Below are 127,237 nucleotides of genomic sequence, written 5' to 3'. Positions count from 1 at the left end.
ATGCTGTGTGTCTTTCTTTGAGTCAACAGATGTCTCAGAGGAGGCCACAGGGTTCCGAGGAAATGATGCTCAAGTCTTGGTTGGTCCAGACCACAACCCCGGGCCACAGCCCACTGTAGCCCTGCCTGCACCTCTGCATTGGCACTTGGACAGGAGGACCCCACCATGCCCACTTCGCTCACGCAGAAAAAGATGAGGCTTTATATTTCCTTCCCCGAGCCCGAGCTGATCAGGCATTGTCACATCCCCTTTTCACGATCCCACTTCCTGTCCCACCCAGGCCCACATGCTAACCACCTGCACTAACCTGCATTATCTTCTTCACAACTTCTTCTGTCGGCTCTCAGGTCACCACCAAACACCTAGATTGCCGCTGGGACCAGCACTCCTGCTTACAGAGGCAACTCGGATGACTCCTAAGCCTTCTTTCCCTGTTGTTCACAGCCCAGGCCTCCAGCCGGCTCTATTCAGACTGTGCCTCTCCCTCCACCCATGGAGCCTCCTCCACTGGCCTCTGCTGGTCAAAGCCCAGAGCTGGCTCCTGGGGCCTGCAGCACAGGCAGCCTCAAGACCCACACCATCCCACCCCACCCCACCCCGCCTTCCATCTCTGGTCATCTCCTCCCTGAGAATGCAGAATAGGCTTGCAGGCAAGGGCTATGGGTAAACACCTAGACAAGCCTCCTAGGTCCTGTCATTAAGAGGGAGAGAAAAAGGGAGCTGTTCAGAATTTTCAGATGTGAGCAAATCCCAAGAAGAATTCTTTATTTTTAGTTATTTTTAAGCAATGGGTCAGTGAAGTCTTTCTTGCTGAGCAGAATTATATCCTCAGCATCTTTCTCAAGCCAGTGCTTCAGGCAGACGCCACTAATCGAAGGATTTTATTTGCCATTCCGGTAAAGCTAAGCCCCCTCACCCCTGACCACGTTAGCTCAGGTCGGCACCAGCTCTCATCAGGAGGGAACCACAGCCCCGTACCCACTCCCTGCCTGTAGCCTCACTCACTCCATCGCTGCCCACCCTGCGGCCGGCAAGGTCTCATCCTCCTGTTCATCCTTGTTCCGTGGTGCAACGAAACTGTCTCTGCAGAGGGTCAAATACATTTTCAGGCCATACGGTGGACTCCGCTATCCTAGCCTAGGTGGGGCTGTGTTCCAATAAAACATTATTTACAAAAACAGGCGGCAGGCTGGATTCGACCTGTGGGCTGCGGTTTGCCAGCCCTGATCTACAGAAGATGTGGACAGCTCGGCATGTCCTAAGAGACCTCTCCAGGTGTGGCTCCTTTCTCCCTCTTCACTTCCACCTCCTACACCCCTCTGCCGCCCCCCTCCCACTCACGGCCAATTCCATATTGCTTCAGGTGCCCCCAAGGCATTCTGTTCCCACTGTGTCTTTGTTTTTTTTTAAATAAATTTATTTATTTTATTTATTTATTTTTGGCTGCGTTGGGTCTTCGTTGCTGTGCGCTGGCTTTCTCTAGTTGTGGCGAGTGGGGGCTACTCTTCGTTGTGGTGCGCGGGCTTCTCATTGCGGTGGCTTCTCTTGCTGCGGAGCACAGGCTCTAGGCACGTGGGCTTCAGTCTTTGTGGCACGTGGGCTCAGTAGTTGTGGCTGGCGGGCTTAGCTGCTCCGCGGTATGTGGGATCTTCCTGGACCAGGGCTCGAACTCATGTCCCCTGCATTGGCAGGTGGATTCTTAACCACTGCGCCACCAGGGAAGTCCCCCACTGTGTCTTTGCATGTGATGATTCCTCATCCTGGGTGCCTGGGCTCCACCCTTTCTCCACCCGAGAATCTCCCACCTGTCCCTCTAGATTCAGCATCACCCCTCCCAGGGCCTTTCTGTGCACACCCACCCCCAGCTGCTCACCTTTCTGGCTTCATTCAGCCTGACCTCTGACAACACCAGCCCTTCCCTCGTCTTCCTTTGGATTCCATCTTGCCCTGCTTTCTCGGTTTCCTCCTGCTTCCCCGGCTGCCCCTCCTCCGTCTCCTTCAGCTCTGCCCGTCTCACCACTGGTGTTCCTCGCTGCCCCTCTCCAGCCCTCCCCACTCTCTCGCCCTGGGAGATCTCCTCCCCATGGCCTCCTGGATGCTGACGCTCCCAGATCCGCGCCTCCAGCTGGACCTCTGTGGAGCATGAGGCTCTGGACTCCGGCCGACTCCACACCCAAAAGTCGCATCAGCTGAGCGTGTCCACGCCTCAGCTCATCGTCCCTCTTCCCGCATCCCTCTCTGTAAGGTAGCATCTCAGGTGCACGTGGTTTTGGAGCATACTTCCAGTTCACAACAACCCCCTTAATCACAGCCACCTGTCCACCTCCAGCCATGTTACCCCCTCCCCTCCCTTGGTGCCAGGTCACTTCCTGTGGTTCAGCAGGACACTTCCGCCCAGGTGAGCACGAGCCAGCTGGCCGTTCAGTCTCTTCCCTGGGAATTTGGAACCAGGTGGTGCTGGTGTTTCTTCAGGTGAATTGGCCTATTCTCCGTGGGTGGGAGAGGCACTTTCCACCAGCCCGGGGCCTGGAGAGCAGCGGGAGTTGGTCTGAGGAGAGCTGTGCAGGCAGGATCAAAGGTGAGAAGGCTGAGGCTGAGGCCGAGGCTGGAACGTGGGGTGGCAGGGCAGGGGTCATGCGCCCATTGTACAGATGCTGAAGGAAGAGTCCAAGGGGAGAACGATGAGGTCCCCAGGTCAGTAATCCAGGCTTTTCGGCCTTGACCCTCCTTCCCTCAAGTTCGTCCGGTGCCCCTGAGCTTTTGCTCTCTGCAAGCAGGAGGGTCCCCTGAATCATCTGAAAGCCCGTCATGCTTTGGGTGGCTGGACCCCCCTGCCTCTCTGCAGCTGTGCCCCTCTGCTGCTCCTGCCTCTTCCCCAGTGCACTCCTGACAAAGGGGCTGAGAGCAGGGAGGGCAGGACCGACCTGCTGAGTCCGGGCTGGTTTAGGCCCAGGTCATTCTTTATCTTGGTTTTCACAGAACAAAGCTGTGCTGTTCCTCCCAGCAGCAGGGGTCCTGGGGTGAGGAGGGGCGCGTACTCCTCCCGCTGGCTCTGGCTTTTGTGTTCTCTTCTAGCCTGGTCTGGGAGCCCAGCAGGCCCAAGACGCTGCAACCTGGACCGGCACAGCCAGCAGGGACTGGGGAGGGCCGCATAGTCCCAGCAGAGTAGCAGAATGTTTGCCAGAAATCTCCAACAGGCCATCTGCTTCCAGAGAGCAGAGTACAGGGTCTTGACAGAGGCAGCCAGCCAGGGCGATGGAGCCACAGAGGGCTGTCCTAAGGGAGTTCCTTTTTTAAAGGTTTGTTTTATCTATCGTTGGCTCATTTGGGTTTGAATGTGTTTGAAAGCAGCCCCTCTAGGCCTGGCCAGCTGCTGCCGTGCCCTGCACCTGCCCTCCAGACCCTGGCGGACATTCTCAGACAGAGAAGGGATGAGGGACAAACAGTGGATTGGGGGAAGGGGGAAGGGGAAGGGCGTGGGTCATCCAGGTCCTTCAAAAGCAATCCATCCCTCTGGGTTAGCTCTGGCGGGGGCAGGAAGCCCCCGACGCTGTTCCCCCTCAAAACACTCAAGGGCAGCTGGAGGGGAGAGAAGTGCCTCAAAGGAAAAGTGGAAGTACCTCCGTAGCTGGGCCATTGCAGTGGCCATGGTTCACAGCAGGGCCGTGAAAGACCCCCGCTGGGGAGATGACCCCCACTCTCTGTCACTTTTACCCTGTAGATGCTGATTAGCAATTCAACCCTGGAAAGTTTTGCTTCTTCATTTTTATTTAATGATATTTTATTTATTGATATTTATTTATTTATGGCTGCACTGCGCGGCATGTGGGATCTCAGTTCCCTGACCAGGGATCGAACCCATGCCCCCTGCAGTGGAAGCGTGGAGTCTTAGCCGCAGGAAAGTCCCAGGTTTTGCTTCTTGGGCTAAAAAAAGCAACTGGGTGGAGCCCTCATTGGGGTAATTGTGAGAAGTGACCCCCATTTTCACCTGAAAGCACTGGTGGGGAGAGCTGCTCCCAGGTGGGTGGGTCATTCAGTCATTGAGCAAGTGTTTATGTAGAGGCGGTGACGTGCAAGGGTCCTGAAGGATAGATAGTGTCCTATGTGGAGCGTTTGGACGTGGCGGCATAGGAGAGGAGCTTGCAGAGGTTAAGGGCAGGCGGGGGACGATTGGTGGCAGCTGGCTAGCCATTTTGGCTGTGGTTGCTGCTTTTATGTGAGATCAGATTTTCCTCAAGCATGACAAACAAGAAAGAGTAGTGGCACAGGCTGACTTTCTGAGCAGAATGCAAATTTTGGTCAAAGCCCATTACAACCAATTTTGTATCAAAATAAACATACTCTATAGTTTAAAAAACTCTCAAACCGGGCTTCCCTGGTGGCGCAGTGGTTGAGAATCCGCCTGCCGATGCAGGGGATGCGGGTTCGTGCCCCGGTCCGGGAGGATCCCACATGCCGCAGAGCGGCTGGGCCCGTGAGCCATGGCCGCTGAGCCTGCGCGTCCGGAGCCTGTGCTCCGCAACGGGAGAGGCCACAGCAGTGAGAGGCCCGCGTACCGAAAAAAAAAACCCCAAAACCCTCAAACCTCAGCTAACTATTCTATATTGTTGAAACCCTGAATATGCTCCCAAAGCAGTAAAACACAAACCCTCGCTGTTCCTTGCTCTTGGTTGAGAGACCGTGGTCATCTGCATCCTTCCGTGAGCATTTGCATTCTTCGATGCAGGAAGGGCCGCCCGGGAGCCTCCAGATCACACACACCCACCGGGGCTCAGCTGGTGTCCGGAGGCTCCCAGGACTGGAGGATTAGACACTCTCTCTCCTGCTCTCCCTACCAGGTGCCGGTAGGACTGTCTTCAGTGGTTCTCACATAGGTCTGCGCTCCCCGTCTCCTAACCTCACCCTCACTCACTCCTCCCCCGACTGTGCTCGTCCCTCCTCTGACTCCCAGTGGCTGCCTGTCCTCAGCCCGCCTCAGGGCTGACACCTCCAGCCGCCCCTTCTGGGTGCCCAGGGCTCAGTCCCCGTGAGCCTTTCCTTTTGCTTCCTGACTGTCCCCACCTCCTTCTCTGGCCGCTCTTCCTCTGCCTCCTGCCCTAAGTATCAGGAACCTCAGGTCTCCATCGTTGTTTCTCTCCTCTCCCCCTCTTCCGACTAGACTCTTACGCGCTCTCATTCACTCCCGAGGAGAACAAATATATTCGGTGGTGTGGAAACCTGTCATCTCCTGGCCTCCTCTCTCAAGCTCCTGTTCCATTAACCCGTTGTTACATGGAATATCTACTGGATATCCCAGGGGCATCTCAAATTCATCATGTCCCAGGCTAAACGTGTCCCCTTCCCCCCAAATCCTTGCCCCTCTGTCAGTATTCTTTTTTTTTTTGAAAAACTGTATATAGTTTATATATAATTTGGTTTAAATATTAATTTTATATAGGACCCCTTGTTCCAAGTTTGGAATGCTCTAGCTTGTCCCGGTTTGGTCCTAATATATAGGTAATTCAAACTTTCTCTGCCACCTGATATGTGCCTGGTGATTCCCACAGTATTTCTCCCTTCCTCCCTCCCTCCCTTTCTTTCTTTACTGGGGTATAGTTGTTTTACAATGTTGCGTGAGTTTCTACCGTACAGCGAAGTACAGTTCCCTGTGCTATACAGCAGGTTCTTCTTAGTTATCTATTTTATACATAGTAGCGTATATATGTCAATCCCAATCTCCCGATTCATCCCAAACCCCCTTTCTCCCCTTGGTGTCCAAACGTTTGTTCTCTACATTTGTGTCTCTGTTTCTGCCTTGTAAACCGGTTCATCTCTCAGAGAGAGACATCCCCTCCTCCAGCTAACCCACCCAGAAGCCCGGGGGTTAGAGGAATGAGGCTTCAGAGTCGAACCACTTGGCGCAAATTCCAGTTCCACCACATCCTGTGTTAGCCTGGCAAATTCCTGAATCCCTCTGTGCCTCAGTTTCCCAGAATAAAAACAGCCCTTCTTAGAGAGTTACAGTGAGGAACAAAGGAGATGTTCCATGGGTCGCGGCCATACAGAAGGCGCTCAATAAATACGAGCTGTTATTAGCTCCCTTCCAACGAGAATGACAAAAATACACACACACACAACCCTGTGGGCTCTAGCTCGTCTCCACATTCAGGCCCCTGTTCTCCACCCTCATGACCACAGCCTTGACTCAGACCTTCATTATTTCTGCCCTGAACTGCTGCAATAGACTCTCTCGCCCTCCATGTTCCCTCTACGCCAGTCCAGCTGGAAATTCCTTTTTAAAAAATATATATATAACAGCTTTATTGAGATATAATTCACATACCACATAATTCATTCGTTTAAAATGTATATTCAGTGGTTTTTAGTATATTCACAGAGTTGTGCAAACATCTCCACAACCATTTTTAGACCATTTTCATGGCCCCAAAAAGAAACGACCCTGAGCCCATTAACAGGCCCACTTCTTCCTCCACCCCCAGCCGTAGGCAACCACTAATCTCCTTGCTGTTGCTATAGATTTCCCTATTCTGGACATTGCATATGAATGGAATCATACCATATGTGGTCTTTTGTGACTGACTTCTTTCACTTAGTGTGATCTTTTCAAGGTTCATCCATGTAGCAGGTTATTATTCCTTTTCATGGCCAAATAATATTCCATGGTATGGGTGTGGCACATTTTGTTTATCCATTCACTGGATGATGAATTGAACAACAAAGAATTGTTTCCACCTTTTGGCTATGACAAATCATGGTGCTATGAAATTTGTGTACTGTTTTTGTGTGGACATATGTTTTTATTTCCCTATATACCTGGAGGTCATACTTTATGTTTAACTTTTTGAGGAACTGCCAAACTATTTTCCAAAGTGGCTATACCATTCTATAATCCTCTCAGCCAACCTCGGGCATGGTCTGCCTGTCAGGGCGTCCTAAGCTGACTTGAGCCACATCTTCTTCCAAAAATGACTATTTTTATTTTAGTTGTGTTCTTGTTATCGTCTCCTGCTTGTACATGTTTTCATGATGTAACTTGTTTTATTATGACTCACCAAGGAGTGGGGGGCTCCTTCACTCTCCCACTAGAATGCACACTCCCTGAGGGTGGGGGTGCTCTGTTTGTTCCCATCTGTTTCCAGTGCCCAAAACAAGTTCTCAGTAAATATATGTTGACTCAACTGACAGTGCTCCATCAACTGCTACTAAATCTATAGTTACTGACCCTGATTCCCAGCAACTGTTAAAATAAAGAGACACCCCTTTGTATGATGGAGCATTGCTGACTTCTGATGGGTGTTCTGTTTGGTCCAAACTTTAGACTGTGTGGCACATTTCTAAGAGTGCCGGATTGGGTAACTGCTTTTCCTGTGAAGTCCTGTGTTCTTTTATGCACAATATATAGCTTTAATGAGAGTGAACATTTGTTTGGAGGATTTGCTATATGTCAGGAGCTGTGCCGAGCGCTTAATGCATTACCCCATTTTACCTTTATAACAAGCCTTATGGGGTAAGTACTATCATTATCCCCATTTTACAGCTGAGGAAATGAGGCACTGACTTTCCCAAGGTCACATGCCTGCCAGGTGAGAAGCTGGGAGTCTCAGTTCAGGAAATATGTCTCTGAAACTGATGCTCTTGATCACTGTGCTATGCCCCTCCCCCAAATAAATACCTGGCCATTAGATTTTGCAGGGAAAATGCATCCAAACACACATTCTCCTAAGCAGCTGAATTTTGAAGTGTTTTTTCCCCCATTTTTTAATTGTGGTAAAATATAAATAAAATTTACCATTTTAAGGGACTTCCCTGGCGGTGCAGTGGTTAGGACTCCGTGCTTTCCCTACTGGGGGCGCGGGTTCAATCCCTGGCTTGGGAACTAAGATCCCACAACCCCGTGCAGTGCAGCCAAAAAAAAAATTTTTCCGTTTTAACCATTTTAAGTGTACAGTTCAATGGCATTAAGTATATTGATGTTGCTGTGCAACCATCATAATCATCGTCCGTCTCCAGAACATGTCATCTCAAACTGAAACTGCACACTCACTAAACAACTCCCCATTCCCCCCTCCGCTGGCGTCTGGCAACCTCCATTCTACCTTCTGACTCTATGAATTTGACTAGACCCCTCGTATAAGTGGAATCACACAGTAGTTGTCCTTTTGTGACTGGCAATATTTCACTTGACCTAATATTCTCAAGGTTCGTGCATGTTGAAGCATGTGTCAGAATTTCCTTCCTTTTTAAGGCTGAATCCTATTCCACTGTATGTATAGACCACATTTTGTTCACCCATCCGTCTGTCCAGGGACAGTGGTTGCTTCCATGTTTCGGCTGTTGGGAATAATGCTGCTGTGAACATGGGAAACATGCTGTGAAGCATGTTTTTATTAAATCGATCAAGGAAATCAAGGCCTCAGTGGGGGGTCCCGAGGGCCGAGCTGCTGGGGAGGAAGTGCTGGCTCCTCACCTCACCTTGCCCCCTGGCTCCTCACCTCACCTTGCCCCCTGGCTCCTCTGCCATCCACCACTGCCCTTGACCAGCCCTTTAGGCATCTGCCTCTCCACCTGGTTGTGAGGACATATGCTGGGTTTTATTGTCTTATTCCACTGCTTTACTGTCTCTTCCTGGCACCTGAAAGCCCCCGTTCCCCCCGAATCCAGGCAGCAGGGACCCTAAGAGCAGCACAGGATCTGGGGGCTCCGTGCTGAGAGGTACCTGCTCCGGGGCTTCTGAGTGGCTGCTGCTTTAGGCTGCCGGGGCGGCTGGCCCAGCCCTCCTCATCCCCAAGGGGGCGCCACTCAGGGAAGAGGAAGAGGTCCACTTACCCCCGGTCCTCCATCCAAGCCACGCCTGTTTCCTTTCCTGGCCTCATTTTTGTCTTCTCCTCTCCCCAGAGCATGTCTGACAAGTGGGGACAAAGCAAGGGGAGTTTGAAGATTTCTGACAGGCACAGTTCCTAGAAACTTTTTTTAAAATTTAAAATAAGTGTTCCAGGGCTTCCCTGGTGGCGCAGTGGTTGACAGTCCACCTGCCGATGCAGGGGACACGGGTTCGTGCCCCGGTCCGGGAAGATCCCATATGCCGCGGAGCGGCTGGGCCCATGATCCATGGCCGCTGAGCCTGCGCGTCCGGAGCCTGTGCTCCGCAACGGGAGAGGCCACAACAGTGAGAGGCCCACGTAATGCAAAAAATAAAAATTAAAATTAAATAAATAAATAAATAAATAAATAAATAAATAAATGTTCCAGGAGGACTTCCCTGGGGGTGCAGTGGTTAAGAATCCACCTGCCAATGCAGGGGACTCAGGTTCGAGCCCTGGTCCGGGAAGATCCCACATGCTGCGGAGCAACTAAGCGTGTGTGCCACATCTACTGAGCCTGCGCTCTAGAGCCCGTGAGCCACAACTACTGAAGCCCACGCCCCTAGAGCCCGTGCTCCGCAAAAAGAGAAGCCACCGCAATGAGAAGCCTGCACACCACAACGAAGAGTAGCCCCCGCTCGCTGCAACTAGAGAAACCCCGTGCAGAGCAACAAAGACCCAACGCAGCCAAATAAATTAAAAAAAAAAAAAAAGGTTCCAGGAGATACGGTTCTGCCCTAACAAAAGAGTCTCTCAGGTGTGGGTCTCCAAAAGGTCATCAGGTTACATTACTCGGCGCTGGGTGAGGAAGTAACTGAATGGTGGGGACTGGCTGCAAAGGCCACCACTCCAGGAAGGGAGACTTTTCTTTCTCCACACTTGCTATTCAGAGGGCATCTTATTACACCACCACCGCATCTGTCCTTGTGAAGAAAGGACAGCAAGCTGCCTCACGCACCAGGGCAGTGTGTTCAGTCTTTCACTCCCTTAGCATTTGGGGAGCACCTGCTATGCCTTGTTCTAGGGTTGGGAAAACAGACAAACTCCCTGCCTTGCAGGAACGATTCTAGCTTGGAAAAACTGATGAATGGAGTGACACGGGCGGAAAGGGCTCTGGAGAAAAGGAAAGGAAGTATGGGGTGGTGGGGAGCGGTCATTTTCAACGGAGTGGTCAAGAAAGACTTCACTGGGAAAGTAACATTGGGGTAAGACCTGAAGAAGAGAGAGAGAGCACCCGGCAGTGCTGGAGGATGTTCAGGCAGAGAAGGCAGCATGTGCAAAGGTCCTGCGGTGGAAGCCAACAGCTAGGAAGCCAGAGTGGCTGGAGCTGAGTGGGCGGAGGGGGGATGTCAGGGGATGAGGCCAGTGAAGGGTGTGGGCGTGGCCTTCTGCACCACTGTGAAAGAAGGGAAGCCACCGGAAGGTCTGAAGCAGACCCATGACCTGTCCTCAAGTTTTAAGAAGAGAACATCAATTGGTGGCTGTGTGGCAAGCAGCCTTCAGGGCAAGGGCAGATGCAGGGGATCAGTTACAAGGCTGTTACGGTAATTCAGGCAAGAGATGGTGGCAGTGAGGGCATGAGAAGTGGTCAGGTTCTGGATAGGCAGCATTTTGGAGGTAAAGCTAACAGGATTTCCTGACAGGTCAGATATTTCTATTTTAACACAGAATAGAAACAAATATACGAGCCCTGGATTCGATTTCAACAAGCCTGGCTTATAGCTCTGACTGTGCCTCCAGCTAGCCATGAGATGAGGATAAGCAAATCAGCCCCTTAGATCCCAGCTCCCTTATTTGTAAAAAGGAAGTGAGAAATATCTGCCCCTTTACCCGACAGGTTTTTCTGAGATGATCAAAAGAGAAACTGAGGGTGACCACTCCCTGAAAGCTACAGAGTGCCATGCTTCTGCCAAATAAAAAAAACCTGATGATTTGTTTTAATGACAATTATATTTCTCTCCATCAGTGGAGTCTCTTACCTTGGGGAGGGGGTGCCAGAGGGATCAGCCCCCTCTCTCCGCCTCCCCTCTGAGTGCTGGTGTGCTGGGGTCGGGGACCTTCCCCTTCCTATAACCTACCAAAAGTGCCACGGACAACTCTGAAGGTTGTGCCCTGTCCAAGGGCTCCTGGGTGAGATGCAGTGGGTGCTGAAATCCAGCCTGTGTGTGCCCTGCTTCAGACCTCGTACCCTGATGGGGGGCTGCATCTGCCCCAGGAATGTTCCTTGTTTTGTTTTATTTTTTTTCTCTTATTTGCACAAGACAGAGGACCAGGCAGCCCCAGCTGCCCCTAATTCAGCAGCTGAGGCAGAGAAGGGAAGATGCAGGTAGGGGATGACGTGGTGAGCTCGTATTTTACAGTCTTACAGGAGAAAACATTCTCTGGGGAAATCTATTTTTTTTAATGAATTTATTTCTTTAGTTTTGGCTGCATTGGGTCTTTGTTGCTGTGCGTGGGCTTTCTCTAGTTGCGGCAATCAGGGGCTACCCTTCGTTGCGGTGTGCGGGCTTCTCCTTGCGGTGGCTTCTCTTGATGTGGGGCACCGGCTCTAGGCGCGCGGGCTCCAGTAGTTGTGGCGCACGGGCTTAGTTGTTCCGCGGCATGTGGGATCTTCCTGGACCAGGGCTCGAACTCGTGTCCCCTGCATTGGCAAGTGGATTCTTAACCACTGTACCACCAGCGAAGCCCGGGAAGTCTTTTTAACTTGGATTGATGTGGGTTGCACAAGGCAAAATTGGGGCTCTGGAATCATTTGAATGCTAGAGAAGGAAAGGACAAAAAAGCAACTGAGGGATCCTACCACCGGCCCCTTTCAAAGTGGCGCCACTGTAGAGAAAAGATGGAAACTTGAGATTTAGGCGGATGCGTTACACTGCGTCCCACCCGATCGGTTGCTTAGGGTGCCGAGGGCCTGATCCCACCTTGTCCTGACACCCTGCTTTGACCTCTCACCTTCTGACCCTGAAATTCAAGTGTGGCTCCCCTATGGCATGATCTGTGCCCATCCTCTGGCTTGGTTAGCAGCTGGCTGCTCTAGCAGGCAGGCCTGGTGTCCCAGCCTGTCCTCAGGCCATGGTGAGAGGGCTGCACATTTTCAAGGTCATTATCTCTCCTCCAGGTTCCCCAAATCAGGTGAGAACCAACTTTGGTAGAATGGGTTTTGTAATGTATTAGCGGATCAAGCTCTATTGGAAGTACCAGATCTATGCCTGCCCCTCCCCAAAAGGCACCAAGAAAGTAATTTCCTTTTTTGTTTTTTGCATAAGCCACTTTTTTTTCTCCTTGCAAATTACTGCAAAGGTCCTTACTGCGTAGACCACAGTTCAGAGAGGGCCGCTGCCCATAGCGGTGTAGCAGAGTGAGGTTATATGGGCCACTGTGACCTTCCCCTGACATAAAGCCGAAGGCTCTGGCTGGGACCGTTGGTAAAGCTGGAGTTGCACTGGCTAATGGTGAGCTATGCCTCAGGAGCTTGTCCTGCCCCAGAGGGGACAGGCGGGTCAGACCCAGAGGCTGCCTCTTCAGATGACCTGGGCTCCTCCTGGACCATCAGCCTCCCCTGAGGCCTGGCCTGCACTTCCTGTCTCTCTCACTCTCTCTGTGCCCTCTGCCCTCTTCCCACCTTTTCTACATCTGCTGAAATCCTGCCCACCCCTCAAGGCCCATCTCGAACGAACGCTGCCTGCTCCTGTCACCCCTGCTGCTCCTGTCACCTCTGCTGGCATGTCCCCAGCACAGGAGCCCTCTCACTGTGGTGGGGACAGCACTGCATAACAGGAGGGCCAGGCTCCCTTGAGGCAGGAGGGCTGAGGCCTGGCTCTGCAGCCTTCCAACTGTGTGAACCTGGGCACGTCGCTTTGACCTCTTTGAATCTGATTGTCCTCATCTGTAAAATGGGAATGACACCCTACCTTGAGAGTACAGACCTTGAAGAACCTGGATGCAAGGTCCCAGAGAGGCACTGAGACTCCTGAGAGAGGTAGGGTGCAGGCAGAGGGGCCCAAATCACCGCTCCCAGAGCCCTGTGCTCTAGCGTGGGATGCAGCTGCAGAATGACTCCTGCAGGCTCACCCTCCCCCAAAGTCCTCCACGGGGGCCTGGGGACAGCATGGAGGTGGGCCTAGGCAAGAAGGGTATCTGTGCCCTGAGCTACACACCCCCTGTGGTCGGGCACTTGCACCCCACATTTCCTCCTTTCTCCGGACCTCAGTCGAGAGGGCAGATTCCGCAGGGACAAGGATGGGTTCTTCCCCATCCTGTGAGCTTGACAGGTGAGCCCAGCCCAGTGGCATACAGGTGCCTCTTTAACTGGATTGAGAAAATGGAGTGTTTCCCCTCCCCATTAAAAAAAAAAGAAAAGAAAAGAAAAGGTTGAATTAAGCAGAGCTCCAGGCAAATGCAGAGGCTGAAAACAAGAAAGGTCACATTTGTTGTTCCTCAGATACAGCCCTGCAATCTCAGCTCTCCACCCTGTTGCGGGTTGCTTCACTCATTCAGCTTTACAGAAAGGGTGTTTCTAGAATTCCTAGTCTGAGGGAGGCTCCTGGGGCACAGAGTGAGGAGGGGCAGATCTGTTCTCAGGCTGCACAAACAGCGGGCACCCCAGGCAGGAGGCCTCAGACACCATAAGGAACAGCCAGACAGACGGAGGGGCTGGACCCCAGAGGCCGGCCAGATACCAGACCCTGCAAGGGCTGACCCTGGCCTCCCCCACTAAAATGACTCTTCCTTTCCTCCCTAGGGTGGACAGACAAGCTGAAAACCAAGTGGGTTGAGCTTCCTTCTCCTTAAATCTCTGGCAGGGACAGGATGGAAGCTGGGGGCTGGGAAGGGAGGGAAGCCAAGGTCTGGCTGCAAACCTCTGATCACGGCGGCAGCGGGGCCAGACCCTAGGGGGCAGGAGGGCAGTGCCCTTCACGTGTTTATCCCGCTGTCGAATAGCCGAATGCTCGGGTCCAAGTGCCAGAGGATGAGAGGCTTTTGAGAACGGAGAGCTGTGAGAAATCTCCGAGTCAGATTTACACCGGGGCAATAAACTTCTGGGAGAATTGCAAGACCCTTAACCAGGACAGCTTTGCAAAAATCCCCCAAGCCTCGCATTCTCTGCTGTGTGCTTGGTTCAAGGTATAAATATCCACTGTGATTCAGTCAGATGAAGCAAAGAATAAATATTATTCTGGGCTAAAGGAATAAAAAGTCCAGAGGCTAATGACAGAGATGTGTCTAAGACGGCTGAATGTTTTCCTTGAACATTGTGGGTTTCCAAAGATCTCCTGATTCCAAAGAGATGCTTTTGGTCAATAAAATACTGAATAAAATGCATCATGTTCCCAGAACCAAGTCCAATTCCATTGGGAGGATAAACGAAATCAGACCACATGGTGATGCTTTGAATACTGGGAGGAAGGCCCTGTATAGTGGGTACTGTTCCGAATCTTTGGATGAGAAGGAACAGAAAGCAAGACTGACCAGCTGTGACTGCCCACCATTGCACCGTGGTGTGTGCTCAATTCCAGACCAGCCCCTAATCTGGGGAGGGAGGTCAAGGCCAGATCAGAGGGCAGCAGATGAGGGAGGGGCAGTGGAGATGCCTCACAGCCCCAGGGAGACCCTGGGTCCTGGGAGGGCAGGGATTAGTGTCTTCCTGGAGGCAGACTCAGTGGGGTAGTGTGGAAATGGGGTGACAAGGAAGGAAGGAAAAGGAGAGAAGGCAGAGAGAGGAAAGCGGCCTCTCCCTGTTCTAAATACCAAGTGCAGTAGGAATCCTTCCAAGTTCAGTCCCGGCCCCCTCCATTCAGGGGACTGCTTGCAAGGATGCCCTCCCTCCCACCCACCGCTTGCTGGGCCTGACTTGGACGCCCCTCTCTGGGCCCCATTGTTTCTCCCACTGGGCTGTGGCCTGGCCCTAGCACAGTGCTTGCAAACCACAGGTGCTCTGGAGGTGATGTCTCGAATGAGTGAACATCTGTCCGCTATCAATCTGCAAGATGCCTGAAGCCCTTTCTCCAGCGTCCTGAGGTGGGTGTGCCCCTTACTGTGGGCTCATGGTACAGGCACTGTACAGAAGGCCCTCCATGCAGTGCCTCAGGGGTGCCAACTATATCATTTTCTTTCTGGCAACAAAATTTTGGATCACTAGAAGTGTCTTTGAAATGCAACATTTTAATTACAGAATGAGTACTGCCCCTGGGAAGGGGCCTTTGCCCAAACGCTACAGGAACGACTTGGCAGGATGTCCTTCCAAGGGAAGCAGAGCCCAACCAGTGCCTGTGGTTGTGACAGACCTAATGTCCTGTCCAAACAGGAACCCAAAGAGGGGGAAGAGCAGAGGCCGCCTGAGGCAGAAGACCCCCTGCTCACCAGCTCCCTAGCATGCCCCCCACCCCAGGAGGTCCCTTCGGCCATATGCCAAAGTCTGGGAACTAGGGTCTCTGCAGACATAGTCCCCTCCACCTGTATCAAAATATTCCCTCCACTCTATGCAAAATGGCGCCGTCTTCCTGGAGCTTTAGGGCCGGTGTGTGTTGACATCAGTCAGCCGAGCCAGCAATGGCTTTCCCATGTGTCTCGGGCCCGGTCACACCCACAGCTCTTCTCTTTGTTCTCAGGAACCAAACAGAGCCAGGAGGGCCAAAGCTGGGAGGGGGCTTCCGGAAACATCCGGCGTGGCTGGACAGAGGTGAGCCGTGACCCTGGCTCGCTGCAGAGCTCTGTGTGGCCTTTGGAGGCCAGCCTGCCCCCAACCCCTGAGAACTCCACATCCTGGGGTTTTCCTGGGCTGACTCCCTGTCTTGGGAGCTGGGTATTTATATTCATATCCCGAATGCTAATTAAGATCAAACTGACTCTGCTGTTCACTCTGGGGGACCGCAGTCTGGACAGGTGACACAGCCTCTGCCAGTCCTCCAGGGGCACCAACCTGCAAGGGCTTCTCTCGGGGAACCGCCAACATAGTCCGCCTTGGGGGTGTGCTTGGAAATGAGTTAAAGGTGTCTAATCTTAGAATGTTGAGAAACTTGGGAGGAACTATGTTGACAGCTGACACTCAGACATTTCCTCAAATAAGCATGGTAGAACCACTCCCAGTCTTGCTTTTCCAGTCTTATTTACCTGCTGAGCCAGGGGTAGCAGGTGGCAGAGAGCTGCAGGGAGGCTGTTTTCTCTCCCCCTTGATGGGTCCCTGAAACCTTGGGAGCCAGTGAGGTTTACACCGCCTGTGCCCTCAGGATGCCTTTGATGTGACTGTCAGAGAGTATGTCTTCTTGTGGCTCCATCAGGACGTCCCATTTCATGAAACTTCAGTATTTCTATCCTTAAATGGCATGTCCTCACTGAAACCCTGTGGTCTCTTCTCAAGCAATTTTCCGGTAAAAAGTTTTCCTGGCTAGCCTGTAAGCAGTATTTTCTAGCATTTGTGTTAGCACCGATCCAGGTGGCAATTTTTGACCATCTGTGAGACTACCTGGCAGGTTTTCAAGATCAAGCAAATCCACAGGCTTAAACAGGCAGGTTGGCTCAAGCCACTGAAATGCCCTGAGACACGGGGTGGGGAGGGACGGGGCACCCATGTCTCCTCCATCTTCTATCACCACTGACCCATGTGCTTCTCACTCAAGTCAAACCATAAGGAGGGCTGTTAATTTTTAGAGAAAATCAAACTATTTTTTAAAAAATCAAATTGCATTCTTGTAAACACTCTTCTGACTCTCCCATTCTGATGGGACAGGGTTACACTTTGGGGACTCTTTATCAGGTGCCAGGACCTGGGTGCTCCTCTGGAGGACAAGACTCGCTCCCCTCCTAAGCTTCCAACAGTAAAGGCTCCAGTTCATTACCGACTTTGACCCATCACCTTCCTCTAAGATAAGCTTCCGGGTTTTCACGTTGCAACACACACCAAACCGCAGAGGTTATGACTTCTCTGTGTTTCTCCTCTCGTGAACCACCAGGCAGGGCAACAAGCCCTGCCCACTTCCTGTTCACGTGTTGGGTCTGCAACGACCTTTTATTCCATGAAATGAAATCAAAAGCAAACCCTGAACAATAGCCAGGGGACTCTGTGAGATGGACACCCCAGCCTGGTCACCGACTCAGAATTGCCTTATCTTCAGAACAAACTGCAATTACTTATGTAACAAATCCCAGCCAATCTCATAAACTGCAGCCTTTAGGAATGAAATATGGATTAACTCTACTCTTATGCATAAAGATGTTGATCTTCTATCTCTTGTATTTCTTTTTTCCCTTAGTGGTGTAGCTGAGGCTCCCAGGGGAGGTGTAAAAGAAAGAGCTTCTGATAGAAGCAGATATGAAGAGTTTGGAGACTGGGTGTTTGTGACATCAAATAGCCCTGCAGGGGGCTGTTTTTTTGTTGTTACAAAGAGCACAGCCTAAAAAGACAGCTGCGCAAACAGCAAGCAACTGATTGGGTGTGTTCACCACCCTGTGCACAGCCCTGGTTGCCAGCAAAGGGGATGGATAATGAGGTCACATGACAAGTCCTAGCTTTCCTGGTGCCTACAGTTCATGAGCCAACACCCACATCAAGCCACCACTCTCACTGGGTATATAATTACTGGTTCTGAGGGGGTGGGGCAGACTTACCACCAAGGACATCTTGTGCCCTGTCCCAACTCTCTGGGAACCAGCTGGGATTTCAGCTGCTCTTGGCTGGCCTCTCTTAGCCCCTTGTAGGTAACCATGAGCTCTGAGTCACTCTTGGTTTCTCTTCCCAGCTCTTCCCACTTACTCCTTGTGTCAACCTGGCAAGTCAGTCAGCCCTTTTTTTCAGTTTCTTCACCTGCAAAATGGGTATAATGTTCCCACCTCATTGGACTGTTGGAAGGATTAATAGAGCTATCTGCACACAAGATCCCGGCACTTAGTGGAGTTTTATTTTTATTTATTTTTTATTTTTAAAAATAAATTTATTTATTTATTTGGCTGTGTTGGGTCTTCGTTGGGGTGCGCGCGCTTCTCATTGCGGTGGCTTCTTTTGTTGCGGAGCACAGGCTCTAGGCGTGTGGGCTCAGTAGTTGTGGTTCGTGGGGCTCTAGAGCGCCGCAGGCTCAGTAGTTGTGATGCATGGGCTTAGCTGCTCCGTGGCATGTGGGATCTTTCCGGGCCAGGGCTCGAACCCGTGTCCCCTGCATTGGCAGGCGGATTCTTAACCACTGTGCCACCAGAGAAACCCTGGAGTTTTAATAAGTGTTAGGAAGATCATACATCTTTGTATTCACAGATATTGGCTGGCCTGCAGTGGGCTGCCGCATTACTGTGCGCAGGACGGAGGGCAGGTCCAAGCACTGGCCTAACTCTTCACATTTCCCTATTTTTTTCTCCCCTCCAGTATATCCTTTAAAATAATCATGCCAGGATATACAACCCCAACTCCCACCGCTGAACACTTCTGTGGTGTGGCCCTGCAAGCAGCCAGCAATCTGCCACCTCCCACCCCAGGTGAGGGTACAGCATGCTGAGGGACAGCGCCACTGCAGAGTGACTTGGGCAGATCCTGACCGTCAGGAAACTCTCCGGGCCAATAGGTCCACGTCACCATAGCAACCAACGTCACCCCTCCACGGTGGTACATTTTCTTCCTCTGTTCTTCTCATTCTTTCTTACTCTTTTTTCGTCCGCCCAAGTGTGTTTTTTTAATTATTTTATTTTATTTTATTTTATTTTTTTATTTTTATTTTTTGCAGTATGCGGGCCTCTCACTGCTGTGGCCTCTCCCGCTGCGGAGCACAGGCTCCGGACGTGCAGGCTCAGCGGCCATGGCTCACGGGCCCAGCCGCTCCGCGGCATGTGGGATCCTCCCGGACTGGGGCACGAACTCGCGTCCCCTGCATCGGCAGGCGGACTCCCAACCACTGCGCCACCAGGGAAGCCCCGCCCAAGTGTTTTTGTTTGTTTTGTTTTCTTATCCATCCAACAAATCTTTATACCATGAGCCTATACCAAGGCTAGGACACAAAGACCACTAAAATGATGAAACGGTGCACAACTTCAGTTTGGAGTTAGAGGCCAGCACACACATCACGCTCACTGACGTGTTGATACCAGTTACGAGGGGGGACATGCAGCATTAAGTCTTTGTTAGCCAAGACATGCCCTTCTGATGGCAGTGCTGGGCCTCATCCACATGTGACAGCCCTCCATCGACACCTGACAGCCCATCTATACTTGACAGCCCTCTCTGAGGGCTCTGGCCGGTCCAGGCAGGGCACTCTCTGCAGTGCTCCCAAAAACATTTTGATGGCCAGCCCTTTCCTCCTCCTTGGGACAAAGATGGTGCCTCCAGGCCCTGTCATGCTGGAGTGATTGTCATGTGAATCAAGCCTTTTTTGTTCTTCCTATTTAGAAACTTGAAACAAAACAAAGGGGGTCAGATACTGTTTTATTCTCTCTGAACTCCTTAGGTGCATGACAAACAGAGAAGTTTCCAGCGCCTTTGCTTTCGGTTTCATCTGTTCACTGCGATACGGTTCTAGAAGGGCTCCTGAGCTGTGCATCACTTACCTGTGCCAGGAACCACACAGACAATCCAGACTTCTGCCTTGAAAGTGAACCTGGCAGTCCATCAACTTCTAGCTACTTTTTAAACACCCTCTGCTCCGTCCTCTTGGTTTGTGGATTATAAGTTGTTCTCTTCGTGGAAGAAGTAGAAGCAGAATTCTCCCCTGCCACAGCTGGCTGACACAGAGCCAGGAGAGGGAGTTCGGGGGTGTCATTAGTTATTAATTAAGTGTATTCAGAATTTCTAACACTTGGCACATGGGCAACCGGAGAAAACATTGAAAGATGATCCAAATCTTTCCGACAGGGAGAGAAACTCGTCATGAAACACTGCTGAGCTTGTGGCCAGGCAAAGCAAGTTCATGTCAACATGGGCTTCGATGGCCATGTGATTTTCAGGAGCCCTAAGTCGGATTGCCGGAGCTGGTATGTACCACGTCCCATGTCCTCCTCTCTCTACCTGAGGCGAGTGCTTTCCTTCTGGACCCAGATCATCAGTCCTGAGGGAACACCGACCTGTTGGTAAGCTCTTAAAGGCCCTGGTGTGAACTCAGTGAGTATTCCTTGCCAAATCAACGTAAAGGCAGAGGACGAGGTAGAGGCCTTGGTTTGTATGTGGTGGGCAAAGAGCATGCTCAAGTAATTTGAGAGACTTTCTTCACGGTCCCTGGCATTTTAGAATCACCTGGTGATTGCAAAATCACCAGCAATACAAGTATTTGGGGCAGGGGGAGGATATTTTTGGATTTGAGGTATTTCCAAACTCTAGGAAAGACATTTTTCCAAGTTAGTTACTCTAAGCTGTTTTAGGGACGCCAAAGAACTTATCTGGTTATAAAGTAGTCAGTCCAGTGTCACTGCTCTCAGGGATTGGGTGATGATTTTCCAGCCCAAAGTGTTAATTCAGGGAACTGGAACCTCAGTCTCCTTCTTGTGGGAGGCTGTGTTCTGAACCATAGCTAGCTGGCTCCACTAACTTTTCCAGGCAGTCTAATTCCAGACTGCCATGTGGATCCTTGTTGGAAAGGCTTGTTCCTCAAAAGCAGTGAACTTGGGCTTCCCTGGTGGCGCAGTGGTTGGGAGTCCGCCTGCCGATGCAGGGGACACGGGTTTGTGCCCTGGTCCGGGAAGATCCCACATGCCGCGGAGCGGCTGGGCCGGTGAGCCATGGCCGCTGAGCCTGTGCGTCCGGAGCCTGTGCTCCGCAACGGGAGAGGCCGCAGCAGTGAGAGGCCCGCGTACTGGGAAAAAAAAAAAAAAAAAAAAGGCAGTGTACTTCATCCCCTTTCCTGCTATGAACTTATATCTCATTTAGATAAACATAAAAATTCCAGGCACTACTGGAATTTGTTGTAAAATTTGTTTTAAGTTTTGTCTTCAAATTTCTTCCATCATAACAGTTTCATACATATTTGCTGAATGAATGACTTAATAAATTAATGAATCAGAACTATTTAGTGATTGCTTATTGTTAAATTTAAACCTCACAACTGCGCTGTGAACGATGGGTATTATTTTCCCCATTTTTTTTTTTTTTTTTTTTTGCGGTACGCGGGCCTCTCACTGTTGTGGCCTCTCCCGTTGCGGAGCACAGGCTCCGGACGCGCAGGCTCAGCGGCCATGGCTCACACGCCCAGCCGCTCCGCAGCATGTGGGATCTTCCCGGACCGGGGCACGAACCCGTGTCCCCTGCATCGGCAGGCGGACTCTCAACCACTGCGCCACCAGGGAAGCCCTATTTTCCCCATTTTATAGATAAACAGTCTGAAGATAATATTTAAGGGCCTGAGGTCTGAAGTGTAGGTGGAGAGGTGAGGATTCAAGTGCAGGTCTTCCAGTCTCTGAAATCCACATTCTCTGTGGGACTCCATCCTGCCAAATCAGTAATCCTCTGACTCTTTTAACCATGGGTTCTTGGAACAGAAAGGGAACCATCCTGCCTCTTAGCTATCATTTCCCTGTGTATATTCCAGAGGGTGATGTAGCTCTGGACTTTAAATGCTTATGTGTCCAAAAAGTTTACCCTGCAAAACATGTACAGCCAACATGCTTTTACACTTCTCTTCCCTCCTCGGAAACCGGGCTGGTTAACTCACTTCACCGGCCTCTACGCACACATTCACCAATGAAAAAATGTTTCCTTGCTTTGCAAAGGACAGTCCCATGAAAGAGCAAATATGTTGAAACTCAATTCTCCTCCTCCTTGAATTAATTATCCTGAGATGAAAGTAACTTGAGGCAATAGGTTGCTTTTGTGTTAATTTACTCTTGTTAATATTTTATATTTTAGCTCTACTCAAGTCATATTTTCCTAAGGAAAGGGGAAGAGTTTGTCACTTACTTGCAAACATTTTTCTTGCCTTGGCCTAAAGAAGTTAGAAAATTTTGATCTATACTATATACGACACTAACTGGTATTGTACTTTTTTTTTTTTTTTTGTCTGCCTTGGGTCTTCGTTGCTACGCACTGGCTTTTCTCTAGTTGTGGTGAGCGGGGGCCACTCCTCATTGCAGTGGGCGGGCTTCTCACTGCGGTGGCTTCTCTTGTTGCGGAGCATGGGCTCCAGGTGCGCGGGCTTCAGTAGTTGTGGCGCATGGGCTCAGTAGTTGTGGCACATGGGCTTAGTTGCTCCGCGGCATGTGGGATCTTCCCGGACCAGGGCTCGAACCTGTGTCCCCTGCATTGGCAGGTAGATTCTTAACCACTACGCCACCAGGGAAGCCCCTGGTATTGTACTTAAAAAAAAATGCATGACACAAATACCTCTTAGTCTCTTAGCGCAATAATTTTTAATCTAATAGGCATATCCTGAATCAAAATTTCCAAGGTACCTTGACAAACCATATATGATATTATAAAAATATTTTAAAATCATAAATATTTTTAAATTTATTTATTTATTTATTTATTTATCCCACGAGGTATGTGGGATCTTTGTTCCCGACCAGGGATCCTACCTGTGCACCCTGTATTGGAAGCATGGAGTCTTAACCATTGGACTGCCAGAGATGCCGCCATAAATGTTTATTTTATTAAAACATTGGTAGTACCACCTTACACCCCTTAGGATGGCTACCATCAAAAACAAACAAACCAAAAACCCCCAGAAAATAGCAAGCATTGGTGAGGATGTGGAGAAATTGGAACGCTTGTACCCTGTGGGTGGTACACTGCGATGGAAAACAGTATGGAGGTTTCTGAAAAAATTTAACATAGAATTACCATATGATCCAGCAATTTTACTTCTGGATATATACCCCTCCAAATTGAAAACAGGAAGTCATATACCTCTACACCCGTATTCAGAGCAGCAATATTCGCAATAGCCAAAAGATGGAAGCAACTCAGGTGTCCATCGATGGGTGAATGGATAAACAAAGTGTGGTATATACATACAATGGAATATCATTCAGTCTTAAAAAGGTAGCAAATTCTGACATATGCTACAATGTGGATGAAACTTGAGGACATTATTCAAAGTGAACTAAGCCAGTCACAAAAGGACAAGTACTTTGTGAATCCACTTATATGAGGTATATAGAATAGTCAAATTAATAGAGACAGAAAGTAGAATGATGATTGCCAGGGACTGGAGAAAGGGGAAATAATTATTTAACGGGTACAGAGGTTCAGTTTGGGAAGATGAAAAACGTTCTGGAGATGAATGGCGATGACAGTTGTACAACAATGTGAATGTACTTAATGCCACTGAACTGCACACTTAAAACTGGTTAAGATGGGGCTTCCCTGGTGACGCAGTGGTTGAGAATCTGCCTGCCAATGCAGGGGACATGGGTTCGAGCCCTGGTCTGGGAGGATCCCACATGCTGCGGAGCAACTAGGCCCGTGAGCTACAACTACTGAGCCTGCACGTCTGGAGCTTGTGCTCCGCAACAAGAGAGGCTGCAATAGTGAGAGGCCCGTGCACCACAATGAAGAGTGGCCCCCGCTTGTCACAACTAGAGAAAGCCCTCACACAGAAACGAAGACCCAACACAGCCAAAAATAAATAAATAAATAAATAAATAAATAAAAAAGCCACAGTATTCCAAATCATTGTATAAAAATAAAATTAAAAAAAATAGAAGGAAGGCTGTATATTTGTAGAAATGACATTTTTGATGGATGCTGCTGTTATGCTATCTTGAAGGTTAATGCTATGGGAAGGCTTATAATCTTGTACTTTTGGTACTTTACAAATGGAATCATTCTGAATGGTCCAAGATAAACTTTCCTTTGCGACCTTACATAGACAAAAGATTATTTTACTGAGATTTCAGAAATCTAAGTATGTAAAAACTGTACTCATACAGGCAAAATAGGCATTTTGTTCCACAGTGTGACTTACCCTGGAGAAGACTCCAGTTCAGAGTACCATGACTTGCTTTGCTATAGCAGTGGTTATCTCTGGGATCCTAGCCTTCTGTATCAAACATAAACAAGCAAAGAAATATCTTAAGTAACTTAGTATGAAGATGCAATTTTTTTCTGCCAAACTATTCATGTCAACTAATATTTAGAGTTGTTTAATGGCTATTCAAGCTGATTCAGTACAGCTTTCAAATACATCTATATTGCAATTACATTTCATCTGTTTTAATAGATATAATATTCACATATATTGTTCATCATTTATGTAGGTGTGTGTTCTGAATAAAAATAATCCACTACTGTGCTCCAAATAGGTTTTAGGTTGTACAATCAGTTAGGATGCACTTGCTCAAGTAAAATGAAGAAATTTAAAAGAATTCTGCAAATCTGATTTTAAACATTCATCTCAAATATTTTACCTCATCGCCCTCAAACATGTTTTAAGCAGATTTAATTGCACTGGATGCTGTAGTAAATATACTACAAAGATTACAGCGATCCTGCTCTTGCTGTCTCAAAGTGAATTTTCTAAGACGGCCCCTTAGAAGAAGGAAGGAAGAGGAAGACATACAGGCAATTTTACAGAGTCCAGAATTAGGGCATCAGAATAAAGAGTCATGGCGGAAAGGATCAAAAGTGGAGACAAGGGTAAGTTTGCACACCAGGTGTGCTCAGAGGAGCATAGTCACAGGGGTTCCGTGACCCCAAAAGGTAGACAAAAAGCCCACGAGCCGTATTCTGATCAGCCTGTGAAACGTCCAGCTGATATGGCAGTGGGGTCATATCATAATTGGGAGTTAATGGCCGGGAGAACCAGGAGGCTGCCCCGGGGACCAGGGGGGCTCAGGTGGTGGGAAGACCAGATGCTCTGGAATCCTTAGACCTGGGTTAGAATTTCCGCTCCAGCACTTATTTGCTGGGTGTGACTTGGTGCAAGTTTGTTGACCTGAGCCTTGTCATCCTAAAAATGGAGATAATGATAAGTATTTCACTGAGTGGATTTGAGCCATAAATAAGATAAGGAATGGAAGTGCTCTCCACACAGCAAGGTCTCATGACACATTAGTCCCCTCCCCCACGTTGTCCCTTTCTCCACCACCTGGATGCCAACTGCAGGTGCTCCCCAACTTTTCCTAGAGGGCACGGAGCAGTTTTAGTGAGAGGGTTGGAGCAATCACTGAAGAGAAGTGTAAGTACTGAACCGTACCACTGACGGCTAAGGCTTAGCTTTGGCTAGAAGCGAATCAACACGGCAATTACATATTACATAAACGAGTACGCTCTGTTCTACACTTGAGCCCCCAGTCTGCCCCAGACAGACTCTGGGTAGGAGGCAGGGGTGGAAGGCTACCCTCAGGGACTCACAGTTTAGCAACTGTGCCAACACAAACCATGCATCTGTGTTGTGCATGGTTTGTGTTGGCACAGTTGTGCAACCCCACATGAAACATACAGTAGGTGCTTAATTGAAACATATTCTGGATTAAAAGAGATGAGGGCGCAGAGATGAAGACCAAGGCAGAGGGGAATTCCCTGGTGGTCCAGTGGCTAAGACTCTGTGCTTCCAATGCAGGGAGCACGGGTTCGATCCCTGGTCAGGGAACTAAGGTCCCGCGTGCCATACAGTGCGGCCAGAAAAAACCCAAACAAACAAACAAACAAACAAAAAGACCAAGGCAGAGGGAAGAGCAGCCAGCATAGTGGATGGCGATGGCGAGGAAGCCGGACCAGTGGCAGGGGGCAAGGGAGTCACAGAGGGGAGGGCAGTCAAGCTGTGCTCCCAAGGCAGAACGCTTCTTCATCTACCCTAGTTAGTGGGGACAGTTAGTGCCAGCGAAAGTTCTATTGCTTCTTGCCTTAATGCAGCCTCGTAGAAGCTTAGTAACTAGACCAAGAGGGAGAGAATTTACTTAGTCCGGCTTTTAGAGGAGCATAGATGACACAGTTTCACAATTAACTAATCATTCGTTTCTTTAATGGGGAGAGATGCAAAGAGGAATAAAATACGGTTCCTGCCTTCCAGGATGCCCATAACATCAGGTGTATGTGGGAAGTGCCATGCAGACAGAGAGACAGGGGAAGCTTTGCTGAGGATGAGCAAGAAGGCCATTCTCAGAAGAAGGGAGAAGGCATTCAAGCAACATGTCTGTGGCCCCATTAGAAATTTTGTAGAAATGGAGGGTGAAGTGAGTGGGAAAGGTAAGATAGGCATAAAAAGGAGCAGAAGGGGCTCACCCCGGCAGAGATCTACGAGGGCAAGGGTTTCTGAAGCCCTTTCCTGTATGTCATGCTATGAAGTGTGAACTTTTTGCTGCAGAAAAATAATTCAGGACTCCCAACACATCGAAGCAAATTTTACACTAATTAAAAAAAAGTTATTAAAAAAGTTATTAATCAGCAAATGTTAAAAACAAAATGTTTGAATAATAATTACTTTCTGAACGAAGGATCTTTAAGTTTTAAGATTAAATTCGGTGAGCGGGTTAGATTTTTTACTTAGAATAGTATAGACCAAAAGACTGAAGGTACATCAGTCTTATATTTAAAAAAGCACTAGAGGAGGATTCAAAGGATTTAGATACTTAGATAAAAAATGCATTAAAATTTTATTGATACATATGATAGTCCAGATCCTCTGGGAAGCAGAGCCCAATAATGGGCACAACAGAAGATAGCACACTGCAGTTCTGGTATTTCATATGTAAGGTTGGTTTCCTGGTCCCATGTGTGTTTTTTGGCTGTTTTAGTGGCAGCGCTGATGGGCTTTGCTTCTCCACTACTCCTTTTCCTTGTAAGTGCAGAAGGGGACCGTGCCACTGATGGCCACTTTAACACCAATGCCAAGACACAGCTCTTCAAGTGACTTTTTATATATTCTGAAAATCCACGGTTGGCTAATTGTGGTTGACAAGTATCTCTCTGAGGACTAAAGTGGGAAATTCTCCACTCCCAAATCTACATAATTTTTGGTAGTCTTTAAAAAAAGAAAAGGAAGAGGAAAATACCAACAGTTCCTTTACTGAGAAAGTAGCCTAGATATTCATCTGATTTTTTGAAATGTGCTCCAATCCACTAACTAGAAATAAACAATAATTATTCTTTAGTTCCTCTGATGTCAAAAGCAGTTGTATTAAGAATGTCTTTAAAAATTTATGAGGTAGAATGTTAACTAAGCTAACTCTAGTGATTTATGATCTTTTAATTTCATTTTGTTATGATGAGACTTTATAAACCTGACCTTTAAAATGAAGTGTGTGTTTTAATGAATCTTCTTTTATTTCATAAGTGGAAAAATCCAGGAAATGTGTACCTCAAGGGAAATCCAGTGAAATCTTGGTTCTGTGTAGAAGATAGGAGAAAGGAATAATGAAGCACTTCATGGCTATTAGGAATAGTTACTATCTTAGGTCCCCCCATACCCGCTACAGTGTTTTCATTTCTGTGTCATTTGCTGCAAAATATGAGGTAACACTAATACTATCTCACCTTAAGGGCTAAGACAACTGAGGCTGAGGTCTTTGCCAAAAATCACAAAGGTTTTCTGACATTGTAGTGCAGTGTGCATTCCTATTGCTCAGATTTCCACCCAGGGCAAATTTGATGACAATGACAATTTGATGTCAGAATTTGTTCTAGGGAAAGTCTTTGATGAACCCATTCACACTGGATGTGAATGACAGAGAAAACTCAATGTATTTTTTTTTCTTATTTTTGAGGTAGTAAACCTGGGTGTTTTGTAGTTATTAAGTGGGAGAAAATGAGAGCTCTTGCACCCGAAGCTGGGCTATAAATGGTAAAGCCTACTTATTATAATTTAATGGATAGTGCTTCCAAAATAGAAATTCACTTAAATTTACCTAGTAAGTTAGGTTAACCTAGTAGTTGGGTTAAGAAAAACTTTGATTAAAACCACACTGCAAAATGGGGAACCTCAATGGATTGCTTTAAACTCTTGACCTCAAAGGAAGGAAACAAACTAACCAATAATGATAACTTGGAGAGGAAAAAAAAAGGTTTAGGATCCATAACAGATTCGGAGTTAACAATGTAATGATTCAGCATTTTGGAGGCCAAGTAAAACCAGACTTGTGGGATGCACGTCAAGTGGCATCTCACTGTGTACGACACAGAATTTTCTCTTCCATGCCGCACGTTGTTGAATATCTTCTACCATATCTCTGCAGGACCTCCACTTAATGTTAATCCCCCTCCTCACAGCAGTCGGCCTAGGAACGCTGCGAGCTGTAGGGAACCCTTGGACATTCTTTACCAACCCCCTCCCACCCACTGGCCCCACTGCCCCCAAGCTGCGGTCCCGGTCAGTTTCTACCGACGTGCAGCCATCGCCAAGACAAAGGAGCCCCAGATTGCCTTCGTAGCCACTGCTTGGCCTGGAGTCTTGTTTTTTTTTTTTTTTTTTTTCTTTTAACACGGTAAGGAGAGCAGTAATAGTGTTTTAGCAAGAAGTACTTTCAGTCTCGGTCAGTTGATCTTTAGTTATCACTATGCAAATTTATTTTATAGCCCTTTTATATCTCTCGCCAAGCCACTTCACACACCAATTTCCCTACTGTGCATCGCCAGACAACTGTGGCGAGTGCCGGGAGGGAAAGGGCGGGGAATGCTCGCGGTCAGCGGGCTACAAGAGTGCCTGGGCGGCTGAGATAAGGCCCGCTCAAATATGCCTTCTGGGCCGCACCACGGCCACACCCGCCGGGATCCTCTTCCCCCATCACGGGCCTTGACGCGAGGTGGGGCGGGGCGGGGAGGACGCGCCATGTCTTAAAACCAATCGACAGCGCCGGGCACTATTCAAAAGGCCGATGGGCCAATGGGAGCCCTAGGAAGCCAGACGGGGGGCGGGGCTAGGAGAAGGCGGGGCCGGGGAGGCGCGCGCCCGGGCTGCGGGACCGCGGGGCGCGAGAGCGCGAGAGCCGGTAGTGTCGTGCGCGCGGAGCTGCCGCCGGGTTGCTGCTCCGCAACTCTCCCGGAGCTGTTCGTGTTCCCGCCGGAGTCCGCAGCAGGTGAGCACCCGTACCCACGCCCCGCTCCCCACGGCGCAGTCTCCGAGGGGCCGGGGGGGAGGCCCGCGGGGCGGGCGCGGCGGGTGGGCCGGGGTCCCTGGGCGCGGGGCCTGGCGCCGCGGCCTTTCCCTCCCCTCCTCCGAGTCGATCCGGGCCGCAGCTGGCGAGGCTCAAGGTGCGTCCGGCCCGACCAGCTGCGGAAATGGAGCTGCGGTTTTAAATTGCAGACGTTTCCCTCCATTTTGGACGCGCCGCGTCGGAGTAAAATGATGTTGGCTGGGAGGATGTGTGGGTGGGTGACCCACCCCGGTCCCTTTGTCCCCGCCCTGCAGCACCAGCCCTCCCAAGCCGGCTCCGAGCGCCTTTTTGACAGATTAGCGGGTGGCTTGGTGGGCCCTGCTCTCGGGGAGGCAGAAAGGGCGCGGCAGCCTGGCGGACGGGGAAGTGGGGTTGCAAAGTTGCCTTTAATTCTCGCTGGTTGTCACTGGCCTTGAGGGTCGTGGCGGTCTCTGTTCGGCTACTCTCCAGTGCTGGCTGCGCGCGTTGCATTCCCTCGCCCGGTGTCTCCGTACACTCAAGAAACGGGTACTTAGGCAGGTTTGCGTGCTCCAGCTAAAGCTCGATCCTATTTTTTCATCTTTTTAAAGGCTTAAAAAAAATTCTTCGTAATGACACCTTCCGACACTCGCAAGGGACACTTAGCGCTTGATGGCAGAGGGCCTGGTTCCAGGCGGTTCCATCAAAATGATTGCACGGTCTGGTCGGGAGTCAGGCTGTGGATACTCAGAACGACCCAGTAGATACATTGGACAGCGCGTGGACAGTGCCAGGGTTCAGCCTGGAGCGAGCGAGCTTGCTCACGGGCTGTGACGGGCGTGCATCCGGCCGGAGCCCAGCTAGATCCACGCTCCTGGTCCCAGCCCTCAGGGACCTTGCAAATAAATACGTGCAAATTTGTAATTACACTTTGTAGCAACTGCCGTGGAGGAAAGGGTGTGTGTGTGTGTGTGTGTGCGCGCGCGCGCGCGGACGCGCGCGCTAATTTAGACTGGGTACCAAGTCCAGTTTAAGTTTAGTTCCTGAGAGCTGTCTAGGGAGGAGGGAAAAGAGTGATAGGAGGGGGATTATTGTTACCTTCAGTTCTTTATATTGCTTAGGGGAGAAGTCAGGCCGTGCCGCCTCTACAGCCAAGAAGGTGGCGTTTCTTCTGCATCCTGCGACAGGGGCAGGAGGTAGACCAGGGGTTCCTGTTTGGGTTTTGCCTGGCAGGCCAGCCTTGGGCCCAGGTGTTGAAGAGGGAAGCTGTCAAACTTCATCTGAGCTTCCCTTTCTCTGCCACGTTTAGACAAACTTGGGAAAGTGAGTAAAGATGACCAAAGGCCTCTGTAACACTGCGATCAGCAGAGAATAGCACATTCTGTTGTGCTGATAAACAGTAATATATTGGAGCTGATATGTGTGGGGATTCCAGTGCCAATTGACACAAGTTAGCAAGCATGTTGTGGCTTAATAGAGAAAAGCCTGAGGGTCCCCATGTTTCCACTGCTAATGGGGAATGAAGACATTGTGTTCAGTAAACAAAATCTTTCTTTGCCAACCTACTTGGCTAAAACCTCCCTCCTGAGGGAGGCCGATCCCTGCGTGTTTTGACTTCATCAGGTGAGCATAGCGATGTGCACAAACGTCCTGGGGCTTTTCTGTCCTACCTGGCTAATTCACTCCTGCAGAATTAGGATGTGATGCACTGTGTGACACTTGTGTGTGGACCTTGTGCAAAGTGGAGGTGCACATAATGTTGGTGGTTTCACCTTTTGGAACATTTGTGTGTGAGATAGTGGTTTCCTAAGGAGCGTGCTGGTTTGTTCCTATTTTTTTCTTTTTTTCAGCCATTATATGAAAGATCGTTATCGAGTCCTAATTCCTAATTCTTTTTTTAAAAAAAGTTTAGAGACCTAACAGATATCCACCAGCTATCTTAATTTGTTTAATCCCAAATATTAAACTGATAGCAGAAAAACCTCTTTGGCATTGACCTGTGTCCAGTATTGAACAGATACTGTGTGTGTGGTGTAAAATAGGTACAACGGAAAGATGCCAATAAATGAATTTTCCAAAAAGGACAGACTCTGCTCAAGGGCCTTTTAAAAAATCTAGGTGGGGCTTCCCTGGTGGCGCAGTGGTTGAGAGTCCGCCTGCCGATGCAGGGGACGCGGGTTCGTGCCCCGGTCTGGGAAGATCCCACATGCCGCGGAGCGGCTGGGCCCGTGGGCCATGGCTGCTGGGCCTGCGCGTCCGGAGCCTGTGCTCTGCAAGGGGAGAGGCCACAACAGTGAGAGGCCCGCCTACCGCAAAAAAAAAAAAATTAAAATTAAAAAAAAAAAAAAAAAATCTAGGTGGCCCCCAAGTCCTGAGGGCCTGTGTTTCAAAAGTTTATAAAGAGTTGTTTGAAACTCGGATGGCATCTTCACGTAGAAAGATGTAATTGCCTTCTGCCAACCCTGGTTGACCAATGTCAGAGAACTAGTACTAATAGCAGTGGTTTGATTTTAGGGGGTCTGAGGAGAAGGAGGGGGCACGAGAGAAGGAGGGCACATTTCCTTCCTCTTTCTTAGTGTTTGGAGGCTCAGAGCTAAATGTTGAAATAGGCAAAACTTGCTGTTGTCACCTTCCTTTTTTGTGCCCCTCATCCAGGTCCCAAGGTGTCCACCTCCCTCTGCTTCCCAAGTGCCCCTCACGTGACTCCTCAGCCAGGTGTGACTTCGTCCCCAGAGTGTCAGGGGTCCTCCCCGTGCCCCTTCCCCCCGACCCCCCCAAGCCCAAACCTTCTCATTACCCCAGCGATGCTATCTCAGGTAGGTTTGGGAAGAAAGCCATCTCTTGTACCTAATGTGTAAATGGACTGACATCTTCTAATCACCACCTAAGTCTTTGTGTTTTCTTGCATCTACTGACCTAGCTCCTATCTATCTAAGCAAGTGAAGCTTGTGAAGTTTTTTCCTCAGGCAATTAACAGTGAAGAAATGTGGTGCTTGGGAAAGACTTTTTCTCAGGAGGGGTGTGGTAATCTTTCTCCTTTCTTAACTCTGGAGAGTGTTCAGAAGTCCTCAAGCGTTGTTTTTGTTGACAGGAACCGGGTGAGGAATGTATCTTTATATGCCCAGAGGATGTTTTGGGAATTGCTTAGTTGGTGGGATGAGGGTGACGTAGGGAGAGATTTTTTGGTCCTACTCTCTGCTTCTTAGACGAGGCCCAGCTAGTTCCGTTGGTGTTGGAGCTGTCGGCAGGCGCTGGTTTTGTCCTGTGGAAATGTGACTCTGCTGGTCCGAGGAGGGAGAAACATTTGTACCTAAGAGCTTGAAGCACCCAGCAATCAGTTGATGTTTGAAAAACAGGCCTCATGTAAGTGGCAATTCCTGCAGATTGCTCGTGGCTTCTTAGAGTGTTGTTTTCATACCAGGCTTCATGGGCCATGTTTTGGTTCAGTGGAGAAGAGGGTTATAACTGGGGGTTGATGTCTGCTGTAGGCTTTTGAAAAAAGAGCTAGGATGCTGGCCCAGGTATGTGGTGGGCAGTTACTTGGTAGGCATTTGAGACTTCAGCTGTAAGACTTGAAAGCTTGGTGAAAACCCCAAATTTGCTATTCATTTTAGATTTGGAGTTATATTTTTTCTCCCTGTTGGTAGGTTATAGTAATGCTAATTACACAGCCTTGATTTTCCCAGTCGGTTGCATAGTTTACTGTTTTTAATAAAGGTAATTTATTAAAAATTAGATAATACATCTTTAAAACCTTTGTAAGACGACAGTCATCCCCCCTTACCCGCGGTTTCACGTCACCTGTGGTCCAATAATACTAAATGGATAATTCCGGAAATAAATAGTTCATAAGTTTTAAATTGTGTGCCACTCGGAGTGGCGGGATGAAATCTTGGGCCGTCCCTCCCCGTCCAGCCTGGGACGTGAATCGTCCCTTTGTCCAGCGCATCTTGCCCATTAGTCACTTAGCAGCCATCTCGGTTATCAGATCAGCCATCGAGGTATCGCAGTGCTTGTGTTCAAGTGACCCTTATTTGACTTAATCGTGGCCCCAAAGCACAAGAGTAGTGATGCTGGCAATTTGGATATGCCAAAGAGGAGCCGTAAAGTGCTTCCTTTAAGCGAAAAGGTGACAATTCTTGGCTTAATAGGGAAAGAAAAAAAAATCCTATGCTGAGGTTGCTGAGATCTATGGTAGGAACGAATCTTCTGTCTGTGAAATTGTGAAGAAGGATACATGCTAGTTTCGCTGTTGTACCTCAAACTGCAAAAGTTACAGCCAAAGTTACGGCCACAGTGCGTGGTTAAGTGCTTAGTTAAGATGGAAAAGGCATTTAATTTGTGCCTTGAAGATATTTTGAGAGAGAGACCGACCACCTTCATATAACTTTTATTAAAGTATATTGTTATAATTGTTTTATTATTAGTTATTGTTGTTAACCTCTTACAGTGCCTAATTTATAAATTAAACTTTATCATAGGTATGTATGTATAGGAGAAAACACAGTATGTGTGGGGCTCTATACTATCTGTGGTTTCAGGCATCCACTAGGGGTGCCTGGGGGTCTTAGAATATATCCCTCTTGGATAAGGAGGGAACTACTGTATGTGCAGATTTATCAATCAGAAAATGTGTGTCCTTTGTGAGATTGTGCCTTGTTAATTAAAGAAGCATAGTTCCTGCAGGCGGGTAGCGTTTTGCGTGGTGCAAATCATTTGGAGCCTTTATGTTTTGTCATATTTAATCCCTAGTGCCACTTCCATGTACCGTGGCCGTATAACGTGATTCCCAATGAGATACGGTGTAGCAGAGAGAACAACCCCTGTGTCCTGACTCTGCCACTTCATGCCGTCTGTTTCTATGCCCTTGGACAAAACAGTTAACATCTTTAAGCTTCCGTTTTCTCACCTTTAAAATAGGAGTTGTTCACCCTCTCCTCTAGAGGCTTTTGTAGCCTGAAAGTCTTGACCAGTTAAACATTTTGGAAAGTTGTATTTTAGCTTTTAATCTATGAAAAAAGACAAATGTAAGTGTGTATGCGCCGACTCTAATTTTTTTTTTTTTTTAAACGACTCAGACTGATTTTCAAAAATGCCAAGTAGGAAATTTGCCGATGGTGAGGTGGTAAGAGGTCGATGGCCCGGGAGTTCACTTTATTATGAAGTAGAAGTTCTGAGCCATGACAGCAACTCCCAGCTTTACAGCGTAAAATACAAAGATGGAACTGAACTTGAATTGAAAGAGAGTGATATCAAGGTAAGCACTCTTTGGTTTACAGAGCATGTTTATAATAGTTGGGAAATCACTGTAGGTGTGGTTTTTAAGCTTTAGAGCAGTCAGGTCTGGCTCTCTGCAGGCATAGGGTCACTCTCCTGCTTTAGGTCAGATCCTGTTTTTTGGCTTTGGGAATGTATGAATGAGGCACAGTGCCCTGTTGCTAAGAAGCTGACCGTCTGCTGAAGTCAGACACTTAACATCGTCCTCTCCCTGGTTTAATGCACTCTGTCATTTGGTGACAGTTTGTCGTGCGTGGTGTTGGAGCACATCAAGGGTAGGGAAGGCACTGGGTTTTGGGGAAGGCTTTCAGAGCTGAGTGCTGAGGACAGATAGGGAAAACTCAGGTGATGGGGTGGGGGGACTTCCACAGCGGACAGCATGCCAAAGGCTTGGGTCGGGGGACACAGACGACCAATGCTGAAAGGGTGTGGTGGGCGAGGGCCAGAGGAGGGGAAAGAAGGAGCCAGAACTGGAGGGGTTTGGGCTTCATCCCAGACACCGAGGATTTAATCAGAAGAGTGACATTAATTAGATTTGAGTCCAAGGCTTCTCAGCCTATCTGGTGACGACCTGAGCTTGCAAATATCTGGTCCATGGTATAGAAGTATTTACGTAACATACCGTAATTATTAGGCAAATGGGGGAAAAAAAAGGTACAAGATAAAACCCTAACTTTTCACTGTCAGATTCAATAGACATAAAATTACTTTGTCAAAATGCTATAAAAATTGCTGCCCATCTCTTCTCAGTTTCATTCCTTGCTGCAGATCAGTAACAAACAGTTCTTGAGCCTATAGCCTGTGGATCACAGTCTGAGCGCTCTAGACCAGGGGTTGGCAACATTTTTGAGTAAAAGAACTTGTAAATATAGTCCGTGCACTGCAGGAGCAGCTGTGGACATGGCTGTGTCCCAATGCAATTTTATTCATGGACACTGAAATTTGAAGTTCAGATGATTCTCACATGCCACCAAGTTTCATTCTTCTTGTGATTTTGTTTGCAGTCCTTTGGGAACTGTAAAGCCATTCTTCGCTCCTGGGCCACCCGAAATGGGTGGGAGGGATTTGGGCTGGGGGGTCGTTTGCCTTCCTTAGGTCTAGGTTCCTGGAAATATTAGGAGTAGGTGAGTGCAGGGTAAAACATTGCTAAGTAACCCAGTCTTGGACTCGTTTTCAAGGTCTGACCGTGTTTTATTCAGAGCAAAACTGTGAGATGAATTTTCTTGTTATTGTTTGTGTGCTAATTTTTTTTGTCCTATCATCTCAGTTTTAATCAATGTTATTTGTATCTCTTATATATGTTATTAGAAAAATGTACAGCTGCTTGGTTTAGAACATTCATTTCCTGGCAATACCTTCAAAGAAGAGTTAGGGGTGGAAAGGCTGCTTTGGTCTGAGGAGAGACGGGTCATTATAGCTGAAGCTGTTATTGGCCTCATCTGATGGATGCTCAGATCCCATGAGTTCCCAGGGTGGTTTTAGAGTCACTGGCGCAGTCACCGCCGTTGCTGCCCTCTGGCAGTGTGGGTCTGCGTGTGTTATGACTTACGGTGAAGCTCTGCCTTTTCTCCTCCCTCTAGCCTTTAACCTCCTTCAGGCAAAGGAAAAGTGGCTCAACTTCCAGTTCTCCCTCCAGACGCAGAGGGAGCCGCTCCAGGTCACGCTCCCGATCCCCTGGCCGGCCCCCAAAAGGTTCCCGCCCATCCCCATCCGTCTCAGCTTCGCACCAGGCTGACATTAAGGAAGCAAAGAAGGAAGCAAGGAAGGAAGTGTTGGAAGTTAAACTGACTCCGCTGGTATTGGTATGTGTGTTTGGGAGATCTCCAACCTTACACGGTGTTTAATCTGCCCAAATCACGTCTTCCCCTTTATGTGTACTCAAGTGATTTGCAGTTAATAATATTAAAGATTACATTAAAAAATGAATGTTTGGAAGAATAGAAGGTATAATGCTTTTAAATACCATGAAAAAGAACATTTTTAGGTTATGAGTGCAATTTAATATTGTGGTTTTTTTTTAAAAAGCAGTGTTTAAATTTGAAATAGATGTAGATTATAGATTGAACTGAATAGTTTTTATAGTGAATAAAAGTTCATGTAGAAAATAATGAGACATAACTGTATCTTTTTTTAATTTTTTTTTAAATTTTTTATTTTTTTTGTGGTATGTGGGCCTCTCATGCTGTGGCCTCTCCCGTTGCGGAGCACAGGCTCCGGACGCGCAGGCTCAGCGGCCATGGCTCACGGGCCCAGCCGCTCCGTGGCATGTGGGATCTTCCCGGATTGGGGCACGAACCCATGTCCCCGGCATCGGCAGGCGGACTCCCAACCACTGCGCCACCAGGGAAGCCCCCTGTAACTGTATCTTATAAAAACATATTCTTGCTGTCTTAGTATCATTGGACTTGATTGCTTTCCCTATTCAAAGATGATACTTTTAATGGAATTTACTTTCAGAGTTCAAGGTTGGAAATATTAGGTAGGGTGTGCAGAGCCTGGAGGACCTTGCACAATGAATATTTTAGATAGTAGACCAAACTGAGATTATAACCAGAATTGAAGAAAGGTCGTTGTTTATTCTGTTCACTTAATGTTACCTCTTTTCTGGATAAAATGCACACAGATTTTTGATAACCTTAAAAAACTGGATTATTACAGTGTTTTGTAGTCATATTTTTTAAATTTTAAGATGTTGGGCATAACCTTCTGTGTTGTATTTTCCTGCATCACTTTTGTTGTTGTATGGTATTATTTGGATTTATCATAAATTATATAGAGGTAATGTAATTGTTAGCTCCCTTGTTGATAGACATTTAGCTTTTTTATTCTTTCTAAGTTTTCATTATTATAAACAAATATTCTTATACAACATCTGATATATCCTTAGGATAAGTTCTTATAAGTGGAACTGCTCGGTCAGATGGATAGAGCAGATTTGAGTCTTTTCTACATATTGCCAAATTGCTTCAGGAAAATTGATACCAGTAGGAGTAGGGTATGAATGACCATTTTCTCATTCTGAGTATAATAGTTAATAGGTTTTTTCTCTTCTGTTTGGTATTTTTTGGCCAGTGTGATTGTGAAAGATTTTCAACTCACCATTTTAAATTGCATTTTGATAATTACTAGTGAGTTTGGACATTCTATTAGTGGCTCTTTTTACTAGTCAGGTGACTCGTGGTAAGGAACAGATGCTGCATGCTTTCTGTCGCATTCCATTTTTAGCTTCTCGTGACCGTTACATTTTTTACAGTGTAACCTCCCTATAGTCCTGGTGACCCCAGAGCCGCAGACTGGCTTCGCCCTTTGCCCGTCGAGCCCTAGGCTCACTGTGGACCCATCACTGAGCTGAGGATGGGACGACGTGTGTGAAAGACTGTACTTAGGCTGCACGTAGCTTTTTTTTTTTTTTTTTTTTTACGGTACGTGGGCCTCTCACTGTTGTGGCCTCTCCCGTTGCGGAGCACAGGCTCCGGACACGCAGGCTCAGCGGCCATGGCTCACGGGCCCAGCCGCTCCACGGCACGTGGGATCCTCCCGGACCGGGGCACGAACCCGCGTCCCCTACATCGGCAGGCGGACTCCCAACCACTGCGCCACCGGGGAAGCCCCTGGCTGCACGTAGCTTTAACAGCACATCATCCTTATTCTTTTGGACTCTTAATTGTGATCTTGGCAATACCTTGCCTCACCGTGTGAATACCGTGTCCGTTTGCAGTCAGTACAGTTAAGGGTCAGCTGACTAGCTATGTTACAGGATTACATTTGTGGTTGCTGTGGATTACACATTGGACCTTTGAAAAACCGAGCGTGTAGTTTTTAGGTGGGTCCATTTGCTGCTAAGTGGCTCGTTGGCACTTTGGTAAACTTAAGTATATGTTGAATGCTGTCACTGCTCAGTTAGACCTTGATTAGAACTAGAACTTGATACTATATGGATGCCGTCTTTTGACAGCTGGCCTCCCAAAAGATGTATTTGTCTTTTTAATTAATCTGTCAGTGACTTTAAAGGAGCAAAGTCACCTATTTCAGCCATACATTGCCTGGAAAATGTTTTGTAAGCCAAAGTCCTTCCTCTGTACAGTCAGTAAGAAATTCCCTCCACTGCTTGAAGAGAATGACATTCAAGGAAAGAGACTGAATTGAGAAAAGAGACATTACGGAGAGAAAATGTAAGGTTAAAGAGAAATAAGGCAGATGAAATTCAGAAAGTAGGCAGTTTGTAGGTTACTAGTAATACTCCATAAGTAGCTACTATTTCTTAATTTCCTGTTATTTGCTGTTTGGGAGCAGTGAATGTCTTTTCCTCTTTTTTTTTTTCACCAATTAATGAGCTGATTTACCAATTTTTACTGTATCTCCCTCTCATGGTGAATATTATTAGAGCATCTGTTATCGAACAGTGAAATTATAAGATTTAGTCTAATTTTGTTTAAAAGATGAAAGATCTTATGTGGAAACCTCTACTGTAAGAGCCAATCTTTTGAGGATTGGGAAATTCTAATCAATTTTATTCCGTTTCATTTTTTTAAAAAGTGGGCTGAAATTCTCCAGCATTATGGCTGTGAAAATCTTTGGTTGGTTTTATTGCTTGGTTTCACAATACTGAATTTTTACCATCATGTTCCTTTTTACTAAGGTATCATTCTTACGGTTAAAATGTTTTATATTTTTCAATTTAGAAGCCATTTGGAAATAGCATCAACAGGTATAACGGGGAGCCTGAGCATATAGAGAGGAATGACATACCTCACAAAAACACGCAGGTACAAAGGAGTTCATTTTCCTCTCAGGTAATTTTTGTTGTTGTTAAAGTGACTTTCTCTAAAGAAGCACATTGAAAACCATAATTTTTCTTAGAATCTTTTCTAAGATTCTGTTCTTAAATTAAGACTGAGTATAATTTTAAAAATTTATTCTTATTAGTGTATATGGCTATATTAAGATGCTGAATTAGTTAATGTGGTAGCATTAATGATACTTACTGACTACAGATATTTAATACTTTTTATTTTTTAAATAGGAAAAATTCCCTTTGTCACAAGAGAGTAGTTACATACCTACACAGTATAGCCTTCATCCGAGAAGAGAAGAGGTCAAATTAAAAGAAATAGATTCAAAGGAAGAAAAAATTGTTACAAAAGGACCTACGTCGTTGAGAACCTTTGAAGTGGCAGCCACACAGCAGAAGGACTTAGAATTTGGAGGAGTACCTGGTAGGCATCAGAACCGGCCTAGGGAGGGCAGGCAGGGTGGGCAAATGCTAGCCTCTATAAAGTGAGCAGCAAAGGGCTTTCTCTGAAGAAATCTGAAGGCGGCCAGGGTAGTGAGCCAGGTGGGAGCCTGGGGAAGACTTTCCAGTCAGAAGGGACAGCAGGTGCAAAGGCCTGAGTAGGAGGATTTTTGAGGGTTTCATAGAGTAGAAAGGGCGCCATTGTGGCTATATTTAAAATTTCTAGCAATCTTTTAATAGGTTTTGAGCAAAGAAGTGCAAAGAAGTGATGACGGGAAGGTTGGTATGACTGTCGTGTATAGGAAGGACGGTGAGCTATTCGTGACTGGGAAATCTGCTAATAATCAGATCTCAGTGACAGGGCCCGGCTTGGCAGTAGCACCGGGAATAAGCTGCATGCATCCAGTGGGTCCATGGTGTCTACCCTACCTGTTAGACAGGTTGCTTTTGAGGGTCAAAGATCTGAAGCATTCAGAGGCTTGGAGTTACTAAGTGCGTGGAGCCGGTGAGGTCTTATGACTTAGTAAAAGAAAGTACTTCTTGGTTAAATGGTTCAAAATCCTACATGGCTTAACTGCTTTGTATTTTGTAATTTATAACTCTTGGCTAACTGAATCTGTTAAAGATGGTGTCCAGCATCGCTTAAAAGTCTGCGCACATGTAATGTGAATGTGATACTATTTTAATTGTTAGAAACTTAGGGGTATAAAGTGTTTTGTTCCTTAAAGATTAGACCAATAGTTTTTAGATGTTCCAGTCTTCAGTTTGCTGGAGTTTCAACATGTTCGCTCCCATAGTGGTTGGATTTTAAATGTTTTAGAGCTTGGTTTCCGAGGTGGAATTTAGCTCTTCAGTGCTGGGCATTTGCTGTTTTACTACTTTCATGCCTGTGGTTGCTTTCCCACAGGATGTGACAGGTAGAGTATGATGCATTAGAAATTGGTTTCAAACAGCTAGCCAGACTTGAGTTTCGACCTTAGAAATTCAAGTGATTTTTGAAAAAAATAAAATAAAATAACCTGGATTGAAATTAGAGCCTTGAATGTTCACTAATCATTTGCAGGTGCTTTTCTCATCATGCTTGGCCTGCCTGCTTTCCTCTTCCTGTTGCTGTTGATGTGTAAACAGGAAGAGCCCAGTCTTCTGAATTTCCCGCCTCCTCTGCCAGCTTTGTACGATTTATGGGAAACCAGGGTATTTGGGGCCTACCTCCTCTGGTTTTTCCTTCAGGCTCTGTTCTACTTACTGCCGATTGGGAAGGTAAGAGTTGGTTGGTGGGGCATATGGTATTATGAGAGATTTTCTTCCCCTTGCTCCCATGTTTATATAGAGACATTTATAGTAGTTCTAAGGTTAAAAGCTGTCCTTGGTCATAACTACCCAAACTTACTTAGTTTTAGTTTGTTAACCATTTACTTTTGTATTCTGTAACACATGCTTATTAAGCGAAACTTAAAGAATTGATTGAGGGTTCTTGTGTAACTTTCCAAACCAAATAGAGAAGAATAAGCCATTTTTCAAAATAGCCTGACTAATGGTAAAGGTGGCTGGGAAAAAAAAATTCCCTCTCACTATATGTCATTTCAGATGCAGAATTTTAAATTACCAGTTGATAAGCTACTGAGCTCAATGGACTTTAGTCCGTATCTTTTACTTTTTTTTTTTTTTTTTAATATGATGACTTTCTGATTTTCATCTCTTTCAGAAATTTGTTGTCTGGACCATTCAATGTTCTTTTCAGACTCAGGCAGTGTCTTTAAAACTTGTCCTCATTGCTAAGTGTAGTTTTTTCTTCTTTCATTAGAATACTCTACTTGGATATATTTAAAAGAACATGAGATTCCCTAATCAATAAATAATTCATTTAAAGATCTTGTTCTTAGAGCTTTGCAAGTTTGCCAACTGTCTGTAAACCAAAGGATCAGTTTTATCAGGAGTGGCAAATGCCAGTGATAGGAGCATAGAGCTGCAGACTTGAAATACTTTGGAACCTCACCATAACATTGGCTCTAGAGAGGATTCTTGTGATGTGAACCTTCAGGTATTTTGGTGATAAGGCTCGAAAGTAAAAAAATCACAAATTCTGATAAACTCAGGTAAAGCTAGTTCAAACTAGATAATATTTATTGAGAAAAGCAGTTTTGATGGTTAAAATATATATATGTCTGTATCTATATCTATATCTATATATATAGCTATATGTCTATTTTTTTTCCCACAGACTAAAACCCAACGCAGTAGTTGTTAGATACCTTTAGTAGATAAGGATCATTTGAAATTAGCCTGTGGGGTTTTGCTAATCCTGTAATCTCAAACAGATACTACATTTCTCCTGGGTTCCCTTTCATAGCTAATGAAAGGGTAAAGTAGTTTGGCCCAAGTCAACTGATACCATAGGAGTATTTTATAATTTATAATAAATTGCACCATTTCTGAATAGTTATTTGGGGAGTAAGATGTAGATGCCATTGGGCAAGCGGACTTTTTATTTTAACTCATCCTGTTCAAGTAGTGTGTTTCTTGAGTACCTTTTATATGGGGATGCTGTGGGTGATCCAGATGAAGAGATGAAATGGTCCAGTGGACATGCTCTCGGTCTCTTATTGGAGATAAAAGAATCACATGAAATGATTGAATAACTAAGTGAGCGTATATGTATAAATAGCAGAGCAAGTAAGTATATGAGTCTGTATCATCAAATAGCACATGGGCCTTGGGATTGGGGTAAGTGGGGTTGAACCCGATTGAAAGGATGACACCAACGTGAGATAGTGGAGTTGTATTCTGCTTTGTAAAGCAGTGGGGAGTCATGGCAGAGTTTTGAGCTAGAGATCGACTAGATGTACAGGTTTTTGAAACCACATCTAGTCTTGTGGTGGGACATGGGATCATTGGGGGAGAGCGGCTATTGCAATAGTCTCGGTACACGGAGAAGTCATTACTAGATTTGTATTTGAGATAAATTCCTGAAGGTGGAATTACTTTACCTAAGGGCGTGCCATGAAGGTTTTTGAGACTTGTTACTAAAGTTTCCTACTAAAAGATGATCCTCCTTCTTGGGCATGTTGAAATTTAGGTGATTTTACAAGACATACATATCATGGTAAAGTGTTGTGCTTTTTAAATTTTAAATTAAAAAAAAAAACCTTTTCTTTTAAGGTTGTAGAAGGAGCACCTCTTACTGATGGAAGAAGACTCAAGTACAGATTAAATGGTGATTTTTTTTTTTCAAGACTCAAATTGATGACTTGGTAGCTCAAACTTCTGGGTGCTGTGCTCTTTAAACTGTCAAAGCTGAATATGCCAGAGCAGTAAATAGTACACTTCTCTCAGTAGTCCGAAGAGCATGCAAATAAACTGCTCGCACCTGCAGCCAATATGTCAAAACTATGCCATGTTAAGTAACAAGCCACTCAGTCACTGTTTTCCACTCTCCAGTTTTATTTTCTTAATAGCATTTATCGCTCATTGAAGCAATTTTGACTGTGTATTTTATCATCCTGAGTCATCCCCATAGCCTAAGAAGTTCTGCACTGATGTGGGCTTCCTGGCCACTCCTGCCCTCCGGACCTCTTGCTCTTTTGCTCCAGCCACTGGCCTCCGGGCCGTCTCTAGGCTACATTCTCAGTGCTTTTGCCTGGAAAGCTTCCCCCAAAGTGTCGGCTGCTTCATCCCTGACGTGTCTCTGCTCAGAGGAGCCCTCAGATCCCTTTCTTTCCCTTACCCTGCTTTAGTTTCCTCTATGACAGGTCTTCCTGACATCAGCGTACTTACCTCTTCCCTGGGGTCTCCCCATTAGAAGGTGGCTTGTGGGCAGGGACTGGGCTGTGTTCATTGTGGTACCCTTGGTGCCAGCAAAGGGACTGGCCTGTAGGAGGCGCTTGTTGGTAGGAGCCCTGAGTGGATGGAATGGAAGTCTTGATGAGCATCTCAAGAAGTGGGCATTGTCCCTCCTGACATGGACACCTCCGGGGGTAGGAGTGTGTGCTGAGTAAGGGGAATAGTCCACCTTTGGCACGTGAAGACTTTGATAAAGTACAGACAGTTAACCTGCTTTTAAGAAATACGTGTGTAGGGTCGTTATCCTTAAATGATTTTCCATTTTAACTAGATTGGGTAGACTGTTTTCCTTTTCTTGGGAATTACAGTGTAAAGTTTAATTCTTGGCCTGTTTTAATCCTATCACTTCTCACCTTTCGAACTGTGGATACTTTTCTTCAGTGACTCATCTAGCATCCACTGTATCTGAAATCACCCGACTGGGCTCTAAAAGGGAAGCCAGAGGAATTATTTTAGATGACTGCCTCTTGTGCCAAGTGGGTGGGGTGTGGAACCTAGCTCAGCGCCTGACCCGTGGTGGATGCTTAGCACCGACTTGCTGCTACTGTCAGATACTTGGTTTACTTTTACCACATTCCTTGCTGCTGGAACCAGGTTTAGAATCTCCAACACACTGCCTCTCCTGCACCTTGCGGCCTCAGTGAGGCCAAGTCTGGGGAGGGGTGGGGTGTTCCCTTTGGGCCGTCCGCTCTGTCGCTGTTCGTGTTTTGCGGGCTTCTCTCTAGGAACCCACTGACTTCTCTTCTAAGTGCTCTTTTCTGTTTTTGCTTCCCTTTGAGGGCGTGGCTCACCCGGAGGCTGAGAACAGTATTACTGGGCTCGGAGCTGTCCGAGCAAGCAGGCAGTGGCTGAACTAGTTGCTTGATCCTTCCTTTGAAAATTTCCTCGTTACTCTGGTTCTAGTATTACGAGATTTTACCATCATCAACTAAGGAGATTCCTAAGACATTTTGAATAATTTAATCCCACGTGGGCTAGAGAGCGAGGAACTGCTTCATCTATCATTCTTTTTCTTTAATATTCATAAATTTTATGAGCATTAAATGAATGCTTTACAAAGTTAAAGGAAAAGTTTAAAAAGTTAAAAGTTACTCTTTGGAGTAAACCGGACACTGTGGAAAATGTGGATTTAAATAATAAATTAGAGATGACCATTTGACTTTACAAAAGCTTTGGTTTTAGAATTCTTACAGAAATAACACCTACGTCTTTTCTGTGTTAGACTGTTTTTATCCCAATGCGGTTTGACTGCTTACTCGGAGAACAGTTTTTGCAGGCACTCAGCTCCTGAAAGGAAAACTGTTTCTTGGGTCCAAAGAAAAAGCAGCCAGTACACACAGCTTCTGTCTGTTGAGCCATAGCAGGGCTAGCTCAGAACAGGAGTTCCTCCTGTGGGGCCTCGTGGGTGCTTTCGACTTTGGAATGAACATCCGTGGGCCTGGCAGTCCCTCCCTGACGTCCCCACTCGGCTGGTCCCCTCAGTCTCCTGCGTGGCCCCGGGGAACATTTGGGTTGTGGCCTCTTCTTTGAGGGCAGGGTCTTGAGGTCTTTGGGAGGTGGAGTACGACCAGGATCCTTTGAAACCCTTATTGATAAGTTATTTCAGGTAAAAATATTTATAACTTATAACCACCAACATTGCCCTAAAGGCTTTAAAATGTGTGTTTGGCCCAGCTCTGTCAATAATGAGCCATTTGACTTTAGCCTGAGGGGTTTGGATTATGTGAATTTTGAGGTTCTTTTCAGCTTTTTAATAGTGAATTTCTATGCACTTCTTCTCAGCTCTCCCTTCATTAAAAGCAGATGACTGTTCACAATGAAAAATAATAACTTAAGTATGTGAGAATATTTCACAAATTGTGTGCGAGACATGGCATCTGTATTGAAGACTGCTAACCTCAGGGGCACTGCTCGTTCATATATTTGTGTGTGTGTAGCCTAAATAATGAAACTAAGATTTTACAAAATAATGTATTATTTTATAACGGTGTAAATCTAATGTGAACCCTGGGTTAACAATTTCTTGCCCTCCCCCCCCCCCCCTTTTTAAAGGATTCTACGCTTTTATCCTGACATCTGTACTCGTCGGAGCATCTTTCTTCTGGGATGTAGAGCTTTATTATATGTACAGTCATTTCCTTCAGTGTGCACTTGCAGCCACTGTTTTTTCTGTGGTCTTGAGTGTTTACCTCTACGCCAGGGCTTTGAAAGCACCCCGGAATGAACTGTCGCCGGCCAGCTCTGGTGAGCAGTGTTAGCACGTGGGTCCCACAAACGCCTCCCACACCCTCACCCCACTGGCCCCCCAGCATCTGCTTCTAGGGTTTCATAGAATTCTCTTCTAGCTTCAGTTTATGAGAGATGAAGAGAAATAGGAAAAAAAAAAAAATGGTGAAAAAATTTAGAGAAAAATAAAAGGAAGAAAATCTGATTTTTTCCCCTTGCGTTTTCCTATTTGTTTCTTCTTCCTTTTTTAGTCACTTGATGACAGTAAGACATTTTAACAACTTACAGCATTTTAGTAACATTAGTGTTATAACAATTTAGGACAAATATTTTTTGTCCAAAATAGTAAACATCCTTTAAAAAGAAACAAACAACAAATAATAGAGATTACAAATTGGTTGATTCTAACCTAAAGTACTTAACACATGCAAAAAAATTAAGTGGCTTATTTTTAAACTTGTGAGTCTACATTTTAAAAAGCTCTAGTTCCCTCAAAATCTACGAATCTCGCCCCAGAGGCCCCATGCCTATAGCAGCATGGATGTTTCCAGTTGGGGCCAGCATCCCCTGCCCCCTGTGTCCTCATGGACCCTCTTGGCTCTCACCACCATGCCTTTCGTCGCTGGCTGTTTGCCAGGCTCCTGGGGGTGATGGAATTGTGACCCTGGAGAGGGGACAGCAGGGCAATTATAAAGCCTCATAATTGGGTTTGGGGTACTGTTTGGATATATGGACTTTTCCCTTCACAGGAAATGCTGTCTATGATTTCTTCATTGGCCGTGAGTTAAATCCTCGGATTGGTACTTTTGATCTCAAATACTTCTGTGAATTGCGCCCCGGATTGATTGGATGGGTATGTCTTTTTTAAAACAATTTCAATTCAGTAGTACAGATTAGTCTTGCATTTAGAAAGGATTGTAGACAATGTTAAAGTAAGCTGTGGGTGGTATGTTTTTAGGAATAATCACAGCACTGCATAAATCTGTCTACTGAAAATATTTTCTTGCTGTAAATGTAGCCCAGAGGGTTAAGATGCCCTGTTACAGGTTATTAAACATTAAAAGGGTTTGTTTTATTTTGATTATATCTGTTCATGTTTATGTAGGAAAATAATAATGTATGAATTAAGAAAAAATGTATTTTCCTCCCCTTTAAAAAAATGTATTTTGACTTAATTTTAGACTTGTTCGAGTTGCAAAAATCAAGAGTTCCTTCATACCACTCTCCCCAATGTTAACATCTGGCAGAACCATAGTATAGCTATCAAAAACAGCAATTAAAAAGAAAAAACCCCACAAATTAACATCGTTACAGTAGTATTAATTAAATCCCTAGACCTTATTTGAGTTTCACCAATGTTTCATGCTGTTGGCCTTTTCCTGTTCCAGAATCCTCTTCAGGGTCCGACAGTACATTTATTTGTTATCTGGCCTTAGTCTCCTCGAGTCTGTAACAGTTGCTAGTCTTTGTCTCTCATGACCTCGACACTTCTGAAGATACTGGTCAGTTATTTTGTTAAGAGTGTCCTTCAGTTTGGGTTAGTCCGGTGTTTTCTCATGATTGGAGTGAGTTAGACGTCTTTGGCAAGAACACCACAGAATAAGTGTCCATCTCGGTGCATCTTATCAAGGGACTCCTGAGGTTGATATGTCTTACCACTGATGGTGGCTTCTCGGTAAGGTGGTGTCTGCAGCTTTCTCAGCTGGGAAGTTACCACCTTTCTCTCTGTAGAAACTATACCTGCCCCTTTTATTTCAGGTGGTCATTAACCTGGTGATGCTTTTGGCTGAGATGAAGCTACAGGGTCGCACTGTTCCATCCTTAGCAATGATTTTGGTCAACAGTTTCCAGCTCTTGTATGTGGTGGATGCTCTCTGGAATGAGGTAATTAATTTTAAGAGCTTTGGAGTCGGATAGCATTGAGTGTGGGTGATTGACCTGACCCCTCTGAGCCTCAGCTTCTTACACACAAAGTGAGGAGAATATAACCTGTCTGCAAGGCTTGTGAGGATTAAATGAGTTGTGAAGCCATGTGACGCACTGAGCTGACACACAGTGAGCACTGACAGAGGGTAGGTGTCGAGAACTTTGTTGATACTTCCGTGTATATCAGCTGCTCTGTCAGGTGCTAAATATTTAAGATCTGTGGATCTTGGCTTTGTGGGTATGACCGATTCATATAAATAAAACTTTATTTATATGAATTAATTAACATTAATTTCTTAATGACTCTTATCAGATGAAAATGGATGGACAGATTATCATCGAATTAAGATTGTGTTTTTTGGATTGTCAGGGGGCAGATCGTTCTTAAATAAAGGGGGAGATGTTTTATTGGTGGTGTTTCAGAATAAAAGAGTAGCTCTAATTAGATGGATATAAAACCAGAAATCATGATACATCGAGGAAACCAGTTTAAATAAAGCTAATTTCCTAACACTTGGCTTTTCTCATACGTTGATACATCATCAGTTTTTTCTGCCACTTGAAGACTGGTAAATGTTTGCTAATCTCGGTCTCACCTAACTATATTCCTCTTGAAAATAATTTCTTCCTTGGGTCTGTTTTACAACTCTCTTATCATTTACTGTTATCTTTGTCATCATCTCCTCCAAGTTGAGTTTTCTTTCAGTTTGAAAAACAAAATTGGCAGCCCTCTGTCATAATGTTCCAAAATAAACTTTCTTGGCAGTCTGTTGACATTTTGAGAGAAGGTCCTTCTCCTTTAAGGTGTTTTTTTAAAAAACTGTCTTATTTGGTCATATTCAGTCAAAATGACTTTGAAAGCTTAATATTGATTTGTCGATAACCTTCCTTTTCTTTGGGAGGAGATTAGGACCTCTTTGAGGTGAACAGACCTCGAGTGCAAGTAGCCACATTTGGATTCTTGTTGAGCTCCTGCCACTGAACACAGACCTGGGCTCAGCCTTAGAAGGTGCAGAGATTGTGGGAGCATCTGATACAGAGTCCTTGGAAAATTCCAAGTCTACTCAAAATTAAACATGCTTTTGAAATTAAAAAAAAAAAAACCCAATTCTTGTAAATGCACTTAGTCTTGCCAGTTGTAGGTCTTTCTTTGATTATGTAATAAAGGGCTCCTAAGAAGATGGTAGGTTACATTTTACAAGTCAGATGATATTTCCTCTGTTGCTTTATCACCTCAGAGATTTTTTTTTTTTTAACTTCCTGTCTGGAAGCTTTTCAGTGGTGAGTAATTCTTCCTTCTAGTTTTCTGTCGTGTCATGGTAGTCACTTTTGAAGTGACTTAGAAATTCATATTTTCTAGAGATTTAAACAAACATTGATTTCTGTTAATTAACAGAAAATGTTTGTATTTTAAGGCAAAACTGTTAAGGCAGTTTTTCACCAGGGGTAGTGGATTAAAGTTGGGAAGTTATTTTTTAAAATATGTTATCAGTATCTCAGCCAGATTATAGTAGGCTTCTTGAAGAAAGGACTTGATTTTACGATTTTCTTTAGTATCTGGCACACTTTCGGGCAATTAGTAGATGCTTAATAATTTTCTTATTAGATTGGGTGATAGAAATTCTTCTATGTGTTGATGTGCCACACCTTAGAAAATGGAGAATACGAATTGAAATATAAATGACCCTTCCCGTGAGCCCCCGCTGGCTGTCCGGCAAATCCCCTGAGGCCCCAGGAACTGGGTAGGGCTGAGGGTTCTGCCTCTGCTGGCACCAGCTGCTTATACCTTGTCCCTCACTCACTGCCCACTCCCGTGTGCCCTTTGGTTATCACTGGTCTGCTCTTGTACCTGCTCCCATGTGCATAAGAATAGGCGCTCTTGACTAGAGGGTGAACCAAAGGGCCTGGAGTTGTTACATCCATTTTTCTGTTCCATGGTCCCTTCGCTTGCTTTCTGGGAAAAAAAAAAAATGCGTTTTGGAGATTATCACTCTTTTTCTTTAACCTAGAATATTGATTTTTTAAAATTTTAATTTTATTGGAGTATAGTTGATTTACAATGTTGTGTTAGTTTCAGGTGTGCCGCAAAGTGATTCAGTTATACATATATTCATTGTTTTTTAGGGTCTTTTCTCATATAGGTGATGTGCCCTGTGCTATACAGTAGGTCCATGTTGGTTTGTTTCTTCAGCAGAGCTTACTTATACTTGCTAATTTGTCTAGTCAGCGGTGAGTACTGGTGTCAGAGGCAGATTAGAGATGCCCTTGGGCAGGGCCATCTCCACTTCCAGAGCCGGGCCTGAAGGTTTCTGGTCCAGGGGGATCTGGCTGCTGGCTTGTGCTGACTGACCACATCCACAAGAGAGTGCGTTCAGGTCCTGATTTACCCTGAGCAGCGAGGCAGGCATTTTCCCATGTTGCCGGGTAGTGTGGAAAAGCTACACGAAAAGCCAGATTGCTGTCAGAAGTTAGGTTGGTGCATGTGTGCTGGGTGCAGGGGTGGCAGGTGGAAACCCGTGCTCCCCGCCTGCCATCTTCTAGTCTAGTGGCGAGAGTCGCTTATTTACAGGATAGTCACATGGTGGCTCCAGGCTTCAGCGGGTGGCGGGTGGTGACATCTGAGAAGTGCCTTGTCTAGGGAGAGGGTTGAGGAAAGCAGCACGGGCGAGGCTTCAGCTGAAGTTGGAGCGGGGTGTTCCAGGCAGAGGCGTGGAGGCACAAGGGGCGTGGCAGCTCTGTTGTTTCAGGATCGTGGAGGGAGAGGGTAGTGCGACAGGAGAAGAACAGAACGATACACGTGCCAAGGGAACCGGATCCCCACTCCCACTTTAAAACGGTTTTGGTTGGTGTACTTTCCCTTCGCCCTGTATAACTTTGACTGTAAACTAGAACTTTACTTGAATACTTTAAACATGGAAGCTTTTGTCCCCCAAACTTTAAAAAAAAATTTTCCCCCTCTCCATACCCTTATAGGAAGCACTGTTGACAACCATGGACATTATCCATGATGGATTTGGATTCATGCTGGCTTTTGGAGATTTAGTGTGGGTTCCATTTATCTACAGCTTCCAAGCCTTTTATTTAGTCCGTCATCCAAATGAACTGTCTTGGCCAATGGCTTCTCTAATCATTGCTCTGAAACGTGAGTATTAACTTCAGTCTCTGTGTATTAAATATTGTGTGCTGAGTCTGTTGTGCTGTGGTATCTACATATTTATAGCGTGCCCTTTTATTTTTTAATTTTTTTCAAGTCTGAATGGCTCTTTTTATTATAATAAATGGATAAATAACCACTTAGTCCCAACAACCCAATTAAGTACTAAGTAACCAAGTTCATATTTATAAAAGGGACAAATATGGCAGAGTTATGTACAAGGAAATGCTGTTATACGCTGGGAGCAGCTATCTAGCAACAGGACACAACTACAGATCTTATCAGAATGAGGTGACTGAGAAAAGCAAGGCTGATGGGAGGGAAGAACAGAAGACACATACATAATAAGATATCATCTTAGGTAGCAGAAGGCATCTGGAGAATGGGGCTCGATGCTAGCTTTGACACTAGCTGTGTATTCTTGTACAGGTTACTTGCTTTCTCTGATCCTTGAGCTCTTTTGGAAAATCGGGATTGAATTTTAGTCTTTCCAGGACCTTTTTTTTTTTTTAAACATCTTTATTGGAGTATAATTGCTTTACAGTGTTGTTAGTTTCTGCTGAATAACAAAGTGAATCAGCTATACGTATACATATATCCCCATGTCCCCTCCCTCTTGCGTCTCCCTCCCTCCCTCCCTATCCCACCCCTCTAGGTGGTCACAAAGCACCGAGCTGATCTCCCTGTGCTATGCGGCTGCTTTCCACTAGCTATTTTACATTTGGTAGTGTATATATGTCCATGCCACTCTCTCACTTTGTCCCAGCTTACCCTTCCCCCTCCCCGTGTCCTCAAGTACATTCTCTATGTGTGCGTCTTTATTCCTGTCCTGCCCCTAGGTTCATGAGAACCATATATTTTTTTAGATTATACATATGTGTTAGCATACGGTATTTCTCTCCTTCTGACTTACTTCACTCTGTATGACAGACTCTAGGTCCATCCACCTCGCTACAAATAGTTCATTTTCGTTTCTTTTTATGGCTGAGTAATATTCCATTTTGTATATGTGCCACATCTTCTTTATCCATTCATCTGTTGTTGGATGCTTAGGTTGCTTCCATGTCCTGGCTATTGTAAATAGAGCTGCAATGAACATTGTGGTACATGAGTCTTTTTGAATTACGGTTTTCTCAGGGTGTATGCCCAGTGGTGGGACTGCTGGGTCATATGGTAGTTCTATTTTTAGTTTTTTAAGTTACCTCCATACTCTTCTCCATAGTGGCTGTATCAATTTACATTCCCACCAACAGTGCAAGAGGGTTCCCTTTTCTCCACACCCTCTCCAGCATTTATTGTTTGTAGATTTTTTTATGATGGCCATTCTGACCTGTGTGAGTTGATACCTCATTGTAGTTTTGATTTGCATTTCTCTGATGATTAGTGATTAGCGTGCCCTTTTAAATGGCCATGATTGCCTCAAGTTTGAAGTAATCTGTGATGGATGAGTTGAGTAATAAAAAGATTCTTGCATCTTACAGAGAGAATGGATGTTTCATTCTTGGGTTCTCAGTGGTTCTTTAAACATAATTTTAAACAAACCATTTGGTTTTAAAATTTATTAAATTTAGTTTAAAATAATAAGTTCATTTAAAATTTTATTGTCTTAGTAATGATTCATTTTTTCTGTTGAGTGCCTGCCTTTTCTGGTAGCACCTTAAAAAGTAGGGAGATTGGTCTTGCCCTCCTAGAGCTTGCATTCTAGCGGGAGAAATAAGACGCTCAGACACTGCGTTGAGTAGTAGGAAGAGTCTAGAGGAGGGACTTACAGACCGAATATGATGGGAGTTTAAGGTAGAGAGTGCACCTCTCTGTGGGAACATCGGTGTAAACCTATTGGAGGACGTGGTGCAGTGGGGAAAAGTGGGATGGGGAGGTAGATACATTGGACAGAGGGAACCACTTGGCCAGGGTAGATGCTGGAGAAGAGCGAGGAGAACACTTTGGCCAGGTGCTCGTGGGTTAGCTTCAGGATGGCTTTTCTTTCGTTTCACTGTCGGTTAAACACTTCCACCAGAGGGAGGGCAGGGAAAATTAGCACTGGACTCCAAATATTGCTAGTTTTGCTACACTAATCAGCATTTATGGTAGAAGAAGACATTCAAGCTGTTGGTTGAAATTAAGATTTAGTTTCTTCCTTTGTTTGGTTAAACGTGCCTGTATGTTATTCAAGACAGGATATGTATATTTTACAGTTAAGCTAACAATAGAGAGTAGAGTTATCTCTTACTGCTTTATTGAGGACTGATAATAAATAGTGGTATGTCAGGGCCTCTCAATGTTGACATTTCGGAGTTTGAAATAAAGCTACCAACTTGGAGGCTTACAGTGGGATTCGGCATACATTTCTGTGCAAGTTGTTCTGGTGCCGATTTTGAGCTATAGTTTTATTAATAAAGCATTCATGTTGTGGCCAGTAGGTATCATAACTAACAGATGAACTCCAATATTGATTTTATTGTAATGTGGGCTGCATTAGATTTTATTCATGGATGTAACTATATTTGTTAGTTTTGCCTTCAAGGTAGATGATGAAAGCTGTATGATAGTGAGATATCAGGATCATATCTTCTTTTGACCTTCTAAGATTGAGAGGTTTTGAATTGTTAAGAAATCCAACTATTCTGTACTTTGCAAATTTCCTTGGAGCACAGGAATAATTTCTAAATGAAATTACACGTGCTTTTAAATAAAGATTATATCTAAATTGTTAACAAATGAAATTTTTAAAAAATTACAGTGTGTGGATTTGTAATCTTCCGATGTGCAAATTCTCAGAAAAATGCATTCCGGAAAAATCCCACTGATCCAAAGCTTGCACGTAAGTATTGGTTTATATTTATAGTATTTATACCACATAAAGATTTTATGTCTGTTTGTCTAGAGATCATTAAAAATGTATTTTTATTTTTGTATAGATTTAAAAACCATTCATACTGCAACAGGAAAAAATCTTCTCGTTTCTGGATGGTGGGGTTTTGTTCGCCATCCCAATTACTTGGGTGATCTCATCATGGCCTTGGCATGGTCCCTCCCGTGTGGTAAGCATTTAAGAAGAGAACTGATTTGACTCTTTCTCCGGCCACCACAGGATGTGTGTGTTCTCGTTGGGTCTGGGTGTTGCCTATTGGAGGTTTGGGTTGCCCGTTCCCCATCTGGGTGCTGCGCTTTTGTGTATCCAGCACCTCATTCATCCAGCGTCTGAGGGGAATTAGGAATTCACAGAGCCTGAAGTTTTACTCTAAACCTCTGCAAGCAAAATTTTAAGTTTTAAACTGTGCCTGGTAGCTTTTTTTCTAAGAAGATTATGTAGAAATTAACTTTCTATTCATGACTCAGTGTACGTAGATTCTGAAAAACTTCGGTTCTTAAGACGAAGAAAAGGCACCCTCTGTTTTGTGTTAGTGTCAGCCCATAGCCTGCAGTGCTGTCTGCCCTGCCCACCCTGCCCCTCACGGGTGGCCTGCCGTCCTCTTCCTGAGCACCGGCGGGGAGGAAATGGGGAGATTTGCTTTAAATACAGAGGTTCTGATTTTGAAGGATTGTTAGGGTGGATTAATCACTGTTCTCTGAATAGCTTTTAATTCAAATACTACCTCCTGCCACACACTAGTGGGATTTTATGAACCGGTTTAGTTGTCTCCCCCGTTGGAGAAAATGAAGTAACGGGATGGTCTATTTTTAGACGATTTGGGGACCAGCAGGAAACAATACTGTGTAGTTGTGTAGTGCTAATAAAAATACCTAGTACTGTTTACTGTTGCTGTCCCCAGGTTTCAATCACATTCTTCCTTATTTCTACGTGATTTATTTCACCATTTTGCTGGTGCACCGGGAGGCTCGCGATGAACGCCACTGTAGGAAGAAGTACGGCCTGGCGTGGGAGAAGTACTGCCAGCGCGTCCCGTACCGCATATTCCCATACATCTACTGATTCTGGTCTAGGCGCTCTCTAAATGCTCCTGCAGTTTTGGCTTCCATTGGCAAAAAAAGAAAAAAACCCCAAAATGAACCTTTCGTTGCACTGACAGGATCTTTATGTTTCTCTTTCTTTTTGAGGCAGGACTATAGAGCCAAGTAGTAAGTCTTTTAACGTAGCCGTGTTTATTTTTATTAAATCATAACAATTAACATAAGGAAAATATAAAGAAAGATGTTAGAATTTGCATTCTGATAGGAAATTTTCAATCCTTAAAAATCTGAAAACAGAAAATAGTCTTACAAATGCACTGAATACTGTTGTTTAGGGTTTTTGATGACCTTTCAAAGTTTGATTCCTTTGTCCAGTTGATTTTTCTTAAATGAAAACACTGTTACATTTTAAAGTACATTTATGTTTTATTGCATTAAGAGAATAGAGTTTTCATTTGTTTCCCTTTAAATTAAATCATTTACTAGCTATGTGATTTGAAAGTAAAAACTGGTCCTCTCTGTTCAATGCTGTACGGGAAGGGGGATGTTGGATAGTGGGCACTGTTTAATGAAGACCATTAGTAGTGGTTTGCTTAACCTCAACTTGTAAAACTGCATTTGAAACTGTAAATACATAGCTTCTATGTAATATATGGTGACTTCAGATTTTTCTGTATAGTATTTTGAATGTGAAATAATTTTCGGGACTAAGTATCTTTTTAACAAACATTTGCAGTATTTTAAATTAAGTTTTGTGAAGTACTACATGCGAATTAAACATTTTGAAAGAAGTGGAATTCATTAAATATTGTATGAAAGATGCTATTAAGAGTAGGAAGGGTATTTTTCGTAATCCAAAGTTTGTGAATTTGGCTTTGCTACCTCAGTCGCAGGTGTTTGTTTTCCTTTATAAACTGTTGCAAGTAGAAAAATAGAATAAATATATATTTTTGGAATAACATCACTATTTAAACATTTTTACAGAGTGGTGTTTGAAAATTTGCCATTTCTGAAAGGCTAATATTTTTATATGTTTTTGACTTTTTAAATTAAACCGTGTTTTTGCTACTGTTAGTTCAGGCAGTTTATACTGTATTTTGCATAGCCTTTATATTTACAAAACCCTACTCCCTGTAAAGGAGTGTTGTATTCATCTTTAGAAATCTATTTATCTCAATACAATTTAAGGGAATAGTTTAAAATCATTTCTTTTAGTTTAATAGCTGTGCATAAGACAGCTTTAGCCATTAGATTCTACTTAAGTTGATACAGTCTCATTATTAATCATCCTATAATGGAACAGTAGCAAATTCACTAAGGTTTCATATTCAGAGTTAAATTGTTCTCCAGAATCTTAAACATAGGGGAATCTAATAAATATAGTGTATATGTCTGGGTTTTTAATTATACATTTTACACATGAGCCATTTAGATATGCAGTGTTTGTTCTATGCTGCAGTTCGAGGTGTATATAACTGAACTTACGTTAACGTGATCATGAAGAACATTCCGCATCCTCTAGTCTTCAAACGTTGTTTCAGTGAAATTTTCAGTGTTTTGTTAGTACTGATGTATGCAAGCAGTTTTTTAATGCTTCTCTCCTGGCATCAAAAAATGGCGTCCCAGCCTATTCTATATTAGATTCACCAATGAAGCTTTAGGGGAGGAAGAAGGACCTTTGATTCTTTACTTGGTAATGAGAAAAGAGCTGTTTCCAACACAGTACTGCAGTTTCTGGACATCAGCTGCAATTTGTTTTTTATTTTGTTTTTGACATGTTTATTTGACAGGTTTTATAATGAAGTTTTAAGTTGGAAATAAAGTTGAAAATAAGATGTTGCTTTGATCACTTTGGAGTCTCTCTCTTTTTTTTTTTTTGGCCTGTAACTCTGGGATCATTGGGACCAAAACAGGAGCCCTTAGATTACCACTCCCCACCCAACCCCTGTTTTTTTCTAGGATCCTTTGGGACCCTCCTGGACCACAAGGAATCCAAAAGGCAAACTGGGACCCCTGGCAAACTGCTGTTTGCATTGAAGCTCTCAGAAGTTGGAGCTTGAAAGAGGTTAGTGGAGGGTCCCAACTCCCAGACAGTGGTCATGGATTTAGTATTTGCTCTTTGAGAAAAGAGAGGAATGATCAAAAGTATCATAGACTCAGTAACACTTTCAAATGAATTTGTATTACTCACAAAAGCACCTAAGTTGCATGTGAAAGATAGTACATGTGTGTGAGAGAGGCATTTGTGTGTCAGTGAAATGAGATCAGACACTTTCATGTCTTCATCTCTCTTCCCAGTGTGACATGGCTTTGCAGAACGTGGGTGTTTCGAATATGCACCAACACCAAGTAGGCTAAAAATATCACATCACGTGAGTCTTATCTTGGTCTTATTTTTGTACTCTTTGAGGAAAAGGCTTTGCTTATTGGTGGTTTCCATAACTCATGGAATGTTTTGTTTTAGCAGATTGTGGATAATTCCTAAAACTATTTTAACAAATGAATTGGACCAAATAAGATCCCACCTTGTATCTTTTGTTAAAATCCTATGTTTCATCATTTTCTTATTGATTCCTAAATGACAGGGACTAGGTCTTTATAATTCTTTTCTATAGTGCTGTGTGTAATTAGATTCTCAGTGTATGTGTTTTTGATAATGTGACTTTCAGACAGTACAATTTCTTAGACACAAAAGTAAGTAGACGTTAATATTTTGTTCATGGCTGTTACAGAGTCTAGTTCTGGGTGTGAGCCCCCCCCCCCCATTACAGACAGAACGGATTGTTTGCTCTTCATTTGTGGAGACATGGGATTTGTTTTCTGCCAGTGGACCCATTGCTGAGGTAATGTGACAATGAACATGGCTTTGAATCCTAGCCCTGCTTCCTCCTGGCCATGTGAGCTTGGGCAAGTCACTTAATCTCTCTGAGCAGCAGTTTCTTCATGTATAAAATTTGGTTGATATATCACATAGTACATAGGTGGCCTGAAGATGATAATATAGGAATTTTTATGATTATGCAACATAATTGGTGCTCAGTAATAAAAATCTACCTACAGAAACACATTTTGACATTTATCCAATTTTCTGAATTCTCAGCATTGAATTCTCAGGGTTGGTTTTTCAGTGGAAAGAGAAGGTCTGGTGAAGTCAGAACAAGACCATTTCTGCAAGGGAAGAAGAGCCTCTTTTGTCTCCAAAGTGTGCAGTCAGGCCAACAGTGTCATGTTCTGTGTTCTCTCAGAGCAGCCTGGGAAGGTATTCCAAAGAACTACTCTTCATGTGTATGTTTTCTTGTATATAATTGCAGAAATCACTCTTTGGAATGCAAAGTTTCATAAAAACATGCCCTAATATCTTGCCAGTTGCTGTAGTTTTCCCTTTTAGAAAAGTCAAACCCTCTGCTTTCCGGGATGTGCTCCCTCACCTCAACTGGAGCCCACCCACAGGGACACTGCTTAGAATGGAAGCAGCTGGGCGCTTCCTCTACGTGTTGAAGAAGTTTTCATGTACAGATGGAAGGAAGAGACAGCTCTGTCTAGTCTGCCTGATGATACAGATGTTTTCATGAAGGATGTACACGTGAATGTCTTGAAACGTAATTCTGGTTAGGAGTCAAAAATTACATGGTTTGTTATGGAAGTTTATTTTTCATTCTTCACACACAGCAATGCAACTTGCATTGTGATCCAGTGACTAGGAGGTTTCTTTGTGGATAAATACACGGACATCATTAAAAAATTTGAGGGTAAGCCAGTAGCTGTCAAAATACTGGACCTTTCAGGTGTCTGGTAAACTGGGCTTTCAGAAGTTCTGTCTCTGTCTGCGTAGAAGCATTTAGTCTTTAAGCAGAAATCTGAAAAAAAAATCCAATATTCAAATTGTATAGTTCAAGTAAACTCACATTTTCTTTACACTAGATTTGGGGGGTTTGTTACAAATTGAATACTTTTAACTTTAGATGGTTATGTGGTTATGTAACTGCATATGGAAATTATGCCTGAAGAATTTAGCATTTTAAAGAGTAACTAATACGGCTTTTTGGTACATATTCTTGAGAAATCACACTGGATGTTGGTATAGCATCTATTTTAGATTTTAGCAGTATTGGGGGCTATTTTACCTGTTTTTTAGTCTAAAGTGTATCAGCCAGTCTCCCTAGTGAAATCATAAGAATGGGAAGTAGAAGGAAGGAATGGTTTGTATTACTGAGGGAAAACTCAGTGCTCTAAGACTTCGTGATAAACATTTGGGTGGTTACCTTTGTTGGCAAGAAGTATATTTCAGGAAAATCACAGCATATCTCACAAGGCAGCGAGTGTTCTAGTATTTTTTCTTCATGATTCCACCTTGCCCCCTCAATGAATAAACCAAAGAGGTGAACTCCAATGTGTGTGGGGTCTGTGCCCTAAGATCAAAGAGAGGTGTTGTCAGTGGGTCCCAGATAGGACCTTTCCTTTAATAGAAGCTGCATCTGGAGGAAGGTCAGGGAGGAGGTCAAAGAAGAGGTGCGCTTCTCTGCCATTGCCATGTGGGACCACCCTGTCCCAGGCCTGTTTTCCCAGGTTCTAAGGTGAGTACTTCATTCTTTTCCTACTCTGAGAGCATAAACAATTTGTACTCTTTGGTCTATATATGATGATCCGGGATTGACAAGTATTTCAAATACAGTAAAACTCCAAATTTCTGGAATTATAATCCCTTAGGACAGTGTTTTAAAAGACAGCAAAAACAATTACAGAACAAGTCAATCCTCTAGCAATATGGAAGAGTCGCAAGACCCTGTGCTCACCTCCTCCCATGGCCACACCATATTTATAGAGCAAATATTGACGAGAACGACCTGAAGACTAGCAGAAAAGATTTTCCACAGCTCAAGATACAAAGAAGGAACCAAAAGGAGACAGGCTGGAGGGACAGAAATGCAGTATATAGGCAAGACCCGCACCCCAGGTAGGCACCTCACAGATGGGAGGATAATCACAATTGCAGAGGTTCTCCCCAAGGAGCGAGTGGTCTGAGCCCCACATCAGGCTCCCCAGCCTGGGGGTCCTGCACCAGGAAGACACGCTTCCAGAACTTCTGGCTTTGAAGGCCAGTGGGGCTGATGTATGGGAGAGCCAAAGGGCTGTAGGAAACAGACTCCTCTCTTAAAGGGCTCATGCAAAATCTCACATGCTCTGAGATCCAGCTCAGAGGCAGTAATTTGAAAGGAGCCTGGGTAAGATCCACTTGCTGATCTTGAGGAACCTCCCTGAAGGGAGGAGACAAGTGGGACTCCCCCTGGGGACATAGATGCTGGTGGCAGCTGTTTTGGAGAGCTCTCACTACCATGAGGGCTCTGGTGTTGGCAAGTGGCATTTTGGAGTCCTAGTAATAGCTTATTAGTGGCGGTGGCTTACCTGCCCACCAGCAGACTGCCCCAGGACCCAGACCCATAGGCTTGGGGCCAGTTCTGCCTACCAGTGTACCCAAAGCAGTCAGCCCCACCACAGCAGAAGGGCCCAAGTGGCCACCTAGGGTGTACCCCTAGAGAATACAGCTCTGGTGATCAGACGGGAGTGTGCTGCTGCGCCCCATAGGACATCTCCTACACAAGGCCACTTCTCTAAGAACGAGAAATGTAACCAATCTACCAAATACACAGAAATTAACATGGAGAATTAAGCAAAATGAGAAGACAGAGGAATGTGTTCCAAATGAAATAACAAGACAAAACCCCAGAAAAAGAGCTAAATGACACGGAGAGATGCCATCTACCTAATAAAGAGTTCGAGCTAATGATCATAAAGAGGCTCAACAAACTTGGGACAGGAACTGATGGACACAGTAGAAATTTAACAAAGAGTTAGAAAATATAAAGGAGAGCCAAACAGAGCTGAAGAATACAATAACAAATTAAAAATACCCCAGAAGGAATCAATAGTAGATTAGATGACGCAGAGGAACGGATCAGTGAACTGGAAACAGAGTAGTGGGAAATCCCCCAAGCTGAACAGAAAAAACAATTTTAACAAATGAGGATAGTTTAAGAGACCTCTTACATGAAATACAACATCAAGTGTACTAACATACATACTATAGGGGACACAGAAGGAGAAAAGAGAGAGAAAGGGGCACAGAACTTATTTGAGGAGATAGAGATAATAGCTGAAAATTTTCCTAACTTGGGAAAGGGAGCAGACATCCAGGTCTAGGAATTTACAGAGTCCCAAACAAGATCCACCCAAAGAGATCCACACCAAGACATATTGCCATTTTAATTGCCATATTAATGGCAAAAGTTAAAGAGAGAAAGTTAAAAGTAGCAAGGAGAAAGCAACTGGTTATGTATAAGGGAACGCCCATTAGACCATCAGCTAAATTTTCAGCAGAAAAAATTGCAGTCCAGAAGGGAGTGGCACAATGTATTTAAAGTGATGATAGGAAAAAATCTACAACCAGGAACACTAACTGGTGACGCTGTCATTCAGATTTGAAGGAGAAATCAAGAGTTTTACAGAGAAGCAAAAGCTTCTAAACATCACCACTAAACTGGCTTTACAAGAAGTGTTAAAGGGACTTCTTTATGTAGAAAGGTAAAGACCACAACTAGAAATATGAAAATTATGAATGGAAAAATCTCATTGGTAAAGGCAAACATACAGTAAAGATATTAGCAGAAGAACCACTTATAAAGCAGGTAGGAAGGTTAAAAGACAAAAGTAGTAAAATCATCTATATCCACAATGCAGCCAAAAATAAATTTAAAAATAAATAAATAAATAGCTATTTATTACTGGAAAACAAAACAAAAAAACCCCCCAAAGTTAGTAGAAGGAAAGAAATAAAAATCAGAGCCAAAATACATGAAATAGAGACTAAAAAAAATAGAAAAGATCAATGAAACTAAGAGCTGATTCTTTGAAAAATACCACAAAATCAATAAACCTTTAGCCACACATCAAGAAAAAATGAGAGAGGGCCCAAATAAAATCAGAAATGATAAGAGAAGTTACTACTGTGAACAATTATATGCCAATAAAATGGATAACCTAGAAGAAATGTATAAATTCCTAGAAATGTACAACCTCCCAAGACTGAATCAGGAAGAAATAGAAAATATTAACAGACTGATTACCAGTAATGAAATTGAATCAGTAATCAAAACACTTCCAACAAACAAAAATCCAGGACCAGATGGCTTCACAGGATGTTAAAGAAGAGTTAACAACCATCTTTCTCAAACTCTTCCAAAAAACTGAAGAGGAAGTAATGCTTTGGATCTCATTCTACCAGGCCAGCATTACCCTGAAACCAAAACCAGACAAAGATACCACAAAAAAAGAAAATTACAGGCCAATATCATTGATGAACATAGATGCAATAATCCTCAACAAAATATCAGCAAATTAAAGTCAGCAATGCATTAAAAGGATCATACACCATGATCAAGTGGGATTTATCCAAGGGATGCAAGGGTGGTTCAATATCAATCAATATACATACAGTGGACTATTACTCAGCCATAAAAAAGAATGAAATCTCGTCATTTGCAATAACATGGATTGACCTGTAGGGTGTTATGCTAAATAAGTCAGACAGAGAAAGACAAATATTGTATGACTTCACTCATGTGGAACCTAAAAAAATGAACAAACATAGCAAAATAGAAAGAGACTCACAGATATGGAGAACAAACAGATGGTTGCCAGAGGGGAGGGGGGTAGGGGTTGAAAAGAAAATAAATGTAACTATGTGAGGTAATGAATGCTAATTAGCTTATTGTGGTGGTCATTTCAGAATTCATATTTATCTGAAACCATAAGGTTGTACACCTTAAATATATACAATTTTTTTGTGTCAATTATGCTTCAATAAAGTGAAAAAAAGAAAAGATGAATCATGGTAAAAAAAAAAAAAGATTTCACTCTGTTCAAACTTTGTCATCTACTTCTACCGTTCTGGGTACAATGATTCATTTAGGCTCTTGAAGTTTTAAAAGGTTGGGAAGGGTTCTGTATCATATCTTTGAATGGTATGAAAAAGGCTAAATGAGTTTTGATAAGTAGAAAATTCAGTCCCTAGTAGCTCCAATTCTGGGTAACTCCAGTTGTGTGTTAGGAAGGCTCTTACTTCTCTGGTCAGGCAGGTCACTTGGGAGAAGGGATGAGCATAGCTGTCCTAAGCTCAACACTCCAGGCCCCTGGGCCAGCTCTTCTGCACGTGAGCTGCAGTGTGGAACAGCCAGTGCTGTACTCACTGACATTATCTGAGCTCAGCTCTGTGGAACACAACTGTATCTGCATTCTCAGGCAGATTCTTAACCACTGCGCCACCAGGGAAGTCCGAACACAACTGTATCTGAAGCTGCAAACTGAACTCATAGAAAACACCGTGAAATTGTCTTATTCTATAAAAGACTCTTTCTGGAGATTGCTTTGTATAATGACTTTCACTTCTCTTTAACTCTTATGTGAATCCAAAGTCTCTCATACTGCATTTGCTCTAGTACTGTCCTTTCATATAAATCTTGGACGAAGGTAATATAATGCATTTGACAAAGTGACTTCCATTTATACTTGACTTGTATCACTTGGCCATGGCATATGGGGGTCTTTCCTCTCGAAAAACTCAAATCATAGGTAATTTGTAAATAGCTCAGATTTAACTCTCCAGAGAGCCACTCAGAATAAATGGAAGTAATCTTACTTTACTTAAATCGAAGCTGGTTCTTGGTATAAAGCAGAAATAACTGAGAACATTATTGTGAGGTTAGAGACAAATGACAAAGTTGGGAGAGGTCAGCACATACTCCCTCCTCACCCTCTGTGAGGCATAAGCAAAGGCACCAGCAAACACCTGCTTCTCTGCAACATTTGCATGTCCAATGGGCTGTGTAGAAGAGGTTAGGATATGGGCTATCGAGTCAGCTAGACTTGGGTTCAAGCCTTATGATCTGAGCTCTAGTGACCTTGAGAAGGCCCTTCACCCTCTTTGAACCTTAGTTTCCTGATCTATAAAATGAGGATACTTTTTGAGGATTAAATAATAGAGATAAAGAGCTTAGCACAGTATCGGGCACATAGGAGATACTCAGTAAACGTTGGCTAATAAGCAACAGTGCCATCATTATCAGATAGATTGTGATCTTCTGGAGGGCAGGAGCCTTATCTTGTTCATCTCTATATTTGCACCACCTAGCACAGCACTGGACACACACACGCACACACAGGTATATGACTTGATACATGTATATAATGCAAAATGATCACCACAGTAAGTCTAGTTAACGTTCATCACCATATATATTTATAATTTTTTCTTGTGATGAGAACTTTTAATATTTACTCTCAGCAAGTTTCAAATATGCAATACAGTATCATTAACTATTGTCTCCATGCTGTACATTACATTGCAGGTCTTCATTTATTTTATGACTGGAAGTTTGTACTTTTTGGACCACTTTTACCCATTTCACTCACCTCCCTACCCCAGCCTCTGGCAACCACCAATCTGTTCTCTGTATCTATGAATTTTTTTTTCTGGATTCCAAATATAAGTGAGATCATACGGTATTTGTCTTTCTCTGTATGACTTATTTCACTTAGCATAATGCCCTCAAGGTCCATCCATGTTGTTGCAAATGGCAAGATTTCCTTATTTTTTATGGGTGAATAATATTTATTCCATTGTATATTAGAGAGCAGATCCCAAGAGTTCTCATCACAAGGAAAAAAACATTTTTCTTTTGCTTTTTTTTTTTGTATCTATGGGTGTTAACTAAACTTTTTGTGGTGGTCATTTCATAATATATCTAAGTCAAAAAGTCTGAGAAAACTATAATTCAAAAAGAGTCATGTACCACAGTGTTCATTGCAGCTCTATTTACAATAGCCAAGACATGGAAGCAACCTAAGTGTCCATCAACAGATGAATGGATAAAGAAGATGTGGCACATATATACAATGGAATATTACTCAGCCATAAAAAGAAACGAAATTGAGTTATTTGTAGTGAGGTGGATGGACCTAGAGTCTGTCATACAGAGTGAAGTAAGTCAGAAAGAGAAAAACAAATACTGTATGCTAACACATATATATGGAATCTAAAAAAAAAAAATGGTCATGAAGAACCTAGGGGCAAGACGGGAATAAAGATGCAAACCTATTAGAGAATGGACTTGAGGATATGGGCAGGGGGAAGGGTAAGCTGGGACAAAGTGAGAGAGTGGCATGGACATATATACACTACCAAACATAAAATAGATAGCTAGTGGGAAGCAGCCGCATAGCACAGGGAGATCAGCTCGGTGGTTTGTGACCACCTAGAGAGGTGGGATAGGGAGGGTGGGAGGGAGGGAGATGCAAGAGGGAAGAGAGATGGGGACATATGTATAACTGATTCACTTTGTTATAAAGCAGAAACTAACACACCATTGTAAAGCAATTATACTCCAATAAAGATGTTAAAAAAAAAGTCAAATCATTGTGTTGTATACTTTAAACTTATACAGTGCTGTATGTCAATTATATCTCAGTAAAACTAGAAAAAATATTCCATTCTATGCATATATACCACATTTTCTTTATCCATTTATCCATCAGTGGACACTCAGGTTGTTTCTGTATCTTAGCTATTGTAAATAATGCTGCTATAAACATGGGAATGCAGATCTCTCTTAAACATAGGGTTTTTGTTTCCTTTAGGTATATTCCCAGAAGTGGAATTGCTGGATCACATGGTAGTTTTATTTTTAATTTTTTGAGGAACCTCCACATTGTTTTCCATAGTAGCTGCACCAAATTATATGCATTTAAATAAATGTTTAAGATCAACATAAGCTACAGAAGTTTTAAAAGATCTAAATAAATATTCATGATTGAAAGTCTCAGTATTGCTAAGATATCAATTCTCCAAAAATCAAGACAACTTTAAGGAAAAAGAGAAAAGTTGGAAGACTTTATACTACCAGATATTAAGAATTACTATAAGCTACAGTAATTAAAGGAGTGTGGTGCTGGCACAAAGATAGGCAAATAAATCAATGGAACAAAATTGAGACTCAAGAAATGGTCCCAGGCATATAAAATTACTTGATCTGTGACAAAGATGAAGTAGGGTAAGGATGACCATTTCAATAAAAAGGAAAAGGTGCCAAGTCAATACTTGGATACTCATATGGAAAAAATGACTTTTGACCCCACCTCATTACACACAAACTCAATTCTATGTGGATCATAAGCCTAAATGTGAAAGGTAAAGCAATATAGCTTCTAGAAGATAACATAGGAGAATACTTTCATGACCCTGAGATAGGCAAATATTTCTTAAAAAGGACACTCAAAAATAGTAACCCCCAAAGGAAAGATGGATATACTGGATTTTATTAAAACAGAGAAAAAGAAGACATTGTAAACAAAGTAAAAAGGAAAGCCACACACTGGCAGAAGAAACTTCTGATACATATATCCATATATATATCTGACAAAAGACTTACGTCCAGAATATATAAAGAACTTCTGTAAATCAGTAACAAAAAGACAGCCCAATTAAAACGTGGGCAAAAGACTCAAGCAGGAATTTCACAAGAGAGGATATTCACATGTCAATAAGCATATTAAATGGTGTTCAACTTCATTAGTCACCAAGGAAAAGCAAATTAATACCATGAAGAGACATCAACACATACCCATCAGAATGACAAAAATTAAAAGATAAACAATACCAAATGTTGGCAAGGATGTGGACTAATCTTACACATTACTGATAGGTCTGTAGATTGGTACAATCACTTTCAAAAATGATTTGGTAGTATCTACACTTAAGCTAAATATATGACCCTCAATTTAATTCCCAGGTATATATTCAAGAGGAATGAGTATTTGTGTCCATCAAAAGACATATACAATAATGTTAAAGCACATTTAATCATAATAGTTCTAAACAGAAAACAACCCTAATGTCCATCAATCAGTACAGATAAGTTGTGGAACATTAACAAAGTAGAATACTAGAGTGATGAAAAAGTAATTACTATATGCAAAATAAGGATGAACCTCACAGGTGTAATGTTGAGCAAAAGAAACTAGACACAAAAGAGTACATGCTGCATGATCCCTTTTATAGAAAGTTCAAGATAGGAAAAGTAATTGATGATGATAAAAGCCGGAATAGTGATTACCTTTGAGGAGGGCATTAACTAGGGCAGGATGTGAGGGAGCCTTCTGCGGTGGTGGCTGACAGTAGTCTCATAGCTCGATCTGAGTAGCTGAGTGGAATACTTAAGATTTGTGACCTTTACTCTGTTTACGTTATACCTCAGTGAAAACAAGCAAAAAGAAACTAGTAAAAGAGCAATAAACCCGAAGAAAGCAGAAGGAACTAAAAAGATAAACAGAGGTGAAAAAAGGGAAAGCAAACGAACAAAACACCGTTAGAGTTAATTAATAAAGGCAAAATTTGGCTTATTTGAAAAAGTAAATGAAATAGACAAACTTGGCCAGTTTATATTAGGAAAAAAAAAAAAAGATGAGGAAAAGGGTGTATAATAAAGAATTTGGCTAGCCTATGTCCCTGGTTCCTGGAAGGTGACCTCTAAACCCTTGGAATTTGTTATTCATGGTGGGCTCCTGGGACTACCCCTGAAGGTTTATGCTAATGAGGTGACTGTTGGCGGTCCCTGGATAGTTTATGCTAATGAGATGACTCAGGGTGGGGGTTGGCTATGCCAGAAGGAGCCACTGTAGCATTAGAGGTTTGTGACATGGAGCCAAATGATAGCAGCCCAACCAACCTCTGGGGATGAGAGAAGACTGAAGACTGGACTCAGCCATGTGAGCAGTGATTCAATCAAACATGGCTACATAATGAAACCCCAATCGAAAACTGAACACTGAACAACCCAGGTGCGCTTCCTGGGTTGGCAATACTCCATACACACCTAGCTACACCTTGATAGCAGGAGGGTAACACATCCCTGAAGATGTGGAAGCTTTGTATTTGGAACCCTCCCAGTCCTAGATTCTGCCCTATGTGTCTCTTCCTTTGGCTGGTTCTGATTTGTATCCTTTTGCTATAATAAAACTGTAATTGTGACACTTTCCTGAAGCTCTATGAGTCTTTCTAACAAATTATTAAGCCTAAGGGTGGTTTTTCATTTGGTGTGAGGAGTCTTGGGCAGAATTAGTCTTAGACAACTGTGCCCTAAACCTCAAGTTTGGCTAACCCCAGGTAGAGGACAAAGAGTAATTTGGAGGGCATTAAAAATCCTATTCACAAGGGAACCCCCCTACACTGTTGATGGGAATGTAATTTGGTGCAGTCACTATGGAGAACAGTACGGAGGTTACTTAAAAAGCTAAAAATAGAGCTATTATATGATCCAGCAATCCCACTCCTGGGCATATATCCGGAGAAAACCATACTTCAAAAAGATACATGCACCCCAATGTTCATAGCAGCACTATTTACAATAGCCAAGACATGGAAGCAACCTAAATGTCCATCAACAGAGGAATGGATAAAGAAGATGTGGTACATATATACAATGGAATATTACTCAGCCATAAAGAAGAATGAAATAATGCCATTTGCAGCAACATGGATGGACCTAGAGATTATCATACTAAGTGAAGTAAGTCAGACAAAGACAAATATTGCATGATATCACGTATATGTGGAATCTAAAAAAATGATACAAATGAATGTATTTACAAAACAGAAACAGACTCACAGACTTAGAAAGCAAATTTGTGGTTACCAAAGGGGAAAGGTGGGGGGTGGGATAAACTAGGAGGTTGGGATTAACATATATACACTACTGTATATAAAATAAATAATCAACAAGGACCTACTGTATACCACAGGTAACTCTACTCAATACTCTGTAATAACCTATATGGGAAAAGAATCTGAAAAAGAATAGATATATGTATATGTATAACTAAATCACTTTGCTGTACACCTGACACTAACACATTGTAAATCAATGCTATTCCAATATAAAATAAAAATTTAAAAAATCCCATTCACAATAGCAACAATTATAAACCACTTAGGAAAACAATCTAACAAGAATTTTCTAAGACCAATGTCACAAAAACAAAACTTACTAAAGAATACAAATGACCTAAGTAAATGGAAAGAGAAACCATGTTTCTATTTGGGTTGGCCAAAAAGTTCCTTTGGTTTTTTAAGTAAAAATAAAAGACATATTTTTCATTTTTATCAAGAACATTATTGAACAGCGTATTCACCGTTTTGTTCCACTACCTTCTGCCATCTTTCAGGCAACTTCATAATTCCATCTTCCCAAAACTTTTTATCTTTTTGAGCAAAGAACTGTTCCAGGTGCCTTTTATAGTCTTCCAGGGAATTGAAATTATTTCCATTAAGAGAATTTGTAAAGACCGAAATAAATGGAAATCCCAACGTGCAATGTCTGGTGAATAGGGAGGATGAATCAGAACTCCCCAGCTGAGCTGAAACAGTTTTTGCCTGGTCATCAAACAAACATGTGGTCTTGCATTATCCTGATGGAAGACTATGCGTTTTCTGTTGACTAACTCTGGACGCTTTTTGCCAAGTGTTGCTTTCAATTGGTCTCACTGGGAGCAGTACTTGTTGGAATTAATTGTTTGGTTTTCCGGAAGGAGCTCATAATAGAGGACTCCCTTCCAAACCCACCATATACACAACATCACCTTCTTTGGATGAAGACCGGCCTTTGGTGTGGTTGGTGGTGTTCATTTCGCTTGCCCTATGATCTCTTCTGTTCCACATTATTGTACAGTATCCACTTTTTATAGCCCATCATAATTTGTTTTGAAAATGGAACATTTTCATTATGTTTAAGTAGAGACTCACATGTGGAAATACGGTCAAGAAGGTTTTTTTCACTTAACTTATGTGGAACCCAAACAATCAAAGCGATTAACATAGCCAAGCTGGTGCAAATGGTCTTCAGCGCTTGATTTGGATATTTTGGGTATGTTGGCCCTCTCCTGCATGGTATAACGTTGATTGTTCTCAATTAATGTCTCGATTTTATGGCTATCAACTGGTCTGACTGTGGAGCATTGTCCAGCGAGAAATCTCCAGCACGAAACTTTGCAAACCACTTTGCCACGTTTGATCAGTCACAGCGCCTTCTCCATATACTGCACAAATCTTTTTTTGCATTTCAGCTGTGTTTTAACCTTTCTTGAAACAATAAAGCATAATAGGCCAAAAATGTTGCTTTTTTTCTTCCATCTTCGATATTAAAATGGCTACACAAAAATTCACCAATTTTAATGATTTTTAAAAAATGCACCCTGATATGACAGCTGTCACAATACAATCTAACAAAATTAAGCGCTACTAGAGCCATCTTACAGAAAAAACCAAACTTTTTGGCCAACTCGATATTGGAAAAACTCAATTTTAAAAAGATAGTAATTCTTTCCCAGATTTATAGGTAAATGTAATGTAAGCTGATCAAAATTCTAACAGGTTGTTTAAAAAGTGAAATGTGGTTGGCCTATTCTCAAATTCACCTAGAAGAGAAACAGGTACAAAAGTCAAGATAGTTTTAAAAGGGAACAATGAGTTCATGGATTGGATGACAACACCGATGCCAGTACTACCCAAAGTGATCTACAGATTCAACACAGTCTCTATCAAAATCCCAATGATGTGTTTTGTAGAAACAGAGAAATCCATCTTAGAAATTCATATGGAATCTCAAGGATAACTGAATAAACAAAGTAATATTGAAGAACAAAGTTTGAGGTCTTACACTTCCTGATTTCAAAGCTTATTACAAAGCTACACTAATCAAAATAGTGTGCAACTGGCACAAAGACAGACAACAGAACAATGGAACAGAATAGAGAATGAACCCAGAAATAAACATGTATATGCTCAAATGATTTGCAACAAAGGTGCCAAGATATTCAATGGGGCTTTCCCCTCTTCAACAAATGGTGTTGGTTAAATTGGATATCAATGTACAATATGGACTGTTACCTTACACTATACACAAAAGTTTACTCACAATGGATCAAAGACCTAAACTGAAGAGCTAAAACTATAAAACTCTTAGAAGACAACATAGGGGAAAACCTTTATGACATTGGATTTGTTAATTATTTCTTGGTTATGGCACCAAAAGCATAGACAACAAGAAAAAATAGATAAATTGGGCTACCTCAAAATTAAAAACTTATACATCAAAGGACACTATCAACAGAGTGAATTGGCAACCCACAGAATGGGAGAAAATATTTGCAACTCATATATCCGATAAGGAATTAACATCCAGAATATATAAGGAACTCCTACAATTCAACAACAATAACCAAGAAATCCTGATTAAAAATGGGCCGAGGACTTGAATAGATATTTCTCCAAAGAAAATATACAAATGGCCAATAAACACATGAAAAGATTTCAATACCACTAGTCATTAGGGAAATGTAAATCAAAAGCACAATGAGATACCACTTCACATCCTTTGGGATGGCTACTATCAAGAGCCAGAAAATAACAAGTATTGGTGAGGATGTGGAGAAATTAGAACGCTGTGCACTGTTGGCGGGAATGTAAAATGGTGCAGCCACTATGGAAAAGAGTATGGCATTTCCTCAAAAAATTTAACAGAATTACCATATGATCCAACAGTTCCACTCCTAGATATCTACCCAAAAGAACTGAAACAGGGACTCAAACAGATATTTGCATATCCATGTTCATAGCAGCACTGTTCACAATGGCCAAAAGATGGAAATGACTCAAGTGTCTATGGACAGATGAGTGGATGAACAAAATGTGGTGTTATGGACTGAATATTTATAACCCCCCACCCCCGCCAATTCATATGTTGAAACCCTAACACCCAGTGTAGCTGTATTTAGAGATGGGGCCTCTAAAGAAGTAATTAAAGTCACGTGGGTGGGGGTCTTGATCCAATAAGGATTAATGTCCTTACAAGAAGAGACATCAGAGAGCTTGCTCTCTCTCTCCACACATGCACACCAAGGAAAGGTCATGTGAGGACATAGCTAGAAGGCAGCTGTCTGCAAGCCAGGAAGTGTTCCGCAACAAGAGAAGCCACTGCAATGAGAAGCCCGCGCACTGCAACAAAGAGTAGCCTCTGCTCGCCACAACTAGAGAAAGCCTGTGTGCAGCAATGAAGACCCAGCCCAGCCAAAACAAAACAAAACAAAACAAAAGAAGTAGTTAAAATGGTAAATTTTATGTTATGTATATTTTACCACAATAAAAAATAGTAAAAATATAATAAAAATTTGATTAAAAAAAAGGAAAAACGAGGACTGACTTGCTCTACCAAGTCTCCACATATAACTTTACAGCTTCTAGACATGTGTGGTGTTGGTCCTGGAATAGAGAAATAGATGCCTAGAACAGATTGGAGTTTAGTAAACAACAACAATGGCCTTCAAATCAGTGGGGCAATGGTGGAAGAGTGACTGGGCTGGGGGTGGCCTTGGGCATCTGGCTGTCTGCACACTCACACTCCCCGCCTAAACTGCCTCTGTTCATAATCAGCACGTTGCCCAGTGCCCTGAGTTTCATTGCAGGCTGGCTGGGGGTGTCTCCTTGAACCTAACTGAACTCTGGAATGAGTAGGCTGCTGGGTGGCAGGCAGTTCAGCTGAGCCACCCTCAGGAGAGGTTTGCCCCACTGGTTTGAAATACCACCTTCAAATCCCAACCTAGCAGCATTCAGTCTTCACTTATGTCAGGGGAGAGTTATAAAGTTCATTTATTGTACTTATTTAAATCTCTTATTCATTTAATTTCTTTATAATTCTTTCCAACCCCCTAGAAGAAGAGTGGGAGAGATGGCATTTGATGGCATTTGGATTTCATGGGGACTGCACCATGCTCTAGCGTCTAGTATAGGGCAGGGCACATGGTAAATGAGCAACAAAGTCTTGTTGAGGGACTGATTGATGGATTGATTGAATGAACGAATGATTACTCTTTCCAACCTTTGAAGTACTTACTCCAGTACCTAAAGGCTCTCCTGACTATGTTGAGTTTCTTCTGGATGATTATGGAGAACTCCTCATCTTTCATGTCAGTGGTGTCAGAGATCACATGATGGGTAAAAGTCAGGGCATCTGTAGAGATTCCTTGGGACCTTCCACAGTCTTGAAGCACAGCAATAAGAAAGGCTTTGGAGAAAAACATACACCAAGTTCCTGGTGAGTCTCAGGGATTTAGGGGTTGTGCACATCCCAATGTTTCCCTTGGGGATTAGCAACACTGATATCTCATGGGAAGGGAAGAGTGGAGAAGCAAGAGTAAGGAAATGCAGGAGGTGGGTGTGAGACTGGGCTGGGTGGGGGGAGAGTGTAAATCCAGCTGCCTCGCTCGGGCCTTGGTGATATCAGTCTGGCCAGCAGCATGAGCTTCCTGGGGAACTCAGGTTCTTTTGTAGGACCAGTGCCCCTCCCATATTCAGTATGGGTGTAGAGGGGCTATGGGTCCTGGGACCTCACCCACTTTTGACCCAATCTTGGCAACAATCATAGTACCTCATCTTCCTGGCAACAAACATGGGTCCCAGGGGCAAGGCCAAGACCCAAGTGTGTCACAGCCTTTCTCAAAATGACACATGGGTATTGGGAAAAGGAAGGCTCTTTTTCCTCTGGAGTTGCTAAACTGCTTGTGGCCATTTATTCCCTTGGTTGCACGGAGAAAGGCTATGTACAGCAGCAAAAAAACCAAAACCAAAACAAATAAACAAAAATGAGACCAAGATATAGTGGAAACAGAGCTAAGATATGAGGAGGCAGGCTGAGAGTGACATGGAGGATGACTGACTACCTGAATCCAGCCATGCCTGAAGCCAGACCCCCTTGGCTTCCTTTCCACTTATATGCACCGATAACTTGCCCTCTTTTGCTTAAGCGAATTTGGATTACATTCTGTAGTTTGATATCAAGATACCTAACACAACTCTTAACTGTTCTCCTTGACATCAGTTCCTCTTTCCCTTGTTTAATCCATTCTGCATAAATTGCCAGTTGAGTAACTCCATTCTACTTTTTTTTTTTGGCCGCCCCGCACGGCATGCCGGATCTTGGTTCCTCGACCTGGGATCGAACCCGTGCCTCCTGCAGTGGAAGCACGGAATCTTAAACACTGGACAGCCAGGGAAGTCCCTCCAGACTACTTCTTGATCAAGTAATGCCGCCGCCTAGAAGCCACCACACCAGTGCACACTGAGTAAATTTTAGTTTCCTTAACTGGGTAATTAGCACCCTGCCCGACTGGCATATCTCCTCTACCCTGCTGCTACCGAAATACCCACTAAGACAGTGAGCCTGACTTAGTGTCTTTGCTCAGCCATCTGCCTTAGATGATCTTTCTCAAATTTCCCTACAATTCTTCAAGGCCCAAGAATCTATCTCTATTGGCCCAGAGAGAAGTGACCTCCTCTGTGCCCCTCTCAGAAGGCTAAAGGCTCCAGGAGACAAGACCTGGGTTTTGGCCACCTCTGTGCCTGTGGCCGCAGCTGCCACACTGCAGCCCTGTCTGGGTGCTCGGTGACTCCTGGCTGCACTGTCTCTGTCCAGGCAGACATACGTCCGGAGCTCCAGGCCTGTAGAACCAACTGTTTACTGGACATGGTGTTGGTGTTCTCCAAACATCTCAAACTTGACATGACTCCCATTTATCAGTTTGCTCCTCTCTCTGAGTTCCTTATTTCAGTCAACGACATCAGCCTCCACCCAGCTTTCCAAGCCAGAAACCTGGAGTCATGCTTAGCTTCTCCCTCCCTCTCACCCCATCCTCTCAAACGTGGAGTCCAGCTGGTTCTGCTTCCTAAATGTCCTTCTAGTCAACGACTTCTTTTCAACTCCACCACCGCTGTCCACACCCATGTCACCACCAACTCTTGACTGGAGAATAAAGCAGATGCCCAAGTGACCAGGACCCAGACTCCAGTCCCGAGCTTCTCCAGTCCACCCCCGCCCTTCTTCCATGCTGCAGCCATCAGACCATGGGCCCCTTGCCTAGAGCGTGGCAGCGGTTCCCAGTGCCGCTGGAGGGAGCAGGCTCCCTGGGGGCTGGCCTGCGCTCATCTCTCCAGCTTCATCCTAACCATTCTCCCTTTGTCGGTCTTTGGCTCTGGTCACGATGCACATTTGGTTTCTCTAATGTGCTTTGTTCCTCTCTCACCTCTGGGCCTTTGAATGGTATTCTCTCTCATAAAAATACAATTCCCAGTTTAGTGCAGTGGTTAAACATGTGAATTTCCAAGTCAGACAGGCTAAGTTCAAATCTTGGCTCAGTCCCTTAGTAGCTGTGTGACTTTGGACAAATTACTTAACTTCTCTCTGCCAAGGTTTTCTTGTCTGAAAATAGGGATAATAATAGTAACAACACCATAAGATTGTCATGAGAATTGAATGACTTAATATACCCGAAGTCCTTAGAAGAGTGCCTGGCACCCGGTAAGTACTCTACAGTAAGTACTAAGGGTGTTAATTACTCTCCTCTTATTCGGTCCTGACCTGGATAATGCTTAACTGGTAACAAGCTTCAAGTCTCTTCTTAGAAGTTATTTCCTTAGTGGCCTTCCCTGACCCTTAGTTCTGGTCTCCCTGTTTCGGGCTCCAAGAGTATTCATCTATTATTATATTCATTCAGAAAGTCATTTGCTCTTTCTTCAAATGTTGAATATTTATTGAGAAGTTTTCCGGTGGTGAGGGCTGCATTAGGTGCTTGAAATACAATAGGGAGTAAAAACAGACCTGGTTCCTGCCTTCATGGAGCTTACAGTCTAGTGCTGCCCCTTTACAACACCCATTATACCCCGACCACACATTATTGTAACAGGCTCTAGCTGGATATCTGCTGGACATTTGTGCCAAGCTGGTGGGGCCTAGGACCCAGCAAACATTTATTTATTAATTCTTATTAAATGAATAAACGAATGAAGTGGCTGGAGCACGGAATCAATCCCTTGGGTAGGTGCCCATCTCCAGGAGTCCACTCTTAAAATGTAGGCGCCTTTGGGAGGAATCTAGTGTTGTTGGTCTCTGACCTCATAGAATTAACGGCATAGAGATGAGAAAGTGAGACACCTGCTGGGGTGCAGGTGAGGTCTGACAAGGATGTGGGTTTACTTTGGTTCATGAGGAGATGGGGCGAGGGAGGGATGTGGCTGGGGAGGGAGAAGAGAGACTGCTCTAGTGCATGCAAGACGTCCTGGTACCTGTTGGGGAGTGGGTAGGGATGTCATAGGGGCCTCTAATCCTAGAGGGGAGGAAGACATGGGGGAGTGCTGGTGGAGGAACTAGAGACAGACTTGTCTGGACCAGGTGTCTCTGGTCCTGGTTCTCATGCTCACCTTGTGGAAAGAAGAAAGCTGGGAGCCAATATCTTGCAGGAAATCCTTCAAAGAACTCATTCTTTTGATCAGTGGGGTGTTGGGGGTTTTGGCTAGGTGATGAGCTGGACTGCTTCCAAGCTGTGACAAGTCTCATATACCTATTGGAAGGCAGACCACAGGTTGGTGTAGTTAAGGGCATAATAATTGCACATTTTCAGATGATCTGAGCAATTTCTTCCAGCCTCTCCTAGATTCCTCCTTTTCTTTTCACCACAAGCTCTCCCCCTTCTCTGGACCCTAGTCCTGTACTTTAATGAAAACCAGCTATGGCTTTAAAGCTTTTGAGACCACAAAGCAAGCACTGGAACACATTGGATTTGGGTAATAAGGGATGTTGTTATTACAGGAGGAATCCTGGCTGGGCCTTGTGGAATCCTGTGGATTGGTTTTGAGTTACTGCCTTCAAACAGTAACACTTACTTATTGTTCAGTGGTGTAAGAGACAGTTTGGTACAGACTTTGGAACTAGATTTTCTGTGTTCAAATCTCAATACTTCCACTTTCTAGCTGTGAAACCTTGGGCAAGTTACTCCATGCTTTTGTATCTCAGTTTCCTCATCTCTAAAATGAGGATGATAAATAATAGTACCGACTTCACATCATAGGGTTACTATGAGAATTGAGTCAATATGAGTAAAAGTACTTTGAAAAGTATTTGACACCTTGTGAGGTACTCCTTAAGTGTGAACTACTCTCATGCCTTTCAAATTATTTGTATTATGTATTAATAAGTACACTTAAATATTGCATGTGACTATTTTTTATTTCTTTTCACATTTCTTCCTGCTAGTGTCACAAGCATAATAGAAAGAGGAATGTACCAGGTTTTGTTTCTACCTCTGTCTCTTAGGGCAGAGTGACCTTGTAAGAAACTCTCAACTTCTTAGGTCTCCATTTCCTCCTTCTAAACTGAAGATAAGGATCCCTCCTTTGCTTAAATTCACATGTTGCGATGAGAACCCCAAGAGGCCAAGCATGTGAAATTATGCTGTAAAACCATTAAGCTCAAAACAAAAATGAAGAAGAAATATAAAGCAGCTTTCATACATATGGACAATGTATTGCAGTGTAAGCCACTTTGGCCCAGGTATTAAAGAAATTCAGCCTCTGGATGAGATCATTAACCCAGGAACTTAGGGGTTTACTTGACTTGTAGGCATGTTTCTGTTGGGATTTAGAAACAGGCACATAATTTTAAAAAGATTTGTCGTTGGGATCATTAAGAACATATCTGCAAACTTTGGTGACAGACTCAATTGCCAGGGATAAATAACTTGGCAAGAGGATGCTGTTTTCCAGCTGAAAGTACTTAATGAGAAATCTGAAGACTAATACCAAGGCAAATCAGCATAATCTTAAAAGTGCTTTGGATAAAACACTTGCAAGTTTCCATCCTGGCTAGTCTTTTATCATTTTTCTCAAGTTCTTTAATCCATCTTCTTTCCTGCCACCCCTCTTCCTACTCACCTCTTTCCCCTTATCTGGGAAGATTACCTTCACAGACCATTAAGTATAAGTAATCTCAACTTTCTGGCCTTCCCCTATACAAAACTCTATAAATCTCCATCCATTGTCTCTTTTTTCCCCGCTTTTCCTTCCAGTTCTGAGTCAAGTTGATTCCTGCCCCTGTGCTCTGCATAGCTCTTCTGGAGTATTTTTTCTTTTCTGTAGCTTCAGCTTCCCATTTTCCATCCCTTTGTTTATTAACACACTCTTCTATCTTAAATACACAAACCACCTAACACTTAATCTTGTTTGATTCTCAAAAAAATAGCAAACTAAATTCAAGAATACATCAAAAGGATCATAAACAGTGATCAAGTGGGATTCACCCCTGGGATGTAAGGATGGCTAAACATATGAAAATCAAAAAATGTGATACATCACAATATAAGAATGAAGGATAAAAATCCTATGATCACTTCAATAGATGCACAAAAAGCATTTGACAAAATCCAACATCTTTTCATGATAAAAACTCTCAATATTTGTTTGTCTGTTGTTGGGCATTTAGGTTGCTTCCATGACCTGGCTGTTGTAAATAGTGCTGCAATGAACATTGGGGTGCATGTGTCTTTTTGAATTATGGTTTTCTCTGGGTATATGCCCAGGAGTGGGATTGCTGGGTTATATGGTAATTCTATTTTTAGTTTTTTAAGGAAACGAATGGATAAAGAAGATGTGGTACATATATACAATGGAATATTATTCAGCCATAAAAAGGAATGAAATTGGGTCATTTGTAGAGATGTGGATGGACCTAGAGACTGTCATACAGAGTGAAGTAAGTCGGAAAGAGAAAAACAAATTTTGTATATTAACACATATATGTAGAATCTAGAAAAATGGTACAGATGAACTGGTTTGCAAGGCAGAAATAGAGACACAGATGTAGAGAACAAAAGTATGGACACCAAGGGGGGAAAGCAGGGGTGGTGGTGGTGGTGGTGGTGGTGGTGGGATGAATTGGGAGATTGGGGTTGACATATATACACTAATATGTACAACATAGATAACTAACAAGAAACTGCTGTATAAATAAAATAAAATAAAATAAAATAAAATTTTAAAAAGAAACCTCTCAACAAATTATGTATAGAAGGAATGTTCCTCAGCATAATAAAGGCCATATATGGCAAGCCTGTAGCTAACATCATACTCAATGGTGAAAATCTAAAAGCCTTTCCTCTAAGATCAGGAATAAGACAAAGACTCCCACTTTCACCATTTCTATTCAACATAGTACTAGAAGTCACAGTCATAGCAATTAGGTAAGAAAAAGAAATAAAGTCATCCAAATTGGAAAGGAAGAAGTAAAATTGTCTCTGTTTGCAGATGACATAATCTTATATGTAGAAAATCCTAAAGATCCCACCAAAAAATTGTTAGAATAAATGAATTCAGTAAATTTGCAAAATACAAAATTAACATACAGAAATCAGTTGCATTTCTATACAGTAACAACAAACTATCTGAATGAGAAATTAAGAAAGCAATCCCATTTACAATAGCATCGAAAATGATAAAATACTTAGAAATAAATTTAACTAAGGAAATGATAGACCGGTACACTGAAAAGTATAAGACACTGATGAAAGAGCTTGAAGAAATAAATGGAAAGTATTGTGAAAATGTCCATACTACCCAAAGTGATCTGCAGATTCAATGCAATCCTGATAAAAATTCCAATGGCAGTGTTTACAGAAATAGAAAAAGCTATCCTAAAATTTGTATGAAACCACAAAAGACCTTTAATAGCCAAAGGAATTCCGAGAAAGAAGAACAAAGCTGGAGGCATAACACCTTCTGATTTCAAGCTATATTACAAAGATGTAGTAATAAAAACAGTATGGTACTGGCATAAAAATAGTCACATAGAATAGAGAGCCCAGATATAAACCCAGGCATATACAGTCAACTAATTTTTTTTAACTTTCTTTTTTGACTGCACCGCATGGCATGTGGGATCTTAGTTTCCTGACCAGGGATCAAACCCACGCCCCCTGCATTGGAAGTTCAGTCTTAACCAATGCAGCACTAGGGAAGTTCCCATAGTCAGTCATCTAATTTTTGACAAGGGCACCAAGAGCATGAAATGGGGAAAGGATAGTCACTTCAGTAAATAATGTTGAGAAAACTGGACATCTACATGCAAAAGAATGAAACCAGACTCACAAAAATTCAGCTGAAATGGATCAAAGACTTAAATGTAAGGCCTGAAACCATAAAACTCATAGAAGAAAACATATGGAAAAAATCCTTGATTTTGGTCTTGGCAGTGATTTCTTGGATAAGACACCAAAAGCAGAGGCAACAAAAGCTAAGATAAACAAGTGGAACTGTGTTAAAGAGCTTCTTCACAGTAAGGGAAACAATCAATAAACTGAAAAGTCAACCTACAGAATTGGAGGAAACATTCGCAAACTGTCTATCAGATAAGGAGTTAATATACAAAGTATATAAGGCACTCATACAACCCAACAGCAAAACAAACAAACAAACAATCTGATTAAAAAATGGGCAAAGGACCTGAAATTTTCCCAAAGAAGACACACAAATGGCCAACGATACATGGTACATGAAAAGGTGTTCAGTATCACTAATGATCAGGGAAATGCAAATAAAAGCCACAATGAGATATTACCTTACACCTGTTAGGATGGCTACTATCAAAAAGACAAGAGATAACAAATCTTGGTGAGGATGTGGAGAAAAGGGAACCCTTAAAAACTGTTGGTGGGAATGTATATGGTAGAGCCATTATGGAAAACAGAATGTTGGCTCCTCAAAAAATTAAAAACTGTACTCCCATATGATCCAGCAATCTGACTGCTATAAATGTGAAGGAATTGAAATTAGTATCTTGAAGAGATTATGTGCGATTCCATGCTCATTGCAGTGTTATCCACAATAGCCAAGATATGGAAACAATCTAAATGTTCTTTGATAGATGAATGGCTAAAGCAAGTGTCATATATACATGCAATCAAATATTATTCAGCCATAAAAAAGAAGGAAATCCTGCCATTTGTGACAACATGGATGGATTTGGAGGATATTATGCTAAGTGAAATAAGCCAGGCAGAGAAAGACAAATACTGTATGTATCATTTACATGTGGAATCTAAAAATAAAAAAGCCTATTTTACAGAAATAGAATAGAATGGTGGTTGCCAGAAGCAGGGGGGGAGGGGGAAATGGGGTAATGTGGGTCAAAGGGTACAAATTTTCAGTTATAAGAAGAATAACTTTTGAGGATCTAAAGCACAGTGACTATAGTTAATAATATGGTATTTTATACTTGAAAGTTGCTGAGAGTAGATCTTAAGCATTCTCACCACCATAAAAAAAAAAGTTAACTATGTTAACTATGTGAGGTGATGGATGTGTTAGTTATCTTGATCTTGGTAATCATTCTACAATGTATATGTATAACAAATCATCATGTTGTACACTTTAAATATATACAACTATAATTGTCAATTTTTCCTCAATAAAATTTTAAAAAACCCCTACTTGTTTGTTGCAAGGGAGGCAAAAAAAAAAAAAAGACCCCTTTTAGCTCTCTAGGTTTGATCTTCTTTAGTCAGGCTTCTTGAAGAAGTTCATTGACTCCTGTCTCCTCTTCCCATTGCCTGCCAAACCTATTGTCATTTGGTGTCTTTGTTTGAAGTCATCAATGACCTTCTACTTTCCGTATTCATGATCCCACCCTATACTTATCCCTCCCACTTGTCTTATTTGTATTCTCTGCAGCTTTTGACTAAGTTGATTACTTCCTCCTCTCTTGCCTTGGCTTCTGTGTCCACACTCAATCTTAATTTTCTCTTGAATTCTCTACTTCTTAGGTCTCATTCCTTGACTCCTCTTTTCCTTCCCTTCCCTCCTTTTAAGGTGGTGTTGCCTAGAACTCCTTCAGCCTTCTTCTCTCCCTACGTTATATTCTGTCTCTCAGATCTAATCCACAGCTGTGGTTTCCACTACTTTGTCTAGATTGATGATACCAAAATCTTGCTTTGCATTCTTATCCATTTTCTCTTGGATAGCTTCACTTGGAAGCCCCTCTAGCTCCTCGAGATGTTTCATGTCCAAAACAGGATGTCAGAATCTGCCCTCAAACAGCCTCTGTTTCTGCTTGTTTTGTCTCTGAATGTCACTACTGCCCAATTGTCCAAGCCAGACATTTCTCCCTGGCTAACTTCACCTCTTGCTTTTCAGTCAGGCATGCCTTCACCTCAGCCACATGTAACTATACTTAGAAGATTCCAACTGGGTCATATTCTCCCAACTTATCTTTGAACTCATGTGACTCCCAGCCCTTTCACTAATTAGCTTTCTTAGTAAGTCATGAAGCCTCTCTGCTCCTCAGTTTCCATATCTGTAAAATAAGGGTATTTGAGTAGAGGATCCCCAAGATCCTTTCAAGCTCTGAAGTCTTACGATTCTAAGTGTGTGAAGCTTGCAGACACAACATCTCAATTTTCATCAGTTTGTATTCAGTGTTTAAGTATTATAATTGTCATTGCTTTCTCTAAACTCTATGTTTTCTACCATAGGTTTTTAAAATAGCTTTATTGAGATATAATTCACAAACCATGCAATTTATTCATCAGGATTTTGTCCATTCTTCAGGAATATTTGAGTTGCTTCCATCTTTTGGCTATTATGAGTAATGTTGCTGTGAACAATCATGACAAGTTTTTGTGTGGGTACATATTTTAACTTCTCTTGGGAATATACCTAGGATTGGAACTGCTGGGTCAAATGGCAACTCTATGTTTCACTATTTGAGGAACTTAGAGACTATTTTCCCAAGTAGCTACATCATTTTATCATGAGGGCTTCCCTGGTGGCGCAGTGGTTGAGAGTCCGCCTGCCGATGCAGGGGACACGGGTTCGTGCCCCGGTCTGGGAAGATCCCACATGCCGCGGAGCGGCTGGGCCCGTGAGCCATGGCTGGTGAGCCTGCGCGTCCGGAGCCTGTGCTTCGCAACGGGAGAGGCCACAACAATGAGAGGCCCACATACCGCAGCAAAAAAAAAAAAAAAAAAAATATGTATCATGAGCAGTATATGAGGGTTCCAATGTCCCTGTATCCCTGCAATGTTTATTATTATCTGCATTTTTGATTCTATCCATCCTAGTGGGTGTGAAATTAGATCTCATTGTGGTTTTGATTTGCTTTTCCCTAACGATGAATGATGTTGAGCATCTTTCCATGTGTCTGCACACATTTTGGTTACAAATAAATTTTAGCAAGTAGGCAAATTCACAAAGATGTAATTTATGAATAATGAGGATTGACTGTGTTTGTGACCGTGTGTGTGTGATTTCATCATTATTTGTAAGCATTATCCCGCTGATGCTTGTAGCTGTAGTTCCTTTACTTTCACTACTTGTATAGTCTAATGTATGAATATACCATGTATTTTTCCGTCTTATTGTGGATGACACATTTGAGTTGTCTCCAGCATTTTACCATTATAGATAACGATGTTCTGAATATTTTTGTACATGTCTATTGATACTCATGTGCAGGGGTGTACATACTTTTTATGTAGTTGAGATAATACTGTACATGCCATTTTGAATTTTTAAAAAATTCTTCAGTCACAAAACAATATAACAAGCACCTCTCCCTCCTCTGCAATTGTGGAAGTTATGTGATTTGTTTCAATTGTTTTAGTGGTTACTCTAAAAATTACAGCATGCATACTTAATTTGTAAAAGTCTATGGTTATTATTACTTTTAACTTCCTTCCTTAAAACCTAAAAAGTCCATATACTCCCCAACCCTGGCTCATACGGTATTGTTGACTGTTTTTATTCTTGGTCTTTCCATTTCAAAACATTCAATATTCTATTCTTCTTTAAAAAAGAATCCCACTGGACATTAACATTGCTGTTGTTTTTTATTTTTGTCAGAATTTATTTACCACCTCATTTGCCACCTTTTTCTCCTCTTCATTCCTTCTCACATCTCAGAGTTTCCCCCTCATCTCTTTCCTCCTGCCTAATGGAAAGGAGGAAGGACATTCAAGGTTTCCCTTAGCATTTGCTAATGATGAACTCTCTCTGCTTTTTCTCTTTTTGGTCTGTTTTATTTCATCTTCATTTTTGAAACAAAAGTTTTGTATATACAATTTTAGTTTAACAGTTCATTTCCTTTGACACATTGAAGATACCATTTCCATTCCTTTGAAAGTTACCTTTTTTTTTTCCCTAGCTGCTTTTAAAAAGATTTTTTTCTAAAAAAAAAAAAAAAAAACATAATGAAAAAGGGGGCTTCCCTGGTGGCACAGTGGTTGAGAGTCCACCTGCCAATGCAGGGGACACGGGTTCGTGTCCCGGTCCGGGAAGATTCCACATGCCGCGGAGCGGCTAGGCCCGTGAGCCATGGCCGCTGAGCCTGTGCATCCGGAGCCTGTGCTCCGCAACGGGAGAGGCCACAGCAGTGAGAGGCCCGCGTACCACGAAAAAAAAAAAAAAAAAAAGGGCAGAAGACCTGAATACACATTTTTACAAAGAAGACATACAAATGGCCAACAGGTATATGAAAATGAGCTCAACATCATTAATCAACAGGGAAATGCAAATCAAAACCATGATATATCACCTCACACCTGTTAGAATGGCTATTATCAAAAGCCTGTCTCTTGATAGGAAGTACAGGCAAGGATATTGAGAAAAGGGAACCCTTGTACACTCTTGATGGGTATGTAAATTGCTGCAGCAACTATGGAAAATAGTATGAAGTTTCCTCAAGAAATTAGAAATAGAACTACCATATGATCCAGTAATGTCACTTCAGGTATATATCCAAAGGAAACAAAATCACTGTCTCAAAGAGATATTTGCATTGTCACGTTTATTGCAGGATTATTCACAATAGCCAAGACATAGGCACAGTTTGTGTCTAACAACGGACAATGGATTAGGAAAATGTGATACATACACACACAAAGGAGTATTATTCAACCATAAAAAAGAAAGAGATCCTGTCATGTTGTGGCAACATGGGTGGACCTTGAAGGCATTATGCTAAGTGACATAAGTCAGACTGAGAAAGACAAATACTGTGTGATCTCACTTATATGTGGAATCTAAAAAACCAGAACTTAGATCAGTGAATAGATTGATGGTTGCCAGAGATGGTGGGTTTGGCGTGGGGAAAATAAGTGAAGGTGGTCAAAAGGTACAGACTTCCAGTTATAAGATGAATAAGTTCTGGGGAATTGTGTACAGCATGGTGACTATAGTTAATACTGTATTGTATGTTTGAAAGTTGCTAAGAGAGTTCTTAAAAGTTCTCATCACAAGAAAAAAATGTGTGACTGTTAAGTGATGCATGTTCACTAAACACATTGTGGTAATCATTTTACAATATATACATATATATCAAATCATTGCGTTGTACACCTTAAACTAATATTATATGACAATTACATCTCAATAAAACTGGCAAGAAATAGACACTATGTATTCATCGATTCAGAAAAAATTATACATGGTTCTTTTAATGTTGTATCCTCCATAAGCCCTATAAGGTATAATTTGCAGCACTATTAGTAGTGGATTGAACATTAAAACAACATTACATTTCAAATGCTATTAAAAATCAAAATAAAATATATACTATTTAATCTGCAAGCAAAATATTTCCTTTTAATAACCACTTCATCATGAGAGTGGGAAAGAGAACTCTGTGTCATCGTCTGTTACATCACTACTCAATGTTGGGATTATATATCAACATCTTACAACCCTTTTCGAATTTGGATTCCATGAAAGGGGGTTTCAGGTCTCTTCATTTTCAATCAATTACATATGCGAGCAATCACATCCAAAGGTCTTACCTAAGCATGATTCTGACTACTCTATTCATTGTTTTCTATACCCAGTGCATTTTCTACCTTTACCCCAACTTAATGGAGGCCACCAGGAGGCCATCTGAAACAACAGATTTGGTGGCAAGGCAACACCTCAATCTGATTACCTTTGTTGTTGACCTGGCTCCTGTCTAGAAGAAAGCATTTAATGTGAGGCTCCTGAGAAAAACCTAAGGCCATGGTCTTATCTTCTGATGTTTGGGAGAAAGAAATAGCTAACATTTTAAAAACTATGAGAGCCCAATTTAGTGGACTCTCAATTTAGATTGTAGGCTTAAAGTAGAGAGATCCTCCTTTACCAGAGTGATTATTTTTCATCTTTGCTTACAAACTAGTTTTGTTTTTTTTTTTTAAATCAAAGTTCATCTCTCTCTTATAGGACTTCAGTAAAAGTGGCAAAAAATCTACACCAAATTTCTGGCCACTTTTCCTAGAGCTACATGCTTGGTAAGCATGTGGTCTGTTTCCAAGGTATCACAGGTAACAGTTTTGCCAAGTGGTTAGCCATGGCATAACAAGGGTCATCAGCATTCAAGTCTTTAACTTGCGTCCTTACTGCCACAATCTGACTTTTAAGTCGGTGTCAGGTATTTTAGGATTTTTTTCATGTCACTGCCTTATTTATAGGTACTAAAATCTATATTAATTATGATACAAGTTCTGTCTGCTCTAGCAAAGATACAAATATAACAAGGGCTTTTAAAAGGTGGAATTTTATTCTTCTCTTACATAACAGTCCAGGGCTTATACGTAAGCTCCACAGTATTAGGAACCTAGGCTTGGCTTCTTTTATCTTTTTTCTGCTATCCTCAACATGCACTTTCCATATCTAGGTCCCAGGTGGTTATTTTTAGGTCCCTGGGACTCCCTGAGCCTCAGTCCCGCTTACCAGCAGGCCTAAATACCAGCTCCAGGAACCCTGGGCCCTGTAGCCAGAGACCAAGAGGTCTGGCATTGCCCACCAGAGGGCCAGCATGTGACCAGCCTCACACACCAGTTGGCTGGCATCAGAGCCAGGACCACTGCAGTCCCACAGCCTGCCATGGCAGGAACCAGACCACCCGCCAGTGGGCCAACACCAGTCCTAAGACATATTGGGCCCCTCAGCCAGCTGTGTCAGGTACCAGCCCTGCCTGCCAGCAGGCCAACACCAGCTCTGGGACACTTTGGGCCCTTCAGCCAGCAGCCCCAGGATCCAGTCCCACCTACCATCAGGCTGACACCAGCTTCAAGTCCCCCAGGGCTCTACAGCCAGCCACCTTGTGACCCCAACCCATCAACCAGTAGCCAGCAACCTCTACACAAGGAAGGGACTGCCTGGCAACCAACCAGGCCAGCAGCCAGCCACGCCTACTAGACCACCCACAGTAGTCAGCTCATCACAACATAAGGATTCATGCAGCCCACATAGGGGGCACCCCTAGACAATACAGCTCTGGTGACTAGGGGCAGGCTCTGCTGGGATACACAGGACATCTCCTACAAAAGGCCACTTCTCCCAAGTCAGGAAATGTAAAAAACCTACCAAACACCCAGAGAGAAAAAGACAGAGAACATATTTGAAGACATAATAGCTGAAAACTTCCCTAACTTGGGAAAGGAAACAGACGTCCAGGTCCAGGAAGCAGAGAGAGTCCCAAACAGGATTAACACAAATAGGACCACATCAAGACACATGTAATAAAAATAGTAAAAATTAAAGACAAAGAGACTACTAAAAGCAGCAAGGGAAAAGCAACAAGTTACGTACAAGGCTACAAGGCTATCAGCTAACTTTCAGCAGAAACTCTGCAGGCCAGAAGGTAGTGGCATGATATAATTAAAGTGATAAAAGGGAAAAACAGGAATAATCTACTTGGTAAGGCTTTCATTCAGATTTGATGGACAGATCGTAAGTTTTACATACAAGCAAAAGCTAAAAGAGTTCACCACTACCAAACCAGCTTTACAAGAAACATTAAAGAGACTTCTCTAAGTGACAAAGACCACAACTAGAAACATGAAAATTACAAAAGACAACATGTCAAATCAGTGGGAAAAACTGATCTAGAAAAAAAAAGAGATCATATGGGAATAAAATGAAATTGAGTATTTCCTGATTCACACCAAATATACAAACAAAACAAAACAAAAATTTAACTCCAGTGTAATTAAGTACTTAAATGTCAAAATTAAAACTTTAAAATATATTCGAGTATTTTTCTGGTTTGGGGGAAAGGGAAGATTTATAAACAAGAGCACAATATAAAAGTCTATAAACTGAATTGCATTAAAATACTTTTTTGATAAAACCTCACATTTAATAAAGACAAGCTGTATACTGTGAGATGATATCTGAAAAATATATGTGGTACATAGTTGCCAAAGATAACCACCATTAACTCCTTCCCTTCTTGTACATGCATACCTCTCTACTCATCACAAAATGGAGTCTGTTTCTCCTCCTCTTGAATCTGAGTTGATCTTAGTGACTTCTTTTGACCAACAGAATGCTGTCAAAATAACTTTATGCCAGTTCCAAGCCTAGTCCTTAAGAGCTGTCAACTACAAATTGGCACTTGCCATGGGCACTCTCCATCTACCTCTACAAGGATTAAATCAGGTGCCGCTGCAGCCGCTGAACTTCAACACCTCCTGAAGGAATTCAGGGTGGAGATCAGGAGTGAGACACTCTGTGCTCTGAGAAAAACCGGCAGAGCAGGTCTTCACATAGATATTTTCAGGAGTTGATTTTAGGAGCCCAATTCTTGCATCTCCTCATATCTAGAAAAGCACTAAATTCCTTCATGGTGACGTCTGCACCTCGTGGCTAGCAGAAATCTTCTGCAAAAAAATATGTGCTTGATTGCATATACTCCGCCTTCACCAAAATCACATGTATACTGACCCTCCCCCCTACTTCTTTGGAACAGTTTCTCAGAGCTATCTGAAATGCTACCTCCCTGGCTATAGTCTTCATTTTGCCCCCTTTTTTTTTTACATCGACAGAGCCCTGCCAGCTTTGACTTTCCCCCTTGAAGCCAACAACTGTGTAAGAAATCCAACTACCCTGCTGAGACAACCATGCTCCAAGTCAGCCACGTGGAAAAGCTCTGAAGCGCCAGACATGAGTGAAGACATTTTGAACCTTCCACCCGAGCCCAGCCATCAAATAAATGTAGTCAAATGAGTGACCCAGGGCCACATGAAGCAGCAAAAACACCCAGCTCAGCCTAGAGCCTAGAGAAATAATAAATCATTCTTGATTTAAGCCACTGAATTTTACAGTGGTTTGCTAAACAGCAATAGATAACTGAAGTGACATCTAACATACATATCACAAAGGATTAGTCTCAAGAATGTAAAAAGAACCCTCACTGCACTCTCTCTTCAGCCAAGGAGCTGCTCATCCGCCAGTGATTGGGAAGGTAAAAGAAAGGTCGGAGGAGGAAAAGGAGGCAGGGAAGAAGTCTCAGCGGCTGTGTGACTCCAAAAATTTTGTCTCCCACAGGCCCCTGTTGAGGCTTCACTTGGCGGCACTGTCAGTGCGGTCGTGGAGCATCGTGGGTGGGAGGGAGATCTGGTCTCGCAACTCCGAAGGATGGCGGACGGTTTCCGGGATGAGCTCTTCAGTGTGTCTGGGGATGACTCGACCACTGCGCCAGCAGCCAAAAAAGACAAGGAAAATGAGAAGGGGAAAAGGAAGGGGCTGCCAGGGGCTGCGGAAAAGGCTGGAAAACGTTTTGATGGTAAAGTACAATGAGTCAACTAATATTGGAAAAAAAAGAGAGATGCAGACTTCGAGGGCACAGATGAACCCATTTTCGGAAAGAAGCCCAGGGTAGAAGAGTCAATAACTTTAGACTTAAGTTTGTCAGACTTGATGCCCAGAGTCAAGGTACAATCAGTTGAAATTGTAGAAGGGTGTACACATGAGGCTGCACTTCCTGCAGATGAAGATTATCTACCACTTAAACCTCGAGTTGTTAAATCTGTAAAGGAATACCCATCCATTCTTGATGCTTTTCAAAGAGAAGCCATTCAGTGTGTTGATAATAATCAGTCTGTTTTAATAGCTGCACATGCATCAGCAGGAAAAACTGTATGCGCTGAATATGCCATTGCATTGGCCTTAAGGGAGAAACAGCGTGTAATGTTTACTAGCCCAATTAAGGCCCTGAGTAAGAAATACCATGAAATGTATGAAGAATTTCAAGATGTTGGTCTGATGACTGGAGGTGTTACTATTTATCCTACAGCATCTTGTCTTGCTGTGACCACAGAGATTTTGAGAGGTTTGCTGTACAGAGGTTCTGAAGTTATGTGCGAGAAGTTGCTTGGGTCGTATTTGATGAAATTCATTACATAAGAGATTCATAATGTGGTGTCGTATGGGAAGAAACTATTATTTCACTTCCTGATGATGTTCACTGTCTTTTTCTCGGCTACTATTCCAAATGTCCGACAGTTTGCTGAGTGGATTTGCCACTTACATAAACAGCCTGGACATGTAATTTACACAGATTATCTGCCTACTCCATTACAGCACTACATTTTTCCAGCAGGGGGAGATGGTCTGCACCTTGTAGTTGATGAAAATGGTGACTTCACAGAAGATGATGCAAGTACTTCGAGATGCTGGTGATTTGGCAAAAGGAGATTAGAAGGGGCGAAAAACAGGAACAAAAGGACTATCAAATGTGTTCAAGATTGTGAAGATGATTATGGAAATAAATTTTCAACCTGTAATTATTTTCAGTTTTAGTAAGAAAGATTATGAACCGTATGCACTTCAAATGACCAAATTAGATTTCAACCCAGATGAAGAAAAGAAGGTGGTTGAAGAAGTATTCAGTAATGCAATTGACTGCTTGTCAGATGAAAATAAAAAGCTCCCTCAGGTTGAACATGTACTTCCTCTCTTGAAGTGAGGGATTGGTATTCACCATGGTGGTTTACTTCCTATTTTGAAAGAAACTATAGAAATTCTCTTTCCCGAAGGATTGATAAAGGCCTTTTTTGCCACTGAAACTTTTGCTATGGATATTAACATGCCAGCTAGAACTGTTTTATTTATGAGTGCCCGAAAATTTGATGGGAAGGATTTCTGATGGATTTCCTCTGGTGAATACATTCAGATGTCTGGTTGTGCTGGAAGGAGGGTAATGGATGATAGAGGAATTGTAATTCTTATGGTAGATGAAAAGATGAGCCCAATGATTGGAAAACAACTACTTAAGGGCTCAGCTGATCCTCTAAATAGTGCTTTCCATTTGACCTACAACATGGTTTTGAACTTACTATGAGTAGAAGAAATTAGTCCTGAGTACATGTTGGAAAAATCCTTCTACCAGTTTCAGCATTATAGAGCAATTCCAGGAGTAGTAGAGAAGGTAAAGAACTCAGAAGAACACTATAATAAAACAGTAATACCAGATGAAGAAAGTGTAGTCATCTATTACAAGATTAGACAACAGCTTGCCAAATTGGGTAAACTGAAGAATATATTCACAAACCAAAATATTGCTTACCATTTCTATGACCAGGTCATTTGGTAAAGGTAAAGAATGAAGGAGATGATTTTGGCTGGAGTGTAGTGGTGAATTTCTCAAAAAAATCAAATGCTAAGCCTAATTCTGGTGAACTTGATCCTTTATATGTAGTAGAAGTACTTCTGCGCTGTAGCAAAGAGAGCTTGAAAAATTCAGCTACTGAGACTGCAAAACCAGCTAAACCTGATGTGAAAGGAGAGATGCAGGTTGTTCCAGTTTTGGTGCATCTCCTGTCTGCTATCAGCAGTGTTAGGCTTTACACTCCTAAAGACCTTCGACCATTGGACAATAGACAGTGTTTTAAAATCAACACTGGAAGTTCAGAGACGTTTTCCTGATAGTGTTCCCTTATTAGATTCTATTGATGACATGGGCATTCGAGATCAAGGACTGAAAAAACGTCATCCAGAAAGTAGAGGCTTTTGAGCGTAGAATGTATGCTCATCCACTTCACAATGATCCAAATTTGGCAACAATGTACACACTTCGTGAAAAAAAAGCACAGATTGCAATCGACTTCAAATCTGCAAAGTGAGAACTTAAAGAAAGCAAGAACTGTCCTACAAATCAATGAATTCCAATGTTGCAAACGTGTTTTAAGGAGGTTGGGATTTGCTATGTACATCTGATGTCACAGAGATGAAAGGATGAGTGGCTTGTGAAATAAGCAGTGCTGATGAGCTCCTTCTAACTGAGATGATGTTTAATGGCCTTTTCAATGACGTATCTGCAGAAAAGGCAACCTAAGCTGCTTTGTGTTTCAAGACAATTCTAGTGATATGCCCAAATTAACAGTGCAGTTAGCAGGACCACTTCGTCAAATGCAGGAATGTGCTAAAAGAATTGCAAAAGTTTCAGCAGAAGCCAAATTGGAAATTGATGAGGAGACTTACCTAAGCTCATTTAAACCTCACTTAATGGATGTAGTATATACCTGAGTAGCTGGAACTACATTTGCCCATATCTGCAAAATGACGGATATCTTTGAAGGCAGCATAATTCATTGTATGAGGCACCTGGAAGAACTACTTCGACAAATGTGTCAAGCAGCAAAAGCCACTGGAAACACTGAGCTGGAAAATAACTCTGTAGAAGAAATCACCAAAATCAAGAGAGATATTGTGTTTGCTGCCAGCCTATACTTATAAAAAGTCAGCTAAAGGAACGTGGGATTTTAAATTGTTCACCACCTGTCTGATTACAGTTGACTACAAAGGCAAAAAGTAAAAAAATAAAAATAAAAATAACTCCAGAGAGTAAATCCACTAAAAAAGGACTAAAACAATTACACAGATAGGCAGATGACATGTACAGGCATTTCACAGAGGAAGAAATAAACATAAGAAGAGAAGTTCAATATCATTACTAATCAGAATCATGCAAATTAAGATCACAAGTTAGGGCTTCCCTGGTGGCGCAGTGGTTGAGAGTCTGCCTGGCGATGCAGGGGACACGGGTTCGTGCCCCGGTCCGGGAAGATCCCACATGCCGCGGAGAGGCTGGGCCCGTGAGCCATGGCCGCTGAGCCTGCATGTCTGGAGCGTGTGCTCCGCAACGGGAGAGGCCACAACAGTGAGAGGTCCGCGTAACGCAAAAAAAAAAAAAAAGATCACAAGTTAACTATTCTGTAATTAAACTGGCAAAAGATAGGAAGTCTGACAGCGTCAAGCAGAGAGGACGTACATCAGTACTATCTCTTATATTGCTGGCAGGAGTGTAGAACCACTTCAGAAAAGTTTGCCGTCTTCTTTAAAAACTGAACATTAGCGTACCCTGTAAATAAGCCACTACATTCGGATATACCTACATACACAAAAAAACTCTTCCACGTGTGCAACAGAAGAGACACGCATAAGACCTTCCACAGTAGCCTTGTGCGTAATATCTAAAAGCTGGAAACAACACTAAAAGCCCGTCACTAAGAGAGTAAACAAATTATGATCTAGTAATACAATGAAATTTTATACTACACTGAAAATACAAGATTAATCTTGGTAAAATATCATCGAGGGGAATTATTAGAAGACTCATTCAGAATATTATTTTTTGTAACTTCAAAAACAATTAAGCTTAACAATATACTGTGTAGACATACATATGTGTGATTAAAAAATTTTCTTAATACTGCAAGATAATGTGAAAGGAACTAAATCAGGAATGACGGAGACCTGAGGACCTCCATGTTCACTGCCCTTGCTGAACTCCTGCTGAACACTCTAAAATAAAATTGCTGAACAGTTGCTGAGTTGCCAAAATAATGCTGAGAACTGGACTTTTTCTGAACTAAAGAAAACATACCTTTCCCTAGTAACACATGAGATGTGCTCAATAACCCAATCATATATATAGAACAGATGTGTCCTCCAATTCAAATTGTTGGTAAACAATTTGTTTAAACATGCAGGAACTTCCCCATTTTTCCCATAAAAATTCTTACCCATTTTCCTCCAGTGGGACACTCTTCTGGCTTCCTCCAAGTCTGTGATCCCCCACTTGCAATTCTAAGACTCCCAAATAAACTGCCTTTTTGCCTCTTGACAGTTTGTGGTCCTTCCGGTTGACAATAATAAACACAAAATTCATGGGGGGGTATAGGAGGCAAGGAGATAAAATAAGGGAGATATTTGTAGACAGAAGTTGCTAATATCCTAATTCTTGTCTTATGTGGTGAATTTGCAGGTGTTTGTTTTATAATTTGAACATATAATTTATTAGTTTTAAAAGACCCATGCAAGGATCAATGATGACAGGGTTACATCAATACAGTACAATACAATACAATCTGGTGCATATGAAAGTCCTACCCATTCTGTCAAAAAAGAGGCCACAAGTTTATCAGTTTACTGGTTTGTTAGAAAAGTTGCCAGAAGACAAGAGATTAATATCTTAAAAATGCTGAGAAAAAAAAAAACTGCCCCTCAAGAAGTTTAAAGTATTGTTCAATATATAAAAAGATTGAGATTATCATCTACAGGCCCTCACTAATAGAACAGTTAAGGATGTACTTCAGCACAAAGAAAAGTGACACAGAGATGAGGTATGAAAAAATACTAATAATAGTGTAGACTTATACAGGGTGGTAGACTAAACAATGGCTTCCCCAAAGATGTCCACATCCTAACCCCCAGAACCTATGAATATGTTACCTTACATGGTAAGAGGGACTTTGCAGATGTGATTAAATTACAATCTCAAAATGGGGAGATTATCCTGGATTATCTGGTGGGCCCAACATAATCAGAAGGATCCACCTAAGAGGGTGACAGGAGGATCAAAGTCAGAGAAAGAAGACGTGAGGATGGAAGCCAGGGTCAGAAGAGAGAAGATGCAATGCTGCTGGCTTTAAAGATAAGAGAAAGGACTACAAGCCAAGGAATGAAGGCAACTTCTGGGAGGTGAAAAAGGTAGGGAAATGGATTCTCCCTGAGAACCTCCAAAAGGAACACAGCACACACATTTTAGACTTCTGACCTCCAGAACTGTAAGATAATAAAATTTGTGTTGCTTTGAACCACTAAATTTGTGGTAATTCCAGTAACAATAGGAAACAAATACATAGTTACATATATTCACTTATTAAATCCTCACAAAGTCTCTCTGAGTTAGGCACTAGTCTTAAACCCACTTTACATGAGTAAATTGGTATTATACTCACTCTACGTGGGGAAATCAAAGTACAGAATAAATGGTGCACATGGGTGCAAATCCAGGGTCCACACCTTTAACCATCATAAAAGTGGTCTTTTAAAAGAAATAACACTGTATTAGAAAAGATTACCCAAAAAAATTTTTTTAAATATGTATTATGTCAGTAAACATAATGAACAATTACATTTTAAAAGTTAAAATTAAAATACTAAAACAATAACAGGGCTGGGTGGGAAGAAGTTCAATGAGTATTGTACATAAGATCCTTGTTACAGGCAACAGAAACAAATACTAAAAAAATTACTGACTTTGTCAGAAAAATTTATGGACAAGTATGTATTAAGGGTACACACTAAAATAACATAATCTATGGGACCTAAACAGAGGTGGAAAAATAAATACTACATGGAATGATTGACTGATAGATAGACAGACAGGAGGGGTACAGATGACACAGAAAATTGTATCAATCCAACAGAAGACAGGGAAGTGTGGTATACAGAAAACACAAAAGAGAAGTAAATTTGGCCTGTTTCTTCAGTAATCACAATAATACAAGTGGATTCATCCCATTTATTTAAAGACAGATTGAACAATCAAACTAGACGATGTAGCTATATATGTTGCTTACAAAATACATCCATAAAACAAAACCATTATCAAAAAGTTAAAAATAAAGAAATAGATGCTGGTGAGAAGAGAAAATGGTGCAGTTGCTATGGAAAACAGTCATGGCAATTCCTCAAGAAATTAAACAGAGAATTACCACATGATCCAGCAATTCCACTTCTACGTATATATACCAAAAGAATCAAAAGCAGTGATTCAAACAGATATTTGTACACCAATGGTCACAGCAGCATTATTCATAAAAGCCAACAGGTAAAAACAACTCTAATGTCCATGCACAGATAAATGGCTAAAGAAAATGTGGTATATACATACAGTGGAATATTATTCAGCCTTAAAAAATGATATTCTGACACATACTACAACATGGATGAACCTGGAAGACATCATGCTAGGTAAAATAACCCAAACACAAAGGACAAATATTGTATAATTGCACTTGAATGAGGTTCCTAGAATAGTCAAATTCATGGATACAGAGCAGAACAGTGGTTATCAGGAGCTGGAGGGAGGCACTAATGAGGAGTTATTGTTTAATAAGCATGGAATTTCAGTTTGGGATGATGAAAGTTGTGGAGATAGACTGTGGTAATGGTCACACAACAATGTGAATGTACTTAATGCCACTGAAATGTACACTTAAAAATGTTATGTTATGCATATTTTATCACAGTTAAAAAAAAAAACAAGAAACAGAAAACACCATACCATGCCAATGGCAATCAAAAGAAAACTGGTGTAACAATATTCTATCAGACAAAATAGAGTTTAAAGGAAAAGCATTAATAAGGAGAAATTGAGACTCAACATAATAATAGAAGGGACAATCCATCAAAAAGCTACAATACTTGTAACTTTCATGTACCTAAGATTGCCTCAAAATATACGAAGCAAAACCTGACAGAATTACAGAAAACTTGACATTTCACAAAAACAGTCATAGTGAGATATTTTAACACACCTATCTCAGTGATTTATAGATCAAGTGAACAATAAAGTAGAATGTATACACAAGATTTGACCCTCAAAATGAACAGGCTTGACCTAATAGATATATAGAGAGCCCTGTACATAATAAATAAGGAATTTACTTTCTTTTCGAATCACATAAAATATTTATAAAAATCGACCACATCCTAGGTAACCAAAAACAACACATTGCAAAGAAACAATATTATGCAGACCACATTTTGTAATATAGTGCGAATAAATAAGTCAACAATAAAAATACATTTTTTAAAACCATCTAGTTTGGAAAGTTGAAATACCATTCCTAAATAAACCATAGATTAAAAAGAAAATAAAAATGGAAATTACTCTCCAGTTAGAACCATCCGAAAATTAAAATATCATGTATTCAAAGTCGGTGGACTTACTTCACTCTGTATAATACACTCTAGGTCCATCCACATCTCTACAAATGACCCAATTTCATTTCTTCTTATGGCTGAGTAATATTCTATTTATATATATGAACCAGATCCATTCATGTGTTGATGGACATTTAGGTTGTCATACAGAGTGAAGTAAGTCAGAAAGAGAAAAGCAAATATCGTATATTAACGCATATATGTGGAATCTAGCAAAATGGTACAGATGAACCTACTTGCAGGGCAGGAATAGAAATGTACACATAGAGAATGGACGTGTGGACACTGTGGGAGGGAAGGGGAGGGTGGGATGAACTGGGAGATTAGGTTTGACATAAATACACTATCATGTGTAAAATAGCTAGCTAGTGGGAACCTGCCGTATAGCACAGGGAGCTCAGCTCAGCACTCTGTGATGACCTAGATGGGTGGGATGGGGTGGGGAGGGAGGTCCAAGAGGGAGGGGATATATATATACATATAGCTGATTCACTTCATTGTACAGCAGAAACTAACACAACATTGTAAAGCAATTATAGTCCAATAAAAAAAAAGTTGGTGGTTGCAGCTTTAGCAGTTCTTAGAACTTAGAAATTAAAATTTAGAAGAGCATTAAATGCATTTAGTATTTTAAAGATTGAAAATAAAGTATTCAATAAAGAAGCTAGAAACTGAACAAGCTCAAAGGAGGAGAAATTAATAGAAAACAATCAACATCAATAAAACTGCTGAAAGCCGATGAAGGAAATAAAAAGAAACAGTACACAGAAGGCTCTCACTTACCCCCAAAAAGTGAAATACACCAGGCCAGAAGAGTTCTACAGGTGAGTTTTATCAAACATGCAACAGAAAATCCTTATAATATACAAACTCTTCAGAAATAAAGAAGGAAAGCCACTGAACTCCTTTCTTGAAACTAAAATAGCAATGATTCCCAAACCAGACGAATACCGTATATTGCACCAAAAAAATTAGGGACAATAACACTTATGAACATAAACGCAAATATCCTAAATAAATTATTAGCTAATAAAATCCAACAATGTGTCAATGTGCATATGTGATACATACACATATACATGTACATATCTTAGTGAAGTTTATCCCATGAATGCAAATTCAATATCTATGAATGTTACTAATGTAATTCAATAAATTAACTTCTTCGAAGATAATGGATACCTACATAAAATCACATATATACTCATCTATACTTGTGTCATGTGTCTACACATGTGTTATGTATATTTTATGCAATAAATGGTGGCAACTTTTTTTAAGGAGTTCATTACTCACTTACTGGGGAAAAAAACGCCAAACTCTCACTGAGGTGGGAATAGAAAAGAGCTCACTGACAAAGAGCAACCAACAAGCCCTGTGCCAGGAAGGCAAACTCCTGGAGGGCAGGGACAGCTGTCCGACTCGTGCCTGGGTAGTGCGGTGCTCAACCACTACCTGCGGCCAGTATACTGAAGGCGGTATTCAGAGGCACGGAGCTGGGGAACTTCGAGGCCCTCCGTTTCCAGGCAGCCCAGCAAACCAACGGTCAGCGGCCGTCTCGGCCCCTCGCCCGGGGTGTGTAAGGGGAGGGGGGGTCCCTGAGGCACTTACCTGCTGCGGTGTGGCCCGTTGGCCATCTGGAGCCGTCTTAGGGCTCAGCGGCGAAGGTTCGGCCTGCACACGCTGGAAAGCGCCAGGCGAGGACGAGCCTGAGGAACGGAGGAGGGACGGCCACACTGCGCCCGGCCCCTACCCTTCCCTGCTGTAACCACCCCACCAAGCCCCCAGCCGCCCGAGCCGCCTCAACCCCGGCCTGCAAACTCCAGGCTCGCAAACTCCAGGCCCGCTCGGCCGACGGCTTCAGAGGGCGGGGTTTCAAGGCCCGCGCTATGGATGCTGGGGGCATGGGGCGGGACCAGGGCACGAATTGAACCCGCTGACGAGGAGGTGGCAGGCTCCTTCAGTAGGGCGTTGTCAAACCCCCGAAGGGTATCATGACACTGACCGTACAGGAAGGGGGGTGGGGGCAGAAATGTGCACTAAAGGCAGATCTGATATCTTGCACAAGTTAAAGACCCCAGTCTAACATAGCTACCACTTGCACAAGAAAAACAGGGACTTTGCAGAAAGAGTGCCTCTGGGGACCTTTGAAAGGAACGACTTATGTTTAATCTTTTTTTTTTTTTTTTTTTGCGGTACGCGGGCCTCTCACTGTTGTGACCTCTCCCGTTGCGGAGCACAGGCTCCGGACACGCAGGCTCAGCGGCCATGGCTCACGGGCCCAGCCGCTCCGCGGCATGTGGGATCTTCCCAGACCGGGGCACAAACCCGTGTCCCCTGCATCGGTAGGCGGACTCTCAACCACTGCGCCACCAGGGAAGCCCTGTTTAATCTTTTCACAACCTGTGGGCATAAACTTATCACTTAAAAGTCTCAGTTATGAGTAAAAGGTTATATATGGAAATATAATATGAATCTAAGAGTTTGTGGACTTAAATGCACAAACTGAGAGTTGTGAGTTAAGTTTTACTTGGGGCCTTATAAGGACTGTAGCCCAGGACACAGCCTCTCAGATGGCTCTGAGAAACTGCTTGGCAGATTATGGGGGCCTGGGGGAGGGCATATATATGTGATTTTGCTAAAGGTGGATACATGCAGTCAAGCACACATTTTGGCAGAGGCTTGCTGCTAGTCACAAGGAGCAGATGTCTCTGTTAATGATTTTAGTGCTTTTCTAGATGTGAGAAGATGCAAGGAATTGGGCTCATAAAATCTCCTGAAAATATCCAGCTATCTGAAGGCCTCTTCTGCCAGTTTGTCCCAGCACACAGAGTACCTCAGTCCTGATCTCCCCCCTGAACTCCTTTCAGGGGGTGTTGAAGGTCAGCGACGGCTCCATTCTTGTAGAACCAGAGGGTGAGCAACAACTTTTAGTTGGCAAGCTATAGGAATTCTAAGAAATAATTGTATGTTTGTGTGCCTATGTAAAAATACCTTGTTTCTTTTTAAATGTCTTAGTAGGTGAATGTCCTATATGCCACTCACTCAACAACTATTTATCGAGCACTTACTATGTGCCAGGCACTGAGCTAGGCACACAGGACACACGGGTCCCTTCTTTACATTTCTTGGTAGGGGCCACAGAAGAGAAGTAATATAGAGTTTTGTTGGATTCTACTATAGCTAAAACTGTGTTTAATTTAAGAATAAACTTCCCACTTTTTATATTAATAAGCTTGACTATATAACCATTCAGCATGTCACAATAAAATTTGAATATGAATTTGAGTCTGAGAAGCTGTTTGTTAAGAGTTTGAGTGTCAAGGGTGAGGAAAGATATCACTTTAAAAGGGAATATCATTTTGGAAATAATGTTACCTTATGTGCCAATAATCATTTCTATTTGATAAACTTAGCCAAAAAGTTGAGAGTTATAACTCAGTAAAATACCAGTCAACAAACTGTCTAAAACAAAATAAGATAAACAAAAAAACTATGAGGCTATCTTCTCCACCTGTCTTCTCTGTCTCAACAAATAGCAGCTCGACTGCGGAGTCTTCCTTGACACTTCCCTCTCCCTTACACTCTATCCTAATTCAATTTATTATCAAGTTCTGTGGATTCTATCCCCAAACTATGTTTTGTCCGTCACTTTGCTCCACCTCTACTGTTTTGCCTATAGACAAAGAAATGGTCTTCAAACCAGAACCCCCAGAAGAAGCACAGACTTTCAGGAGTGTGAGGCTAGTGATGGTTTTAAAGGAATCCATTTATAGATCCAGATCTTTATATATACCCTTTGCTGATCGTCATTTGATTTGCCTTTCCTAACCTTTCTTTCGAAATCTTTTTTCACCCACTTTACAAGAAAAGACAAGCCCTCTCCCATCCGGAATTCCACTGTGGTGCTTTCCAGGTGTAAAAACTCTCAAGAACACCGCAGAGTCAATGCAAAAAAAAAAAAGAAAAAGAAAAAGAAAAAAAAAATTTAAAGGAAGGAGCACTTCTTTCAATGATTAATTAAAGCATGTATAAGGGCCGGGAGTTCACGTGCTCAGTGGCTCGTGGGCTCCAGGGCCCAGCGTGCGCACGGGGGCAGGGCGTGCACACCATGTACGCGGGCGATGTGCTGGACAAGGATTCTCCTGTGTACACCGGCCCCGCCAGAGCCACCAGTCTTGGCCTGGGCCTGCAAGCCTGTGGCCTCGCGCCCCCAACCCCGGGGTCCCCGCAGTACCCCAATTTTACGGGCTACTCATGTGGAGCGCCCCCTTCTCTGCACCAAAGGGCGAATAGGCCATATCCCCTCACTCGCATTCTCAGTGGGGTCTCCATGTTGCAGGGGAGGCCCCTGAAGGGGGACAGAGGGGCAGAACCCACCCTGCCAAGTTTCTGCTACCTCACCAGGCTGTCCCTCAGGGCCCAGGCCCCAAGGAGCCCCCAGAGGACTTTCTCTGGATCGAGCAGACCTCACAGCTGGGCAAGCATTCCACAGAGAGGGGAATCTCTGGGATGCAGCTTCAAGAATACATTTTTTTCTCTTTTTTTAAAAAGCATCTATAAACATATATTTTTCTCTATCTTTATTTCTGTGAAGAATGAAGAGTGGTGCTAGAAATGGCAACTATTGGGATGTCCTGGAATCAGATTATTGAGCAATGTGGACACTGGATTGATGAGGACTTACTTAATGGACTCATGTCTTCCATACTCCAACCACTGTCCAAGAATTCTTTACTCTTAATGGAGAGTCGAATGAATGCAAAACAAAGAGGATTGGTAAAAAATATTCATTACTAAATAGGGCTTTTTTTTTGTGTGTGTGTGTGGTATGCGGGCCTCTCACTGTTGTGGCCTCTCCCGTTGTGGAGCACAGGCTCCGGACGCGCAGGCTCAGCAGCCATGGCTCACGGGCCCAGCCGCTCCGTGGCATGTGAGATCCTCCCGGACCGGGGCACGAACCCGTGTCCCCTGCATCGGCAGGTGGACTCTCAACCACTGCGCCACCAGGGAAGCCCCACTGTACACATATTAAGCCATTGGTTTTCAAATAAGATGATAATATTTATGAATCAATAATTGTTGGGAAATATTACTGAGGCCTCAAAGAGTGCCTACTTTTCTTCGCCACCTATCCAAAATACAATCCAGGGAAACCTGTTAGCACTGTTCCCAGGCACTTTAAGTTGCCTAAGGGACCATCTGAGGTTTGGAAATGGACTTTAGTCAGCTAATCCCATCTCATGGATACAGATATGTCTTGGTAAAGATTTGTATGCTTTCCCACTGAGTCAAAGCCTTCCCATGTAGACAAGTTACTGCCTTGTTACTAAAATCTTGTTGAAAAAATATATATCCCTACCTGGGAAATCCCTCTTAAGCTCCATAGCAAACAGGAAACCTATTCTACTAGTCAAATATTACAGTAAGTCTGTGCTGTTTGGTCAGTTTTACATAATTTTCACTATGTTTATCATCCTCAGTCTTCAGAAGTAGTCGAACAAACTAACAGCATCATCAAAACTTAATTGACAAAATTTGCGGAAACCCTCCAAATATTTTGGCCAAAAGTATGCCATTGGTCCTTCTAAATCTCAGATCCACCACTTTTGGAGCTAATAAACTCTCACCCTTTGAGACAGTTACTGGCACCCCATGCATCTAGCTTCTACCTCTTTTGACCCATAGCCAATGCAAGAAAATATACTTCAGTATTGCAAAGGTCTAATTACATCTCTTGAAAACAATCCTGCTCTGGTAGAGCAATACTTTTATTGTGCACTCCAGGGAGACAATGACCTCACATACCACACTCTGCAACCTGAGGAATTCATTTGTTGGAAAAGACATCTTCAAAAAGACTCTCTTCAACCACACTGGAAAGGCCCTTATCAAGGGTTACTGACAAATACTTGTGCCAACAAACTCCAAGGAGTTGACTCCTGGTTCCATGTGTTCCATCTAAAAGCCTGACTGGACCTGCAAACCAACTGTGACCTCATATTAAAGATTTCCAGGAACTGAAGCAGACAACACCTGAAGCAGACAGCTTTCCCAAGATGACAGGATAAGGCCTAAATAATCTCTCCTTTATGCTTCTTTGCACTTTGTTTTCCCCTTCTGTATCCTGGAGAGATGATGCGTCATTCACATTTCCCAATCCCTTGCAAGAGGGGAAATCTTTTCTGGTTGTTGGACCTGTCTTCAGAAACCTTGATCTATCCATGACAGCCATGACCCTTTAGTCTTCCTCTGTAGCAAACTCCTTCATATCCAGTGAGACAGCTAACTATACCCACGCCCCTCCAGATATTTCTTACCAACTCAAACTTCTACAATGTGGGTTTCCTATACGTTGCTTTGACCTCTCCCATGTCATAACCTTCAGCCTAACTAATCATACCTATTCCACCTATATGGTTCCCCATTCTCACTACTACCTTAGGTCTGCTTGACATAACAAAACAAAAACAAACAAAAAACCTTCTGTATGGCCTTTGACAACAATGTCCACAGAACAAGATGGTTCCTCTCTAAATGTTCCCCAAACGCCACTGACACTTGGCTTGAAAAGGCCAGCTAAATAATCCCAATTAATGGCACTATTACTAATCAAACCATAGCAGGAATCTTATGCACACCATCTGGTTCTATCTTTATCTGTGAGAAAATTGTCTCTTGATAGGAGTATAAATGTTTAAAAAGATGGCGGATTGAAGGCCAATGATTAATAGGATTTCTAACTGTTCCTGTGGATGTCTACAATTGGTTGTCCCACAGGTCTTCCCCATTAAACTTTTACCACTGCCTTAAAAGGGAACTCTCAGGAGGTATACATGACTCCAGATCTGCTTCCATCAGAAAGGCACTTATCCCTTTTGTGAGTATTTATGCTAATGAATGAATGACTAGAAATCTCTCTCTGGAATTGGGAAAACTTACTGATTCCATTGCTAAAGCAATATGAACCCAACAACAATCACTTGACTCATTGGTTAAAGTAATTTTAGACAAGTGCATAGCCCTTTATTACCCACTTGCTGAACAGGAGGCATTTGTACAATAGCAAACACCGCCTGTGGATATGGAGAAACTTCCCTGGAGAAGCAGAAATCCAATTATGTAAAATTAGGGAACAAGTACATTGACTATAACAAATTTCATCTGACGATCCATGCTCCTTTGATCTTTTTTAGTTACTTTAAGTTTTGGGCTCCTGCTTTAGGACTATTATGCAAACCACAGTCATTATTCTGCTCCTCATCTTACTTTGTATAATCTTTTTTTAAAGCTTTATATCTGTTGCCTGTCAAACATTTGTAGAAATGATATACTCAATAGGGCGATATTGGCTCAATGTTTCAAGATGATCTCCAGTGTTTACAACGTTGATAAGATGTAGATTTAAGATGGAAAATGCCTGAGAGTTCTCCTGCCTATCCATGTTACTCAAATGTGGCCTCAGTGGTTTCCAATCTGTGCACTTCCCTCTGACATGGGACATGAAATCCAGGAAATGTTCTTATTGGTACAGAGGGACAAAAATAATTCTAGTCAGGAACAGATGACCCAACTCTTGATCAGCAATGCTTTCAGAGAAAGATCTTGATCAGAAGGGGGAAATATGAAAATGTTTTATGAAACTCTAACGCAAAATTGGAGTCAGAAAGTCATGAAGGAGGGGCTCTCACACATTAACCAGTCATCACAGCTTACATAGTCCAGCAGGAAGAAGGAAGATTTCCTATCAGCCCAGCAAGAGCAAACTGCCCTCACCTGTAGCCAATGAGAAGCCACCACTACTTCAAACTCTCATTTCCCTCCAGTGAACTTTTGTTCAAAACAACCTCTCCCAAATTCCTCCTTTCCTCCATAAAAGGTCACTCTCCTCCTTTGTTTGCTGGACTTACCTATGGTTTGCCATAGTTTACTTGTTCCAAATTGTAATCATTCTACTCTTCCTGAATAAACTCAACTTTGCTTGGTGAATTGCTTTTTTTATTTTTCTTTTAAAATGTTGACATAACCATAGTTGGCTGGATAAGGGGTCAATACTTGATTGAAACTGGCCAATCAGACTCTCCTCCTACCCCCTGTAGAGTAAGGATTGAGACTGAAAGATAGGCAACCTCTGTGTGGGGCTGCATGATGCAACACAGACTGAAAGGACAGGAGAGTAAGTCTGCAGATAAAGAAGAACAAGACAAACACACAGGGAAAGGCAGAAATGACAAACAGAGACTTCTCATGTCTTGTTTTCCAGGTACCTTCCTGAGTTCCAGGTGCTTCTTAAAAGCTTAAACTGATTCCTGTTACTTGTAACAAAATGTCCTAATACCTGAGTTTCCCTTCAATCTAGTCTAATTCTTGGGCTTGGCTTCCCCTGTTCTGCTCTATCCATGATCATTTCTATGTTGCCATGACATCCACCATGAAAAGGACCTTCCAGAGCAGTAGCTTTGGATACAGATAAATTTTTATTATATAAATAATTAGAGATGCAAGGTTTTCTAAGGATATGAAAACTTTAAAATGTGGTACACTTTAAAACTGTGAGGCAGCATAAAGTAGAAAAAGAAAAGTTGCTGAGAAGCAGGAGACTAACCTGAAAGAGCAGAAAAAGAAAAGTGTATGAAGAAGTTCATATGCCTGGCACATGGAAATAGATACTTGTTAGATAAATTCACAAGAAGTAGAAAAAAAAACAGAAGGGGAAGGGATCATCCTACATACCCCAAATGATTAGAGAATAAATCTCATATTTAATTTGAGATTCAGATAATGTGTTCAGTCTCCTATGTCAAATCTTTCAGAGGCCTTTGTTTCCCTCATTCACCACTAGGAAGATATTTAAAAGACATTCTTAAGGTTAAGGCAATCACTAGGGTTTGAATTTGGAAGTTTGAGACAATTCTGTGTTTACACACAGAATTTCACTCACCTGTCCTCACTCCCTCATTCTGTTTCTTGTATTATTTGTCACACATTCAGGTTCATGATAGATTGAAATTTTGATAGATTGAATGTAAAAGCCATGCCAGATTCAACTTTATATCTCCATGGGAGGATGTTTTACATATAGTAAATGTTCATGTTGACTAAATATTTGACAAATATATATTAAGGACCCACTTTCCTTTTAAGCTGTAAAAAGTGTATGAATCACCAGTGGCCCTACTTGATAGATGTTCTTCCCATAACTGCACATAACAAAGCCTCTTCTTTTCCTTGGATATAACTATGCATGCTTCCAGGACCTAAAGGCATTGCTTTGTGGAAGAAACAGAGATCCTGATGTTTTAGAAATATGGTGTGACAGGCCAAATAGTGGCCTCCCAATGATGTCCATGTCTTAATTATCAGAACCTATGACTACGTTACATAACATGACAAAGGAGAATTAAGGTAGCAAATGGAATTTGAATTGCTAATTGGATGACCTTAAAATGTGGAGATTATCCTATATTATCTGGGTGGGCCCAAGGTAATCACAAAGGTTCTTAAAAGTGGAAGAGAGAGGCAAAAATGTAAGTCAGAAAGATGCCATGTGAGAAGGACTCCACTAGTCATTGCTGGTTTTGAAGATGAAAGTGGGCCACAAGTCAAAGAATGAGGTTACCTGTGGAAGGTGGAAAAGGCAAGAAAACTAATTTTCCCATAGAGCCTCCAGAAAAGAACACAGCCCTGTCAACACCTTAATTTTAGCCCAGTGAAATTCATTTTGAAATTCTGATCTCCAGAACTGTAAAATAACATAGACACTGGTGTTCCAGAGCCCAGAACATGAAGTTCTCCAACAGAAGTTGGCTCTCTGGCAAAGGCTGACTGGAAGGAACTGAGACCAGATAGAGAGGGGCTGTTTAATGGGAGCTGGAATCACAGAGGAATGCAGCCATTGACAGGGAGAAATGCTCTGGCATTTCCCCTCCTGCCCTTTCATCTTTGGTAACATCAAACCTACCCAGGAAGCCAGAGTGCCAGAGCCTGGAAAATATATTTTCTGTCAAAAAGCAAAGTAGAAATACAGGATTTGAGAGCAGGTAGTTCAATGACTAGAATGCCTTCCAGTAGTTCCTAAGTAGGACTAAGTGAAACATTCCATGACTGTGAGAAGGGAAATATCGCTGTCCTTGTCCTCTCCTGTCTTCTGTTTCCTGCCGACTGTGTCCCAAATAAGTCTGTACTGGCAGGGTCAATCCTTTATATCAGTACCTTTGATACTAAACATTGATAACTTCAAGTAGGAAATGTCTCAAAATTCAGGCTTTAACGTTACTACAAAACAGACCTTACAAGAAATGTTAAGGGCACTTCTTTAAACATAAAAGAAAAGGCCATAACTAGAAATATGAAAATTATGAAAGAAAAAATCCACTGGTAAGGGCAAATATATAGCAAAGATAGTCGATCAAACACCTATATAACTAGTATGAAATTTAAAAGACAAAAGTAGTAAAGTCATCTATACTACCATAATTAGTAAAGGGATCCACAAAATAAAAAGATGTAAATTATGATGTCAAAATAATAAAACAAGGGGGTGGTTAAAAATGTACTACTTTTACAAATCCAAGAACATTTTCAGATTGAAGCAACCATTAACTTAAAATAGACTACTATGTACATAGGTTGTTATATAAGAACATCACAGCAACCACAAATCAAAAACTAATAATAGATACACACAAAAAATAAAGAGAAATATCTACAAATATAACACTAAAGAAAGTCATCAAATCACAAGGAAGAAAGAAAGAGAAGGAACAGAGATCAACAAAAATAATCAGAAAACAATGAACAAAATGGCAATAAGTACATACACATCAATAATTACTTTAAATGTAAATGTACTAAATTATCCAATCAAAAGACAGAAGGTGACTGAATGAATGAAAAAACAAGACCCATATGTATGCTGCCTACAAGAGACTCACGTCAGATCTTAAAAAACACAGATCCTGAAAGCAAATGGATGGAAAAAGATATTCCATGTAAATAGAAGTGGAAATAAAGCTGAGCTAGCAGGACTTATACCAGACAAAATAGACTTTAAAACAAAGCCTGTAACAAGAAACAAAGAAGGACACTATATAATGATTAAAAAATCAATACAAGAAGAAGATATGCAACTTGTAAATATATATACAGCTAATATAGGAGCAACTAAGTACAGAAAGCAAAAATTAACAAACATAAAGGGAGACATTGACAGTAACACATCATGGTAGGGGACTTTAACACCCTATTTTCATTAATGGACACAACATCCAGACAGAAAATCAATAAGGAAACACTGGCTTTAAATGACACATTAGGTCAGATGGACTTAATAGATACATATACGAAACATTCCATCCAAAAGCAGCGGAATACACATTCTTTTCAAGAGCACATGGAACATTCTCCACAGATTAGGTCACAAAAAAATTCTCAATAAATTTAAGATGAAATCACATCAACCATATATTCCTACCACAGAGACTTGGGACTGAAAATCAGCTACTGGGAAAAACTTGGAAAAACACAAAAACACATGGAGTCTAAACAACATGCTATTAAACAACCAATGGGTCAATGAAGAAATCAAAGAGGGAATTTAAAAACACCTTGAGACAAATGAAAAATGGAAACACTACCTTCCCAAATCTATGGGATGCAGCAAAGGCAGTTCTAAGAGAGAAGTTTATAGTGATAGAAGCATGCCTCAAGAAACAAGAAAAATCTCAAATAAACAACCTAACCTTATACATAAAGGAAATAGAAAAGAAGAACAAACAAAACCCAAAGTCAGGGGCTTCCCTGGTGGCACAATGGTTAAGAATCCGCCTGCCAATGCAGGGTACACTGGTTCGAGCCCTGCTCCAGGAAGATCTCACATGCTGCAGAGCAACTAAGCCCATGTGCCACAACTACTGAAGCCCGTGCACCTAGAGCCCATGCTCGGCAACAAAAGAAGCCACCGCAATGAGAAGCCTGTGCACCACAATGAAGAGTAGCCCCAGCTCACTGCAACCAGAGAAAGCCCACGTGTAGCAACGAAGATGCAATGCAGCCAAAAAAAAAAAAAAAAAAAACCCAAAAAACAAAGTGAGTACAAGGAAGGAATAATAAAGATCAGAGTGGAAATAAATGAAATAGATACTTTTAAAAAGTAGAAAAAAACAATGAAATTAAGAGCTGGTTCTTTGAAAAGATAAAACCTTTAGCCAGACTCATCAAGAAAAAAAGGGAGAGCGCCCAAACAAACAAAAATCAGAAATGAAAAAAGTTACAACCAACACCACAGAAATACGAAAGATAATATGAGATTATATGCCAACAATTATTTACCAACAAATTGGAAATCTAGAAGAAATGGATAAGTTCCTAGAAACACAATCTTCTAAGACTGAATCAGAAAAAAACAGAAAATCTGAACTGATCAATTACTAGTAATAAAATTGAATTAGTAATCAAAAAAGTCCTAACAAACAAAAGTCCAGGATCAGATGGCTTTACAAGTGACTTCTTCCAAACACATGAAGAAGAGTTAATACCTATTCTTCTCAAACGTATTCAAAAAACTGAAGAGGAACTAAAGCTTCCAAACTCATTCAATAAGGCTGGCCTCACTCTGATAACAAAACCAGAGAAGGACACTACAAGAAAGAAAAAATTACGGGCCAATATTCCTGATGAATATTGATGCAAGTATCCTCAACAAAATATTAGTGAACTCAATTCAATAGTATATTAAAAGGATCATATACCGTGATCAAGTGGCCTTATGTCAGGAATGCAAGATGATTCAACATACATGCTGAAGCGCCTGGCTCCCTGTCCCTGACATGGCCCCGCACCCATCCCGGACGTGCTCAGGGCTGTGGCCGCCAGAAGAGGGGAGAGCACAGTCCTCTAGGAACGTATGGTCTCATGAGCCTTGGTCTACCCACCGTATATTTATCAAACTCAGTCAAGTGCCTTTTGTAGTGCAAAGAAACTCAAAGTAGAGCCAAGCAGTTGTGTATTCCAGGAAAGAAACTATCCACGGACCTATATGAACAGTAGAAACGTTGGAAATTCTCATCCTCCCTCGAAGGGCAATGCCTTTCAGACAAAGATACCATTTAAGAGACCTGGAGGACACAACCTTCCATTGCAGACAAGTGCTGTTGTTTTAAAAAGCACGGTGTCACTACAAATAACTCAATTTTGTTTCTTTTTATGGCTGAGTAATATTCCATTGAAGATGTGCCACATCTTCTTTATCCATTCATCTGTCGATGGACACTTAGGTTGCTTCCATGTCCTGGCTATTGTAAATACAGCTGCAATGAACAACAGGAAGATCAGCTCGGTGCTTTGTGACCACCTAGAGGGGTGGGATAGGGACGGTGGGAGGGAGATGCAAGAGGGAGGAGATATGGGGATATATGTATATGTAGAGCTGATTCACTTTGTTATAAAGCAGAAACTAACACACCACTGTAAAGCGATTATACTCCAATAAAGATGTTAAAAAAAAAAAAAAGCACTACGGGTGCTACAAAGGTTATAGCAGCTCAGGAGCAGCAAACTCAAGTGGAGGCATCTCAGACTGGGACGTGGCGATGCAGGTTAAATTTCCTAGAAGGCCCCCAGCGATGTGGATTGAAGCGCAAGAGTGAGGAGTTGGATAGTCAGAGCGCAATGCAGATTGTCGATGAGTTGTCCATACTTCCTGCAATGTTGCAAACCAAAATGGGAAATCCAGTGACAGTTGTGACAACTACCACAGGAACAAAACAGAATTGTACCACTGGAGAAGGGGACTATCAGTTAGTACAGTATGAAGTTTTACGCTCCGTGAAAAATACTTATGAAGTCCTTGATTTTCTTGGTGGAGGCGCTTTTGGCCAGGTAGTGAAATGCTGGAAAAGAGGGACAAATGAAATTGCAGCAATCAAAATTTTGAAGAACCACCCTTCTTATGCACGTCAAGGTTAGATAGAAGTGAGCATATTAGCAAGGCTCAGTACTGAAAATGTTGATGAATATAACTTTGTATGAGCTTATGAATGCTTTCAGCACCGTAACCATACTTTGTTTAGTCTTTGAGACGCTGGAACAAAACTTATATGACTTTCTGAAACAAAATAAGTTCAGTCCTCTGACAGTAAAAGTAACTGGACCCATTCTTCAGCAAGTGGCACTGCGCTGAAAAAATGGAAAAGTCTTGCTTTAATTCACACAGACCTCAAACCAGAGAATATTATGTTGGTGGATCCTGTTCAACAGCCATGCAGGGTTAAAGTAATAGACTTTGGGTCGGCCAGTCACGTATCAAAGACTGTTTGTTCAACATATCTGTGATCTCGGCACTACAAGGGACATGGGTTCGAGCCCTGGTCTGGGAAGATCCTACATGCCGCAGAGCAACTAAGCCCGTGCGCCATGACTACTGAGCCCATGTGCCACAACTACTGAAACCCATGCACCTAGAGCCCATGCTCTGCAACAAGAGAAGCCACTGTAATGAGAAGCCCGTGCACCGCAATGGAGAGTAGCCCTCATTCGCCACAACTAGAGAAAGCCTGCGCCCAGCAAGGAAGACCCAACATAGCCAAAAACAAATAAATTAATTAATTTATTAAAAAAAAAAAAGAGAATCCGCTTGCCAATGCAGGGGACAGGTTTGAGCCCTGGTCCGGGAAGATCCCACATGCCGCAGAGCAACTAAGCCCGTGTGCCACAACTACTGAGCCTGCACTCTAGAGCCCATGAGCCACAACTACCGAGCCCATGTGCCACAATGACTGAACTACTGAAACCCACGCACCTAGACCCTGTGCTCCGCAACAAGAGAAACCACTGCAATGAGAAGCCCTTGCGCCGCAACAAAGAGTAGCCCCTGCTTGCCACAACTAGAGAAAGCCCCTGCGCAGTAATGAAGACCCGATGCAGCCAAAAATAAATAAATAAATAAATAAATAAATAAATAAATAAATAAATAAATAAATAAATAAATAAGAAAAAAAATCTTGAACTATTAGAATGAAGTGTATTAGTATCTTGCTTAGAGGACTGTCCTTGGGCTCTCTGTGCCAAGGGACTATATTTTAGATAAGGTATCTTTAAGTACCTAAGGAACTAAACTACTTCAAGAGAGGAAAGAGAGGGCTTCCCTGGTGGCGCAGTGGTTGAGAGTCTGCCTGCCGATGCAGGGGACACAGGTTCGTGCCCGGGTCTGGGAAGATCCCACATGCTGCGGAGCAGCTGGGCCCGTGAGTCATGGCTGCTGAGCCTGCACGTCCGGAGCCTGTGCTCTGCAACGGGAGAGGCCACAACAGTGAGAGGACCACGTACCGCAAAAAAAAAAAAAAAAAAAAAAAAAAGAGAGAGGAAAGAGAATACGACTACTTTGCCTTGTACTAAATTCTGCCCATTTGGAAACAGCTTTGGAATTAATCTAGATATTCTAAGTATTAAATCCTGTAGAGGTTATTTAAGAACCCCTTCGGTTCTATGTGCCGAGGCACTTGTAACTTCTAATTTCATTTCTTCCCAATTTTCTCCTTATTTCCCTTCATCCTTCCTGAAATGAAATAAAAATATGGCATTTCCCATATAATCATTTCCTGTATTTTGAAGAGTCCATACTATTCTCCCTAATAAACTCTTCTAAGATAATCCCTTACTTAATTCTTTTATATAATGACAAATCAGTGCTTATGATTTCACAAATGATTTCAGTAATATGAAAAAGAACCAACATGAAAAATATCATAGGATTTGGGTAGAACTAGCAGACTAAGAATTCTGAATTTTAATCCTAACTCTAGTACTGATTTACTTAGTATATGTGACTTATGAGGAGGCTACTTAACTTTATATATTTGCACATTAATGGTTTAAAGCCGTAATATGATCCTCTTGCTGTATAGGTGTGATGTTAAGTTATAACAGTACATAAATGCTAAGTAATACTAGTCAGGCATAGGACAAAATCATTTTGTAAAAGCTTGGTCGCAAAGTGAGTTTGTTAATTCTGTTGATTATAGATTTAAAATATGTAATAAATGTAATGCCACATAAACGGCTAATCATTAAAAAAAAAGAAATACCTCATACAGAGAAAGATGAATACCATATGATTTCACTTACATGTGGAATCTAAAAAACGAAACAAACAAAACAGAACAGATACAGACTTATGGACAGAGATCAAACTGGTTGCCAGATGGGAGGAGTTTGGGGGGTTGAGTGAATAGGTAAAGGAGATTAAGAGGTACAAACTTCAACATATAACATAAATATGTTACAGAGATTAAACATAAAGCATAAGGAATATTGTCAATAATACTCTAGTGATTTTGTATGATGACAAATAGTTACTAGACTTATCATGGTGACCACCCTTAATGTATTTAAATGTTGAATCACTATGTTGTCCACCTGACACTAACATAATAGTGTACATCAGCTATACATCAATTTAAAAAGTTAGGCTTTCAATACTGTCACAGATGTTGGATACTATGCTCCATATTCCCTCTGCCCACACCTCTGATTCTCTGTGGAGGCTTCCTCAGGCACCACTGTAGCTTGCCTAGTTCAGGATAAGTCATCCCCCAAGGACTGAGATTTAATGCCTTCAGGGGCATCCCTCAGTCAGCCTGGAACTCCTCCCAGGGGATAAATACTCCAAATTTCTGGTCCTTTGATGGGACACTCCTGAGGTTCATGTACATGGCTCTTTTGGCCTCTAGTAGGATAGACCTGAGTTACCTATAGTGGTAAACTATGCAATGATGTACCCCTGAGAAAAATGTAAGATCAAACATAAAATCTTGTTAAAAGGTTGGCTGTCCCTTTTACCTAGGTAATGGTGTCTTTCTTTTACACTGTATTTCTATCTCCTGGTGCTTTAGAACAATTTGTAGCATAAATCCAACTGAAAAAAAAAAGCGCTACCTTATCTTTTCAGGAGTCCTTAGATTCTGGAATACTATTTGTGTATGATTATAAAACCTCTCCTTTGGTACAGTTGCTGCATAACTTGCATCACTGTTAAGTAGGTCATTGTTTTCCAATCCTGGCTTGCATTAAAAACAAAACCTGGGAAGCTTTAAAAATACAAATTTCTAGGCCCCTACTTTGAATTGCAAAATTCATCTCTCTGTGAGTGTGTGTGTGTACACGTGTGTGTGTGTAAATCTCTCAGGTGATTCTAATACACAGTTCAGTGTGGGAACTGCACAAAAGTTTGGTGTAATTCTTCCAACTCTTGCCCTTACGGAGGGGGATTACAGAAGACAGGGTGGAAAGAAAGTGTATGAGTATGAGTGGAGGTTTGTAATATGTGGTAATTGAGACATTAGAATTTTACAGCTACATAATGAAGATGATTTCATGACAGTGTCAAAAGCCTGTATCCAGCATCACTGAGATGTCTCTCAGATTAGTCCTTCTTTATTACAGCTTGTAATTTAAATGCCAAGGGCACAAGCTGCTTTGATGATGAAGTGTTATCCTTGAATATCTTTTATGTAAATGTAACCTTTAGGTGAGGAAGGAGGAGAGACAATATAATTAGTGAATCAAATGCAGATAATCAGCACCTTGTAGTACTGGCATATAATTACAAGGCTGGAATTCTCGAAACTGGATATTTGGGCAAGGGAATAAGGAAAACACCCGCAACTCATTCTGCAAGGTTAAAGTGGGGTTCTCTCGAGTCTATTTTCAACACAACATTAAACAGCAGATACTAAACCAACCAAAAAAAAAAAAATCTTGTGAAACTGTAATACTAGAAAGCATGTGCAAAAAAAAAAATCTCTCCTCACTTGGTATCTATTTCATGAAATCATTTTTAAAAATGAGATTTTTACAATCTTTCATTGAACTTTAAAGAATATATTAAATTTTCGAATGCCATAAAACACTCTTGCAATTTAATCAGTCAACCTGCCCAATTTCCATCAACCCCTCCATACACAACAATACTGAACAAAGTGCTTTGGTGGGACAGTTTGTTTCTAGGAGTCTTTTGTCTTCAAGCCCTTTGTGAAGCTTTTGTAAACATGCGGCACACTGCAGCACCTGGGATGTGATTAATAACCAAATACATGAACAAGTGAATGAATGCATGCATGATGCACAGACCCTTACACACTGATACTCCAAATTGGCCTTGCCAACATATCCTCACATTCCACAATAAGTTGTTAAATATTTATCAAACACAGCCTATGCTAAGGTGTCAACAGTAAACAAAACTGGACATTAGTTAAGGTGGTGAAAACAGATTTTATTCAGTAACTACTCTCAGTAGGGGAAAGAACTGAGCTCTATTCCAATATGTGAAGAAAGGACTGGGAGCTTTAAAGGGAGAATGAAGGAGTAAGGAGGGAGAGTGAGTGGGGGGATCAGGTAGAGTCAAAGAAGTGAAATATTACAGAGACTACCTCAGTGTAATTGTGATGAGGCCAGCTGTGTCTACTAGCGGACAGTTATCAAAGTTAGGGTTCTAGGGGCTTCCCTGGTGGCGCAGTGGTTGAGAGTCCACCTGCCGAGGCAGGGGACACGGGTTCGTGCCCCGGTCCGGGAAGATCCCACATGCTGCAGAGTGGCTGGGCCCGTGAGCCATGGCCGCTGAGCCTGCGCGTCTGGAGCCTGTGCTCCGCAATGGGATAGGCCACAACAGTTAGAGGCCCATGTACCGCAAAACAAAAACAACAAAACAAAACAAAACAAAAATCTATGTTGAATAAAAGTGGTGAGAGTGGACATACTTGTCTTGTTCCTGATCTTAGAAGAAATGCTTTCAGCTTTTCACCATAGAGTATGATGTTAGCTGTGAGTTTATCATATGCGGCCTTTATTATGTTAAGGCATGTTCCCTGTATACCACTTTCTGGAGAGATTTTTATCATAAATGTATGTTGAATTTTATCAAAAGCTTTTTCTGCATTATTGAGATGACAATGTGGTTTTTATTCTTCAATTTGTTAATGTGATATATCACATAGATAGATTTGCAGATATTGAACCATACTTGCATCCTTGGGATAAATCCCACTTGATCATGATGTATGACCTTTTTACTGTATTGTTGGATTTGGTTTGCTAATATTTTGTTGAGGATTTTTGCATCTACGTTCATCAGTATTATTGACCTGTAATTTTCTTTTTGTGTGATATCTTCATCTGATTTTGGTATCAGGGTGATGCTGGCCTCATAGAATGAGTTTGGAAGTATTTTTTCCTCTGGAATTTTTTGTAATAGTTTGAGAAGAATAGGTGTTAACTCTTCTCTAAATGTCTAGATGTCTGTTTCCTTTCCCAGGTTAGGGAAGTTTTCAGCTATTATGTCTTCAAATATATTCTCAGCCCTTTTCTCTCTCTCTTCTTCTTCTGGGACCCCTATAATGTGAATTGTCATACACTTGGTGTTGTCCCAGAGATCTCTTAAACTGTCCTCATTTCTTTTTATTCTTTTTTCTTTTTTCTGTTCAACATCAGTGATTTCTACTCCTCTGTCTTCTCCCTCACTGATCCATTCCTCTGTATCATTTAGTCTACAGCTGATTCCTTCTAGTGTATTTGTCATTTCAGTTACTGTATTCTTCAGTTCTGTTGGTCGTTCTTTATATTTTCAAACACTTTGTTAAAAACTTCAATGTGCACTCATTCTTCTAAACCTGGGACCCCAGGGCCCTGAAGCCAGAGACTCTAAGACCTAGCATCACACACCAGTGAGCAGGAACCAGCCCCACAATCCCTGGTCCTGCCCACAATCAAGTCTGCTCTAGCCTTGAGACTAGCCTCACCCACCAGTGGGGTGTACTCATTCTTTTCCTGAGGTCTTTGATCATCATTATGACCATTACCCTGAATTCTTTCTCGGGTAGATTTCCTATCTCAGCTTCACTTAGTTTTTCTTCTGGGGTTTTATCTTGTTCCTTAGTTTAGAACATGTTCCTCTGTTGCCTCATTTTGCCCAACTTGCTGTTTTATTTCTATGTAACTGGTAGGTTGGTTATGTTTTCTGACCTTGGAGAAGTGGCCTTTTGTAGGAGACATCCTACATGTCTCTGTAATGTACTCATCTCTAGGGGTGCTCCCCTATGTGGGCTGTGGGGATCCTTCTGTTGTAGTGGGATGACTCCTATAGGTGGTCTGGTTGACTTGTTTGGCCCCCTGTCCAGTTGGTTGCCAAGCCCTGCCTTGTGTGTGGGCTGCCAGCCACTGATTGGCAGAGCTGGATCATCAGGCATCTGACTGCAGAACCCTGGAAGTTACTGGGGCTAGTCCTGTTTCACTGGTGGGCAAAGTTGGGGTCCAGGAGATCCAGAGGCCGGTGCTCACCCACCAGTGGGTGAAACCAGGTGCTTGGGCTACTGCTGGCCCACTGATGGGAAAAGCCAGGTCCTAGGTCTGACTGCCAGGCCCAGGTGTCCCACAGCTGGTGTTGGATCACTGATGGGTGACGCTGATTCCTGACACACCTGGCTGAGTGGTCTGGGGTGTCCTGAAGCTTTTCTCTGTCCACTGGTGGTGAGGCTGGTCCCAAGGTTAAAGCAGACTTGATGCTGGGCAGGGCCAGGGGTTCTGGGGCTGTACCTGCCAACTGATGGGTGGCACTGGGTCTCAGAGTCTCTGGCTGCAGGTGTCTGGGGTCCTGGGTCTCACGCCTATGCACTGGTATGTGGAGCTGGGTCCCAGGTCCTCTGGTGAGCAGAGCCATATCCAGGGGTGGCCTGGGCTCAGGAGGTCTTAAGGCAGCCTCTCTGCTGGTGGGTGTGTCTGTGTCCACACACAGTTAGTTGCTTGGCTTGAGGAGTCCCTGTTTTTGTACCTACATGCTATTGTGTCAGGCTGGGGCTGGGTCCTGAGGCTAATAAGCTAGAGGGAGGACTCCAAAATGGCACTTGCCAGCACCAGTGCCCAAGTGGTAGAAAGAGTTTCCAAGAATGGCTGCACCAGTGTCTATGTCCCCAAGGTATGCTCCAGTTGGCTCTTGCCTCTCCAAGATCAGCAGGTAGGTCTGACCCAGGCTTCTGTCAAATTACTGCTTCTGCCCTGGGTCCTGGAGCATGTGAAATTTTGGGTATGCCCTTTAAGAGTGGAGTCTCTATTTACCCTCAACCCTGTGGTATTCCCACAATAAGCCCCGCTGGCCTTCAAAGACAAACATTCTGGGGGCTGATGTGGGGCTCAGACCCCTCACTCCTTGGGGAGAACCTCTGCAATTATAATTATTCTCCCATTTGTGGGTCACCTACCCCAGGGTATGGGACGTGACTATACCATGACTCTGCCCATTCTACCCATCTTGTTGTGGTTCCTTCTTTATATGTTTAACTGTAGATGATCTTTCCTGGCAGATTCTGGTCTTTTTCATCGATGGGTGTTCTGTAGATAGTTGTAATTTTGGTGTGCCCGTGAAGGGAGGGGAGTTCAGGGTCTTTCTACTCTGCCAGCTTGGTGGATCTCCACTGGAGCATTTATTTTTAATGAAGTATACAGTAATTGAAATACAATGTTATATTAGTTTCAGGCGTTCAACATAGTGATTCAGCATTTATGTACAGTATGAGGTGATCACCAGGACAAGTCTAGGTACCACCTGTCACCATTTAAAGTTATTAAAATATTATTGACCATATTCCCTATTCTGTATATTATATCCCCATGACTTATTCACTTAATAACTGGAAGTTTGTGGCTTTTAGTCTCCTTCACCTATTATGCTCATCCTCCAAACGCCTCTTCTCTGGCCACAACCAGCTTGTTCTCTGTATCTATGAATCTGATTCTGCTTTGTTTGCTCACCTGTTCTGTTTTTTAGGTTCCACATATGAATGAAATCATACAGTATTTGTCTTTCTGTCTGACATTTCATTTAGCATAATATCCTCTAGATCCATCCCATGTTGTTGCAAATAGCATGATTTCTTTTTTTTTTAATGGCTGAGTGACATTCCATTGTGAGATTATATATATATATATACATATATATACACATATATATATATATGTATATATATGTATATATATATATACACATACCACATCTTTTTTACCATTCATCGAGCAGTGGATACTTCAGTTGCTTCTATATATTGGCTATTGAAAATAATGCTGCAATGAACATAAGGGTGCATATATCTTTTCCAATTACTGTTTTCATCTTCAGGTAAGAAGGCTGAAGAATTCTTCCTAGAAGAATTAAAGAGCTAACAAACAATGATGAACAACACAATAAGTAAAATTAAAAATTCTCTAGAAGGAATCAATCGCAGAATAACTGAGGCAGAAGAATGTAAGTGACCTGGAAGATAAAATAGTGGAAATAACTCCTGCAGGGCAGAATAAACAAAAAAGAATGAAAATATTTTAGGACAGTCTCAGGGACCTCTGGGACAACATTAAACACACCAACATTCGAATTATAGGTGTCCCAGAAGAAGAAGAGAAAAAAAAAGGGACTGAGAAAATATTTGAAGAGATTATAGTTGAAAACTTCCCTAACATGGGAAAGGAAAGAGTTAATCAAGTCCAGGAAGCACAGAGAGTCCCATACAGAATAAATCCAAGGAGAAACACGCCAAGACACATATTAATCAAACTATCACATGTTAAATACAAAGAAAAAATATTAAATGCAGCAAGGAAAAAACAACAAATAACATACAAGGGAATCCCCATAAGGTTAACAGCTGATCTTTCAGCAGAAACTCTGCATGCCATAAGGGAGTGGCAGGAAATATTTAAGTGATGAAAGGGAAAAACCTACAATCAAGATTACTCTACCCAGCAAGGATCTCATTCAGATTCAACACAGAAATTAAAACCTTTACAGACAAGCAAAAGCTAAGAGAATTCAGCACCACCAAACCAGCTCTACAACAACTGCTAAAGGAACTTCTCTAGGCAGGAAACACAAGAGAAGGAAAAGACCTACAATAACAAACCCAAAACAATTAAGAAAATGGTGGGCTTCCCTGGTGGCGCAGTGGTTGAGAGTCCGCCTGCCGATGTAGGGGACACGGTTTTGTGCCCCAGTCCGGGAAGATCCCACATGCCACGGAGCGGCTGGGCCCGTGAGCCATGGCCGCTGAGCCTGCGCGTCCAGAGCCTGTGCTCTGCAGCGGGAGAGACCACAACAGTGAGAGGCCCGCGTACCGCAGGAAAAAAAAAAAAAAGAAAATGGTAATAGGAACATACATATCGATAATTACCTTAAATGTTAATGGATTAACTGCCCCAACCAAAAGACATTGACTGAATGGATACAAAAACAGGACCCATATATATGCTGTCTACAAGACACCCACTTCAGACCTAGGGACACATACAGACCGAAAGTGAGGGGATGGAAAAAGATATTCCATGCAAATGGAAATCAAAAGAAAGCTGGAGTAGCAATTCTCATATCAGACAAAATAGACTTTAAAAGACTATTACAAGAGACAAAGAAGGACACTACATAATCATCAAGGGACCAATCCAAGAAGAAGGTATTACAATTGTAAATATTTATGCACCCAACATAGGAGCACCTCAACACATAAAGCAAATGCTAACGACGATGAAAGGGGAAATCAACAGTAACACAATCATAGTAGGGAACGTTAACACCCCACTTTGACCAATGGACAGATCATCCAAAATGAAAATAAATCAGGAAAAACAAGCTTTAAATGATACATTAAACAAGATGGACTTAATTGATATTTATAGGACATTCCATCCAAAAACAACAGAATACACTTTCTTCTCAAGTGCTCATGGAACATTCTCCAGGATAGATCATATCTTGGGTCACAAATCAAGCCTTGGTAAATTTAAGAAAATTGAAATCATCTCAAGTATCTTTTCTGACCACAATGCTATGAGACTAGATAGATATCAATTACAGGAAAAAATCTGTAAAAAATACAAACACATGGAGGCTAAACAATACACTACTTAATAACCAAGAGATCACTGAAGAAATCAAAGAGGAAATCAAAAAATACCTAGAAACAAATGACAATGAAAACACGACAACCCCAAAACTATGGGATGCAGCAAAAGCATTTCTAACAGGGAAGTTTATAGCAGTACAATCCTACCTCAAGAAACAAGGAACATCTCAAATAAACAACCTAACCTTACATCTAAAGCAATTAGAGAAAGAAGAACAAAAAACCCCCAAAGTTAGCAGAAGGAAAGAATTCATAAAGATCAGATCAGAAATAAATGAAAAATAAATGAAGGAAACAATAGCAAAGATCAATAAAAGTAAAAGCTGGTTCTTTGAGAAGATAAACAAAACTGATAACCCATTAGTCAAACTTACCCAGAAAAAAAGGAAGAAGACTCAAATCAATAGAATTAGAAACGAAAAAGGGGAAGTAACAACTGACACTGCAGAAATACAAAGGATCATGAGATTACTACAAGCAACTCTATGCCAATAAAATGGACAACCTGGAAGAAATGGACAAATTCTTAGAAGAGCACTACCTTTTGAGACTGAACAAGGAAGAAATAGAAAATATAAACAGACCATTCACAAGCACTGAAATTGAGTCTGTGAGTAAAAATCTTCCAACAAACAAAAGTCCAGGACCAGATGGCTTCACAGGCGAATTCTATCAAACATTTAGAGAAGAGTTAACATCTATCCCTCTCAAACTCTTCCAAAATATAGCAGAGGGAGGAACACTCCCAAACTCATTCTACGAGGCCACCATCACCCTGATACCAAAACCAGACAAAGATGTCACACAAACAAAGAAAACTACAGGCCAATGTCACCAATGAAAATAGATGCAAAAATCCTCAACAAAATACTAGCAAACAGAATCCAAAAGCACATTAAAAGGATCATACACCATGATCAAGTGGAGTTTATCCCAGGAATGCAAGGGTTCTTCAATATACATGAATCAATCAATGTGATGCTCCATATTAACAAATTGAAGAATAAAAACCATATGATCATCTCAATAGATGCAGAAAAAGCTTTCGAGAAAATTCAACATCCATTTATGATAAAAACTCTCCAGAAATTAGGCATAGAGGGAACTTACGTCCACATAATAAAGGCCATATATGACAAACCCACAGCCAACATCGTCCTCAGTGGTGAAAAACTGACACCATTTCCACTAAGATCAGGAGCAAGACAAACTTGCCCACTCTCACCACTATTATTCAATATAGTTTTGGAAGTTTTAGCCACAGCAATCTGAGAAGAAAAAGAAATAAAAGGAATCCAAATTGGAAAAGAAGAAGCAAAACTGTCACTGTTTGCAGATGACATGATACTATTCATAAAGAATCCTAAAGATGCTACCAGAAAACTACTAGAACTAATCAATGAATTTGGTAAAGTAGCAGGATACAAAATTAATGTACAGAAATCTCTTGCATTCCTATACACTAACAATGAAAAATCAGAAAGAGAAATTAAGGAAACAATCCCATTTACCACTGCAACAAAAAGAATAAAATATCTAGGAATAAACCTACCTAAGGAGACAAAAGACCTGTATGCAGAAAACTATAAGGCACTGGTGAAAGAAATTAAAGATGATACAAAAAGATGGAGAGATCCATGTTCTTGGATTGGAAGAATCAACATTGTGAAAATGACTATACTACCCAAAGCAATCTACAGATTCAATGCAATCCCTATCAAACGACCAATGGCATTTTTCACAGAACTAGGACAAAAAATTTCACAATTTACATGAAAACACAAAACACCCCGAACAGCCAAAGCCATCTTCAGAAAGAAAAAAAAAAAGCTGGAGGAATCAGGCTCCTGGACTTCAGATTATATTACAAAGCTACAGTAATCTAGACAGTATGATACTGGCACAAAAAAGAGAAATATAGATCAATGGAACAGGATAGAAAGCCCAGAGAGAAACCCACGCACATATGGTCACCTTATCTTTGATAAAGGGGGCAAGAATATACAACGGAGAAAAGACAGCCTCTTCAATAAGTGGTGCTGGGAAAACTGGACAGCTACATGTAAAAGTATGAGATTAGATCACTCCCTAACACCATACACAAAAATAAGCTCAAAATGGATTAAAGACCTAAATGTAAGGCCAGAAACTATCAAACTCTTAGAGGAAAACATAGGCAGAACACTCTATGACATAAATCACAGCAAGATCTTTTTTGACCCACCTCCTAGAGAAATGGAAATAAAAACAAAAATAAACAAATGGGACCTAATGAAACTTAAAAGCTTTTGCACAGCAAAGGAAACCATAAACAAGATGAAAAGACAACCCTCAGAATGGGAGAAAATATTTGCAAATGACGCAACTGACAAGGATTAATCTCCAAAATTTACAAGCAGCTCATGCAGCTCAATAACAAAAAAACAAACAACCCAATCCAGAAATGGGCAGAAGACCTAAATAGACATTTCTCCAAAGAAGATATACAGACTGCCAACAAACACACGAAAGAATGCTCAACATCACTAATTATTAGAGAAATGTAAATCAAAACTACAAGATGTCACCTCACACTGGTCAGAATGGTCACCATCAAAATATCTACAAACAATAAATGCTGGAGAGGGTGTGGAGAAAAGGGAACCCTCTTGAACTGTTAGTGGGAATGTAAATTGATACAGCCACTATGGAGTACAGTATGGAGGTTCCTTAAAAAAGTAAAAATAGAACTACCATATGACCCAGCAATCCCACTCCTGGGCATATATTCTGAGAAAACCATAATTCAAAAGGAGTCATGTACCACAACGTTCATTGCAGCTCTATTTACAATAGCCAGGACATGGAAGCAACCTACGTGTCCATTGACAGATGAATGGATAAAGAAGATGTGGCACATATATACAATGGGATATTACTTATCCATAAAAAGAAAGGAAACTAAGTAATTTGTAGTGAGGTGGATGGACTTAGAGCCTGTCATACACAGTGAAGTAAGTCAGAAAGAGAAAAACAAATACCATATGCTAACACATATATATGGAATCTAAGAAAAAAAAATGGTGATGAAGAACCTAGGGGCAGGATGGGAATAAAGACCCAGACCTACTAGAGAATGGACTTGAGGACACGGGGAGGGGGAAGGCTAAGCTGGGACGAAGTGAGAGGGTGGCATGGACATCTATTCACTACCAAATGTAAAACCGATAGCTAGTGGGAAGCAGCATTATAGCACAGGGAGATCAGCTCGGTGCTTTGTGACCACCTAGAGGGGTGGGATAGGGAGGGTGGGAGACGCAAGAGGGAAGAGATATGGGAACATATGTATATGTATAGCTGCTTCACTTTGTTATAAAGCAGAAACATACCATTGTAAAGCAATTATACTCCAATAAAGATGTTAAACATAAACAAACAAACAAACAAACAAATAAATAAATGGTCAATTTATCCCTATTTCACAGATGGGAAACTGAGGCATAGTTTCTCTTGGCCAGGATCACAAAGCTAGGGTAGGGGAGGAAAAATTCATTTCCCTCAACCCTCGTAGGGTCCCTGGCTGGATCTGAACATTAAACTGAAAGACAGATCAACAGGAGGAAAGGAAACAAATTTGTTTAATACAAATTTTATGTGGCACGGGAGCCTTCATAGGGAAATGAGGACCAAAGAAACCGTTAAAATTGAGTGGTTTTATGCTACATTTTCTGAAGAGTGAAAAGTTGTGGAAAGATATGATAGGGCAAGGGGTATGAGCTAAGTGTAGTAAACTGGGGAAAGAGCAAGCTCGTTCGGTTTCTTCTCAGTGTCCCTCCATCTTCAGGATAAGTGCTCCTTTCCTCCAGGTATTGGGAGAGCACCTCTCACATGAGGGTTTCATGACCTGCTTCAGGGGAGAAGGATGGGGGAAGGTCAGAGAGACCTTACTTCTTTTGCCATCTTCTCAAACTCCTTCAGCTTAAATTATTGATATGCCAAGGTGCAATATTTGGGGGTAGCATGTCCTGAACCCCATCACTAGTAAGTGGTGAACAAGCATGCAAACCCAGAAATCTTACTCAGACTCTGAGCTCCAACCATTATTCTAATGGCCATGCCACCAATTCATTGGATGACAAGAGGCCAAATCAGGAGGTCACTTTGTTGCTCGCCAGGGCACTTCTACACAAGCCCTGAAGCTGTGTTTCCCCCTGGATGCAGCCTGGGGCAGATGGATTGGTATTTTGGTTACTCTCAGGTAATAAACAGTTTCTTTTTCTTAGTATTGAAACATCTAAGCCAGGATAATATCAAGACTCTAGACTCACCCAGTTTACAGTGTCTCCCTTTCCCAGTTTGGTCCAACCTCAAGCTACAAGGTCTGCAGTCAGGCAGGGGTGGGAGGGATGGAGCAGAGGTAGAGAGGACAGATGCAGTGCTTTCTTGTTGGTACTGTAACCTGGAGCTGGGACCTTTCCTGTGACTGATGCCCCGTCACTGGCTCTTTGTCCCATGATGTTTGTTTCTTTGTCATTCCCCCCACCCCCTCCCCCCCCACACACTGGGAGCCTCTGACTGCAGTTTCCTGGTGGAGCTGAAGCCTGCTCCCACTGCGAGCAGGGAACTCAGTGTTCCCTCCTCCCTCTAGTTTCTGTATTCTTTGGCATAGCTCTAGCCTTTTTCCACTGAGGTGTCCTCACACCTGGCAGGACATGCTCTTGGGCCAGGTTCTTTATAGAGGGCTCATAGTCAGTTTCCTCAAGAACATTTATCTTTGCCCCTCCACTAGGGAAAGAGCAGCTCACTCTGCACAGCTCTCTTCCCTCTAGCTGCAGCCTCTCAGCTTTATACGTTTTCTAGGTATGAATCCCATAAAAGTCCCTGCATATTCCAGAGGATATGACTGAGCTCTCCAAGCGATCCTTTAGAGCTTCCATCAGCTCTCTAAAGAAATCATTCTCCAGGCTCTTCAACCTTCTCTTACCTAGTTAGGCTGGGATGTGGGCTAAGATTGACAGAAAGATTTTCACAAGAATTTAGCCTGACCTGTAAAAGTGGCCTAGAACAGTGCTACCTAAAACTGCTACCAGTCTGTGAAGATCTCAGTACAGAAACTGAGAGTGTTTGAAGCATTTCTGGCAATCTGACATTGCTACAATATCCAAGGGCATGATTTTGTATTTTACAAAATATCCATCCACAATGGACAGAATGGTTCTTCACCATATATAATAGATCGAGCAATTACAACATATCTTAGGATATGGGATACTTTTTCCCCATTGGTTTGTTTTTAGCCTTTATGGCCTCTGCTGAAACTAAAAATCTAGGGAAAAGTCTTATTTTAATATCCTGTTACCATAAAGATTAAAAATAATTGTTCTATTCAGTTTGGATATTACTAACATACCTAATCAATCTCCAAACTGTAAATACTTAATCTTCCTCATCAACCATAATAAAAGAGGAATTCTAAAAGTCCAGGCTACCCTGACAAGGCTCCCCCTGTCCTGTTTATGTGTTCAGGGGTGCCCAGTGCTTCTAAGTCATCACTGGATGCCAGTATAACTTGGTCTCATCTGGCTGTGTGCCTGCTGAGGAGATGTGTAGCTTCTGATAAAAAGCTGCCTTGCAAGCTGTATGGCTGTGTACCCCAGCTACTAAGTGGACGAATGTGAACCGTCAGCTTTGGGCTGTCTGTTTTCCCTCCCTGAACATGCTCATGGAGGCTGCAGACATCTAGAGTAGAAGCTGGCTGGGGCTGCTCAGAAGTGCGGGGGAGGTGTGCAATGGTGCTTAGGGCCAACTCAGCAACTGAGTCTCTCCAACTTGACATGTGGGTTATGAAGAGGTAAGGTAATGCCCATTCCTGCAGAGCAATGCCCAGGCTGGGTCCACTTCTCCACCAGCTACTAAGAAGCAGTCCCTCCAGGAAAGGCTGATCCCCACCAGTCCTTAGACCCCACAGGCTTATTTCCAGAGTGGCTGTCAAGGACTCTAGCAATTAGTTTGTCTAATGCATATACACAGCCACATCCCAGAGCACAAGCCAGCCCTGCATGCACAGTCAGGACTGGTACCAGCAGCTGACACCTCATGGCCCAGGACCACCATCATTGCCTCCCAATCCTCCCCACCCTGTCCAGGATATTATGGGGAGCTGCCATCAGAGATTCTCCGGGAGTTTTGGAAACCTGCTATCATTGTGCTATCGTTGGCTTCAAGTTGGAGTCCTCTGAGGCATTTCAGAAAATGTTAATGCCTGGTTCCCATCTCTAGATCTGATTTAATTGGTCTGGTGTACAGCTTGGACGTCAAGAGCTTTCAAAGTCCCCCAGACGATTCCAATATGCAGCAGGGTTTGAATGTAACCAGTAGAGCTGGTAACTCCTCTCAGTGAAGAAGAGAAGAAAATTACACAAGTGTGGGCTTTAGTGGGGCATTCCCTTTGGAAGGGCTCCTACCAAACACACTGTTCTTCCCGAGGTTTTTCCTAGCCATAGTTTTGGGACTTAGCTCAGATGAAGGCAACACGGAGCCCCTCCTGGCAGCCTAGCATTGCTGTACTGCCAGCATTTCACACTGATAAACTGGGGGCTTGGATCATTGCATTCCCCTACCGTGGCTAAGAAAGCAATAACAATACTAATTATAATTGTAATTGTTTTTAAAAGATAAAATGATGTTCTCTGGAGAGTGTTCCAGCTCAGTAAAAGTACCAGCAGCATAGAATACAAACTGTGAAGATTGTAAATCTAAGAACAGCCAGAAGTTTTATTTCCATAGTTCTTGAAAACTGCTTAGCATTTGCAAAATCTTAAATGATACCCAAGAATCACGTGCATTTAATTATTTGAAGTTAACTCTGGCTACTTTGCCAATTACTTTTAAGGGGGGGAAAAAACTAGAAAGAACATGTATTAAGGAAAAATGTGTTATTATAATTCAGTAGCTAGAAGGGCTTATCAGTACAGAGAATAT

At 42.4% G+C, this 127,237-nt stretch overlaps 1 protein-coding gene and 1 pseudogene across 2 annotated transcripts; both read left to right on the top strand.

The window, feature by feature from the left end:
- The first annotated feature begins 28,645 nt into the window (after nucleotides 1–28,645).
- LBR (lamin B receptor) lies at nucleotides 28,646–56,228 on the top strand. The gene is made up of 14 exons (XM_081226453.1): nucleotides 28,646–28,775; nucleotides 33,890–34,068; nucleotides 35,669–35,890; nucleotides 38,771–38,854; nucleotides 39,112–39,304; nucleotides 40,385–40,581; nucleotides 42,481–42,535; nucleotides 45,214–45,405; nucleotides 46,137–46,240; nucleotides 47,146–47,271; nucleotides 50,287–50,455; nucleotides 53,208–53,288; nucleotides 53,386–53,508; nucleotides 54,241–56,228. Exons 2-14 carry the CDS (start codon nucleotides 33,904–33,906, stop codon nucleotides 54,399–54,401), a joined length of 1,872 nt encoding a protein of 623 aa, XP_081082579.1. The 5' UTR covers nucleotides 28,646–28,775; nucleotides 33,890–33,903; the 3' UTR covers nucleotides 54,402–56,228.
- Nucleotides 56,229–88,742: 32,514 nt separating this feature from the next.
- Nucleotides 88,743–92,043, top strand: LOC308613110 (exosome RNA helicase MTR4-like; annotated as a pseudogene). The gene has a single exon. The product of its transcript is annotated as an exosome RNA helicase MTR4-like (transcript).
- The last annotated feature ends 35,194 nt before the right edge of the window (nucleotides 92,044–127,237 follow it).

The sequence above is a fragment of the Mesoplodon bidens genome (genome assembly GCF_964165515.1).
Source record: "Mesoplodon bidens genome assembly, chromosome: 2".
Lineage (NCBI taxonomy): Eukaryota > Metazoa > Chordata > Mammalia > Artiodactyla > Ziphiidae > Mesoplodon > Mesoplodon bidens.
Note: the sequence above shows the minus strand (reverse complement) of the source record. Positions and strands in the feature narration are given on the sequence as shown.

Excerpts from the sequence above, each read along its gene's own strand:
- LBR (XM_081226453.1), top strand. The coding sequence starts at position 33,904 with ATGCCAAGTAGGAAATTTGCCGATGGTGAGGTGGTAAGAGGTCGATGG. Across the intron at positions 34,069-35,668 it reads TGAAAGAGAGTGATATCAAG|CCTTTAACCTCCTTCAGGCA; the intron begins GTAAGCACTCTT and ends TCCTCCCTCTAG. Across the intron at positions 38,855-39,111 it reads TACCTCACAAAAACACGCAG|GAAAAATTCCCTTTGTCACA; the intron begins GTACAAAGGAGT and ends TTTTTTAAATAG.